The 143,888-nt window shown below is 46.0% G+C and overlaps 6 protein-coding genes and 1 long non-coding RNA gene across 19 annotated transcripts in view; 3 read left to right on the top strand and 4 right to left on the bottom strand.

Moving 5' to 3' along the window:
* si:zfos-588f8.1 overlaps nucleotides 1–39,438 on the bottom strand; it is a 72,934-nt gene extending 33,496 nt beyond the window's left edge. For all 9 annotated transcript variants that reach the window (XM_061240869.1, XM_061240876.1, XM_061240867.1 and 6 more), the window contains exons 1-3: nucleotides 39,081–39,438; nucleotides 19,336–20,241; nucleotides 1,301–1,395 (exon numbers count right to left, since the gene is read on the bottom strand). In XM_061240869.1, the coding sequence (XP_061096853.1) occupies nucleotides 1,301–1,395; nucleotides 19,336–20,181 (941 nt within the window). In that variant the 5' untranslated portion in view covers nucleotides 20,182–20,241; nucleotides 39,081–39,438. The remainder of the gene's footprint in view (nucleotides 1–1,300; nucleotides 1,396–19,335; nucleotides 20,242–39,080) is intronic.
* Nucleotides 39,439–52,291: 12,853 nt separating this feature from the next.
* On the top strand, nucleotides 52,292–56,021 carry s1pr4 (sphingosine-1-phosphate receptor 4). The gene is made up of 2 exons (XM_061237323.1): nucleotides 52,292–52,458; nucleotides 53,894–56,021. The coding sequence occupies exon 2, from the start codon at nucleotides 54,008–54,010 to the stop codon at nucleotides 55,154–55,156; it is 1,149 nt and encodes a 382-aa protein (XP_061093307.1). The 5' UTR covers nucleotides 52,292–52,458; nucleotides 53,894–54,007; the 3' UTR covers nucleotides 55,157–56,021.
* A 3,245-nt stretch (nucleotides 56,022–59,266) lies between these two features.
* LOC133125818 (uncharacterized) lies at nucleotides 59,267–75,059 on the bottom strand. The gene is made up of 2 exons (XR_009708461.1): nucleotides 74,795–75,059; nucleotides 59,267–64,990 (listed from the first exon to the last, which is right to left on the bottom strand). It is a non-coding gene; the product is annotated as an uncharacterized LOC133125818 (long non-coding RNA).
* A 14,352-nt stretch (nucleotides 75,060–89,411) lies between these two features.
* ncln (nicalin) lies at nucleotides 89,412–106,177 on the top strand. 3 transcript variants are annotated; one of them, XM_061237844.1, is made up of 15 exons: nucleotides 89,412–89,744; nucleotides 90,326–90,516; nucleotides 90,827–90,971; nucleotides 91,353–91,447; nucleotides 93,684–93,764; nucleotides 94,207–94,310; nucleotides 94,966–95,054; nucleotides 96,774–96,913; nucleotides 99,454–99,632; nucleotides 100,260–100,347; nucleotides 102,479–102,517; nucleotides 102,655–102,815; nucleotides 103,147–103,200; nucleotides 103,340–103,418; nucleotides 103,692–106,177. In XM_061237844.1, exons 1-15 carry the CDS (start codon nucleotides 89,570–89,572, stop codon nucleotides 103,752–103,754), a joined length of 1,683 nt encoding a protein of 560 aa, XP_061093828.1. In that variant the 5' UTR covers nucleotides 89,412–89,569; the 3' UTR covers nucleotides 103,755–106,177. The 3 variants fall into 3 exon arrangements, with proteins under 3 accessions (XP_061093828.1, XP_061093829.1, XP_061093827.1); XM_061237845.1 differs by having other exon boundaries at nucleotides 89,413–89,744; nucleotides 90,830–90,971; nucleotides 102,652–102,815; XM_061237843.1 differs by having other exon boundaries at nucleotides 89,413–89,744; nucleotides 102,652–102,815.
* Nucleotides 106,178–109,457: 3,280 nt separating this feature from the next.
* On the bottom strand, nucleotides 109,458–122,973 carry cers1 (ceramide synthase 1). 2 transcript variants are annotated; one of them, XM_061237846.1, is made up of 7 exons: nucleotides 121,745–122,973; nucleotides 113,840–113,999; nucleotides 113,074–113,254; nucleotides 112,537–112,698; nucleotides 111,681–111,828; nucleotides 110,515–110,660; nucleotides 109,458–109,626 (listed from the first exon to the last, which is right to left on the bottom strand). In XM_061237846.1, exons 1-7 carry the CDS (start codon nucleotides 122,006–122,008, stop codon nucleotides 109,584–109,586), a joined length of 1,104 nt encoding a protein of 367 aa, XP_061093830.1. In that variant the 5' UTR covers nucleotides 122,009–122,973; the 3' UTR covers nucleotides 109,458–109,583. The 2 variants fall into 2 exon arrangements, with proteins under 2 accessions (XP_061093830.1, XP_061093831.1); XM_061237847.1 differs by lacking the exon at nucleotides 121,745–122,973 and adding an exon at nucleotides 117,922–118,059.
* An 850-nt stretch (nucleotides 122,974–123,823) lies between these two features.
* Nucleotides 123,824–128,053, bottom strand: cope (COPI coat complex subunit epsilon). The gene is made up of 10 exons (XM_061239730.1): nucleotides 127,905–128,053; nucleotides 127,688–127,750; nucleotides 127,320–127,420; nucleotides 126,996–127,148; nucleotides 126,820–126,873; nucleotides 126,524–126,605; nucleotides 126,235–126,390; nucleotides 125,723–125,791; nucleotides 124,635–124,709; nucleotides 123,824–124,283 (listed from the first exon to the last, which is right to left on the bottom strand). The coding sequence occupies exons 1-10, from the start codon at nucleotides 128,004–128,006 to the stop codon at nucleotides 124,236–124,238; spliced, it is 903 nt and encodes a 300-aa protein (XP_061095714.1). The 5' UTR covers nucleotides 128,007–128,053; the 3' UTR covers nucleotides 123,824–124,235.
* A 3,017-nt stretch (nucleotides 128,054–131,070) lies between these two features.
* tnfaip8l1 (tumor necrosis factor, alpha-induced protein 8-like 1) lies at nucleotides 131,071–138,656 on the top strand. Of its 2 annotated transcripts, none has more exons than XM_061239732.1 (2): nucleotides 131,071–131,306; nucleotides 138,006–138,656. In XM_061239732.1, exon 2 carries the CDS (start codon nucleotides 138,008–138,010, stop codon nucleotides 138,566–138,568), a length of 561 nt encoding a protein of 186 aa, XP_061095716.1. In that variant the 5' UTR covers nucleotides 131,071–131,306; nucleotides 138,006–138,007; the 3' UTR covers nucleotides 138,569–138,656. The 2 variants fall into 2 exon arrangements, with proteins under 2 accessions (XP_061095716.1, XP_061095715.1); XM_061239731.1 differs by lacking the exon at nucleotides 131,071–131,306 and adding an exon at nucleotides 134,965–135,162.
* Nucleotides 138,657–143,888: the final 5,232 nt, after the last annotated feature.

The raw sequence follows: 143,888 nt of genomic DNA, 5'->3' as shown, positions 1-143,888 counted from the left end.
TTTCTTTCCCCCCCACCCGTTACATTCCAAACCTACGGATTACGGCATCGGAGCTCAACACAGGTCTTTTCATAAAACTGAGACTGGGGTTTTCGTGTGTTTACTCCAAGATTCACCGCCGTGCAGTCGGAACACAGAGAGCCGCTCACCGAGCTCTCAGGATTCTAAGAAAAGCAACACCAGCACACCGGCAGGTTATTTTTATAGCCGTATGTTTAAAGTGAGGAACAACTGATGCAGAAGTTCAGCCGCTGTGGGTTGCGGAGTCATGCAGGGGCATCTGCAATCTGCCTTTCGCTGAAGTATTTCACAAATGGCACATTCAGAAGTTGCCAACTGAAGATGCTGAGGGGATATGCAGACCACATACAGTCCCCTCCAAAAGCAGGCTGTTCCAATACTTTTGGAGGGGGACGGTACATAAAACGCAATATATAAAGCGACTTTATTGGGTAAAGGACCTTCTTCTGCAAACAGAAAAAAGTCCTGCACCACCCACATTGTTACAATGAGATTTATACAGCTCGTAAAAGCACAAAAGCCACAAAATGACCAACTGCTCACGTCATTTTCAAGTGGTAATAAGTGGTAAGAAGTCCACCGACATCTGCCATTTCATATGTGGCCAAAATATGAAGGCAAGTCATTCGGACAGAGGGGGCTGAGTTCATGTGTACGTGCAAAACCGCACTTAATGGCGTTTTACTGGAAAACACGTCTTTTTTTGTTCTTTTTTAAAAAAAAGGCCATGTCTGTGGCAAATCCACAGCGTCAGCTGTAATCAATGCTGAGTGAGAGACACTTAACCCTGCCAGTCAGGAAAGGGACTGAAGACTAAACGTCTTCAGTTCCTCTTTGTTTTCGCCTTTCCAATTATATTATTCTTTTATAGCCTCCTCTTGCACAGACGGTGCCTTTTGGACACAATAATAGAAACTCCGGAAGTGAAGAAGAGATGATCTCAAGGCCCGGTGACCTCCTGCACAGCCGACCCAGCCGACCCACCTCCACCCCTGCAGCCCCCACTTCCTGTGCCAGAGGAGGAAGTGACACGTTCTGACTCAGGCCGTAACCACGGTGACGGCAGCAAAATGACGAAGCACAGAGGACAGGTCGCTACGCGACCAGCGACTGCATGAGAGCTTCCTGGTGCGTGCTGCAGGCTGCTTCCTGTGCAGCAGAAACCACGACCGCTTTCGCAAGCTCTTGCCAGGTCGTGAAATGTAAATGGATCCCTGGAAAGGTGAAAGTTTGGGAAAACTGTCGAGTGCAGCGAGTTCTCGGGGCTAAAATGACTCACCCTCGGACAGCACCGCCCTCCAGATAATTGACTTGGATGAACTTCCCAAATCGGCTGGAGTTGTTGTTGTGGGCGGTCTTCGCATTGCCAAACGCCTGTTATGGAAAAGAAAACACGTTTTAGTAAGGGAAACGGGTCTAAAACATATTTTGTATTTTGTACCACAATTCCACCGACATTGCCGTTATCACAAAAAGCAATGACTAATTACTCGTAGAACGCAGATCATACACTGAAAATGAATCCCAGAGTGCTCCACAGGGGAAAAAAACAGGCCCATTGTGCGGGAAGTCCAGCTGAAGCTCAAAGTGCGAAAGCATCTCTCCATTAACTCAAACAGAGACGGGCAACAACAGAGCGGCCATTATCCCGCCCATGAAAGACAGCCCCCCCCCCCCCGCCCCCCAGCAACAAAAGGACAAGGGGAGAGATTACAGGCAATCAAACATCAAAAGGCCACTGAACACCCGACAATAAAAGCGCATTCATGGGTTATTTAAAGTTGACGTGAACACTGCCCCGTCTTTGTGAAGTCCGCGGAGCCACGCGAACACAGCGCCGGCTGAACGGACGGGAGACTGGACCGGCTCGTGGGGAGATCAGGAGCCTCGGCTTCTCAAAGCTCTCCTCAATCAATGGCGAACGTTGCGCCAACTAGCGCTGACGAACATGATCGGGCAGTCCCAACTGGGGAAAAGCCTTAAAAAAATGAATAACTGTGAAAATATGTAAATAAAATAGAGTAACGTTGAAAATAGCTATGTGTAAATATATATGAATTTCTCAAGAACACAAATACTTATAATCATAGCAAAAACGGTCAGGAACATTTCACGGCCAAGTGCCGGTTGGTATGAAGGTCACGTTGTTCTGTTACGCTCATAACATGACAGACATGATCTGAGAGTGGAGAGTTGAGTGTGTGTGTTTGGGTTTGTGTGTGGAGAGTGTGTGTGGAGAGAGAGAGAGCGTGTGTGTGTGTGTGTGTGTGAGAGTGTGTGTGTGTGTGTGTGTGTGTGTGTGTGTGGAAAGTGTGCGTGTGTGTGTATGTGTATGAAGAGGGTGTGAGTGGGGAGTGTGTGTGTGTGTGTGTGTGTGTATGTGCGTGGAGTGTGTGTGCATGCGTGTGTGTATGTGTGTGTGTATGTGTATGTGCGTGTGGAGAGTGTGTGTGTATGTGCGTGAAGAGTTTGTGTGTATGCGTGTGTGTATGCGTGTGTGTATGCGTGTGTGTATGCGTGTGTGTATGCGTATGCATGTGTTTGTATGTGTGTGACACAGGAGGAAGGGTCAGAGCTGAAGACACAGAGCTGGGCTTGTGGGAGCCGTGGGCGATGCAGGGGAAACACCGGGTGTCTCAGACCAATGAGAGCACTCCCCCCAGGCCAATGCCACCCTCGGCTGGGGGCACAGGGGCTGCCGGGGGTCTGAATGGGGACCAGTGTTCCCCGCAAACAGGGGCTCAACAACCCCCTTCCGGAGGGGGGAGTCTGTCCGGAGAATCACAAACAGGGCTGGTGCTGTGGTGGGGGTGTGTGAGGGGGACGGAGATTTCGCAAGGAGAAGAGGGTAAGAGGCTCTCCACAGGGAAGTGGAGACTGCCTAATTTAGACCCCTCTCCGTGACCCCATGACCCGTTTCAGTGTTTTAAGTGCTTTGAGCCGCCTGCCGTTTCGGTCATTTCTGCGCAGCAGGAGTAAGAGCAGTTGGAGGAACAGCCCTCCTATCCCCACTGAGGAACAGCCCTCCTATCCCCACTGAGGAACAGCCCTCCTATCCCCACTGAGGAACAGCCCTCCTATCCCCACTGAGGAACAGCCCTCCTATCCCCACTGAGGAACAGCCCTCCTATCCCCACTGAGGAACAGCCCTCCTATCCCCACGTCACCTTTAGTGCTGTGGATTGAATCAGATTTTAATCAGAGCGCACGCAAAAACAACTACAGGTGTCCTAAATGAACTCTGAGTGCTCAGGGGAACAGGTACATGTGCGCTTGCAACCCTAGATACCTCCCAACACACAGACACACACACACACACAGACACACACAAAGTGAGTTAAGGAGCGCCTGCTTTGCATTTCCTTCCCTTGGGGATCAGCTGCCCTAAACAGAGCGATCGCTGTGAGAGGCCCAGCATTGGTCGAGAACCCGGTCAAACCGCACCGCTCTCCTGTTGGCAGCGACTCACAGCGGAGACCCCCAGCCGGTGCCAAGCCCCCTTCGCCCCCCCACCCCCGCCCCCCCTTCGCCCGCCTCCGGAGGTGCCCGCACCCTGGGAACGTTGCGCTCCGGGGCGGCGTACCCGTGCAGTGAATCCCGAACGTGTTCCTGCACCGCTCGCAGCCAGACAAGCCCGGAGCTGTTCCAGCGCCGATCCGGCCCGACCCAGGTATGAGGAAGCAGCTCCTCCAACGCACACACAGCCCGACCCGGCCCAGCCCGGCGTAGCCATGGGAACGGGTCCGGGTTTACTGTCCACGTTGTTACGGACGACAACATCTGCGCGCGTGTGTGTTTATGTGTGTGAAAGAGAGAGACAGAGACCAAACAAAAGAGGGGGGGGGAGAAAAGTGTGTGTGTGTGTGTGTGTGGGCGAGAAAGGGAGAGAAAGGGAGCGAGAGAGGGGAGGATGAGGGTGGAGGAGTTGAAGCCGGCGCGCGGAGTGCCTGTCCCGACGTGTTCTCGCTTATCCACTATCTCAGGTGTCCTCAGCGAGAGGCTCCCGGTGCCTGCGTTTCCATGGCAGCGCCGCAAAGGCCCCCTGAGCCTCTGCGCTCAGCCAAACGCACGCCGTCCCTCACCGGCTCTGCCCCGAGATGTCACCGCTCAGGAAAGCACAGCCATGACGGGTTTCTGAGGGCCTCCTCCTCTCAAATAAAAACGAAGATATATCATTTATCAAAGTCATTCATTTAAAACCTGACTGAATTCAAACGTTTGAAAGAAATCCGAATTACACTGCTGCTTATTACAAACACATGTGCAGTGAGTGAACCACTGGCCATTCCAGACAGCCTCACTCTGCCCAAGTACAACATTAGCCCTGGAAATTTATGATGGCTTTTTTTCCCCCCGACATCACTTCCCCCGGCGCGGGTACAAACAGCCACGTATGTGTGTGGCAGTCCAACTGCCCATGATGCAATGGGAAAGGCTCCTACAAAAACAGAGGAGAAGCAACGGAGCAGGACTCAAACCGGGCTGTGTTTTACATCACGACAAAAGTGATTTAGGTCCAACAAAACCGCCATTATCACCGGCCAAGACTGCACTGTGGGAATACCTTCACCACTGCTGCTTCCACCATGCAGGACAAAAAAAGGGTTCTGAAAGGGTTCTTTGGCTTGATTCCATAGGGGAAAACTTTTTTATTTCTTTACAGAACCCCCTCTTCTCATAGGTGTAAAAGAGTGAAAACTCACAGACAAAGAAACATTTTGCTCCAACAAAGAACCTTTTAACTAGACTTCTTCTATGGAAACACAGGGTTGCTACTGGCACCATTTTTTAGAGTGTACTGTTCAGAGGGCTTCTAGAAAGTGACTGGATCGAGACACAACACCTACAGCTGATCCACGAACAGGAAGTGCGGGGTGGGTTGGTGACGTCCGGTTCCGCAGAGAGCGAACATCACAAATCCGCCCAAAACCCCACGGTCGCCCAGAGGAACAACACCCCTCACCACCGCTTGTGGACCGCCTAGAAGGGTCCACCTGAGCAGAACCGTCTCTGCGAAGAACAAGGCCCTTGTGAGTAAAGTCTGTGGAACTCGCAGAAGTGCCGTTTGTCTACGCTGGGAGGGAGAGCGGCTGCAACTAGGCCAGGCCCAACCACGAAGCCGCCCAGAAAGGCAGCTATATTTAACCAATCATGTGAGCGCGCCACATCACTGAGGCAGCGTGCGCTCCTCAAACACGCTCTCCTGAAGGGCTTCTTCTGCTCAGAAGTCGCCCGCAACATGTGCACGCTGGCTTTTTATTCCACTTCAATCGGTGAACAAAATAAGGCTGTTTTCCATGATGCAAGATGTCCGCTTCCAACCTGCAAATGAACGCGAATGCTAGCCGAAAGCTGACCCGTCTTTGGTTTGTGTTTACAACGTAAAGCCTACTTTCACATCAACAAGTGTTCCATCGGCCTAAAAACAGAAGTGACTGCAATGAAAAAAAAAAAAAAGGAAATCTTTCACAAACATTGCAGCTCCAAAAAAAGGCTCAAGTTCTTTTAAAAATGGCCTTTTATGTCCTGAATACAGAAGGACAGTACAGAGAAGTGTCAGCAAAATACTCCGACAACTATGTTTAAATAACCACATTGAGACAGTGCCAAGCTGGGAACACAGAAATTCAGATGGAAATGAAAGATAAGAGAGCATCTGCTTCAAAACAGCAGAACCGGCAGGTCAGACAATCCCAATTCAATCAATGTTTCAGTTTATTTAATAACAAATGAAGGTTTTGAAGCAGCACAGTCGATGTAAAATGCCTCAGCTTCACTTCTGAAAGGTATCTATGGTTCAATCTTATCTTCACTTTCATTTTTTGCGTGAAATATTTCCCAAACGAGCAGAGTGATTTACGTTCCCATCAGAGCTAGGGTTATGAATTCTTGTGATTTACCGGGGAATGGAATGAATCTGCGAGGTTTCTGCTTTCAAAAGTCTTCAACATTTCTGCGCCTGCATAACATGTCATTGAAACGTATTCAAGTGTGCGGATGATTGTTTTTCCACTACTTCATAATCTACACCGGTAAACCCAATTCCGCTAGCTGTAAATATTATTTTTCTTTTTCTGGGTTATCCAGTGCTCTACAGCTTGACAGACAGAGCGAAGAGTTTGAGTCTTCTGATGCCAGTCAGACTCAAGACCATACAGCAAGCGACACGGACGAGTGGTTGCTAGATAATGGGCTTTGCAGAAAGACCCTGGATATTATTTTCCTCAAACGATTTTTTGTCGACCTTGGGTTTAGCAGGAAGTCTAGCAAATAGCTATACAAGATGTAATCTTGCATGAGAATATATGACCAGCTATGCTAATGCTAAGAGCCTCATCTCTGTCTCTAGTTGATTATAAAAAATGCATTTCATTTAGCACCACAGACTTCTTGTAAAATTTGAACTTGTTTGTACTTGCCCTGGGACAGAATAATCTGTTCAACTATGAACAGGGAAGTTTAAATAAGACAAATTTCCATGTTGAGTTTCCATCCAAATGTTTGGCAAACGTTAAGTGAATTTCCCAAAAGTCGACAAAAGGAAAATGCAAATCAGTGCTCGTATTCAACAACTACTGTTATGTGAATGTTCTAAAAAAAAAAAAGGGCGCAAACAAGCTTACGTAATCAAATGTGCCAGTAACCATTTTCAGGGCTTTTTGCAGCAGATGCATGTGACTTAGTTCCTCGTCCCATCTTCATTTATTCAAAAACTGTGTCTCCATCAGCCTTTATTTGCATTAATGTTCCACCTCGACCAAGCATAAAAACCTTTCTCCGGGAGCCGCGTTGGCGCAACAGGCTAAGATGCAGCGGATTTGCGGTTGCAGTTCTCTGCGGTTGCACACCGAGGACCGGGGGTTCGATTCCCGGTCCCGCCAAAAGACAAGTATGGCCAGCTCCCAGGGCAGTGCTCGATCGACACAGGGGAGACTCCAAAGAGCCGACTGAAGACGTTCTGCGGAAACATTCCAACTTTCGACGATCGCGTCAACGAACCTCCCCCCTCCCGTCTCGAGCCGAACGACGTCCGTTACTTACGACCAAATAAAACCGGAATGCAGCAGCCAGCAGCCAGCATCCCTCGAGACAAACTCGAGTTCATCGGAACGGCTCAAAGCTTCGGGGAAACCTTGGCTTGAGATAATTCACAAGCACGTTAGCGAAGAGAAATTCTACTTCGGTTTAAAAAAATTTTTTTTTTTTTTAATTAAAAAAATAAAAAGTGCTAGAGATGAGAACGCCTTTAATTTTGGATTTAAAAGAGTTTGCTCTAAAACAACCCATAAACAACACATTACTACGCCTACAATCACCGAAACCAAAGCCTCTGCTCTTTCCAGCGTTACCAGTTTGAGGCAGTTCTGGAAGGCACCAACCACTACAGAGCATGAACCCAAAATAACAGTGTCGCAGTCAGCAGACACAGCAGACGTCGGGGGCATGTAATGATGCTCTGGGCAGTATGAGCTCAACTTCTATTCTGTCATTTTCAGTCGCCTGATCTTATCAGGCGCTCTGAACTGTAAATGTTGTGTGGTGCAGTGAGCACTTCGGTGCCCCGGCGCCCCGCGTCTTCGTGCAGCGTCTACGTAACCCGTTTCCAGACCGTTTTATCACGCCTTTTTTTTAAAGATATTTTTTAGGCCTTTTTCAGCTTTATTGGACAGTATATAGTATAGAGAGACAGGAAGAATGGGAGCGAGAGAGAGGGGAAGACATGCAACAAATGTCAGACGGTCGGATTCGAACCGTCGACGTCGCGGCTCGCAATGAGCATGCGGTCAGTGCTCTACAGGCTGCGCCACCGAGACACCCATCACGACTTTTTCAAATGTCCGGGCTCTAGAACCTCATCGCTTTCCCATTACCAGCAGCCGTAAAGTCGTTACATCAGCGGTCGAATGTTCGGTCAAAAACCGTCCAATCACTGATTTGCGATCTCACATCTTAATGGGTAACAAGTGGACAGATCCAAGCCTTGTTGGGCGTGTTTCTACGCTCCCGATCTGACAATGGGGGGGGTTTAAACAGCTGCATCAGGAAGAGGGGACGTGAAAAAAAAAAAAAACCCCTAAAGACGTCAGCCAATTGCCTCGAGTGTTAATATGGTCACTTCCGACTGCAGTCTCACCAAATATAGTCACAGCCCCCGCGAGAGGGGAAGGGGAGTCCCGGTCCAAACAATGGCTGCCAAAAAAATACCCACGATTCCACTGGACTTCCTGCCGAACAATGCGGCGGTTGTCAGCACCCTGCAAGGAGACGGGCCGGTGGCGAAGGAAGTTCATGCAGAAAGGACTTCCTGCTGCCGAAAAATGAACCTTCTGGACGGATGATATCAGAGCGATAGGAAGTTCCTGTCTGTGAGACACACCGCTACACGCCACTTTACGGCCTTTACACCCAGGGACCACGTTATCACGCGTGAAGTGTTTTCGACTTATTGTTCTGCTGCTGTTGCCCATATACTTTACCATCTAGTTTAAGGTTCGACGTGTTGTGCGTTCAGGGATGCTCTTCTGCATACTATTGTTGTAATTTGAATTACTGTAGGGCTGCCTGTAGCATAGTGGTTAAGGTAAATGACTGGGACAGGCAAGGTTGGGGGTTCGAATCCCAGTGTAGCCACAATAAGATCCGCACAGCCGCTGGGCCCTTAACCCTGCATTGCGCCAGGGGAGGATTGTCTCCTGCTTAGTCTAATCAACTGTCGGTCACTCTGGATAAGAGCGTCTGCCAAATGCCAGTAATAAAATGTAATGTACCTTAACCACTACGCTACTGGCAGCCCTACAGTAATTCAAATAACCTCAGATACAACAATAGTATGCAGAAGAGCATTCCCTGAACGCACAACACGTCGAACCTTAAACTAGATGGGCAACAGCAGCAGAACAATAAGTCGAAAAAATAAATGTGTGCCTCTGCGTTGGGACAGATATTTTAGGGCCGTGTATTTCACTTCACGGTCACAAGTGTTAGGTAACAACAGGGGGGGGCTGCGCATCCTGCAAAACTACTCAAAGTGGTTTAGCAGGTTCTGCATAAACCTGCCACTGATTTCAGTACGAACAGAAGACCACAGGAAGTGGATTCACACTAATAGCAGACCCTGCCTAGCCTATCTTTAGTGCTCTTTTACTTCGAGGCTAAGCCAGCTAATAAGAGGTGTCTCTGGTGTAAATCTAACAGATTTACACCACAGCTTCATTCAACAGTAGTTGTCAGCCGCCAGATCAACGTGAAAGATGACAGGGTCAGCAAGGGTTTCCATAATTCCAGATGTCTGCAAAATGGCCAACGACACACCTCTGTTTGACCGGCAACTTTTAGACATATTTATGGTGAGGTAAAAAAAAAAAAAATGTAAGCAAAGATTATATCAACAAAACTATTTTTCTCCCCACTGCCAACATCCCTAGCAGGCTAGTTTCCTCACCTGGCTGGCTCAAAGATTTGGGGAACCCCCTGGGTCAACTGCCGAGCAAATTCCCCCAGGAGACCCAAACCGACAGGCTGGGGGGGTACGACTACGACAAACCACCCCCGACAATAAAAACACTTCCATTTGTCTGCGCGCCTCCGCACCACGTCTCCTCCCTCCATCTGATACCCCGTCAAAGGGAAGGAGGGAGGGCGGGGCAGAGAGGGAGGGAGGGAGAGGAGAGAGAGAGAGAGAGAGAGAGAGAGAGAGAGAGCGAGAGAGACTCCTCCAACAGCTCAGGTTACTCCACAACCACACCGAAACGGCTCAAAACCAAGCGGCCAAAAAAAGTGCTTCATTTTTGATGCTCCCTTCCTGGTCTTGCTGAGAGATGTTAACTCACTAGTGCCAGTGAGGTTGGCTCCAGCCAGCGCGTCAACGTAAAGTCAACGGTACTGTAACAAAAACGCCTGTCCGTGGAAAGCAAATGGCTGACGTCACAGACACTTGGTCCATGTGTTTTTCTACAGTCTCTGCTCTAAACGAGTGCTCACCAACCCGGTTCCTTTCCGTTCCTAATCCTACTAATTAACAGCTCAACAGGGTCTCAACCATTGAATGAGGTGTGCTTTGTTAGGGTTGGAGTGAAAACCGACAGGAGGGTCGATCTCCAGGAACAGGGTTAGGCCGGCCTGCTCTAGCTATTGAATGAGGTGTGCTTTGTTTGGGTGGGAGTGGGAACAAACAGGAGGGTACATCTCCAGAAACAGGGTCAGGCCGGCCTGCTCTAACTGCTGAGTGATGTGCGCTTTGTTTGGGTGGGAGTGGGAACCTACAGGAGAGTAGGAACAGCCTAACTCCAGGAACAGGGTCGGTTACCACTGTTCTAAACGCTAAACAAGACAATGAGCCACACGATGGAGTGGCCCTGCTGGCTGTTTCCTTCCATAAGGGCAGAATGGCCGCGAGTATGATTTGGCCAATCACTGCTCTCCGTTCCCTGTAACGGACGAGGTCACGGCGCGTCCGTATCCATATCGACACGTTGCAATTCAGGCCAGGCTCGACGCGGTGAAAACGGAGGGGCGCAAACCAATCGATCGTGCCTCTGACCTACGTGCCGCGCTCGAGCGTGTGTGAAAATTGATACGGCGCTTTAAGGGTAATTAGCGGGGGATTCTGGGGAATGCGGAATGTGTGTGGAGCGAATGAAGTCGTGGAAAAAGAGAAAGGGGAGGAAAAAAAAAAAAAAAACGTGGCAGTCGGAGAGCGGCCCAGCGATTGAGATTGAGGGGCTGCTGAGCTGGTAGGGGGGCCCGAGTTCAGGGTGCGTTCAGAGGCCTGGCCATCACTCTGTGCCCCTCTCTCCCCGGGGTCTCCAGCGTGCATCCATCCATCACGGCCCCTTCTTCACCAACAAACATTCTTTCATGAAAGGTTACCCCCCTCCTCCGTTCCCCCCCGCCCCCCCTCCTCCTCACAGAACCCTCCAACAAAAACAGAGCCTGGTCCAGCTGAACGAGAGCCCGCCTGGCATGCAGGGTGAAACCTGACCGTCCACTCTGTGTGCATCAGCCTGTCACTCAAGGGGGAGAGGGAGGAGTCACCAGCCACCCTCTGCATACATCAGCCTGTCACTCAAGGGGGAGGGGGAGGAGCCACCAGCCACTCTGTATACATCAGCCTGTCACTCAAGGGGGAGAGGGAGGAGTCACCAGCCACCCTCTGTATACATCAGCCTGTCACTCAAGGGGGAGGGGGAGGAGCCACCAGTCACTCTGTATACATCAGCCTGTCACTCAAGGGGGAGGGGGAGGAGCCACAAGCCACTCTCTGTATACATCAGCCTGTCAATCAAGGGGGAGGGGGAGGAGCCACCAGCCACACTTTGTGTACATCAACCTGTCACTCAAAGGCGAGGGGGAGGAGCCGAACCAGAAGGAGCCTCCGCCCACTCTGTATAAATCAGCCTGTCACTCAATGGAGAAGGGGAGGAGTGACCAGTCACACTCTGCATACAGCAGCCTGTCACTCAAGGGGAGGGGGTTGGAGTCAAAGCAGAATCCCTCTCAGCACTGCAGGGGGTAAGAGAGGGAAACCTGTATAAACCTGCACAACTTGTTCTTCAGAAAGACAGGGCCACAGGCATTCTAAAACTAGTGAACCCAGATTCTCAAATTGTAGGCTACAGCTTAGCACAGCCCATAAGCGCAGATGCTTCAACATGGATGCAGTTAACCGCACCTTGTTACATGTCCATGTTCAGGAACTCCAAAACCCTGGAGCAATCAGTGACGACATGGATAAAAGCATCACATGGTTCATTCACTGACCCAGAAAAAAGAGCCAGATACAGTTCTATAAATTCCTAATTCTCCAAAAAAAAAAAAAAAAAAAGCAACACCTAGACATACTCATTTCACACGCAACAGTCACTTATGTAACTGTGCCCTGAGAATAACTTGCGGAATCATATTTGTCTGCATGGTTCCATGTACATTTGCTGCTTACTCATATTTGACGCTCCTATAGTGTAAGGTTGGGTTTTGCAGTAGTCAAATACCAAATGCAACATCATTGCAAGTGTAGCACACGCTAGAGAAAAAACAGAAAGCAAGTTCACATATGACACGGGCTTCTAGCCTTCCTCAAGAGTGCAACCACAAACCAAAATATCAAACCAAAGAATGAAACGGACCTTCAAACAGGTTAAACTTCATTTCAGAACATAGCACTGGTTTTCATTGGTGCAGCTGTGCCGACTTCATGCAACGATTATAATTATAATGGATCCGCGCAACACAAAGGGTCAAAGTGTCATGTGTGCAATTCAATGTACCGACGAAGGCTTCAAAAAAATCCCCCATCCTGAACATGAGTTTCATTGTCACCCACTAAATGCAACTTCTCTTTGGTTCTAAGACGGAAGTGAAAGAAAAAACTACTTCAAAAGCTTGAAGTACTTGAAAAGGAAGAACTTCAAACCAATTTTAGACTGCACTGGATCACAGTTTGACCTTATTTGGGAAGAGCCTTATCTAAGTTTGCACTTTCTGGTGTTATTGATGATGCTCTGTGCTTGGCGGTGTCTCTGGTAACACAGAACGCTGCAGAGAGAATGCACTGATAAAGCCACAAAGCTATTTCCAAACAGCCGTCTCAAAGGCCCCAGTCTGTAATCCAACTGACGTCTGCGGCCTCGGAAAAGGGGGAAATCCAGTGAAGCTCACCGAGATGTAGCCCCATTTCGGAAAGACATCGTTCAGTCTTCTACCTGGCTGTCTCACCTACGGGGGGACTGAGCTTTGAACTACTGCCAGACAGAAGCGGGTCCCCCTCTGATGTCTGGGGTTCGTTTTGACGGACGTTCCCTCAATATCACGTTCATCATGGTCTCTTCTCCCTCCCCGCAATATCAATATCCCTGAGTGACAGACAAAGCAGTCTTCACCCTACCTCTCTCCCTCTCTCTCTCTCTCTCCATCTGTCTTTCTCTTTGTCAGCCCTCCATATCTACATCCGTTTCTCCGAGCCTCTTTTTCTCTTCACCCCGATCCCCCCTTTCTCCCGAGGTCTGCACACTCCGTCGTTTCAGTAGGAGAGGGACGAGGGGGGTGAGGATGGAGGCCAGACAGAGACGCGAGGCTGAGGGAGATGGCGTGGGGGTGTGGGGGTCTAACTGCACTTAAAAACCTTCTCCGCACCCGACAGGACACATGACAGGCTGGAGCTGCCCTGACCCCAAAGAGACGCTTCACCCCTACCACCCCCGCTACATAGAGCCCCCTTGCACACACACAGGCAGACACACACACTCGCACAGGCAGACACTCGCACACAGACTCTCACACACTCTCACACTCTCACACTCTCACACTCTCACACTCTCACACTCTCACACTCTCACACTCTCACACTCTCACACTCTCACACACTCACACACTCGGCCAGGCTCACACGCCCACATACAGATCCCCCCTCCCGATCCCCCCCACGCTGCACGCACACAGGCCTGACCCCGTAACCACACGGACGGCGACCCAGAGCCCCTGTAACGCAGGCCTGCAGAGGCCAGCAGCACAGCACACAGCAGTACAAACACATCCGGAACTTTCCACAGCGAAGACACAACTCCCGTTTCACGTATTCCACATTATCACCCATTATACGGCAAATAGCTGGAATGGCTTTCTTGTATGAAAGCTTTCTGTAATGCAGGGCGTCGGAGGGGATGATCTGCCGCTAGCCTTGTTTTCCGTTGCGGTTCGGAAATCGATTGTTGCAGATTTTCTCCTGTGTGTGTGTGTGTGTGTGTGTGTGTGTGTGTGTGTGAATATTCGAGCTGCAAATTTAACGGACTGCCGTGGCTTAGTTCTGCTGCCGGTCCGCGGCTTGCGCTTTCAGAGTAAAAGGAGGTTAAAATACAGCCGTTCAATCACGAGACTGTTAGCCTTTATTTTTAGCCTCTGATTGAAAAAAAAAAAAAAAAGCAGCAAGTATTTCAGAGAAGGCTGCTGCCAAGCAAGCTTTTAAGATTAAAGCTGGGCCGGATTAAGTCATGAGCCAACCGTTAAAGAAACACACTCCTGCTGGCCTGGGAAAATGTGCAGTCAATCAGGGGCAAGGTGAGAGGAAGCAGGACGGGGGCGGGGGGGAGATTTTGGGGGATATCGGATGACAGGGATCACAAATGGGAAGGAAATCCTCGGGTTCAACGTGTCCAGGAGCTCCAGGGAAACACCGAGTGCCGTCATTCCGAATCTCTGAATGAGCAGTGATTGGCCGGTCAGAAGCCGTTTAACACCGATTGGCCAGACAGGGGTTGTTTAACACCGATTGGCCAGACAGGAGTTGTTGAACACCGATTGGCCAGACAGGAGTTGTTTAACACCGATTGGCCAGACAGGAGTTGTTTAACACCGATTGGCCAGACAGGAGTTGTTTAACACCGATTGGCCAGACAGGAGTTGTTTAACACCGATTGGCCGGTTAGAAGCCGTTTAACAACGATTGACCAGACAGGAGTTGTTTAACACCGATTGGCCAGACAGGAGTTGTTTAACACCGATTGGCCAGACAGGAGTTGTTTAACACCGATTGGCCAGACAGGAGTTGTTTAACACCAATTGGCCAGACAGGAGTTGTTTAACACCGATTGGCCAGACAGGAGTTGTTTAACACCGATTGGCCAGACAGGAGTTGTTTAGCACCGATTGGCCAGTTAGGAGTCTGTAAAGAATGATTGGCCAGTTAGAGCTATTTAGCGCTGTTGCTGGAGAGCTCTGATAGAATAGACACCCCACAGTGTCCGTCCCTCTGCCCTTTAGTAGACACGCTACTGCATGTGTGGCCCCACCCGGAGAGAGCGTGGGGACGGGACCCAGAGCTAAGGGACGCGTCCGAGCGCACGCAGGCTCGTGTCTGCGCTCCGCTGAGGCAGGGTGGTCCGGGACCCAGGAGGGGGGATTCTGGGATGTGCACTCCCGAGCTCTGCTGCCCGCAGACCGCCGGGTCGCCGGGCAGACCGCATCTCCGACAGGAAGCCGTTTGTTACTGTGACAGGAAGGGCCTGACGCTGCCCCCAGGGGCCCCCAGGAGGCCACAGCGAGGGCTCCAGGATGTCCCCGATGCCAAGAGGAGAGCCACGGCTTCCACACCACAAACTAAACACCGGTGTGAACGGCCGGAGCCTGGCTAACGGCGAGAGGCTCGCTCCGAACCTCCAGCTATAACTTCTATAACTCCAGCTCCGAACCGTTCACCGAACACCTCCAAAACATTCACTCTCTGCTCACACGGGCTGGACAAAAACCCCGCCGCCCCCGACCGTCGAAAAAGGCCGATGCAAAAGAAAAAAGAAGAAGGAGAAAGAAGAAATAAAAAAGCAGCAGCAGCAGATGGGAGCCGTGGTAACAGAGTGGATCTCCAGATGTGAGCTGCACTCACTTCACCCTCTGCTAAGCGAGACAGCGGGGGTGGGGGGGGGGGGTAGCAGCACAGAGACGGTGTTAGAGGAGCCCCTGTGTGAGGTTTGGGACGTGCGCTAGTCGCACTAGCGTTAGGAAGCGGACGCGGCGGCGCCCTGCAGAAGTCGCTGTGCTTGCAAAGCGCCGCGGTGTTGCACAACCTCGCTGCTGCAGTCAGAGGGAGCTTCCGCATCCCCCGCGGTCAGGCAGCATGTCCGCTCAGAGAGGGGGGGGGGGGGGGAGAGAGGGACAGAGACAGAGAGAGAGAGAGGGAGGGAGAGAGGGGTGGGGGAAGAGAGTGAAAGAGAGACAGTAAGAGAGAGGGGGGATGGGGAAGAGAGAGAGAGACAGAGAGAGAGAGAGAGGGACTGAGAGAGAGAGAGAGAGAGAGAGAGGGACTGAGAGAGAGACAGAGAGAGAGAGAGGGGTGGGGGAAGAGAGAGAGAGACAGACAGAGAGAGAGAGAGAGGGAGAGAGAGAGAGAGGGGGGGGTGGGGGAAGAGAGCGAAAAAGAGACAGTAAGAGAGAGAGGGGGATGGGGAAGAGAGAGAGAGGGACTGAGAGAGAGAGAGAGAGAGAGAGGGAGAGGGACTGAGAGAGAGAGACAGAGAGAGAGGGCGGATGGGGAGGAGAGAGAGAAAGAGACAGTAACAGAGGGAGAGAGGGGGAGACAGAGTCAGAGAGAAAGAGCGAGTCGGAGAGAGAGGGACTGAGAGAGAGAAAGAGACAGAGAGGGGGAGACAGAGACAGAGAGAAAGAGAGAGAGGGAGAGAGGGGGAGACAGAGAGAAAGAAAGAGACAGAGAGAGAGGGAGAGAGGGGGAGAGAGGGGGAGAGAGGGGGGGGGCGCAACTCCATCACCTGACCGAGTAACACTCCGAGTGGTGCCAGTCAAAGCAGGCCCTTGTTCCTGCCACTGAGGCCATGGCTTGAGCAATCTGATAAGGCCCCAGCACACAGCCCTGTCTATTAGATTTGGGCCACTTAAGAGACTGGTGGGGGGGGGGGGAGCTGGAACTTTCCGTAGGCGGGTACAACAAATAAGCGTTTCAAAAACAGTTATTTGTCGTGTTGACCGTCAAAACGCCTGCCTGTGGCGGCAGATTTCAGTTGCACACCTGCTCCGTTCCACCTTAAAACGTCTGAGCCTCACTCAGCGGACAAAGCGATTACAGCTCTGCTCTACACTGATACGTTACAGATGCCATGTCAAAATGGGAGTGAGTCTTTGAGAACATCGCGATGGGAGGAGCTGCAGCTTCCTGTCAATCACAGCCTGGCTTGAGCCAACTGTACGGGCCTGCATTCCACGCACACACACACAAAAAAACAAAAACCCGCTACGGCTGTTTTAAATCACTGATAACACGACAGCTCTACCTACTCCAGGGTTTAGTTTATAAGACCTTGCTCTTCCATCCCAAGAAAGGGGCAGAGACACAGGCGGACGCACATACATATACTCTAGACAATAAGTAAAATACATGAAAAGTTAGACCCCTTCCTATGCATCTTTTGAAAATGAAATTAACACTGCACTGAGAGTTCAGAGACTCAATTCTCTCTCGGACTGAGACAGGCCTTTGAAACACGTCAGCACCACTAGTGAGCATAATTAACTTCCAGGGTCACGTAAGCTATACTCGATCATCAACATCTGAGCTTAATTTAGCTGTTCATTTTCCTCCAAATTTATAGAAGTCAGGGAACGACGGACTCGTATAAAAGTGAAGCCACGCTCACAGACGAACGGTAGTCCTGAGCAGGTGGATAAACATCTGCAATATTCGTTTTCAACGATCACTGCCACCATGTGCTGCGCAGAGATGCTACGTGCACATTAGCCTCTCTCCCCCCCCCCCATATACAGACCCAGAGCAGCTCACTGAGAACAAGGCTATCTAGCGTGCCAGGCCGTTCCAAGGCAGGGTTAGCAAAACCGCCACACGGCCAGTCTCTCCCTCTCAGCAACATGCTCCCATACTTGAAGGAAAACAAAGGGAATTCTTTCACGAACGACAGCCGAACGTGGGCCAAGTGAATGGGTTATACTTAGCCAGTTCTGAGGATGGGTGGGGGGGGGGGGGGACAACTTTGCACAATGGACCCAATTCATCCTGCGGCATTGTATCGCTGAAAGAAGAAAACCCTCAAACTCCAAAATAAATAGCTTCTTGACATTAGCTACCCTCAAATGTGAGTCCTGGGGATATATTTTGACATTTCAACAGGGGTTCTTTATTTTTAGATATTGGGGGAAAATGTTCTTCGGTCGGATGAAGTTAATGATTTGTGACGCCGCCGGTTTCACATTAAAGATCAGTTTCGGTTATAAACAAAAAAAATTGAGAAGTAATCTGCAGATTACAGCATCGACAGGACAAAGCCATTATTCGTTCGGTTTCTTTTTAAAATGAAGGAAACTGTTGATAATTTGCCAAATGAATGGTCAAAAGCAGACACACACTCTCTCACACACACACACACACACACACACACACACACACACACACACACACACACACACACACACACACACACACACACACTCCCTGTGAAACACGCATTCTCCATTTCATTTTCTGTTTACGTTTAGGGGGCTGCGGCCATCACGGTAATGAGTGTCAGCTGCACGCGCGCGGTGTGCAAAGGGTTAACCGTGGCAATGGAGCCTCACTTCCCATCTTTCTTTTCATTTCTTCTTTCTGTAAAAAAAAAGTCCTTTACGTCATCGCAGGAACACCCACCTCAGTCAACTGCCCTTTTTCACCCACCCCCTGCCGCGCAGCACAACAAAAAGGTACGCTCTCCAATTTCCAGAGTTTGGGCCGGGGAGGTGAACCAAAACAAACCCCCTCCAAAAAAAAAAACAATCCAAAAAAAAAAAAAAAGCTATTGAGAGCTCTGCTGGACTTTGGGCTTTACTCGTTTCGGGTCATCGGGGGGTGAAAGCACATATCATGTTTTCAGGATCTCACTGCCTCTACTGGGAGGAAGTGTAACTATCTAGTTCTAGTGATCAGCAGGGGGGACCCACTGCAAATTCAACCTTTTACACATCACGTGACAGGCAAAAGCAGATTACTTTTAAACGCGAAATAAATGGAAACTGCAGCTGCAGACCAGGAACCTAGCATTAGACTAGATGTATTCATGAACAATACATGAAACTGTGTTGACTAAGAATGAAGCCTTAGGCTAGATGCAACCGTGTTACGCAAGAAATAAGCTTTAGATGCAACTGCGCCGACAAAGTAAGAACCAAGCCCTTAAATGTAACAGCGATGACAAAGAACCAAGCCTTAGATGTGTGTTGACTAAAAACCAAGCATAAGACTTTGGGGTGTTCATGCAGAACTGAGTCTTAGATGTAACTGCTGACTGGGAACCGAACCTTAGACACCACCACGTTGACTAAGTAAGAACCAAGCCCTTAGATGTAACTGTGGTGACTAAAAACAAAGCCTCAAGATGTAAGTGTGTTGACTAAGAACCAAGTATAAGACTTTGGCGTGATCATGAAGAACCAAGTCTTAGATGCAACTTTGATGACTAAAATCCAAGCCTTAGATGTGGTTTGTCTGAAAAACAAGCGTAAGACTTTACAGCGTTCATGAAGGGCCAGGCCTTGGATGAAACATTGTTGACAAAGAACCAAGCCTGTGTGCTATAAGAGCCCACCCTTATACTTGCGCAGGGCGACTCAACTCCAGGAATTTGGTCTAACCATGCACTACACCACCTGATTTCACCGATTATTTTGACCTGCTTTGTTCAAAAAAGTACGGTCAGCGGCGAAATCAGGTGGGGTACCGCGTGGTTGGAGCCAACACCAGCGGACACCGCGGCCCCCCCCCCAGGACCAGGAGCCGGAGTAGCCCGGCGTTTCGCGCGCACCACAGCGGAGGAGAACGGGCCCTACCTCCAGCACCGGCCCGGCCCCCAGGATGGTCCTCTCGACCCCACTGGCGAAGCCCTTCTGGCTGAGCGCCGTCAGGCAGTGGATGAGGAAGTTGGTGCTCTGGGTCTTGCCCGAGCCGCTCTCCCCGGAGATGACGATGCACTGGTTGACGCGCTCGCGCAGCATGGCGTAGTACGCCACGTCGGCGATGGCGAAGATGTGCGGCTCCAGCTTGCCCAGCTGGTGGTTCTCGTACATCTTCACGTACTTGGGGTTGTAGATGGGCAGGAACTTGAAGGGGTTGATGGCGATGAGGATGCTCCCGGCGTAGGTGTAGATCTTCTGCTTCTGGAAGCGCGAGCGCAGGTTGGCCAGGATGCCGTCCACGGTCAGCGCCGGCAGGTTGCACAGGTCGTCGTAGTCCTCCTGGCGCGTGGGCAGGAAGCCGCGCGCCTGCAGCCGGCGGTGCTCCCTCTCCCGCCGCAGGGCGGGCATGTGGCCGTAGTGGATGGAGCCGTCGTGGTTGCGCTCCTGGAGCAGGAAGTAGAAGCCCTCGCCCTGCGGGTGGCTATCCTGGGCGCGGCGGGGCCAGAGGAGGACCCGCTGAACCGGGAGGTCGCCGGCCTCCAGCACCCACTCCTCGCCGCCGCACTCCTTCACCTCGGCCAGCGCGTAGCGCCGCGAGCCGTCCAGCCCCAGGGAGCCCGTGGCGTCCGCGATGACCGTCGCCGCCGTGGCGTCCTTGGCGACGCGGAGGGTGCAGCATGACGCCGTCTCCGGGCAGAGCCGCGAGTCCGGGTAGATCTGGAGAACGTAGGTCCTCGCGTCCTGGCTACCTGCCGTCCCCTCGCCATCCGTGACACTCATTCTGGCACCGGGAGGCACGCTTCAGCATACCGCACTGCCTCCGCACTCACCATCGACGACCTGCGGGGGGCGGCAGAGAGCACACATTATGAAATAAAATTAAAAAAACAGACAAAATGGCCGAGATAGCTAACGAGCTGAAATACGTCAGGCGTTTTTTTTTTTTTTTTTTTTACAATAAAGATGCAAAGAAATAAAGGTCTGAGAACTGATTCTGGAGAGTGATGCCTTTTCCCCCACTTTCTTTACTTGGCAAGAGACGGAGAAATTCTTGATTGTGCAAACACAAACACATTGGACGCAGCGCATAGGAAAACATGCAGGCGAGGCACGGCGAAGACATTACATCGCACTCATTTCGCAGATGCTCCTTTCCAGAGCGACTTGAAAAAATGAAAGGGAAAACAAGCAGACCTGGCTAAGAACACTCCCAGACCAGAGAGAGAGAGAGAGAGCATACGTGCTACATCGCTAAAGCCCTAATTTAGCTTAAATAGCTCAACTTTAAACCATCGCTCAACGAAAATATCCAGAGTAGCCTGCACAATCAGCGCGTGCAATGCATCATCACTGCATTCCACACTCAGGTTACATAAATGTTAAACTTCGGCTGATTGCGCCCAGATTTCGGTGTAGGTTATTTCCACCCGCCAGTCTACTGGTGGGGGGTGGGGGGGGGGGGGGGGACAGGCACAGACATATTCCCTCAGGGAGACGGCCTGACGTGTTTATTTATACGGCTCCTCCGTCTGCGTCAGAGAAACAGAGCGGGAGTTTACTTTGAGAGCCGTTTTGGGAGGACTCCCATTTGGACCCGGGAATCGGTCGCAGAACTCAAGAAGTGCACATCTAAATGTAGAGCAAGGATCGTCAAATCTGGCCCTCGAATCCAAATCCAGTCAGTGCTACCAATTGGCCAGACTGTCTTTACACCTGATTCCCAGGTGAAGGGAGGGTGGAAAGCCAGCTGTGATTTCAGGAACAGGGGTGAAGAGGTTTATGGGTTTATCCAACCCAGCCACCACCCCCTCCCCCCCTCTGCCCCAGTTCTCGAAATTCCAGTTTTTTCACATTGTCTGTTAATGGGATCCAGACCCCTGTTTGTTTTGGATCCAAACACAGCTCAGAAAGTGACTGACATCACCGAGTCTACGCTGGAATGAGGCTGTGCCTGCCTGCCTGCCTGCCTGCCTGCCGCACTCTTTAGATCTGGAATCGCCTGAATCAAGAGCAGCACCCCTCTAACTCAAACAAGCCAATCTGTGCAAATGTTGCCCTTGGCAGCAATATTCCCATTGTTTGCCCTTCACGTTTTTCGTAGGCCTTTCCCCTTAGCCAGATTTGTGAGGCCGTTTTACATTCTGCCCAAAATATCACAAACGGCTTCAACTGCCGTAATAATCCCTACTTCGCCACCTCAGCGAACACGTGGTGAGTGTTTTGACACAAAATGGCCGCCTGTTGCACTAACAAGGGTGCAGCACCTTGGTAATGGTTGAATTTGGGGTCTTCAGCATCACTGAGCTTTGCAATTCTAAACGTGGAAAGAAAAGTGAAATCGAATTTCAGCCCGTTATATTTATTCATATAGAGCAGAGGGCTTCCTGTCTCTCAGAGGTTAAGGAGGCCACAGACTGGTGGGAAACTTCCTTCTAACTCATTGCGCTCTGTTTTTTTTCTTTCTTCTTTTTCTGCAGACGCATCAAGGTGAAACACTGCACCTTGCACAAGGCATCTTGTGCACGCCGAGAGAAAAGAGATCTCAGTGGATTTGAGCTCCACGGCTCTCTCCAATTCTGGGCAGCCCAACCTTCACTACCCCAAGAACGTACGAGGGGGGACAGGGCGGAAGAGAACCAGACACATCCCAGCCCCGCATGTCAACAGACACGTTAAACCCTCCTCCGGTCCAGTTTCGTAACTCCTCTTCGCCCCCCGGCCCCATCGCTCCCAGCGGCCTACAGACTGACCTTTCCGTTAACCCCGCCCCCCCCCCAGGCGAAGGTGAGGCCGGCGCAGGTGGCCGTGGTAACGGAGCGCTACAGAGCGGTGGTGGGAGAGACACGTACGCCGTCTCTTCTTCACACCCGCTGGAGCCACCGCGTTTGTTGCTGTAATTAGCCAGACGCCGCGAGCGTGTCATCGCGGCGTACTGTAGCGTGTGTGTTCACCGCATCCTGACACCACCGCGGAATGTGTGTGTGTGTGTGTGTGTGTGTGTGTGTGTGTGTGTGTGTGTGTGTGTGTGGTACACAACGTCACCTATGGGCCTCAGTCATTCGCTCTGGGGGCCCCATGTGAGAGAGCCAGGGCCCAGGCTAAGCCCTCGGCGTGTCTGGCCTAGGCCCATGCTGACAACAGCCGCAGGCCCTGGATAAATGCACAGGAGGGCAAGGAGACCCGGAGCTGTGTGTGTGTGTGTGTGTGTGTGTGTCATCACGACTTCCGTACAGACACAGGATGCGTACACAGCGCTTGTTGCGGAGGTGGGCACTGTGGGCACTGTGATTGGGTTCAGCACGGGAGAGCCACCTCTCTCAGACAAACACAAACACAGACTGTGGCCCTGTCACTATGGCAACGGGAGACCGAAAAAACTGCAGCCTGGGACAGCGCACAGTCACATAAAAGGTGGGCCAGAGTGATGCCTTACATCACGAAGAAGAGCAGGTGTGCCAGCTACAACTAACTGGGAACTGGACTATTCCGTATGATTGGAATTATATGTATATGCAAGTTTCTACTTCATTTGCCTGTAATAAAAAAAATAACTAATTATATTATAAATTAAATTCATTAAGAAAAATGTAAAGAGTATATATTAAACAACAGGTGCTTATGAAACAATATATAGTAAACACCAAGTTTCTCTGATGTTGAGGACAGGATAGCATCCTGCACAAATGATGAATCATAACTTTCAATAGACATTTTCATGTGCTCCAAAGCCAAACGTGAAGGTTAAAATACTTAACCTCAATGTTGTGAGTCACTGCTATAACAACATCACACAAAACTGTCCAACTAACTAGCATCTCAATGCTTAAAGCACCACTGACTCATTACACAGTTACAGTTTTACAGCCCCTATTCCAGCTTAATGGCGCCATTTCTTTTGCCCCTAAAAAGTGCGATAAGATCCAAATTAGTTAAGCAGTTTCATTATTACAGTGCAGGAGGGACCACTGCAGAAATGTTTGCACCACCAGTACACATACATACTCTGATCAACTATACAGGATCTAGCTTTCCTACACAGTATTGCTGGGATCCAGGCCACAGACTGTCACAACGAGGGAGAGCGAGTACAAGCACGCCTTTGAAAGCCGTTTCCATTCAAACGCGCCTCTCCCACAATCGCGCGCGGAACGTGACCGGGATGCAGCACCAGGCCCGACTGCAGGAACCGGGGGCTTAGGTCCGAGTTTTCCTTAGCACCGGACGTGTTGTCGTTAAGATTTCCCACTGTTTTCAATTCAAACAGCCCCGTGATTAAGAGCAGGTTTCAAGTCCGGCTCCAGTGCAGCTGTGCTGCGTGTGAGGACGGAGATGACGGGAAGGTGAGATTAGCGCGCGAGCGACGCGCTAACGGCAGCCCTTCCTGTGCTTAACGTGCTAACGGCGCGCTAACGGCAGAAGATTAACGTATGAATGACATGCTAATGGCAGCCCTTCCTGTGTTTAATGTGGTAACGGCGCACTAATGGCATTCTAACGGCCCGCTAACGGCAGAAAATGAACGTTAATGGGAGCCATTCCTGTGTTTAACACGCTAACGGCAGCCCTTCCCGAGATAAACATGCTAACGACACGCTAACGGCAGTCCTGTCTGAGAAATACCGCGCTAACGACACGCTAATGGCCGCCCTGCCGGATAATAACGTGCTAACGACATGCTAACCGCAGCCCTTCCTGAGATTAACTTTTAACATTTACAGTAATGTGCAAAAGTCGTAGGCACCCTACAGTTCTGTCTTTATGTTTGTCTTCATTTTCTGCAGTATGACTTTTCCACAGTACTGTATGCCTTACAAAGTTTACTTAACCCTAGACATGCCTTACATTTATGTTTACCTTACCATAGGTACGGTATGTCTCACAACCATGTTTACCTTGTCCTGGGGAGGCCTTTGGCTTAACAGTTAATGTAAAGATAGAGGTCATCGGATCAGAAGTCTGAAGATGTCATGCTCCCTGTTGTTTAGTATTGGGAGAAGTTTGGCGGAGCACAGTACACAAACTGGCTTGGAATGCCCATGTCTATGCACGCTAGCGTGTGAAAAGAAATGGGTCGGCTCAAATAAACCAAATAAAACTTATCCTCCTGAATTCCCCAGTTTCTTTTTTTGACAGCGACTCTGAAGTTCAGATCAGGTGAGTGTTCTTTAGCTCCACTGGGATTTTGGAGTCAGGTGCAGGTGGGGTGCCACTTTGCGTACCAAATGTTTAAACTGCTCCGTTTTCTCTTACAGATTTCCCTCCTTATGGAAAAGAAACTGGGCTATATTAATCAGAAAAGTCTGAGAGCAAAGGCGAGCTCTGAGAATCGCTCAAGGCAACAGAGCAGCATCCTAATAATAATAATGAATGTTGTTTAGTTGACGCTTTAATCCAAAGTGACTGACAGTTGATTCGACTAAGCAGGGGAGCAATCTGAGGTAAGGGCCTTGCTCAAGGGCGCAGCAGCTGTGCAGATATTAATGTGGCTACACCGGGGCTTGAACCACCAACCTTCTGGGTCCCAGTCATGTACCTTAGCCACTAGGCTACAGGTTGCCCCCTGATATTTATTATTCTCAGCCAGAGCAGTCACATGACATACTCTTAAAATCACTCAGCTGCTGAAAGCTTCCCATCTGGCCTGGACTATGAAACACGGCCACCTGCGCCGTCCGGTTACCAGGTAATCTGACGTCGTAGTGCAGTCGTCCTCGTCGGTTGCTTAACAAACCTGAAAAGTAATTGCCCTGCGAAAGACCTTATTTGACAGGGTCAATAGTCCCTCGCCCAAACAGTGCACCCTTGTCGTCTTATTTACGGATTATTAGATTTCCAAACAGACAAAATGCCAAGGTTACGGTTAAAGGGCGAGCAACGACCAATTAGGAGAAACAAGAGGCACGGTTGTTCTTCGGATATTAGTAAATAAACGAGTAGCTTCCTGGCAGAAGTGAAATTTGATGCGTCAAACACTGACAGGCAGCCCTTTAGCTGTGGACGGCAGCAGGGAAAGTCCACGTTTGTGATTCACACGGTTTCAGTGGAAACGCCCCGGCCCACGGAAAACAACGCGCAAAACAGGCCTGAGGCATGCAGGGTTTTTTTTGCGTAGGACCCGGAGTCGTCCTTCTGGCGGCTACAGACAGGCACCACTGAGTACAGGGCCTGCTGATAACATCACATTACATTATTGGCATTTTGGCAGACGCTCTTATCCAGAGCGACGTACAGTTGATTAGACTAAGCAGGAGACAGTCCTCCCCCTGGAGCAATGCAGGGTTAAGGGGCCTTGCTCAAGGGCCCCAACGGCTGGGCGGATCTTATTGTGGCTACACCGGGATTAGAACCACCGACCTTGCGTGTCCCAGTCCTTTACCTTAACCGCTACGCTACGCTACAGGCCGCACCACGAGCCTGATAACAGGAGGCTCGTGAGCCGCACGCAGCTGACAACCGCCGACAGCGCCTCGTCTTATCGGAGCGGCGCAGCCGAGAGGCTGCCGGTGTCAAACAGCAGTTACCGCGCCGCTGAAACCACCCTCCCCCCCCTGCTCTGGGGGTTTCTGCGCCGGACGAAACGGAGACACTCGTTCGTTACGTCTCCGCGCTCGTACTTTCTGCGGGCAGCCTCCCAAAAACACGCCGGAGAGCGTTCCGAACCAAAACAAAACAAAATCGCTCGCAAACTGCAGTGCCTGACCTTTTCGTGTGTTCCGAGGTCTTCCGAGTTTGCTTTACACTCAGGACCGCAGAACAATGTTTCGCTGTGCCTTTTTGCCTAGAAGAGAAATTATTGAAGGACACTTACTTAGTCGATGAAAATTTTGTAATTTGATAATCTGTGGTTTTGTTTTCGTTTAGATTCAGGCCCGTGCACAGACTTTGGGAGGGTCATATAAATATATTTCTAAATGCCATATAAAAGTGGCATTTAGAAATAAAAGAAAAAAGAAAAACCATCTCAGGGCATATGCTTCCGCATGTCTGGGCATGCACATGCCAGTTGAAGATATTTTTCTTAAAAAAACTCAAATATGGGATATTCTTTCAATATGTTAGTGAGAACGCACAATGTTTAAAGAGCAGATGACCAGATCCCGTCAAATTCTGGTCATCGGAATGACAGTTGCTGAAGGGCGAATTACTGTTCTGCACTTCAACTATATGGGCCAAATCTGGAATAACTAGGCTTACATTTTAAAAAGGGGACAGGGTTTAAAACAGTTCTCATATAACAGAGCTGCTGACCAAAACCACAGGATCCATAAAATGGCAACGCATGCAAAAAAAAAAACAAAAAAAAAACCCCAAACCACACAAAACAGCATAATCATTATCCTCAATCATGAGCTGTTCTGGTTTAAATCTCTGGGTTTAACTCTTTCTACGGACGTTTCCTCTGCAACTTCAAAGCCATCCCAAAAGCAACACACAGACACACACAGACACACACAGACACACACAGACACACACAGACACAGACACAGACACAGACACAGACACAGACACAGACACAGACACAGACACAGACACAGACAGACACACACAGACAGACAGACACAGACACACACACAGACAGACACACACAGACACACACAGACACACACAGACACACACAGACACACACAGACACACACAGACACACACAGACACACACACGAGAGGCAATGAAAATAGAAACAGGGGATGTTTAGGCCAGTCGCTGACAATCCCCTTGTAAGCTCAGGGGACCCGTGGAACATTCCAGAGATAAGGATAATGGCGCTGAGGACGGTCCGTTTGGCCGGTGCTAAAGCCTCATCTGGTCTCCGCTGCATACTGCAGGCAGATGAGGTGCTAAAGCAAACAAGCTCCATAAAATAACTAGCCGGTGATGGGGGGGGGTGGGCGGGACCCCCAGCGGTGACAGAAACAAAGAAGCCTGGAGTCGCTGGACCAAATTAATCCTCAGGCTCATTTCACAATCCCCTTTTCCAAAGAATGAGAAGTAGTGTCTGTAGTGCAGTGTTTCCCAACTCCAGTCCTCGGGACCCACATGCCAGAAGGTTTTTGTTGTAACCAGTAACTCACACAGCTGATTTAATGACTGAACCGATCAAACCACAAAAATGCCCTTGATTCGTTCAATCAGCTGTGTGAGCTACTGGTTACAACAAAAACCTTCTGGCAAGTGGGTCCCGAGGACTGGAGTTGGGAAACACTGCTGTAGTGTCTGTACCTCGACTTACCTCACGCTCACTGAGACTGTTGCCCAGATAATTAGCCTACCCCCCTCCCCCCCTTCGACACTCAGCCAAAACGCCATTAACACCCACCACCAGCTCCCCCACTGCAGTAGAAAATGAGAAATATCCAGGAAGCGGGGCTTCAGGTTTTGCCCTCACCTGGAGAGCGGGCGAAGCCTGCAGAGCTGGATTAGTGAATCTTTTCTGCAGCAGAAACATGAGCAAGAGCCCGCAGGGTAGGCGATGGGTAACCATCCGGTATATCCGCCAATAAATCCACCGCTAAAATAAAAAGCAACAGCTAGTTCCACATTCTTCAGTAATTTGCCCCAAAGTAGATTCATCATTGTTTGCAAAAAGACAGAAAACGGAACTGAACGGAACGGCCAAAATAACGTGCCGTTTTAAAGAACCCAGAGGTCGTGCCCACACATTTGGGACTGGCCGATGACACTTGGCCTATAAGGTGGCCTCGTAGCCTCCCACTTGTCAAGTAACATGGAGCAAAACACAAAGTGCGATTTCAGATGAGCAATTTTATTTTTTTAGGTTTGTGAAAACAAACAGCAGCACGCTCATCTGTGAACATTTCTTGTCTCAGGATTTATGAATATTGCTGCGTTTCGGACTGCTGGACACTTAACCATGTAACTGGAGCAGTCAACAGATAGCCGAAGAAAGTTGATTCAAGAAAACCAAAACAGGTTTCCCGCAGATAGTTTCACATGAAAAAAACAAAAAACGTGGGCTTAAAAAACCCTGCAGGCCAGTAAAAATTGGCACAAGCAGCAAGTGTGAAAAGGCTCCAAGAGCATGAACGACAGAACGAGCGGGAAAAACGTGGCACACAAACGGACACGTATTCACCCTTCCGTCATCACGGAACGTTCCAGTCTCCAGGTGACAAGCGAGGGTTCCAGGGAAGCCTGGTGATGTAAGCGATTTTACCTGGCAGGGTGAGTGAGGAATGAGCTCTGGCTGCCGAACACATCGGATCTGTGCAGTACTCACACACACTCTCACTCTCTCACTCTCTCACTCTCTCACTCTCTCACTCTCTCTCACACACATTACATTTCATTATTGGCATTTGGCAGACGCTCTTATCCAGAGCGACGAACAGTTGATTAGACTAAGCAGGAGACAATCCTCCCCTGGAGCAATGCAGGGTTAAGGGCCTTGCTCAAGGGCCCAGGGGCTGTGCGGATCTTATTGTGGCTACACTGGGATTAGAACCCCCAACCTTGCGTGTCCCAGTCCTTTACCTTAACCACTACGCTACAGGCCGCCCCTATTACACACACTCACACTCACACTCACACTCACACTCACATTCACACTCACACTCACACTCACACTCACACTCACACTCACACTCACGTTCCGTTTCAGGGAGCACCGGCTCATCGCTAAGGGCAACGACCGACTCGTCGTCACTCCGGGGTCTGAAATCACGGCCTGGAACTCAACCTGACTAACACAGGAAGTGATGCGTGGGATGACTGGCAGGAAGCGAGTGAGCCAGAGTCAGAAGATCACAGAAATGCAAAGCACATCACCATCATCATCATCATCATCATCCACGGACACAAAGCACAGCCGCGCACTCGAGGTCAGCGGTCAGGCCAGGGGAAGTGCCCAAGCCCCCATCCGTGAATGTGTCAGAAAGAATGAGCCAATCGGTGAGTCAGAACATTCAGACCCAAGTGTTACCCTGCTGCCCTTTTGGAGTGGTCCTCACTCCAGGCACTGGAGAGCCACAGGATGTGCAGGATTAGTTTTCGCCTAAATATCAGCAACCAATACAGACCCCAGAAACCAGACGGGGTGAGCGAACTGCATCATTAACTGCTTTCGCGGATGAATTAAGTGCTGAGTAACAACAAAAGCCAGCACACCCTGTGGCTCTCCAGGACCAGGAGTGAGGACCTCCTGCCCTATTGCCAATACAGAGGAACGCCTCATCAGAACGCAAACCTCCTCCCACAGCCACAAAGAGGAGAGAGACCGGGCTGAACGGCCCCGTCTGCCCCACTCTGTACGAGAGGAGATCTGGAGCAGCTCCCAGCACATTGTCCCACGGGCACAAAGACGGCAGCCAGCTGTAAATTACCTCCCGGCCCCGAAGCACAGGGGCCAGGCCGGCCGGGGGCCTGAATGGAAAGGGCCCGTCCCAGCGGAGTCTGCGGTAGAAACAGAAACGCTGCCTTTGTTCGAGGAATACCTCCATTTAGGGCCGCGTCTAAGTCCTTCGGCAGATGGCGGGGACGGCAAACACAAAAAGAGAGGAAAGAAAGAAAAGTAAAGAAAGAGAAAGAAAGAAAGAAAGAAAGAAAGAAAGAAAATCACCAGGCCGGTCGATATTAAGGCAAATCTGCCGCGCTTGTCGAGCCCCGCTCGCCCAGCAACGGACACAATGAGGCGATAAGCGAGGCGCTCCTCTCTTCCAACACAAGAACAAAAAACAGGGAGAAGGGAACTGAATGGGCTGCCACTTTACTCCCGTCCGCCACCTTCCACAAGATGGCCGCCGCGACGACCAGCGCAGGTGCACGCAATTACAGCGGCGATGAACCGAAAAGGCGGGGAGGGGCGAAGATTTTGAAAAGGAAGGAGGCGTAAACTGACGCCTCTCATGAAAATACACGTACGTACACGCACACAGGAACACACACACACACACACACACACACACACACACACACACACACACACACACACACACACAGGTCCTACTCCATGTGTTACTAAGGATTTTAGCATGGGACAGTGCACACCGCAGGGGTGTCAGGTTCAACCCGGACGACGTGCGAATCGCACCGCTAAACCATCTGGCTCCAGTGAGAACGTAGCTTCAGTTTGAGAGTCCCCCCTCACCGCATCTTAGTTCCGTAGCAGGGGGCGGGAGGGGGGGTAACCCAGTAGGACCCCCCCCTGCTGTCGCACATGTGGCACGGCTCCTTAATTCCGTCCAGATGGTTTCCACGGTTTCCCCCTGGAGACGGCCACATCTGACGGGACGCGCGAGGCGAGCGGTGTGGCCAGTCCTGCCCAACCGGGCGACGGCATCGCGCTGTTGCCGTTCCAAACCAGCCAATGGGACAGAGTACGCCTTGGGTGGTGGAGGGTGGAGGGAGAAGTTTGTGCCGTTTTTTTATTTAACCAAACCACTGTCCGCGCATCGACGGAAAGGGCTAACAGGCCCTCCCGTCTTACAGCAGAGATAAAAGCCAAAAAGCACAAATCGACATGAGACGGTGCCTCACATGCCTAGCGTAATGGAACCCAGAACTCCTCTCTCTCAGGGGCCTACTGCTGGCCATGCAGTTACAGACCTGAGCAAACGCTAACGCTGCACGAGGGCGTGAGACGGTAGCCCACACAGCTCTGACTGCTGGGCTTCTGCGGTCTCTGCAAATGAGAACCGCTGAGGTAGGGATTAGAGACAGCAGAGAGAGAGAGAGAGAGAGAGGGAGAGAGAGGGAGAGGGAGGGAGAGAGAGAGAGAGAGAGAGAGAGAGAGAGGGAGGGAGAGAGAGAGGGGGGAGGGAGAGAGAGAGAGGAGGAAAGGGGGAGAGAGGGAGAGAGAGGGAGAGGGAGAGGAAGGGAGAGAGAGAGGGGGAAAGGGGGAGAGAGGGAGAGAGAGGGAGAGGGAGGGAGAGAGAGAGGGGGGAGAGGGAGAAGGGGGAGAGGGGGAGAGAGAGGGGGGGGCTGGGAGGGAGGGAGGGAGGAAGGAAGAGATACAGAGATAGAGGGAGAGAGGGAGAAGGAATGAGGGAGGGAAGGAGAGGAGGTAGAGAAAGAAGGAGAAAGACAGATGGGGGAGCGAGAGTGGGAGAAAGAAAGATAGAGAGAAGGAAGGAGGGAGGGAAGGAGAGAAGGAGGTAGAGAGAAAAGGAGAAAGAGATAGCGGGGAGAGAGAGAGAGAGGCAGCTGGGTGACGTGTGGCTCAGACTCAGCAGAGGGAAAGGGGAAGCTGAGGTGGAGGCTCACAGAGGGGACATTGTGCTAATGCGCTCATGTGGGTCGCCCTGGAGAGCACGCCCCCGACACATGACCCCACGGCCGCTCCAAAACACAGAACCCCCCGCCAACACACTCACACACACTCACACACACTCACACACACACACTCTCTCACACACTCTCTCACACACTCTCTCACACACTCTCTCACACACTCTCTCACACACTCTCTCACACACTCTCTCACACACACACACACACACACACACACCTGCACTCTTCCACCACAAACACTACAGCCTAACATCAGGTACTAAAACCTCAAGCTACCCCTCCAGAGGGCAGTCAGCGAATATGAGGTACTTGTCTGATTTTGGGAGGGACACGGGGGTATAAGTCTCATCCCAGCTCACTCCATAAACCTCCTCCCTGAGGCTGTCTGCTGGGATTCAAGTCACAAGTGTCGTAATGTACAGATTTGGTCAATGTGACGTCAATTTTGTCAATGTGAGGCCCACAGAACCAGGACATGTGACAGTGCGCTTCCAGATGGTCGTGATAAAAAAAGACAGTTTTCTGTGAACCGGCTGCTCACACAGAGACAGTAAAACTGGCCTTCCCTCCGCTCCCCCAGAACAGGCCACCCTCACCCCCACGGAGAGACAGAGAAATCGGGCGCAAACACAGAGAGAGAGAGACACTCTGGCCCTTCCTCTGTCTGCGCCCGTACCAAACACACAGACCGCAGTCTAAAACCAGCACAATGAGGTCGAAAAGCAAGAGGAGTCAAGGGTCTGAGGCACAAGGCTTTGCCCTTTAAGGCTTCCAGAAGTCCAGCGCCCTCGCATTCCTCCCGTATTAGCGCACGGCGTTAGCGTCCATCGCTAATAAACAGAAGAGCAATAGAATAAAACCAAAAGTGATGACTGGGACAGATGGCAGATGTGCTAGCGCTGGGTAGAGGTGAGTCTCTCCCTTGCCCTCTTGCCCTCTTGCCCTCTTTCTCTCTCCCTCTCCCTCTCCCTCTCCCTCTCCCTCTCTCTCTCTCTCTCCCCCCCCTCTCTCTACCTCCCCCCTCTCTCTCCCCCTCTCCCCCTCTCTCTCCCCCTCTCCCCCTCTCTCTCCCCCTCTCCCCCTCTCTCCCTCCCCTCTCTCTCTCCCTCCCTCCCTCTCCCTCTCCCTCTCCCTCTCCCTCTGCCTCTGCCCCCCTCCACCCGTCACTCTGGTCTCTGCCCACAGCTGGCTCTCTTGCTGGGAGCACTTAGTCACCCTGCTGCCACCGCCGCCCTGTGCTCCTGTGCTCCTGCTCCAGCTTTTAGCTGTGCTCCTCAGGGGCCAGAGGGGTGGAGGGCCCATTGCGGTGCTCCTGGGGCCCGTTTACAGCGCAGTGCCGAGCCCACTGGGAGCCACGGCATTCCCTCATACACAGAGACTCTCTCTCTCACTCTCACACACACACACACACACACACACACACACACACTTTCTCTCTGTGTCACAGACACGCTCTCAGTCTCACTCAATCCCACACACTCTCCCTGTCTCACTGTCTGTCTGTCTGTCACACACACACTCCCTCTGTCTCGCACTCTCTCCCACACACACACACACACACCCCGTAGAGTCGTCAGAAACAAGGGGCTGGCTGTGTGACTCCTCTTCCTGGGCTCCTGAGCGATGATGGGGCTGAGAGGAATCCTCCACTTCATCACGGGCATAAATAACTCCCAATCCCGGGCCCGTCGCCAACTGACCTCATTTACGCAAACACGGCTTTCCGGCCCCTGGGAAACTCACTTTCCTACCTCCCAATCGGAGACGCCGGCGGGTGACGAAGCGTCGCGGCGGCCCGGCTAGCGGGGCTACCCCCGCTGTCCGTCCATCAGAGGTGTGACCGGTAGCCACGGAAACGGCGGCACCAAGGACACGTCCCGCGCTCACCGCGGCGATGACGTGTACACTCGAACCGAGCCCCCGAGAGGGCCAGGCAGACGGACCGCTTCCTGTGTGAGGTCAGGGTCTGGGCCGTCGGCGGGGGGGGGGGCGGGAGCAGGCAGGCCCCCCACAGTTTGCCATGTGTGTGGAAGAGACACACACACAGCCAGCTAGCACAGCTACAGCAACCCAGACTACAAATGAAAGGCAGTATTCATCCAGAACCGAGGAGAACAAAGATTAGATGTATACCCACAGACCAGCAACCAATATCCTTAGGGTTACATTCCTCCAAGCCATAACAATCAAATATAGTTTGTAAATTGTACACATATAATTGGTAAGGGGTGCAAAGTAGTCGTTTTGCTATTATAGACACTTCAAATGTGAATGGCGTTCGCAATCCAAAGAATACTAATTCAAGACTTTTATTTTGTAAGTTGCTATGATACAGTGCTTCCTTCTTAACAGAACTTTCCGGAAATGGCATTCTGCTACTTGTAGCCTATATGTGGTTGCCTAAACTACCCAAAAGCAAAGCAAGTAAACTGAAGTGAAAAGACCGTTCAAAATAAACTGTGTACACCTCATTTGATTTCCCACATTTGAATAAGGTTAACCAACACACGTCATCCCAGCTCTTTATCTGATTGTTTGCTTCTTCACGCTTGGTGATTCTGACCACCTGAAGAGGCGTTGTCGGTCAGCTCGTATTACTCTGCCGAAGTGCAGGGGAACGAGAACTCTCCAAAACTCTTAAAAGTCGCTGAAAAACAAATGATCCGATCTGCAGCGCTGTGCAGAAAACTATTTCTGCTTTTTCGTACTGGCCTCGCATGCAGCCGATACAGTACATTCCCAACGACATGAGACGCGAAGGCAGAAGCATTCTTCGCTTTGAGTCGTGGCTGCGTTTTAAGAGCTGCTATAACGAATGCCAATTAACTGTGAGGAACGAGACTATTTCTGCACATTCTGCCCCAGCTTTTCAAAACGACGGTAATTTCCTTTTCCTCCCAGTGGACAACTCCCTCTGGCAATGACAGGTCACAGGACGTCTGTGATTAGGCAGCTAGTCTGCACTTTTTGCGATTAAAATAAGTCCGTAAAGTAAAGCATTGTTATGGGCGAAGCCAAAACAAAAACGCCAACAGGAAAACAAATATAGGCCATCTGCAAACTGAAAGTCCGGCTCTGGCATTTAGACTGTAATTACAGTCATTTTTAAAACTTGCATTACAACATAGGCTGTTCTGGAAGAACAATGCGGCCAGCAAGATTGCACACTCCGCTCAAAGTCCTCTCCGTTTGGTAAAATAACTCAAGTTATAACCATTTCCATACGTTTTTACCAACCCGGCGTCACAGAAAATCCACACCGCATAGCTCCGTTGGTTACTAGCTGCAACATTCAAAGAGATATTCTTTCCCGTGCCCACAAAGCGACACACCCATGTACATTCCTGTCAAACTACTGCAGCGCTCCACAAGATTACAGGCCTCGCTTCGCCATAAAGCAGAGGAATAAAACGCAGAGACGTATAAGAAATTTGGTTGACATCCTCCAACAAACGCCACCCCTAATGCTCCAAGTATGCTTTGACGAGTATGACGATATGAATAATAATAACAACTTTATTCGAACAGCACATCTTCATACAATGATCGCAACTCAAAGTGCCTCACAGGAAGAACATACAACTATCATAAAAAAGAAATAAACAGTGGCTAATCGTTTCAGCTGCTTTATTGCAATAGTCTCGCGCACACGGTCAACATTTTATTATTACGTGGTACTCGGTACAATTTAGCTGTTAAGGTGTAAGTGCCGCTATGCTAAAATGTGGACTACAGATTTTCAAAAGATCCATGGTGTCATGTTGCCACAACAACCACTGAACAACCCGTGTGTCATCTCTGCCATTGTGAGTACTTGCAATGCTTTTGTTTTGCTGCTGGGGATGAGAGCGAGAGAGAGGCATTGAGTAACTCGATCGGGAAGGAAAAACTGGTAACTACCTGCACACAAACAGAATGAGACCTCTCGCCCTGCCCTGCCCACAGCTCCCACGATACAGAGAGCTGTGCAGGTAACAAAGGGCCACCGAAAAGCAAATATCCCACTGACAGGCCTCTCACAATGCCAGGAAAACACCCTAGACCTTCAGCCAGCTTCACTCACAAGGGCTTCCTGCCCAGCTCACCCTCTGAGTATTATCATTTGAGCACAGCCATTGGTGTCATTAGCCACCGAGCCCCTGCACGGAGGCAAAGGAAAGCCTGTGCTTTGTTTTTGACAGGTAGAGCTGGGCCCAGGAGGACTGAAAGACCAATTGGGCTTTTACTCTGCTCGGCTCAGAGACAGTACTGAGGCTACTGTCTGCTAGAATGAAGACGAAAGCAGTACAACTGTGCCTGACTGCATCTCATGTGAAAGTGGGAGACTGCTTAAGGTTTTTGTTTTTTTTTTTTTTTTTTTAAAGCAGGATATTGCGAATTAGGCCTACATCTAAGTTACAGCGGCTTTCAATGATCATTTTATTCTTTCTACGTTTTGACCTAATTTCAAAAAGGGGCCAGTTAGAGGTTTGAGATCCAAGTACCGCAGCTATTGTGCAAATGTAGCCAACTTCCAAAAGTGACTTTTTTTCTTTTTTCTTTTTTCTTTTTTTTCCCAATTCGAATGCAGAGACATCCTGGAACAACTGTAACACCAACAAGCTCCCAAAGATAAGATAACCAGACCCGACTTCAGACTGCAGTGGAGGAAAATAGTATGTGCAAATACTGGCCTGGAAGACAGAATTGATTTTCAGGCCGACTCTGCGTGGCTTCGTGTAAAGACTCCTCTTAAGAGACGGGTGACAGAGGTTTCCTCTTTTATCAAAATGACCATTTCCAAAAGAAACATGTGATCATAATGATTACAGAGAGAGAAGAAACAACACACACACGCGCACGCAGTCGCACACACACACACACACACGCGCGCGCACTGGGATGCACCCTGGAAACAAAGGCTTGGGCAGAGACTGAGGTCACTCTGTATTTTATTTTTACTTTATATTCGACTCCTGTCTCCCAGATCTATAGCACCAGGCCCATCTCTTCTTCAGGGTATTTGATCCATAATATGGAGTGACTTACATAGCCTATTCTAACAAAAACGAGTTTGAAACTGTTTTGTTATTTTCTCACGCAGTTATTTGGTGAAGGTAAGTGGAAACAGAGCCCGCTGATCGCTCAGAAGGCCGTTTCCTGTTAATGATTGACCTGAATTACCTGTAAACCATATAAATATATAAATGCGAGGCTGCAGAGAAGCAGCGCAGGTCTGGCCAGTGCAACTAGATGAGAAAACCTACAGCCTCCTGTGCGTCATCATCTTAAGGACACACAACTCACTGTCTAATAACCCACACAGAAAAGGGGAAGAACAGGAGTTCCTGCTTAACTTGCAGGGGCTTTTATTTTGGTACGGTTGGAGTCGGAAGTCAGATAAAACAGAAAACAAGAATTCCTGAGCTTTGTTTGGCTAAATCACCATTGTGTAAACACCTTTTTTTCTTTCTTTTTTTAAAGAGGGAATTAAAACCTTATATTATAAGGTTCAAACCGACATTTCTGACAAAAGTACGGTAGTGTCATAAATATGTTGTTTATTTGGCAATTTGGAAGGATTTTGATATTGTACATTCAGAGTACCTTTAGGGTGTCTGTCATTTTGATCTAAGCAGAACTAGCCCTCCGTTTCAGTCTTGCGGTGTTAGGATGGGAAAGCTTTGAAGCTCAATATCTAAAAACTACTAAGAATGCAGATATAACCTTCTAGCCCTTAGTTCTGAGGTCAGGAGAACAGTAATGATTATCATTATAACATTCAGTTATGCTAAATGGCTATTCCTAGGACGTTTGGGTAATATACCATGTCTAACTCCTGAGGAAGGAACTCCCCCCGAACTGCTCTCCAACCACGTCTTCAACTACAGAGCAACAGGAGAACTATAGGCCATATGGCTCCTTTCTTTTCGACTGAAAAGAAAAGGAGCCATCATTGTCTTTCACCGTGACTTTCATGATGCTTTATAGAAGCACACGGGAAACGAAGCTGAACTGACAAGTGTTTGTTTTATATCAATCGCAAGTGATTCGCACATAAACACTGAATGAGGGGGTCGTTTCTATTAAGCGAAGAGGCTGAGCCTGTGCTGTTGGGATAGCCGTGTTATTATCCTGTTCTCCGAGGAGGTTATGACACAGTTATCACCGCATCCGACTGCAGGAAAACTTCATCTGCCATGTACTACTATGCCCCACGGCACAATAACCAAAATCTCAGTTGAGACGATGTGTACTCAAACTATACGATTGTTTAAAATCAAACAGAGGCAAGCAATCACTACCCAGAAGCATGGTAATACATTCGCTCCTAATCACACACGCCCAACATTGCATTACCATCCCGTCCGTGATTAAGTTTTTCCAAAATTATACGGCTCAGACATGACTCATGTTCCACCTAAGTTACTGTAGATTTAGCCTATACATTTTCGTCAAATCTCTGACTGTTTAAACTGCGAACAGGAACAAACGCTGGGGGTAAAACAGTACAGCAAGTTATGAAGATAAGTCCCTACCATATGACTGACTGGCATTTCGATGCTGTATCACCATGCCATACACACAGAAGGATGCGTCCTATTTGCCTAGTAGAATCCATGCTGCTTAGGCAATCATTACGAAAAGCATCGACAACTCTGATAACCACGATACATCGTTACACATACACTACTCATAACCCGTCTGGGAGTCTGTCTCTCAGTCACGCATCACGACTTTCTCATCATTTCGCAAATGTGCGCCGCAGACCAAATATGGCCCTGTTCAAACTGCCACAATTAATAACGCGATTAAAATCAACCAAGAACATTGTCTCCACCAAAAGAAGTCGATTTATAGCTGGCTATAGATGATAACAAAATGACCGGAGTGAAACATTGGAACGTTTGAAACGTGTACTCGGATGTAGCCGGCTGGCATTAGCTACTTAACTCATTTGTATAACTCGGCTAGCTAACGTTAGCTACTCTGTGAATGTAATAAACCCACAGCTGGATGAGAATTGAGAACACAACCACAGCTAGACTATAGCTACTCTTATTGCTTTTGATGTCGTATCCGACTACTCCGACTCGTGTCATATGCCATGCCTTAAACTAGGTAACGTAAGCTAGCGATAGATGAAGCTACAGATAATTATTGACTACTTACTTACACTATGTGATACGCCAACTTAGAAGCAAACGCTCGTTGACTTACCATTACATTCCCATAAGACATTCTGTCTTAAACAATGTGTTACCTACCTGAAATAATTTTATCCACTGAAAAATGATCATGCACAATTTCAATAGAAGTAATTTAGCTAGCTAGTTAGCAGCGAGTTTGCATTCAGCCCTATGAAAACTTTTGTTCCGAGGACTTGGAACAGTCCAGGAACAAAAACCTGAGCCAACCAACTTGATCGCCAAAACTGTTGCAATAACCAACTTACCTGGTTTTGGTGTTTTTTTAACCGAATAATGTAATCCCATTCGTAGCAAAGTCGTAAACTTGGAAAGAGAAATATCAAAGTTCCCTTTCTCTCAAAACACAAATCGAGGCGGCTAGTTAGCTAGCCAATGACGCTACCGCAAAAGGGAGCAACAAAGTTTTCCAAACAAAGTCCTTGTCTGAAATCATATTAATCGTATAATTGAATACCAGAAGTGGTGTGTCTATTGCGGATTATATACGTTAAACCGATCAAGAAATTAAAAAGCACATCCCATTTAAAACTTTACGGTTCCGCCGACAGACACTGCTAGTAATGTACTTTGCCACTTCCTTTCTCTGTATGAATCGAGCATTCACGTTACATCGCCCAACTGAGAGCGTTAAAAAAAAAAGTTAAGAAAAAGCCGCAAGCTGGTTGCACACAATACAAGTATTTTGAGAACACAAATTTCCATTCTTCAGCGTCCCCTATGGCGTGGAGGAGAATATTTCTTTGTGGTGTTTCGAATTGGCAGCATCAGTGCATAGCCTACATTCAACGTCGAACTTTATTTGTTAAATAAATTAACACAAAAATGTAATTAAGCGACACAATTAAGATGGCATCCGTTATCAGCACCCATAGATACTGCTTTCTATACCCTGATAACACTGAGTAAAAATCCATCCCTAAATAATCGCACTGAAATAATCAGTCAATATAAAAATAAAATTAAAAAAATTAAAAATAAAAATTATATATATATATATATATATATATATATATATATATATATATATATATATATATATTCTGGTGGGAAATAATCCTGTAACATCTATCTGGGTGTGTAATCTTAAAAAAAAAAAAGCATGTGAAAACATGAACAAATGAATTCAACTGTTAAAAAATAAACCATAAAATACTACCACACCATAGCCTCTCAGTATCCTTCACATATCTCCGTAACATAATATTATCATAAAGAGAAACTCTGGAACTAATAGAAGGAATATAAAATTGGGCCTGTTAGATTGACTACTGTGAAACCTTTCAATTGCTATCTGCACAAACCCACCATGACACCTCCCTTCTCAGTGAATCCAACACATCCTACTGTATTCCCTTTGATAGTAGGCAATCTCTGCCTGAAAGGTCCCCATCCAACAAAACCAAATGTTTAAACTTTAAATAGTACTTAATATAATATCTTTTACAATAATATCCATCCATCATTTTCATCAGCTGTACTCTGTAATAACTCATTGAAATAAAATTTTAAACACATAATGCTCATTCGCTTTCATTACATCGCTTATAGGCATTTGGTGGACGCTCATATCCAGAGCAATGTACAACAAAGTGCATACCAATAACCATGGACAAGTGTGCTGAAAGACCCTAGAGGGAAGTACAGTTTCAAGAATACAACAAAGATAAGGACTTGGACCTTGTAGATTAATCTGACAATGGGTTATATCCATAAAACCGTTTATATACAACACAACACAAAAGAATGATACACTTTAAACACTGAAATCAGACTCAAGGCCAAATAATTGTTTTCACTCTATCGATCTCTGTTTGAGAGATCTGTGGTAATTACTAAGCTATTGCCTTTTCTATAAAACTTGTTTCAAGACTTTACTAGTTATCGTCATTGCTTCTCCTTAGTTTGTCCTCATTGTAACACATTTTTATTTTTCAACCCAGTCTGTGAGTGACAATAAACACCAGGATACCAAAGTGAAGTGATCATATTTCAGCGTTTAGGTGTGAATTTAGCAGTACTCCGAAAAATACACTTTGCATGTTTAAATTCAGACGTTTACTTGTAAGTAATGTTTTCACATGCAGTAGTGTTGGGTTGGGCGCACTTCTATTCTGGGCTTTGTTCATTAATGAAATACAATGCAATCAATTAATCTATCTATCTACAATAAATATAACAACATGTGCAAAGTCAGGATCAAAATTAATTATTTGGAAAAAAGTGTCAATATCCTGCCAAACGATTTACATTTTCATAATTTAAAAAGGGCTAGTTTATTTTTATTTCTCAGACAGCCCTTGTGCTCTTGTGAATGATTTAAGTGGAACTATTGATGTATCAGTTCCTGAAAATCCACTTAATTACAGCCAAATAGTAAGGTGTCTGAAGATATTGCAGACATGGAAGAAATCAAGAAATGTACTTAGATCCTACATCCTATCCTACCACTGCTACGCGGACGATACCCAACTCTTCGTCTCGTTCCCGCCGTCTGATACGCAGGTTTCAGCCCGTATCTCTGCTTGCCTGAGGGACATCCAGAGCTGGATGGACAACCACCATCTAAAGCTCAACCCAGGTAAAACTGAAATTATATTCATCCCTGCTAATACCTCTCCCCATCTGGATCTCTCCATTTCCCTCGGGGATACCACACTCACGCCGTCACCCAGTGCAAGGAACCTCGGCGTGGTGATGGACAGCAGACTGTCCCTTTCCGAGAACATTGCGGAGGTGACCCGGTCTTGCAGGTTCTTCCTATACAACATATGGAGAATCCGCCCCTTTCTCACCCCCTACTCGACCCAGCTCCTGGTCCAAGCGATGGTTCTGTCCCGCCTGGACTACTGCAATTCCCTCTTGGCTGGCCTCCCAGCATCCGCCATCAGACCCCTCCAACTCATCCAGAATGCAGCAGCTCGTCTGGTCTTCAACCTTCCCAAATACTCACACGTCACCCCCCTGCTTACTTCCCTCCACTGGCTGCCTGTCATGGCTCGCATCAAATTCAAAACATTGGTGCTAGCCTTCCAAGCAGTTAAAGGGTCTTCCCCAGCTTATCTGCAAAAAAATCATCAGACCCTACACCCCTGCCAGACCGCTTCGTTCAGCCTCCACAGGCCGCTTGGCACCTCCCCCTCTCAGAACCTCCACCTCACGCTCACGACTACTGTCTGTTCTGGCTCCACGGTGGTGGAACAAACTCCCCGTTGAGGTCAGAACTATAGAATCTCTCCCCACCTTCAAGCGCAAGCTGAAGACACACCTCTTCAAGCAGCACCTCTCCCCATCCCTCCCTACCTCCCTGTGAACCTTAATTGTTGTCTCTGTGACTTGCTTTGTGTATCGGTATTTTTAGTTGGCTAGGTAAGCAGTGTTTGGATAGTTAACTTTGGTCACTTTTGCTCTTTGTTTGTTTGTTTGTTCAAAAAAAAAAAAAAAAAAAATGGCCCTTGTCCTTATCTTTGTTGTACAGGTAGCAGTTGAAATTGTACTTCCCTCTAGGGTCTTTCAGCGAACTTATCCCTGGTTATGGGTATGCACTTTGTTGTACGTCGCTCTGGATAAGAGCGTCTGCCAAATGCCAATAATGTAATGTAATGTAATGTAATGTAATGTAGATCCGCTGAAGTACAAGCTTTCGTTGATGCAATTCCAGTCAGAATGGACACACAGGGCACCAGGAAAGTTCATGCACATCTTTGCCTTTGTCCGAAAAATAAGCCTGAATGTGGCGTAATTTATCTTAGAGCGACACCTGGTGTTGAATAACTACTAGTACAGCCAACAGCATTAAATTGTTAGGGTGTAATTACACAAAATGACCACGAGGTGCTGATGAGAGCCCACCAGTGGAGTGCGTTCGCTGCGTTTCGACAATATATAATTTGCTATTCTGCTGTAAACAAATTATACATATATATTTAATGAATTAAATTCAGTTTTACCTTAGACAAGTGCCTAGGTTCTTTCAGCTCATTGAGCAAAAAAGTATTTTTGTTGCTTTGCAAAGCAACATTAAATCTATATGGCTGCCAGGGGGGAGATAATTGAGTCAAAAATATTTTGTATAAGAAAAACGAAAAAAAAAAACGAAATCTAAAGAAAATACAGAAAAAAATTCCTTCTCTGGGGAACTGCAGTGCACTGCATTGCTGAAGCCAGACTAATGAGTAGACATAAACACACACTCATGTTGATGGGAAAGCAGAAAGTTTAATTCCTAAAGGTATGTGGTGCAATTCAACACAACATCAAACCGTTTAACAGAGTTGCCACAGGTTTCTACAAAATTATATGAATTTAACAGGTTTACGGCAGGTTGCCTCCAATATTTGGTAGCTAACTGTTACATTAATTTAAGACAGCATTTTTGGTAGCTAATGGTTACATTAAGCTAGCATATTTGGTAGCTAACTGTTATATTAAGCTAGTATATTGGGTAGCTAACTGTTATATTAAGCTAGTATATTGGGTAGCTAACTGTTATTTTAAGTTTGCACCTACAGACTGTCCTGGCCAGACAGAGGAGGGACTATGGAATCGACGAGGAGGCCTTTGAAATGGGCTTACCCCGTGAGCGATCAGGCGAGTAACATCGATGGAACCCCCGTGCACGACATTGGCATGGAAACACAATGTGACAACGTGGACTACAGACTGAGAACGCTTGGCACGCTGAATGCAGTCAGCAGGTTCCGTCATCTTGCAGAAGAGCCCGGAGCTGAGCTCTGGACAGCCTCCCTCCTTCAGGGGCCTTCACGGCAGCAGCCCGAGCTAAAAGGGAGGTCGAACTCAAACGGAGTCAACATGCGAAGGGGAAGTTTGAGAATGGGGCAGAACAGAAACTCAGAGAAAGGAAAGGAAATTAAAAGACTGGACATGCTGGACACGCTGAAATCTAGTGGCGGCCCCTTCACAGACAGTCGAGAAGTGTCTGAAATTGTGCAATTGAAATTGTACTTCCCTCTAGGGTCTTTCAGCGCACTTAGCCCTGGTTATGGGTATGCACTTCGTTGTACGTTGCTCTGGATAAGAGCGTCTGCCAAATGCCAATAATGTAATGTAATGTAATGTAATGAGAAGTAGAGGAGTTCCTCGTAGATAAAACTCCTGGACGACAGCGGAGGATGAAGGCGGAGGTCCAGTTCGCCAGAGGGAGCGCCATGCTTCCGCCTAGAGTTGACCCCATCTTCCGAATCCAGGTGACACTGCCCGATGGGAAGAGGAGGATGAAAACTGCACAGGATTGGGATATACCCTCATTGCCTACCTGGGCAGGATGAGTGACAGATCACCACTCTAGAATATGAGAAATTCCAGCAAAATCTTGAGAGGCTGGCACCTTCCTAAGTCGTTTCCATGCCACTGTGACTCAATAATAATGAAAAATGAATGTTTTCAAATTGTTATTCTCTCCCCCCCCCCCCCCAACCACAACATAAAAGTGCAGTGAGTACTTCACGGCTGATAGCAGACTTCGTCATCATGTGCAACCACAGATAAACAGGAAGATGTAGTGCCACACGTGAAACTGTCCCTTTAAATGAAACCCTGAAAAAACAAAAAAGGGGAAACAAATTTATGTTGTAACTGATATTCATGTTAAAAACAACACACCGTCCGAAAGAGCTGAATACACAACAATCAAGATAGCAGTATTTTTAACTTTGTCTGCTTTGAAAGAATATTCTACGAAGAAATGCAGAATTATTCCATTATATCATGATATGTATTTCAAGCTATATACTGTATCATAAAATGGCAAGAATATAAACTTGTTATATATACAGTCAGGTCCAGAATTATTGGCACCCTTGATGAAAATGAGCAAAAAAGGCTGTGTAACACAGATAATGAGCTATATTTTATGTCCAAACATACGGAAAAACTTTTTTTTCCTCATATTTTTGAATTTTCTCTTGCACAACTGCTATTGTATACCCCCCTTAATCACACAACGGGGACAGCTGAAATGCTGATTCTGCAACTTCTTGTTTCTCAGTAAGTCAGTGACTATTTTAAACACCTCAACCCGCAAGGAGTAGCCTACAGAACAACGGACCCAAGGGAGGGGCCTCCCCAACTGTCTGGCTAGTAAACAGGCTGGGACTTACACACAGGTTGCCCAGATTCTTACTGACTAATGGTTAAGAGAGGAAAAGCAGCAACAAGCTACTTCAAACCGCAACACTGTTTATTGCTTCCCTGTAAATGCCCTGACGTTGAAACGCCATTGGCTGTGGCAATTAGAACCCCTTTTCAACCAATGAGTGTCGGGCTGTCAACTGCATGTATTTAAATGGTTAAATGGTTGGCATTTATCAAATGTACAATTGATGCGCTGTACAATTGATGCTTCTCATTCACCCATTCATACATACACTCACACACCAACAGCGATTGGCTGCCATGCAAGGCACCAACCAGCTCGTCAGGAGCATGTACAGTGAGGTCCAGAATTATTGGCACCCTTGATGAGCAAAATTTAGCAAAAAAGATTAGAAAACAAATAATACCATCCATCCATCCATTATCTTAACCCACTTATCCTGAACAGGGTCACTGGAGCCTATCCCAGCATACATTGGGCGAAAGGCAGGAATACACCCTGGACAGGTCGCCAGTCCATCACAGGGCACACACACCATTCACTCACACACTCATACACTCATACCTATGGGCTATTTAGACTCTCCAATCAGCCTAACCTGCATGTCTTTGGACTGTGGGAGGAAATTGGAGTACCCGGAGGAAACCCACGCAGATACGGGGAGAACATGCAAACTCTGCACAGAGAGGCCCCGGCTGATGGGGATTCGAACCCACGACCTCCTTGCTGTGAGGTGGCAGTGCTACCACAAATAATGCCATTACTCAGATATATTGTAATTTTGTAATATATTGTCATGTGGAAAATATTTTATTTTAATAATGATTCAATGGAATCAACCAAAATGACACATTTTACACAATTTCTTTCAAAAGAAAAAAGGTTAATTACCGGCACCCCTGTTTTTAGTACTGGTCCAGACCTCCCCTGGCAATGATAACGGCACTGAGCCTATTTCTATAATGTTTAATAAGGTTGCAGAACCCATTTGGAGGGATCTCGGACCATTCCTCCATGCAGAACCTTTCATGATCCTTCATATCCTTAGGTTTGCGCTTATGGACTGCCCTCTTCAATTCTGGAGACTGAGATGGCCATTGCAAAACATTGATTTTGTTTTCACAGAACCATTTCTGTCTTGATTGTGAAGTATGTTTGGGGTCATTGTCTTGTTGGAAGGTCCAACTACGGCCAAGTCTCAGCTTCCTGGCAGAGGCAACCAGGTTTTTGGCTAAAATGTCCTGGTACTTGGTGGAATTCAATATGCCATTGATCTTAACAAGAGCCCCCTGACCACTGGCAGCAAAACAGCCCCAAAGCATCAATGATCCACCACCATATTTGACAGTATACAAGGCCAAAAAGAGTCAATTTTTATCTCATCTGACCACTGCACCCTGTTCCAGTCATAGTTCCAATGACGTTTCGCAAACTCCAGACACTTCAATCTGTTGGTTGCTCTCAGTAAGGGCTTTCTTCGTGCAATCCTTCCAAAGAGCCTGTTAGTATGGCGGTGGTGTCTTATGGTTGTTTTTGAGACTTTGTGACCCCAAGACGCAACTAAAATCTGCAGTTCTTGAACTGTGGTCCTTGGGTTCTTCTTTGCCTCCCTCACCATGTTCCTCACTGTGTCTGGGGGCAACATGCACTTGAGTCCCCTTCCTGGCAAGTCTGCAACTGTTCCAGATGTTTGAAACTTTTTGATCATTGCCCTCACAGTGGTTAGTGGTATGTTTAACCGTATTTCTTTGGACCCATTACCTGAAGGTCAACAACCATCTGTCTCTTTTGATTTGACTTTCCCCATGGCGATGGATGACAAAGGGATTTTACATGTGTTATCTCATTTTTATACCCTAGGGAAACAGGAAGTGATGGAAGGCCACAATACAGTTCCTTAAGACTGAGATTAACTTAAATAAGTAGAATTTTACTGCAGATTTAACTTTGTTTGGTTTTATTTTAAGTAATCTTTAAGAGTGCCAATAGTTTTGACACCTACACTTCTCATAAAAAATAATTCATTTTTAGCCACATTCTGTGATATAAACTGCAGTTGATAAATCTTTTTGTCTTGTAGCAGTTAATAGTGGCCTAATTTACGAGTGAATTGGTCATGATGCATATGGCTAATTAGCTGGTTGAGCCAGGGTAACTGGTGGCAGTAAAGTCCTGCATATGCACCGGCCCTCCAGGACTGGAGTCACCCCCCCCCCCCCCCCCCCCCCCCAACCCCCGCACTCAAGGAAAGTAGCCCTTTTCTTGTGTAAGCTGTTGTCTTGTTCATTTGCTTGCATATTCATGCGTGTGCAAGTTGCTTTATTGGATATTGCAAGTACATCACATTGGTTTTAAAGGATTTCTCTTCAGTTGTTTGCAGATTATTATGTTTTATTTTCTTACAGCAAAGTAAATAACTGCGTACGTCCAGGTTTCTGTTTGTGGTTTGCCTGTTGACAGTGATGTTATTTCTCTGAATTGGGCGTTTTCAACAGTTTAGGTAGTGCTGGCGACGCCCCAGGATGTGGTTGCTTTATCCTTTCTTTCTGATGTGTTGTTTTCGTCTCTTTCGGCAGTTGGCAGCACAATTGGTATCAGAGGGGCAGTTTTAAGTGGCAGATTTAAGCAGTCAAAAATAAAGGTGAAAAATAGAGGTGAAATATATTTTCAGATCAACATTTCTCCCAACTCAGCTGGTTTTAGCACAAAAAGGAGAAGTGGTAGCAGGGAGAGAATGTGAAGAGAAGTTGTGGTTGGTGCTGATGGATTTGGGGTAGGCCCTTGGTCGATCTGCTTCATCACCCGTGAAATGTAGGTCACAAAGGACCTGAGTGACCTACAATTTACAATTGAGTGTGTGTGTGTGTGTGTGCGTGTGCGTCCCTGTGCATGTGTGTGCGTGTGTGTTTGTGTATGTGCATGTGTATATGTGTGTGTGTGCGTGCGTCCGTGTGTGTGTGTGTGTGTGTGTGTGTGCATATGTATGTGTGTGTGGGTGTGTCCGTGTATGTGTGTGTGCATGTGTATATGTGTGTGCGTGCGTGCGTCCGTGCGTCCGTGTGTGTGTGTGTCCGTGCATATGTATGTGTCCGTGCATGTGTATGTGTATGTGTGTGTGCATGTGTCCGTGCATGTGTATATGTGTGTGTGCATGCGTGCGTCCGTGTGTGTGTGTGTCCGTGCATATGTATGTGTGTGTGGGTGTGTCCGTGTGTATGTGTGTGTGCATGTGTCCGTGCATGTGTATGTGTGTGTGCATGTCTCCGTGCATGTGTATATGTGTGTGTGCATGCATGCGTCCATGTGTGTGTGTGTGTGTGCATGTGTCCGTGCATGTGTATGTGTGTGTGTGTGTGTGTGTGTGTGCATGTGTCCGTGCATGTGTATGTGTGTGTGTGTGTGCATGTGAGAGAGTGGCAGAGAGGGGGAGAGAGGGGGGGAGGGTAGTTTACAAAGGGATCACATACCAATAGGTGAACCAGGAGAAGTTATGCGCTTATGAGCTTTAGGGCCAAGCATTTGCACATGGGCCAGTTTGATACCAAGGTGCAAATGTAGTAAAAAGGGAAAAACCTGCAGGCTTGTGGTGCCTAAAAGCAATAGTTTGGCAAAGCTTAATTTCTCTCCTACGGTGTCAAAGAGGCCTTTTCTTCTGCAAGCTGCTTCTAAACTCTTATTTTAGGCATTCTGTCAAGCAGGTGTGCTTCACTGCACACAAGGTAAAGGCAGTTTGCCTTGTTGCTGTCAGCCCAAAAACAGATGGCTCTGCATCACTGCTGATAGCATTCATTTACAGAGATGCAACTGTTCTCAATTACTGCTTTGCCACATACTTCAGTACGCCAATTTACATAGAAATGGCTAAAAATCTTTATTTGTTTTTGCATGCAGACAGTCTATTTGAAGATAAAATCTTTAACTTTTCAGACTGCAAGAGACTTTGGGCTGGACCTGCACTGGTTCTGGGCTGAAGTTGGCCGGAGTCCCTTACTATCTGGGTTGCCTGGTTAAAAAGACCCATCTGTTCTATCTAAACTAGAGCTGAAATGCAATTAAATAATACATCGAAGAATGTTCAGGGTTACAGGTTGTGTCACACATAAAAACAAATTGCTTCCCAAAATAAGCAACTGCTTCCGTGTGACTGTAATCCCCTCAGCTCTCACTGCCTGGGCCAACTAAATGGCTGCAGGTAATGCAGAACGCAGGCACACAACAGCTTTCCCAGTCATGTTTAATCACATCGCTCCTCATTACATTTCACTGGCTACCCGTTTAGCTTTCATCATGTTTAAAACTGTATCTGCAGGGCAGCGGATGGAACAGCGCCACGACAACCTCTCCAGTCGATCTTCAAACCATACGCACCAGCCAGATATCCATATCCATTCAGAAGCCTTGCATTGGCTATGACCTCCTAAGATGGCTGCCTGCCACCGTCCCAATGCCGGCCCATCTGTTACGGGCCCCCAGTGGTGAAATGAACTTCCCACGGAGGTGAGGACAGCTGAGTCAGTGACCACGTTCTCACACAGACGACTGAAGACCCACCTCTTCAGATTGCATGTTGGAGTCCCCACATGTTCCCAAAATGTTTTGCAGTTCCTTCTTTCATTAACAATGCATTAACTGAAAGCATTTATAATTATGCACGGAGTAAGGAACAATGTCTGGTACACTCAGCAATCCACATTACACATCCAAGACACTGAATTTCTCGCAAAGAATGACAAGATTACACATACAGTACATAACAGATCATAAAGTGTCCATTCCATTATTTTCATGTTTTCCTGAGTGACCCCTTTCTCCTGCCTAACATTTGTATTTACAGGTCATTTCTAAGATCACACAGCTCCGGAAATGTAACCATAAGAGCCCATATCTTTTAAACCACCCTGAGCTTATCCATAGCAATGTACAAGATTAAGTAAAACAAAACGAGATTATACTTGTTTTCCCATGATAAAGCAAGTGGCAAGGTGTTAAAACTGCTCTTAATATCCAGTGATATCGAATGAAGGGTTGGATGTCCGCCTTCAGGCAGGCCGTGGACCTCCCCTCCAGCGAGGTACCCTCTTGAGAGGTTAAACGGAGGTCACTCTGGTCATCACACACTTCGCAAAGGGGGTTCCCTGGTGCCCTGGCTAATTTCCCCATCTGGCTCTTTCAACCTGCCACCTGATCATCCCCTGATTTAATGGGCAAAAAAAATGTTATTCTCCCTCTCTACCTTAGCTGATGTATGGTGATTATTCAGGTGCAAAATGGCTGCCAATGCATCAGCCAGGTGGGTTGGGGTGGTGATGGTGGTTGTGGTGCTTTCAGTGTGCTATATGCATATCCTCCAGGCCTCAAAGCTGTTTGAAAATACCACCAAGTAATGATATTTGTCATCTTCAGTAGTGTTGTTGAGTCAGATAATACCTTTGTGACAATTCTACAAACCGTCTACCAAAGCATCACTCATCTATTCTTATTTACTTTGGTAATTGGTTTTATATGGAGGTTGGCTGCATGAATCCATGGTTTGTATTATAGTTCTGGGTTGAGAAAAGTCTCACTCGATGGCCCAGGAATTGTTAACAGGTCTAACGTGCACTCATATATCTCAGGTAGATGCCCGTATTGTTCTCATATTTAGTTAGAGAAGAGCATCTGGTAAATGTACAGTGTGGGATGGGATTAGGTTGCAGAATCGTCTGGACCATTCTTGGTTGACCATCATTACATTACATTAATGGCATTTGGCAGACGCTCTTATCCAGAGCGACGTACAGTTGATTAGACTAAGCAGGAGACAATCCTCCCCTGGAGCAATGCAGGGTTAAGGGCCCAACGGCTGTGCGGATCTTATTGTAGCTAGACCGGGATTAGAACCACTGACCTTGCGTGTCCCAGTCATTTACCTTAACCACTATGCTACAGGCCACCCCATCACCATTGGGTAGAGGACTTGAAAGCCAACCTTACGGAGCACTGAGGAATATTTTGAACATGGATGATCTCTGATTATTCTCAATAGTAGGTCACTCAAAATAAATACCTGAACCCACTGAAACCTCATTGATCATCGGTGGTCTCAGTGGCTTTCAGTTCAGATGGGGTGGAGCGCTTACCTCGGCTAAAAGCGTTGAAACCTGACCAATGAAAAACCGTTAAGGATCTGCGAACCGTTAAAGATGAGCTTCTGTGTTAATAGTGATGGTACAACGGTAAAAGAGGTCTTGATGGCATTCTCCGCATCACGTCTAAACCACATCAGGGAAAAGTCAGAGTTATTTGAGTGTGATGGAGATGCAAAGATCCCAAAAATAACGGGACTGCGGTCCAGTTACAGGAGGTGCGTGTATGAGAACGAGAGCTCACTGGTAGGTCATGGTTTATCAACATGCACCTGGGTGTAATGAGGTGAGAAACCGCACACTCTCAGAGACGAAGGGTGGGGTACTTTTCACAGCAGTAGTTCCTGTTTTCTTTTGCCTTAATCCCTTCTGAGTAATACTGAGCAAATCTTGCAATGATCAAGTTAAGAAAGCGATGTGACGCCATTCCTATTAGCCAAAGTCCCTTGCAAGATTACTTAAGACTGAAGACATGGCTTTTTCTTTTTTGGTTAAAAATGTTGTTTCAAAAGTCTCTGTTTCATTTACAATAGCAAAAAAGTGATATGGCTCTCTAACTGAATTTGGAATAATAAAATGTCAAATTTCAATATGATCAATGATTACTATAGTTACAATTGTATAATCATTAGTATAATGACACAATTTGTTCATGGCCATTAACCTGGTGCCAAATAAATGTTGTGTAGAATTTAAAATATGTGTAAGGTTTAGATAACTTAAAAAAAATACTATCATCGAGGATGAAAGGGAACAATGACATATAATTGTGAATTATTGCATTATTAACTGCACCCATATGAAAGTGCTTCAGATTCACTCATATGTATGTATTCAGTGATTGATGGTTCAGATCAGGGATACTCAAATCTAGTCCCCATGGCCAGTACACTGCTGGTTTTCTTTTCTGCATTACAGTTAATTTCGATTTTGCACTTTCTTCTTTGTACTTGTGCACTGCTGCGCGTCTTTGTAAAAGTTGTCTGTATACAGTTTTGTTAATTGTTGATTGTGGTTGTGGTTGCTTGGAATTCACAGTGTTTGGATATACATATTTCCACAATCAGTGTCGTTCCACTTGGGGGAAATTGGCCACTAATTGACGGGAAATAACAAAAACCAACTGGCTGGCGGACTGTAGACCTCCAAGACTGGAGTTTGAGACCTCGGCCCCAAATATATGTTTTAAGATGAGCACATAGACGAGATGTCACACCGCTGTGAAACATCAGAGAGTCTTCTGACCCGCAATGGGTGTGGCAACCCGCAGAGATGCTGAGGAGCTTCCTTCCCTGTTCAATGTAGATGTGAAAGCATCAGTAGTTTCTCGCAGTGAGATGAGCAACCCGCAGTGACTGTAGGAGGGAGCTGTGCTGGGAGCCACAGGTGAGTCAATAACTCTATGTTTACTCACCTTTACTGACAGGTTTCGTTGGAAAATGAGCAAATTATTGATATTTCAGAATTTATTCTTCAAACTTTCAAGTAAGAAAGTTTTTTTCTGTTGCCATGACTACTATGACAACTACTAATTATAATACTAATTAAAATACAATCATTACTGTCAGTGCATTTTCATGAGAAACTATAGTTTATAGTACAAACAGGGAGATGACTCCATCAGACAGTTATAATTCTAAACTTATACAATTTGCAAGATTTTACCGTCATACAGTAAGGTCATATAATTAGCATTTTTTTACATTTATCTGAACCCTTTTCTTTACCTGTCACTTTCAGGTATATTTTCAGGCTCTAGAGTGGGAATGTTTTTATTTCAATAATTGCAATTTAATGTACGATCCGTGGTGTATATTCAAATCTCTTTTCAGGGACTGTAGATAAAGCAAGCTTTTGCATGGGCGTTTGCCACTTACACCACTAGTCCCTCAGAACTAGCGAACTCCCTAAGGAGTCTATTAGTAGATTTATGCTAATTATACCACTGCATTGTGGTTAAAATGATTAAAGGAGCACACAAGCAAACAACATGACACATTTGCCTCGTATATTGGGCATTTTGCGGGCTAAAAATATAAAAACCCTACTGTATATAAAAAGCCATCTCCATTGCACTGAGAAGCCAGTATTAATAAATTGCATTGAGTGCAAATCTGATGAAGTAAGGGAAGCTCATTTTTATTGGATTAGCCTTATTGCACATACAGTTCAGCACTATAATTAACAGGAGAGTGTGCAAATAAATATGCATGAACAACCTGAGGGAATTTAACAAAGGAGACGGCAATTTCAGTGAAGATCGCTGTGCTTTTTTTTATTTTTATTTTTTAATACTGTTAGATGTAGGGTTAACTTTCATACAGCACCAGGGATTGTAGGATTACTGATTTCATTACTTCAAGAAGCAGATGTACTGGAATATGCCCCTTATATACAAGCATACTGTAACACATTTTCAAAAGCTCCCGGGAACGGTGTCCGTCTAAAGCACACGTACAAAAGCAAATGTGTAAGATGAGATCTTATCAGCGGTAGCAATATTTAAACTAATGTATCTTAATTATCCACCAATGTGCACATGCATTCATGGTAATTCGTGTTCTTAGAAAATGTAAAAATTTGTGTTCTCCGGAAATTATAGTGTTAATGTTCTTGGAGATTTATTATTTTTTTCTCACGTTTACTTTGCTGGTCAGATGAGTCAGATGAGTTCAGCTATGAGTCGAACTATATGAGAGCATGACGTCAAAGCTGATTGCTTGGGTGCAGCATTTTTGTGATAACCTTGAGGCCAGGAACAGAGTGATGAATGGGCAGACATGCAGATCTTCATCTACCCCTCTGTCTCCGTCCTCCGCAGGAGAGTGCGTGCCCACAGGGAGACCCTCAGCTCAGCCCGGGAACAGAGTGATAGCCTGAGTCCAAAGACTCGCCCGCCCGCCCAGGAGTTTCACTTTCTCCCACCGTCGTCTCCATGGAGGTCCTCCAGTCCCTGAGCTCCCCCGGCTCCTGCCCCCACCTGTACGGCTCGGGCAACGTCAGCGTGGTCAAGGAGCACTACAACCGCACGGGCCGCCTGGTGAACCGGCCGGCCAAGAGCGAGGGCCTGGGGGTGGCCGAGGCCTGCTGGCTGCTCATCAGCGTCTCCATCATGGCGGAGAACCTGGTGGTGCTGCTGGCGGTGCTCCTGCGCCTCCGCCTGCGGCACCGCTGGGTCTACGTCTGCATCGCCAACATCACGGTCAGCGACCTGCTGACGGGCGCCGCCTACGTCATCAACATCCTCATGTCCGGCGGCCGCACCTTCCGCCTGAGCCCCGCGCTCTGGATGCTGCGGGAGGGCGTGCTCTTCGTGGCGCTGACCGCCTCCATCTTCAGCCTGCTCCTCATCGCCGTGGAGAGGTACACCACCATGATGCGGCCGCTGCACCAGAAGTCGGCCCGGAAGACGTGCCGCGTCTACGGAATGGTGGCGCTCAGCTGGCTGCTGGCCTTCGCCATCGGCTTCCTCCCGCTGCTGGGCTGGAACTGCGTCTGCCAGCTGGAGCGCTGCTCCACCCTGCTGCCGCTGTACTCCAAGAGCTACGTCCTCTTCACCCTGGTCATCTTCTTCCTCATCCTGATGGCCATCAGCGTGCTCTACGGCGCCATCTACTGGCACCTGCGGGGCAGCGCGGAGGTGGGCTCCACCCGCACTCGGCTGCGCTCCATGCGGCTGCTGAAGACGGTGGTCGTCATCGTGGTGGCCTTCATGTTGTGCTGGGGGCCCCTCTTCACCCTGCTGCTGGTGGACTTCTTCTGCCAGTCGCGCGCCTGCAAGCCCCTGAACAGCTCGGGCTGGGTGCTGGCGGTGGCGGTGCTGAACTCGGCGCTGAACCCGGCCATCTACGCGCTGGGCAGCGCCGAGCTCCGGCAGGCCATCGCCGACCTGCTGCGCTGCCTGACGTGCAGCGCCGGCACCAAGGAGACCAGCAGCACGTCCGGGGGCTCGCAGAGACACAGCAGCCTGCGCAACAGCTTCAACCACGTGCGCAGCCTGAGCACCAGCCCCCCACCCGTCCGCAAGGCCAAGAAGCCCCGCCTCAGCTCCACCACGTCCTGCCTGTCCGTGTCCACCGACTAGACCACGGAAACCTGGGCGTGTCTCCTCCGGCTAACCGCTCCCCTGCACCTCTGCACCTCGGGCCCCCCGCCCTCCCCCAAGAGGCCCCCCGTTTCCTTCCTCTGCGCGGCGGCCCCCTCCACTCGCGATTTGGTCCTTTTGTTTTTTGTTTTTTGGTTGAGTGAATCCACAAGACTAACGGAGTCTCTGTGTCACAAGCCCAGGCGCGCGTGTGTGCACACACACACGCACACATACACGCACACACACACACAGACACACACCCGCACTCACACACACTCGCACACACAGCCTGAGAGACAGTGGAAGGAAAAATATAAATTTTATGGCATCAGGTAAACAATACTGTTATATCTGAGGGTTCAGTATTCATGTTTGAGGCAGCTGAATGTGCAATAAATTAATGTGAATTAAAATAAATATATATGGACAAGATTCTCTGTTTAAATAGTTGACAAATTTATAGTTGTGCTGAAAATGTGAAAAATATGGAAATGATTTGGAAAAAACTGAATTGATTTATATATTGAGTGACAGAGTGAATATATTGTAAAATATTACTTCTCTATACTCATATTCAATAAAGGTTCTTTGTACTTTTTTTCTACTGTAATTTTGTTTTACAAACCTTTGCTGTTCGAAATAATCAATATAGTTTCAAATGAGCTTCTGTTCTTTTGTTCAATTGCTGCAGAATGTACAATGTTCTTGTTGATGCCTATTGTAGATGACAATATAGCAAAATCTTGAAAACTGAATTATAGATATTATATTTTGTAAAATGTTGCCTTACTATCATAATTGTTCTTATATTTTGGTCACTGTCAACATGTTCACATTGTTTGAATAAATCATATTTCCTCAACTCATAGTTTCAAATGAACTTTTTTTCCAGCACACATTAATACAATGCAAAATAGCATACAAATTCCACCTGATTCTGCTTTGGACTGAAAATAAAATGCTTCTGCAAGACCGTCTGGCCGTCAGTTTCCTATAAGACCATCCACAAGATGGAGCATTTCTGTGTTCAGGATGTGTAAGACAGGTGGCTGTGTGTGATCTTTAAAACACACTCCTGCTACCGCCTGCAATCAGTTCGGGACAAGCTCAGAGGGGCACGTGCGCTTTCCTCTGAAAGCATCGCTTATTATCACCACCGGGCTTCATGGTTCACAGGTATGGCAGTTCACAAGTCAGGCTTGCACAGACGTGAGTCGTATGAAGACACTTCCTGTGCGATTTAAGCACACGTGCGGGCGCCTGATCGAATCAGAGGGGGTTGCTGGTGTGTGTTGCAATGCTGCCAACTGTCTGCAACCATCCCAAGCAGGGCAATGCTAGAGCAAATTGTTTTTCACCCTGTGGACCCTGGTGCAAAATCCCAGCTGTGACCCGCTTGAATTACCAGCTATCAGCTGTTTCAAATCAAAGCTTGAGCTGGTCAAACCATGTTGAATGTGGAGCTGGTCTGAGCTGGTCAACCAGCTACCAGCCACTAGCTTAAGCGGTTATTTTCAGCTGAGGGGATTTTGGCCACAGTCAACAGCAACACAGCCTGGATTTTGGATAGATACCAGACGGACGGTGAGGCCCATTCATGCACTAGCACAGCGCCTTTGACAGATGAGCCACCCAGCAACCCCAAGAGCAGAATTATGAAGAAATAAGTATCTCCAATGACAGCATACTCTCCCAGATGCATGCAAAGCTATTTACCTCTCCCTGACAGCCCAGAGGATAATGACTCAAAGAAGAGTATTATATATGAAAGCAACCCGAGGTAACTCTAGTGCCTTTAAGATTGCACTTGACGCGTTCTTCTTTTTCAATGCAATATCAACTCCGTCTTTTTGCCTGTTCTAGTTCACAGTAATCTTAGACCTTATATTGTTGCTTTAAAGGGAGATCACATTTGTGTGTTTACGCCGCGCACCAGAAACCCGAGACTGGGCCTCTCCACAGGGCACACAGTAGGTATGTGATGAATTCCATCATTAGAAGTTGTCTGGCTGAAACGATATACCTGCAGACTGAAAGGAGGAGAGGAAGGGCTGAGGGAGGGGGCGGTGGAGGTTTTTTTGAGGGGGGTGGGGTGGGGGTTCCCCTTCAGCGGGCCGAGTCCTCTCTAAGCTGACGTAGCCGCTTTTGATCCTGTCGTCCGGTGGGAACAAAGGCAGCTTTGTGAGGTGTTCTCCGAGCCTATCTCTCCCCTCTCTCTCTCTCTCCGCCTCTCGCCACCCCTCTCCTCAAGTGATCCTTCCTGTCTGAGGTAATACCCACATCCATTACATCAGTCTCCCACAATGCACCCTGTCTACTCTGGGTCACTCTCTGTTGCACCAGCTCCTCACCTTGTTGGTATAAGTCAACATTGTATTCTATGTGTCAGATGCTTAGAGGAGTATATAAGAAAGGGACCATGCTGAAAAAATCCAGGCAGATCAGCTACCAACAGTTTCAAAATATAGCTTGAGCTGGTCAGTATTGAGCTGGTCTGAACTGGTCAACCCTGGTTTCAACACCTAGCTAGAGTTGTTTGTTTCAGCATGGGAGAGTGGAGGTGTCACGTGTTAAAGTCAAGTGCATCACAAAACATAGGCCGCACGACCTTGGTTTCTCGTCGGTTCCCATGGATTCCTCACTGGCCAGTGTCAGTGAACCGTTGCCCTGCGCCGAAAATGGGAAAACGATCACATGATCAGGGCTGACATGGCGTGCCAATTTCCAGCGGTAATGAGCTGCAGAGACACCGTGGTGGCCGGCTCTGGGAAGCAAATGAGGCGTACGGTGACAGAAGAAGTGTTTTTCCCCCGTCCCTGCGGTTGATTGATAACTCCGGGCTGATGGGGGGAGAAGACGGATGGCCTCTGTATAATGTGTTCGCTCTGACGGACTTAGTGAGGTACCGGCGTATGGCAGACTCGAGCCGGAGAGTCTCTGCCGCAGGATTTTCAAAAGAGAGACTACAAGTTAATGAGACATCCTTCAAAGGACAACGTATCGATCAATTTGTTTTTCCTCCAACGGGCCAAGGTCACGCCGGTAAGCAGAGAGATTACACGGCTAATCCCAGCGGCTCGTTAAAATGAATGCCTTGTCTGAGACGCAGCCAGGATGGCCAGACAAAAATTCACCCGCCGCCGTTTCTTTGAACCGAGATCCTCCTTCGCGTCTCCGTATAACCACTCGTATTTGCGGCAAAACGAGTGGTTTGTGAGTGAGCCTCGTTTGCCTGGAACTTTTTTTCTCTACGGTTTTTTCTTTTCTTTTTCTTTTTACCGTGAGAGAGGGATAAGCCTCTCAAACTCCTGGCTATGTTCCAGACCCGGTACGTGATGAAAAAGCAAGGACAAATTCCAGGGTTTATTAGCTGACAGCTGAGCTATTTGTCCTCCCGTTTCTGACATCCTAGGGGCTGATCCGCACAAGGCACGTCTCTCCGACAACGAGCCTGCTTTCTCCGCTCTAATTGAAGTGCAGTGGGTTAATAGCCGTTGCGTGCAGACGAGGCTGTGCCCTCTCTAATTACTCTTCGTCACCCTCAGGTGTTCAAACAGACAGCTAATGATGTACCGTATGACGCCGGGGCCCCGGCTGAACGAAGGGACCAACCCACCTGGCTCCCTGCGCATTAACCTCCACATTACTTACCGAGAGCGCGCGGTTGTGTAACGTTAACAAGTAACAGACACGTTTAAAGGCGAGTGAGAATCGTATCTCTGTGCACACGCGAAGGACAGGAAAGGTTGTAGGCTATTTCACCTGAAAAAATAAAAATGTATTGAAAATAAGGAGATTGTCGGCTACAGGGGGAAGTACAGGGGGAAGTCATTTCCAGCTAGCTTAATCGTGGTCTTGTGAATTATAGACTCCAACTACCAGTCATCCCAGTCAGTGTTGTTCAGGAGATTCGTGAGGGATTACGACTTACAAAGAATTTTCACTTCATTTCTGTTCTAAAACCTTGAATTTGCCCCCCCTCTCGCCCACTCTGTTTAAAAATGACCGAAGAAGAAAATTCTCATCAATCACTCGGTCCACTGGATGGGAGGAAAAAGAATCTCTTTCAAACAGACACAGAATGACACACGCATTCCAGCTGACACATAACAAGAAGCAAACTTTATTTGCATTCAACACTCGTTTTTTTTCTTCCAGGCATTTAGTAGTTGCACCTGGGTGAAGGAGTGCAAAACTTGGAGGCTGGGACAGAAGTTAAATCTGTGCTAGATCTGGCTCCTTTTCAGGACGATTTGTACCAGGGGGTTTGCATGCAAACAGATACTGATCTCCAGCTCAGAGCTGGGCCCAGGACACAGTGTGTTACTGCTGACCTATGGCTATGGAGAAATGGCCCTGAAGCTGGCTGTCATCACCAGTAACCTAGCAACAGCAGCCATGAATCCTACACGGGGACATCAAGGGGTGCCAACATGTAGCTGCTATAGGATATTAATGACATAATTTGAATGACACACTCTTTAATAATTAAATACAGGTGAACTGCATGCATGTACATTCTATCATTTATACCCATCCTTATATTTGAAAGTAAAAGGAGCCATATGTTTATTTAATGATTGACATCATTTTTTTTAGAAAACATGTATTGACGCTATAACAATTACAACAAAGTAAGTTATTTAATGTAAAAATCAGAAAGGAAATATGGAGGATCTGGTAAAAGCATTGAATACACATTTTATTATCATAGAAGAACCATTTTTCTATAACAATACATTTGTTGTGGTTCTGATTAATTAGACCAGGGGTCCTCAATCTTATTCAGAAAGGGGCGCTGTGTGGGTGCAGGCTTTTGTTCCAACCAAGCAGTTCCACACCTGATTCCACTAATCAACCAGTACCGACTTTGCTAAGGACCTTGATTAGTAGAATCAGGCGTGTGACTGCTTGCTTAGATCAAAAGCCAGTACCCACACTGGCACTTTCAGGGAAAGACTGAGGACCCCTGAATCAGACTAACGATTTAGCCAGTAAGGCGTGATTTTGCGCAGGCGTTTCGCGCCGGGCGACCTGGAAGGACCCCGAGGAGCCACCGGTCGCCAGAAGCCAGATCCGCCACGCTGCTCAGCTGGTGTGTCTCAGCTTAAATCAATTATAGAACCCGCACATGGCCAGGGCCCGGGGGCCGAGAGGACGCTGATTCGATATAAGCCACTGGCAGCGAACGAGACCCAAGCGAAACGAGGCAGCCGAAACATGTCAGCCCTGCGATACGTCAGGAGGATCCTGACATCACTATGGAAACCGTGAGAGGGCTAGGTGAAGGTCCGGCACAAACATATTTCTCGATCTGCTTACTGTGAACCTCATAAGGTACATATAATCTTGAATTATGGGCCTAATACATATTGGGGCTGTTGGGGGGGGGGGGGGAGATCAGTTGAAATCAGACCCCCCACCCCATATATTCAGAGGTCTGTTGGTTCCACTGGCTCAATTTGAGGAACCGCCCTGCAGTAAAATCCAGCTCTGCCTGCTCGACCAGCTTGGAGATGTAGGTCATAAGCTGGTCTAGCTGGGTATGAGCTGGTCAACCAGCATGGCCAAACTGGTCATAAAACTGGTCTAGCTGGGTATGGGCTGGTCAACCAGCATGACCAAGCTGGTCATAAAGCTGGTCTAGCTGGGTATGGGCTGGTCAACCAGCATGACCAAGCTGGTCATAAAGCTGGTCTAGCTGGGTATGGGCTGGTCAACCAGCATGACCAAGCTGGTCATAAAGCTGGTCTAGCTGGGTATGGGCTGGTCAACCAGCATGACCAAGCTGGTCATAAAGCTGGTCTAGCTGGGTATGGGCTGGTCAACCAGCTGGTGGTGGTAGCTTGTCTGAGCTGGAAGCAGGTCAACCAGCTACCAGCTGATTCAAAACCTAGCTGTTTTTCAGCAGGGCAGTCGTTTATTTTCAGAAGTAGCCCAAGTGCTCGTATCATCGAGCTTCAGAACAACACAAATGTTCAGCACACAGCAATTTCCAAACCACTTCGGCTGCTCTTCTTATGGAAAATAGGAAAAAAAAGGAGTCAATTCAAAAATCAATTGTTTGCATTTCACCGAGAGAAGTGCCCTAGAGACAGGCTTCCCGTTTGTAATGGATTTTTGAGTCTGCTGAACATTAAAATACGTACTAAGTATTACACTAATCTCTTCAAGGTTGAACATAATTGCCCAGAAAAAGTTATATGGTTGAAACAAAGGCCTTCACCGATCAATAATCTGTCAGATGGACAGAAATCACTGGCAATTGTAATGAAGTGTACCTTCCCTCTGCATAAATAAGCCAGGTAACATGTTATGTCTGAAACAAGGCAATAATATCTATTTGAATGTTGAGGAATTTGTGCTTTGCATATTTATGGCTATCTTGTGTCATGCTTTGCACAGTGCTTTTGCATTCTGCATGCTTTGGTGGGGTAAACAGATGGGCTGAATTAAATCACACCGACAAGCTAATCATACAGACAATTTGCACTCAAGCACAAGCTAAATAGTATTCTCAAACTCAGCAGTTTTATAAAAAGCAAAAACATTAAATATTTCCACGGTAATAATTCACTCCCCATTACATTATCTCATTGGAAAGAGCATTTGAAATATTCATATCTTCGGTGATATCAATGGGCAGACAGTTCATGCATTTCACATACAGTATGCGGTTTCATTTTTAGACTGCAATGGCAGGTTTGTGAATGTTTATGTCCTTGGTACAGCTTCTGAGAACAGACGCTGTACAGTGGCAGTAGTACAAGATGAGATACATTGGTCACACTTTACAATAAGGTCCATGAATGGGCCTTAACTAATGTAGTTGTGAACATTAATTAATGATAGGCAAATACATGAATTAAGCATGAATTTAACTTGTGATTAGTTCATGCATTTGTTAACAACTAACTAACATATTTGTTGCATGATATTTATGCATTAGCAAACCATGGGATTAGTTAACAAATATATAAATTGACCTTTTCATTCCAATGTGAATTTGTAATAACTAATATAGTTGTTAACAAAAATTAATGATGTACAAATACATTAACAGAGCTGTACAGATTAACTTCTCAGCAGTAGTTAGTTAAGCTAGTTAATAACTGTTAGTTCATGCCAGTTCATGGAACCTTATATTAAATTGTGACCATGATGGAATACACTTGAGGTGTGAATCAGAATACAGCACATTGAATGTACAAAAATAAGCGAATGAAGTGAATATACAACCAGAAACCATCAAATGCTGACCTCCTATATCTGATAATTCACTCACGTACATAGTTTTTCACATCATCCCAGAGCTTTTGATTTGTGCTTCTATACTGATCCAAATAAAACAATTGTGATTTTGGTAGAACTATGCACATTTTTGGGTCTAACTGATATTATCCCGTGCTGTTTGAAAAAAAATTTTCCACGTGACATGACGTACATACAGTATGTGTTTGCATAGTTATCGGATGACATTGCTTAGTGTTATCACAGAGAGCAGACCACAGGAAGTGGAGGGGGAATTGAGCTCTGGGGGCAGGGTTAGAGACTTTTCAAAAAACCTTTGTCAGTGCTCTTAGCAAAACGTTTTGTGGGCGTTTAGCTACTAAAACCAGGAAGAGAATTTAAACATCGAAATGTATATGATTTTCCACACCTGAATCGAGTACGACTAGGAAACCAGGGGGTGGGATTAAGAAAATGACATCATAGGCTGCGCGCTGATTGGATGGTGATGATGCAATGACTGGCACCGATTGGGCTCCACTCCTGTTCCTGCTGAACTGAGCCAGCATTCTGTAGACACACTGATACCAGTTCAGTAGGCACGGGAGGTCACAACCCTGACCTGTCCCACAATGCACTGCGCCGAGCCAGGGGCCTGGCGGAGCTGAGGACACAAGCATCTCCCTCGCTGGAATCTGTCCCCGAGACTAATTTTCCATCATGGCTTCCATCATGCAGTAATTACAGAGAGCAGATGAATCCAACGACTGGAGGGACGGGTACTGTTGGATCAGGAGCGGGCTGATGTGTCAATTCAGCGGACGGCTAGCATAAAGAGCGTCTGGTACAGTACGAGATGAAAAATAGATGTGCCTTAGCGCCTCATCTGTCTGCCTGACAAGCTTCATATGTCTCACTCATGGATATTGACTCGCGGTCAGTACCTTTAACTCATGTTAACTCTCTCTCTCTTTCTCTATCTCTCTCTCTCCCTTTCTCGATATCTTTCTTTCTCTATATTTCTTTCTCTCTCTACCTTCGTCTATAGATCTCTCTCTCTTTCTGTCCATATCTCTCTCGTGCTCACTCTCTCTCTCTATCTCTCTCTCTTTCTGGATGAGACAAATACACACATACACAAAAAGAACAACAACAACAACATAAAAACAGACCCTGCTGTTGAACCGTTCGGGGAAAGCCCGGCCATCACCCCACCTCCCCACCCCCGCTTTGAGAGTGTGGAAAGCCCTGCCTTTGGCACGTAAATCAGTATCTCTGCTCACTGTCAAAGCTACGCACTCAACCAGGTGAACGAGAACTCTGCGTGCCTCCACTGGCCTGACATTTAGGGAACATTCCTGAGCTTTTTTTTTTTCCTTCTTCAGTTGCTTTATGGGTAACCTGCTACTCTGCACACTGCTGGCTCCGTACCCACGGCGGAATAATGAGGTCTTCATGCCCACTCTGTCCATTTCTTTTCCCGTCACCTTCCAACGAAGAAGGGCGGGGGGGCGGTCTGCGTTCCCAAACACGCTCTTTACATCCTATTAACTGTTTCACCTCAGGCACTGAACTTAGCCACTGTGAACAGTATATTAAAGCGATCAATGCTCGACAATTAGCTAAGCTCTGTGCCTTTTGAAAGCGACTGGGCTATAGGATGCACTTGCGCATGGCGTGGCGGACAGTCTCTCTTGGGGAAACGGCGGACACGACAGCTCTTGACATGCGTGTTGTCCGGTGGATCGCGGTACTGTATGTCCCGGTCGAGCACACATGAAATTAGGCACGGTCAGTAAATTTCCTCTCCTCCTCCACCCCCTCAATGCTGAATCCCAGAGAACTGTGTATTCAATACTGCTCCCACACTCTGAAATTTTAACCATCTCCATTCCTTCCGTTAAGCTGAAACCCCCCCCAACAAATGCATGGTTAAGTTTTGGCCCGCTGATCAGTTTCAGATGGTGCGTTCCAGTCAAATATTCCCGCAGGTCATTCAGCATTCCTCTAGATGATAAACGATAGTTCCCGAAAACATGATACGGTGTGTAAGCTTCGAGAGTCTTCAACGCTTGGAATTTTCACCCTAGGAAGCAACCAGCGGACTCAAGAAGATTAGAATTAAAAGGACTCTTTCAGCAGTGCAGGTACGAGCCTGGTTTGAGATTTTGCAATATACTTTTGTTCACGAAAACCATAAAGGTAACTTTTCTTATCTCTGCGTGACTATGAATACGTGATGTAGCTGGGCCCTCAGACAATCCCACTTACACACAGAACAGAAATGTAGTAACGCTGTTGTGTAGGAGCGTTTTCTCCGGTCCCGAGTGAACTCCCAGGGCGAGGACACTGAGCCATTAGGGACGGTTGGGGAACCCTGACGGGGGCCGTTGCGGACTCTGCTGGGAAGAAGGCGCACATGTGGGCGGTCATAAAGCTGTGACAGAGTGGAAATCCCTGGCAATGTGATTTTCGTTTCTGTTTTTGCACCAAATCACGGTGCCAGGAACCCTCCCGGCCGCAGCCAGACTGGTAGCTCACCCCCCGGTCTGCAGATGTTCCCCAGCTGCCGTCCAGCTGTGCCCCTGGCCTGCCCCCTCCCTGTTTGGAGAGAAAGAGAGAGCCTCAGAGCCAACACTTCCAGGGAGATAGACCCAAACTCACATGAACAAAAATCTTTTTACATTTTTAACCTTTATTTAACCAGGATAGGCTTGTTGAGATTCAGAGATCTCCTTGGCCGGGCCAGGACTGGCAGCAGCAGGCCAAATACACAAAGTTACACACAGAATCACACAACAAATTACAATACAATAGTTAAAATCATATCATAAGTATAGTATAGCATCCTATGTCTCATAAAACCATAGACATGCCAATAAGAATGCCTCTAGCTCCTTTCATATCTATGGTATATTCTTGCAAACATTAAAAAAAGATCACAACGTTTCTCAGTTCCAGTTCTCTGTCCTCAAGCTGTCTGTCTCTAAAATAAATTCACAGGTGTTGCAGAAGCAGGTATCTGTATTACAAAAAAACAGCAGATGTTTTTAGCTAGGAAATACAAATGCATTGTTAGGAGAAATAGTCAGTGCAATGTGATGGCCTCAGCAACAGTGTTGGCAGGTTGGGCTTGTTGTGGGGATCCCTGTCGAAACACGGAGTACTGCCATGTGCTCTGGGGCGAATCCATTCTCTCAATCCAGTTTAAGGACTAACATTTTGGACGGCTTCCTGACAAAATATTTGATAATGAGCAATGGATTATGTCTCCTAAAGAAAAGATGACTTGTGCATTTCTCCAGCAATCCATTCACCGGTTGGTTCTAAGATCTACATTAAGACTCATACCATTTATATTCTGTTTTGAAATACTTTTATCGAAGAAAGCCAAATAATTATTTTAAAGCCAGAATGTAACATAAGAAGCCTTTCACTAATTTCATTTTACAACAATTCTGAATCCACAATCGATGGCTAAAATCGCAGAAGTAAAGCATTTTGGTGGATTTTGGTATTCTTGAACAAAACCTGCAGCAAGCAGGAAATAATTGCTAAGCTTCACATTACCACAATTGTGTATAATACATATTTCTGATAGTTTAGTTGTAGTAGCAGTACTAGTTCAGTAGTAGCAGTAGTACAAGCAGTAGTAGTAGTAGTTGCAGTAGTAGTACTAGTAGCAGCAGGAGTAGGCTAGTATTAGTACTCGTTGCAGTAGTAGTAGGCCTAGTTGTTGTTGTTGTTGCTGCTGCTCTTGTTTACACTTCCCGAAAGGTAATTTCTTGGGTCGCCCACATAGTGGCTCCAGAATGACGTAATTGTTTACGTTTGAGTGGGCTCTGGTTTGAAAAGCGGATGAGCGGAAGAGAGGAAGATACAATTACGAGCGAACTTTAAAAGCACACTCGTCCCAACAGTGCAATTCGAAATCAGTAAATACTGTAATAAAAGGATAGTGCTTGCTATCAACTAAAATAAGAGGGTTTATAATCTGGTTTCAGAATCATGGACACGGAAAATGTACAACTGTGATTGTTTCAGGGTTGTGATATTCCGGACACTGAACCCAACATATTATTTCATAACTGTAACATATTGCACTTTCATCTTTCCTCTGCTTATGTTGATGTGCCAGAGTTTTGTGCTGTGTGCAACCAGCATCCAGCAAGTCTTTGTGTAAGAAGTGGGCTACATACAATAAAGATCTCCATTAAAGCTGCACCCTTTGTCCTGGAGCTGGGATAATGTGCCCACTGTCTCCCCCTTTCTCGGTTATGTGAATTTTTCTCCCTCAAAAGACCCACAGCCCAAGTCTTTGTGTGCTTCTATTGCTCTGGATGTCAGGAGAGGACACAATCCAAGGCATTTCACATCAAATCATAGGTATTAGCACATACTTGTCTGTATTAGCCTATTATTATGCATATTAACAGTTGTTATCCGAATTTGTAACTGCTATTTTCTCCATTAACATCGTTATTATTTGCAGCTATTGCAGACATAATTAGCATTCGACTCTTATAACAGCTCAAATATCTTTGTTTTGAAAACATGGATTCGGTTTCATAATGCAATGACGCATCACTTTAAATCTCTGGTGCAATGTCTGGTCTAGTCAGACAATTTGCATCCATACATTTTCATCGCCTGTCAAGAGACAGAATGTCCTTGTATCGTTTCCGCAGGAAATCACTCAAATCCTTTAGGATATGTTAATAGCATTCAGTTAACAGGACCCTGCAGTGTACACTTTTTCCAGTAAGGGAAAATATTAATGTCTACCTCTATTTAACATGCGTATTAATCCAACACCCCTTCCCAGCTAAAGAGTAAATAAACATGCACGGTATACTTTCAATTCAGGAGGGAGCTGTGGCAGAACTTTGTGGGGGCCAGGAAGACAGGCGAAAGAGGGAGAAGGGGTGCCAGATCCGAGAGAGAGAGCGAGAAGGAGAGAGAGAGAAGGAGAGAGGGGGAGAGAGATAGAGAGAGAGAGAGAAAGAGAGAAGGAGAGAGAGAGGAGAGAGGGAGAGGAGAGAGGGAGAGAGAGAAGGAGAGAGGGAGAGATAGAGAATGAGAGAGGGAGAGAGAAGGAGAGAGGGAGAAAAGGAGAGGGAGAGCGAGAAGGAGAGAGGGAGAGAGAGAAGGAGAGAGGGAGAGATAGAGAATGAGAGAGGGAGAGAGAAGGAGAGAAGGAGAGGGGGAGCGAGGAGGAGAGGGAGAGAGAGAAGGAGAGAGGGAGAGCAGGAGAGCCCTTCGAATGGAAAACTACCTCCCCCTCTTTATGACTTTGAGCGTTTATCTGTCAGGTGTGCAGCAGAAAATGTTTCTCTGTTGATGTAATTTTCCACATACAGTATTTACTGGGGCGGGGCACATTTTGCCACAGTTTCCAAGACAACAACACGGGAGGGTGGGGCACAGAACTCATCCAACGTGTCACAGGAAGTGATGGCGTTGTTCTCCGAATGAATCATTCTCATATCCTCTGGAAAAATATTAGCATCGATCCAGAACCGGAAAATACTGCATTAATTCCAGCAAACATAATTCTGTAATTGCCTTTTATGAGAAACAAATTAATACCTTGAAATTAGTTCAGAAAGAATCAGAGATTACATAAAGAGTTAAGATTTGGCTCCAAACTGACGTATTTAATAAATTAAGTGAAAATATGCTCCTGGCTCAAAGTGTGATTTAAGTGTGCTTTTGTTCCTTGTGGTTATATTATCTAGTTTAGGAAAAATGCATTTAAAAACATCTCTCCGTGATAGCTATCATTGGAAATGAAGTTAATTTTATTAATGACAATGATCTTTTATAAAATAAAACTGAACTTGACTTATCTTGCCTTGGAACATGTTCCATCTGATTTGTCTACTTTATCTTGGCATGAATTATGTTATCCTTACTGTTTATATGTTTTCAATATGTCCATCTCATTAAAACAAATAAAAAAAGAAAATGTTGCCAACTGAAACATCTGACTTATCTGACTTTAGCAATGAATTCAAAAGTAATATATCACCTGTGAGGATGCCTGGGGGTTGAAATGTTGTCAGTCTTTTTCTGTGTCATGTGCACTTATGAAACTTTTTTTCTTTTTGGGATCATTAAGCAGTGGCGGACATTTTGTGTTCAAGCGATTCATCCTCAATCCAGCACCTGCAGCAACTGTTTGGATGAGCGCACCTTCAAAGCCCCTCTAAAGTAATATTCACTCAGTGAGCACTTTATTAGGTAGACCTCTACATCAGCTTGTTGACGCTAATATTTAATTAGCCAATCATTTGGCAGCAACTAAAGGCATAAAAGCATGCAGACATGGTCAAGGGGTTCAGCTGTTTTTCAGACCGAATGTCAGAATGGGGAAGAAATGTGATCTAAGTGACTTTGACCGTGGAATGATTGTTGGTGCCAGACAGGCTGGTTTGAAAGTCTCAGAAACTGCTGATCTCCTGGGATTTATATGCACAACAGTCTGCGGGCAAAAATGCCTTGTTAATAAGAGAGGTCAGAGGAGAAGGGCCAGCCTGGTCAAAGCTGACAGGAAGGTGGCAGTAATGCAAATAACCACACATTACAACAGCGAACACACAACACACAACACATCAAACCTCTTAAGTGGATAGGCTTCAGCAGCAGAAGACCAATGTGTCTAAAAAATAAGTCTAATGAATACCTAATAAAGTGTTCACTGAGTGTACGTCTCACTGACGCTACTAAATGTCACTTTTAAAATGATTAAAATAATTATAATTATACCTATCTACTAGTGTAACTCATATTTTAGCACTAGTGTTGTTCATGCTGCACATCAATTATCAGCATTTTCATTATTATGCCGTGTACAGTTTTTCATCCTTTTATGAATTATTGATCTGTGGTCTGAGGTGAAATGTGTATTTTCACCACAGGAATTTAGATGTTAGCTACAACAGCATTCAAAATTGAAACATATGCCCACATTTTCCCCATAAAATCTGTTTTCATTCTTAATGGAAAGAGTATGGGCCCAGCACTGAGACTGGAAAATCAATATGCTTGGAACAGCACTTGTGTAGAGCAATAATACGAATAGTTTTGCCTGCTTTGAAGGCTCTGAAATTTACCTGTTATGAACAGGTAGTGCTGTTTAATTTAAGAAACAGGGGCCAAGCGCAGAAAGGGAGAACGGGCACTGAAACAGGTTGGCAGGGTCGTGTGGTGGTTAGGTTACTGGCCATCAGCCCAGGTGTGATTCCCAGATGCACTCTCAGAAATACCCTGAAAGTGCAGTAATGTTCTCTTTGGGTGCAAATTAGTATGTTTTCCAAGCAAAAAAGGAAACAAATGAATTGTATATTGCTGGCTACGGGTACAATTCTATGTACCTGTATGGGACCACTCCAGTGACAAGCATTTGTAGCTTTTTAGGCACTTTTTGTACGTTTATTTCTGAGAGTATGGGGCACTGCACTAGCCTGTGTTACTTCAGTAAAAATGAAATATAAACGGATTAAAAGTGAACTGCCTATGGGTGACCCAGGATAAGTAAGGTAAGGTAAACAAAAACAGTCTGAGTATTAATGCAGAGCAGTGGCCCAGTACCTGTGCTCCAGGCTTCGTAGAGAAGCAGAGAAGGAGTACTGACACAGGTTTCAATCAATAAAAACTTCACATGTGGTTTTTCAACACATGTAGTTTTTCAACATGTGGCTTTTTCTTAAGGGGAAACTTTGGGGGGTGCGACAGTCACAATTATGCCCAGACTAAACTTCCTACACGATCGCACAGGTTTTCACTGTTTCCAATACTGGCATTATAAACATTATTGTGACCTTTCTGACAGGCTAATCCGCTCAGAAGCAGAGCTATTCCACTTCCCCCCGCTGAGGAGAGCTTGTCCCCCTGACGGCCACGGGCGAGTGCGGGGAGCAGAGATCGGTTTTCAGGGTAAACTGCGAGGTGGTGGAATTAGACGCACTGACGTCAGCTTCTCCCCTGGGAGACGGCTCTCACACAGCCCCCACTGTTTGGAGCTGCACAAACAAGGGAGGCCGCATTTTAATCAAAGCTAAATATTTCAGAGGAGCGCGATCCAGCCCCTGCGTTAGCACAGAGGGTACCGAACTGGCATGTGGCTGTGGGCTTTGAGGGCAGGTGTCACTTAGCCCAATGCTTGCTACTAAAACATTGGACCACCATCTCATCACTTTTTTTTTAACAGGGTGTAAAATCCAGCTGTAACCAGCTTGAAATTACCAGCTGTTTAAAAACATAGCTTGAGCTGGTCAAACCATGTTGAGCATGGAGCCGGTCTGAACTGGTCAACCAGCTACCGGCTGTTTGAAAACCTAGCTTGAGCTGTTTTTTTCTGCAGGGCACTGCTTTGAGCCCAACAAGGCCCTGCCCTGTTTTTTCCCATATAACGAATGACTACATCTTTATCAACTCTCAGTCTCAGAGTTCTGGAGGTAGAATCACAATTGCAACACTGTAGGTGGGCATTGAGGTTCACTACATACAGTACATGCACAATGTCAACTCTAACGCACGGATCCGAAATATAGCGCTTTTATCCAAAGTACTTTACAATCAATGCCTCTCATTCACCCATTTCCCCCACACACACGCACACGCCAACTTTGAAATGCTGCCATGCAAGGGACCAATCAGCTGGTCGGGAGCGATAGGGGGTCAGGCGTCTTGCTCAGGGTCACTTCGACACACCCAAACCGGTAAGCCTCCGACTGCCAGCCGACCGCTCTTACCTCCGGAGCGAACGTCGCCCCGACGGGACAGGCCCAAAACCATCTGCGGTTCTGAGCCCGTATCGCTAGCTCCTAGCGGGAGAGGAAGTGTGGCTGCTAACCCAGCGGCCGCGGTCCGTCCTGTAGGAGAGCCGCACTGCGGAGAGACGGCTGCCCACAGCTCACGTGTCAGTCCCGGGCCCCAGAGCATGCTGGGATTATGGAGCCGCACAGCATTAAAAAGTAATTAGCGCCGCTCATAATGACCAGGCATTAATTAGCACAGGAAGCCACACTGAGCCCCTTGAACAGAAAACACCTACGTTTCCCCGGTGACTCTCATTTAAAATGGACAGGAGTGTAAAAGAGAGAAAAAACACCTACATCTACATCCCCCAAGTTCATTTAAAATGGACGGGGGTGTAAAAGATCCCTTCCTGAACATTCTTTTCCTCCTTTCGTGCCGCTGTTTTTTTTTTTCAGAACTGTTGACTTGGAATGTAAGTGCCACTTCAACTCTAGAAATCAAAAGGAATGTGTTAACCCTTGTACCTGTACATAAAAAACTTTCAAAAAGTGTTATAAACTATATAAACTGTGCCTCAAACTGCGTCAAGGAGAACAACTTAATTTTCGGTTGACAGAAAACAATTTGTGTTTCCCGGTTAGTTCAGGTCAGTAATTTAAAATTTGACATATTCATGGCTCAGGGAATTAGTAAATATAATGAGGGCCAGGATTGGTGACTCATGATTTGTGACCTGATCCTGACTGGCATTTTTTTCTCTGCTTTTCTCACGGCAAGGAAAGACTGCAGCTGCACTATTTTTTTCATCTGACCACTTAGCTTCACGAGTATGATCCATTACAATAAGAGGGGAACGGCAGCGCAGAGGCTGTCGGGCCTGATCCGATTCCAGACTCCAGTAGCTCGGATAATTGCTGTTGCTTCTGCACTGGCCAAAAGGAGAGAGCGAGAGTAGGAAAGCGAAGCCAGTAATGGAACGAGTACAGACACACGGACACAATGGTGGCCCTCGACCAGTTAAGGAAAACAGACAGACGGTCGCGCAGATCGCCGTGCGAAAAATGGCGGCGGGCGATTAGCTTCCGAGGTTCGTTTCTGACACGGCGTCAGCGAGGGCGCCGTGGCGGGGAAACATCGAGCGGCGGAGGAGACGGAGACGGAGACATCGACCCGCAAACTTCGCGGCCCCTGCGCTTGCGAGGCGACCGCACATTCCCGGCGTTAAATCTTCCGCGCATTTCCACTGTTCTTCCATGACAGATGTCTCCTATTAGGAGCCGCACATCACAGAGGCTTCACAGCCCGATTATTCAGCGATTCGTGAAATTGCGGCGCCGAACGTGTCCCAGATGTAGCAGGAATGCCGGGGCCCGGCGTCGAAAACCGGCACACTGCCCCCGTGGTGTTCGCTTCACAGACTTTCTTTTCCCGGAGCGGTTAAAAGACGTTTGGCGTTAAACCCGGTCGGTCACAAAAGAGCGTGGAGCGTAATCTCGACGTTCCACTCGATGAAGAAGGAGTTAAGATTTCGCAGTGAACATAATTTAATTGTGCAGGATAAACAGAGGTGAGGGGGATGGGATGGGTCGTGTGGAACCTAAGCCAGATTGTGAGTCTGGAGATTATTTTACGGCCTTTCCCCTTTCTCGTGTGTGTGTGCGTTTACATTCAGAGTACAGGACTGACAAACAAAGTCGTTTATCGCAGGGTAAAAGCAAAAGTTCAAGCACAGAGGCATCAAAGGAGCCCCCCCCTTATATGTGCTGTTCACACGTGCTGGGTAATTTCCACTGGTAACACACCCATTCTGCTTCACTGCAGTAAAACCAGTAAAACCATTGATAAAACTCCAGAAGCTGTCCATACTGCGATCCCCCAGCCCACACTGGGTGGAACTGAGGACAAACACACACACATGCAGACATGTACACACACAAACACATGCACACACACATACACACACTCACACACAGACATGCATACACAAGCGTGCGCACACAAACGCACACACACACATACACATACACACACACACAAACACACCCATGCACACACACACACACCCATGCACACACACGCACGCAGACATGCACACACACACACACACACACGCACACAAACACACACACACACAGACATGCACACACAGGCACACACACGCATGCAGACAGGCACACACACACACGCACACGCACACAAACACACACACACACACAGACACACACACAGACACACACACACACACACACACACAGACACACACACACACCATTTCCTCAGCCTCGTACACAGCAAACCCAGGAATGATAAACCGGGGCGGGTGTTTCAGCGGCAACGCCCAACACCTCAACCCAGCGTATCCGCTCATCCAACGGTGATCTCCGACTTCCAACACCACCCTGCCATCGCGACAACCGCCCTTACAGTCTGCAGTATTACAGACAATCCTCAGTTTGGCCCGGACGCTCAAAATCTGCGGGTTACTCACCCTGCCACAGCCCCACCCTGAGCTGAATTCAAACCAACGATTTTAAAGACAGAAGCATGACTGCGAACAGAAGACCATGTACACCTAAGAAACAACTTTTTAGCAATCACGTGTGTGCTTGTGTCTGATTGTTCAGCAGACAGATAAAGTTGTTTTGCCCGGCCGTATGATAAAGATGTTTTGCTTTGTTGATTCAGCAGGAAAAAGAAGAATATGTACATCGCTGGAACAATGTGTCACGTGTATAGTTTGGGCGTGAAAAGGAAGAATACACACTGTATGTCAGTTTTTTTCAGAGAAACGCCGTGCTGATGTATTGTGAATTCTCTCCATGCTGCATGCAATGAAGAGCGCTTTTATCCAAAGTGGTCCTTTTCTTGACAATTTGGATTATATATTCTTCCTCTGTAAATGCCACTTTTACCTGCACTCTCGCAGAAAAACGCAGCCCTCGACAGGGCAGTTCAACCAAGACATTCCAGCGAGAGGAAAGTAAGTTATGTAAATAGCTAGACTTGAAGTTAAGGTCGACATAACACACTTTGTGAAAAAGATCGCGCAGATCGAAGTTCAATCACGCAGTTCAAAGAAAGAACAAGTCAACTGATACACAAGCACCTGCATGGTTTCACACCAGGTGCACCAGCTCTGCTAGCGTCCCCTGCCTCCACGTTTTACACACAATTTAACAGCTTAATGATTTAACCCTTTCAGCAACAGCGCTTTGTTAAAAAAAAACAAAAAAAACAAAAAAAAACCTTACTCTTTTTTCCTTCTACCTCACAGGCAAGACTATACTCAGAAAGCACATAAAAACAACATTTGTGAGGGATGGTGACATTACAAAGCCATTTCACTATTAGCGGCAACTGCGAATGCAGATTTCGTCAAACACATCACACATTCTCTGGGCTTGTTTGCTCCGACGCGCAGCTGTGTTTTGGAAAAAGCTTTCACAAACAGTTAGCAAGAAAAAAAAACAAAAACCCTCATCTGCAACAGCCGCCTAGCACCCACACGTTGCTGAGAACTCCGCTTTGAAGTTCACTGCCTGCGCTCGACGGCGAACGATCAGCTCGAGCGGAGTTACGGAGAGACGGAGGAATACGGTAGAAGTAGAAAAAGCACAGAGAGGAAAAAAGTGCCTGACCTACCTAGGGAGGCTGCCGGAGCGGGACTGAGCCCGGGGCAGTTCAGATGAGGATACCAGGGGGCGAGGCGCAGGGGGTCCACTCCGGGGGCGATCAAAAAGGAGACGCGAGGTGTGTGGCATTTCCCATCCGTCACCACTCCTCTCCTCCTCTCCTCTCCTCTCCTCTCCCCGGCGCTGGGGGCTGGCAGCGGGAGAAGTCAGGTGTTGTAGTGAGCGCCCACCGGGGCGGTTTGCCGGTTCTGCCGGGTTTTCGGCTCTTAACCTGATGAGTCACTCCTCGGCCCCGTCTGCGGTCTGCAGACCGGAGAGAGGAGAGGGAGGCTGGGAAAAAGAGGAGTAACAGGAGAGAAAGAGGGAGGGAAAGAGTAGGGGAGTGGGAGAGAGAGAGAGAGCGAGAGAGTTGGGGAGAGAAAGCGAGTGAGAGTAGGAGAGAGAGCGAGAGAGTGTGTGTGTGTGTGTGTGTGTGTGTATGAGAGAGAGTGTGTGTGTGTGTGTGTGAGTGAGAGAGAGACTTTTAGCCGGTTCTCCTCGGGGAGATAAAGCTTTGGAGTCAGTGTTGTCTTCTCTTTACTTCCCTCTTTCTCTCTTTCCCTCTCTCCCCCTGGGCCCCGTTCAGACTCCTTTATTGTGGCAATTGCATTAGCCTTTAGCCAGAGAGGAATGGTTCTGAGTGTCTAATGCATGCTCAGTCCTCCTCCCTCCACCCCCCCCTCTCTTTCTATCAATCTCATACGCACGCACACACACATATACACACGCACACACACACGCACACACACACATGCACAGACACGTATGCACACACACACACACACACACACACGCACACATACACACACACGCATATACACACACACGCACACACACACATGCATATACACACACACATATACACACACGCACACACACACACACACACACACATATACACACATGCACGCACACACACGCACATACACACAGACACACGCACGCACACACACACGCATATACACACACACACGCACACACACACAGACACATGCATATACACACACCCACATACACACACACACACACACACACACATATACACACACACGCACACACACATGCACGCACACACACATGTGCACACATAAACACAGGCACGCATACACACAAGCACACACGCACACACAGGCACACATGCACACACACACACACATGTACGCAGAAACACACACACACATATGCGCGCACACACACACGCGCACACACACCTTACTCACTCTTTCATTGCCGAGTTATCCCTTAAAGGGGCAATGCCTCTTTTTTGTTCTACTGTACGCCCAAGGTTAAGACATAGCAAACACTACAGATACCATTTTAGGTATGCAGGTTCAGAGCTATACCTCTGTCTGTCTGCATCTCCCCTCTGTTTCTTTGTCTCTCTATGCTCTCACACACAGCTAAGGCAGATTAAGACCTCTGCAGGAGCCTTTTGTAATCTGCATTCATTCAAATTTGCCTAATACCACAACATTCATTTAATCAGACATGGACCCAGGCCAAAGTCTTTTCAAGCTTAAATACGGACACCTTCTAACGCCTCCATATGCCCCCAAGCGGCATCTATGAAGGCTGTTGGAAAAATGTTTAGTGAAGGACAAGATTGAAGGTTTTTAATAAATGCCAATATGTTAGAGCCCAAACAGGGGTTGCCTCAGTCAAGAAGATCAGTAAGGAAGTCAACTTTCAGTTTCAATAGAAGTGCATTTGCAGCTCCTCAGAAAACACTGCCCCAAGCAAGTGTTTCCTTGAACGATAATTGCCAGCATTGTAAAATAAATGGTGCTAAACTGTGATACAGTCACCGGTTTATCCTGTCAGCATCCGTCTATTAACCCTATAAGGTGTGAGGTCATAAACATGTTCTTACCTGAACATTCTACAGCTGATGTAAACACCACTACTGCTCTAGTTCTAGAACACTGACTTAGAATTCAGATTCCAAAAAACCGACAACTCAAAGGGTTAACAAGCTGCCGGTCCTGGAAATGACATGCTGCACCACGTCAGCAGAACCGTGGCTGTGCTCCGTCACCGAGACCAGGCCGACGTTTCCAGCACACGACACACCTACATCGCCTGTACAGTGTGTGCCCCGCATCTTATCACACAGTACATCGCCGTCCTGTCACAGCCCATGAAACCTTAAGGGGTCCCCTGAGCGTCTATTCTGGGAATACGAAAGGCATTAGCGACTCATAACGCGCGTCCAAATAAAACACGGGGGAGTTTTAGCATCTGGAGTCATCCTCACGTCGCTCATAAGCGCACATCTCTTAAAAGCCGTCGGCTCGTAATCGGGAGGTATTGGGAGGATGAGCTGTTTAACGAGGCGGCGTAAAAGTGTCATATGGTTCAAACTTGCGAGCTGCGTTCAAACCCCTTGTGAGCTGTGTTCAAACCCCTCCGTCAGCTCTGACCCCAAGGAACGCAGAAAAACATGTTGCTCTCATTCCATCACCATGGCAGAACAACAACTTTAGCCATTAATAACATATTTGATGAACAATGGAGAGGGAAATTAAAAACTGTCAGGGTAACGTATGTGAACGTCTGCAAATGTTCTTCGTACCAACAGTTTAGAAAATGGATTGACAACAAGCTCTTTTGCAGCACTTCAGAAGAGCTCCCACCAGAACAGTTGATGGAAAAAGAAAGGTATTTGTATAGTTGGATGTGTACAGCGGATCAAAATGTTGTTTAATATAAAGCAGGTTTTTGGGATAGGCCCAAAAATAATATTTCCATTCAAATCTGGATAAATGCATGGGTCATCTTAGTTCACATGGTCAGAGGAACAAGCAGTACGGTATTGAGCTTAAGATGCTACCCATCAGATTGCATCCATACTTGTCTTATTCGGTGGCAGTGGACGCATAGGGACGGGCATGGAAACAGCGCATGCGTAACAACATTGAAATCAAAGCGCGGAGGGTGTCTCGGTGGCGCAGCCTGTAGAGCACTGACCGCATGCTCATTGCGAGCCGCGACGTCGGCAGTTCGAATCCGACCGTCTGACAATTTGTCGCATGTCTTCCCCTCTCTCTCGCCCCCATTCTTCCTGTCTCTCTATACTATATACTGTCCAATAAAGCTGAAAAAGGCCTAAAAAATATCTTTAATAAAAAGGAAATTAAAGCGCGGATGGAAAGAATTAAGGTTAAGAATGTCCGCGGTACACATAAGTAGTATTGTTTTTTTCAAAATCATTTTTTGTTCCCCTTTTCAGCACATAAGACAGCTTTGAGGAAAGAGAGAGAGAGAGAGAGAGAGAGAGAGCGCGCCTGCCCCCGTTAATGAATAGGAGGCACTGGTTTTTTTTTATATTGTTATTCATTTATCCACGGCGGCGGCATTTAGAATTTCCAGCCCTGGGTGCCAGCTTAGCCGAGAGGAGCGCCCGTTCCTTCTCTTTGTGTTCGGGGTGGGCCGTGGGCGCAGCGGAGAGGATGCCATGCGCGTCGCTGCGCCGGGCGGGGATCCCACGCACACGGGCGCCGCACCGCGTCGGCGACGGCCAGTCACGCGGCATGTGGCAGACACCCAGTCCCGCCGCCCACGCCCCGCAAGAATCCCGCTTTTCATAACGGACACGAGGGAGGCCCGTAATCTCCGATAACATCTCAGGATGTCTGTCTTCTGCGTTAACGCACACTTACGCGTGCGCGCGAGTGCGTGCGCGCTTGTGTCACGCGGATTATATAGCGCTGTGTGGCATTGCCAGCTTTGAGAAACATTTTCTGGGAAAAAAAACAATCGGCTCTAAATGGAATTGGTTGTGGAGGTATTCAGGGGAGTGCGCGTTACACAATAACACGAGGATGGCTCCGAGAATGACCCTTGTGATAAATCAACAGATGCCAGATGTTAGATGCCATTATTCACAGGCAAGTACAGAGCTTCGCGAAAACAAAGACAACTTATCCTGCCTGCAGAGGAGACGCGTTGCACGCTTCCGGAATCTGTAAGAATTTAACCTCCAGCCATTACAGCAGAGGAAAACTGGGCGCATGGGGAGTGGGGGAGGCTGCTCCGGTGTACAGCCAAAATAATTATCATTTTCCCTTCATTTGTTCCTGGAGTCTTGTTGTTTTTGTTACAAGGTCGCACACACCCTCGCCACGTAGGAGGATTGGAGAGAGGGACTTTGAAGAAAGCCATATTCATGGCCTGTACGGGGCCTAATCCTGCTAATCACATTTGTGCTGAAGTGTCAGAAGCACTCGATGTAAACAAGGCAGATAGGCCAAGCCTGTAACTACCATGCCATGACAACTAAAACCTGGGGAACTACAGTACCGAAACAAATATAAATTGAATCCTAGATTAAGGTATAAAATACAAGGGGCGATACACTTTTCGCCATTGCCCTGCTGAATACAAATTGGAACAGAGTCGCAGTGTCAAGGAAACGGTTAAAATGAGCAACCAGATCATGCGAAGATAAGAAGAAAGTCATCACGATCGCGCTGCAGTTGCCCCGGGGTTGTATGTAGCTACATAGAGGCCACATATACAGTGCAGTCTGTAAGTATTTTGACAGTGACAGAATTTATCTTGTCTTGGCTCTGCACTCAGGTACAATGGCTTTGAAATGAAATGAGAAATGAATGTGAGGTTAAGGTGTGGACTGTCAGCTTTAATTTGAGGGAAATTAGATCCATATTGGGTGACGCGGGGATGAATTACATCCTTTTATCGTACAGAGGTATACTGTGCATACACACTGTCCATGATATCCTTCATGTTTTTGAGGGAGTGTGTATGTTTATATCGTATTCAGGAGAAAATATTGTACTTGTAACATGTGATGTATTGCTTGCATCATCAGATTCTTATTGGCTCATCATTCACATTTTCAATGATGTAGGCAAAAAAAAGCCATCTGACAAAAGCACAAGGCTATCTTGGAGGCAAACCATTTGTATCCTTCCACATTATAGTGCCAGTGTGTTTTATTTAGTCATTTGAAGGGGTCACAGATCATACCATCATCTGGAGTCTATGTTTTTAATTTTCTAAGTCCCTGACTTTCATTCACATTCGATTATACATTTCTGCATATGAATGACAAACACACAAAAAGGCAAAGGCAGCTGAATATCTACAGACCCTATAGGAGAGTTTCCCTGGTTTGTGCTCTCAACAAACTCATTTATTGTGGTGGTACAAGCTTGCTACATATGCTATCATATTCCACGGTTTGCAGCTTAAGTGTTCTCTCACATATCTGGGGCATGAAACACACGAGAGGAAGCAGTCTGATAGACGCAAATAATTTCAGACATTTAGCAGACACTCCTAACGCTATCCAGAGTGACTTAAAGAGCTCTCGTTTTACCGTGGTATCCATTTACACAGTTGGATATATTCCGAAGCAATAAAAGCTAAGTATCTTGCTCAAGGGTACAACGGCTATGCCCCACCTGAAAAATGAACATTCCCGCTTCAGAGCAGTAAACCCGGTTTCTCAACCACCATGCTCCAGCGCACCGCACAACTTTCCGCAAAAACCCCCTAATGAAATTACACAGCTGGACAGCTCTGGCTATGGGTTAAACAAATGTTTGTGTGCATTGTACTGTAGCAGGTAATATAGCAAACACTCCTGTACATCCCTGGGAATTCTTTAGAGAAACATATTACTAACCACAACTTACTGTACAATCAGATGGTCATGACTATGAGCCAATAAACAATTCAGGTGGTTCTATGAATCTTGTGCTGACAAATCAGCATACTGTATCTGTCTGCTGCATGTTTGCAGACCTGGGTGAAATATGTAACTGTTTTGGATTCAAATACTTTTCTACGCTTTACTGAGCTGGCCTGGTGTATTGGAAGCCCCCCGCATTCTGGTCCTCTTGGTTGGCTCAATTGCGGCAGGCAAGATCAATCAAGCACAGAAAAGTATTTGAATCCAAAACAGTTACATATTTCACCCACGTATTTAATTTATTTAGCCCAGGTATGCATGCTTGGAAACTTTAATTGATCGAGATTAGGTTTCCTGATAGCAATACTGCTAAGAGTGCCAATCTAATAATAAAAGCAATGCATAAACCGGGGTTCTGGCATTTATGCGTGTGACTGCTGGTCTAGATCACACGATAGACCCATCTACAGACTTCGCTCATCCGCTTCAGACAATGGAAAAAAACACGAGGAGTTGCGCTACTGTGTTTGAAGCACAGCTGTAACCCAGCACTAGTGCAGGACATCTGGCCGCCAGTCGACATCAGAGGCCGCGCTGAGACCACGGAGACAGGTGGCCCGGTAATCCGGCCGCTCCACCCGGGCGTGCGCCGATAGGCTCTTGTGCGACGGAACGTGCCTCGCCCCGGAGGGACGCGATGTTCCCATCGCCGTGCGCCAAAATTCCGGCTTCCTCCGCGGCGACAGGGCTGCATTTTAACGCGCACGTCAGAATGGTATTCACCTTTAGGCTGCGTCAGAGACAGAACCTGACACCAGCCACTTCATCATTCCTCCGGCCACATTCATCACGAGCCTGCAAACGCGCTTAAAAAAAGAATTAAAGGAGAAATTCTCTCCGTGCGCTGTAAAGAGCCGCCGAGAAATGAAATTATCATTAATTTAACAAGGCCTTGGTCGGGGAGTCGAAAGACGCCATTGGAAACTGGACTGGTCAGCCGATCACAGGAAACACAGGGATTTGGTCATAATTACATAATAATTAGCGTTCATACTACTATGTCACTTATTTGCCCAATTTAAACATATAGTACAATTATACCACGTCCACATGTCCTGTTCATTGCTGACAATATATTATTTTTCATTTCACAATAGACAGTATTACATTATCTCCAATCACACATCAAAGTGTGGTTGGGAGCACAACCGCCACACCCCTGCAGAACCTTTAATTTGTTAGGCCACGATACTGCTCTCACAAAGAGTTTCGTAATTTTTCCTGTGATTGCCAGATACATTTTTTGGGAATGCCCGTAACCACAAAATGGTGAAACGCGGTTTCTTCATTTCCTGAGCACAGCGTACATACAGCTCATATAACCTTTCACCATGAAAAAGAAAATACAATAAATGTAATAACAATCAACAGCTTTAATTTTATCATCATTAGCAAAATTAGCATGTCAATATATTCTGGTTCTACAGCTGTTTCAATGGAAATATGTTATATATAAAGTACACTACAGTACACCACTACACTATACAGTATATACAAGACAATATTATTACATGAGATAAATGATATATGGTAGGTCACTCTATGTTCAAAATGAGAAAAGCTCTGTGAGCAAGCTTCTTAGCCTGGATATGAATCTCAGCTTGGATATAAATAATGACACTGGAAAATATCCCTTTTTTGGGTTTGATTATTCCTTGGAAGCAAAGTAGAATATTTCGGCTGAGTCACACTGCTGCATCTGGATACAGTGCTCATTCATATCCATAACAGAGCCGTGAATCTCCGCAGCATACGCACGGAAACCCCCGACTCGGGCGACGTGGCCTGAAGCTCCCGGAACACATTCCGGTGTTCCCGTTAAGAACGGGAATGAGCCGCCTGCCACTGCTCACAGCTCAATCTCTCTGCTGGGCGCAGCGGCGCACAAAACGGCTGATTTCGTCCCTGTTACACGCCCATTCCCGAATTCACCTGATCTGCTGTCTATCCGATTATCGGACATGTTCGGATGAACCTCCAACACGTGCTTGATTGATCAGACCAGTCAATAACGTGTTATTGCCTTTCACTCATACTGTACGATCTGTCTGAGGTCTGGATCAATGGGTACCTCACTCCATAAGAGGCCAATGGCTCCCAATAGGCGCATTTCACAGCTACAATGAGGCTAGCCAGGTCGGGACTTACTTCAGCTGGCCCAATGAAGGGATTAGTAGGGTCAAAAGGCGTGGGCCTGAGAAACTGCTATTGCTCAACAGACAGTGTATTGCCACATCTTGGCCATCTTAGCGTAGCTGCAGCTAATCACATGGGGGCAAGACCACTGTGCTGCCAAACACCCTCCTGGTGGTTCATACTGCAATAGGCACACATATTTCTTAGATGATTGAAAGGATTGTTTGTGCTTATTTCGCACTGTGGATATATATATATATATATATATTTTTTTTTAGCTTATTTCAAATGAAATGTTTATGTGTTCCAGGGCTGTTATTTATTGGCCAAGTGCCAAAGAATGAGAAAAAAGGTATGGGGGGAAAAAAGGGAACAGAAGATTACAGCTGTCCAGGATCTTATTGGGAATCCACGAGTCTATATATTACAGGTGAGCAAAGGTGTCGGAAACAGGCGGGGGTCATTCAATGGGCCAATGCCCACCACCACACTTTTGCTTTTAACGTCAGCAAGTCTGTCAATTGTGTGCAATAAATAAAATGTTATGCTTCTGAGCAAATTGCGTTGCTAGGAATGTATGGGCTGATGAAGACTGCAGACTGTAGACCAGAATGATGGTAAGAAGCTATTCTTAAGCTATTATGGCTGACACAGCGATAAATCCAACAGCAGTCATCTGCTATACACTGTATAGTTGAATTTCCCCAAGAGGTAAAATCATATACATACAATAACCTTATTTTTTTTCTATAGGCAAAGCCAACCACGTTGCAATAATACTTTTGTCAGAAAACTGTTAAATGAGGAGGCATGCAAAGCATTTTCTTTCTAGAAGCCTTTCTTCCAGTTGCAGTACTTACAAAATGTCCATTTAAAATAGTACTATAACCTCCCCTTACCCCATTACATTGCTTACCTGTGGGGCAGCTATTAGCAATCAGTAAAGGATGGTGAAATTATCAAGATATACAGATATATAAACCATGGCTAAAAGCTGATCTAATAACTTCCAGGGCTAATTGACGGTTAAGTGCAATCACGCAGACCACACTTCCTACCCCTATTGGCTTCTAAATGGAAGCATTCTTCCTCGCTCGTCTGGAAGAGGGGGGACTGTAGGAGGGTAATTACCTCGTGTTTCCATGGCTGAGTTCATTACGCTAACAGCTCGGCCCACACGCGGCATTCTTCTGACCCGCTGCAATTTGTTTTCGTATTTATTAGCCTGTCAGTGGCCGATCCCGGTTCCAGGAGCCGGTCTGAGCGGAGAAGGTCAACGCAGTCCTTCTGTAGCGGTCCTGTCTCCTGACACAAGCCGCCTTTGTGATACACTAAACTCGCGCGCGAGGACACGACGAGTAGCAAACAGACGCGGAACGGCAGATTTGAATCTTGCACCAGTCACGATCAGACATACAGCACTTGCCGTTTGGATTTCGGGTTCAGGGAAAACCGTAGGGAGATCTGACACATAAAAAGGACTACTTTAGAAGTGGCTGAAAATGTATTTGAAAAAATATCCGAAGACCTTTTATCAGAAGACCTTTCAGCTGTAGCGTGCTTATCCATAATTTGGGCTCAGTTTGACACTCCATCTGATCAAAAACCTTTAACTTCTTTCCTGACAGAAGGGTTGTGCATACGCATGCATACTTCTAGGCAGGCTACACTCAGTTATCTGGCATCAGTGACACAGTCATAAAATACTGTTTAAACTAACAACGGAAAGCTGCTCAAACCACCAGGCGAAGCTGAATGGAAGATTGGCCATGGCATTTTCACAGGAAAAATATGTGAATGTGGGTGGGCAGGCGTCACAGAGAAGAGAACGGGGGAATATGAATTTGATGATTTGAAAAGTGACCAAAATCCTGCCCTGCTTTGAAGCTCAGTAGATTCTTCCACAGTATTTATCACTGAAGTACAACATGGCAGTGACAGCTGGGTCTACGCCCGTCTGTCTGGACGTTTTGCCTGTCTGTCTCTTACCCGCTCCCTTCCTCTCTCTTTCTTTCTTTCTCTTCCTCTCTTTCTGGTGTTTTTCCTGTGTTTCCCCGGTCTTTTGAAATCCGTGTCACGTGCACGTGTAACTTCGTAAACGATTGTAAAGTCGACTTCAAGACGGGCTGCTCTGCGTTACGCGTCTTTGATCGCGCGCATAACGGAGAAGAATGCGTTTGACAAAAATCCCACTTCAGTTCTCGCGCGGGGCTTCAATAAGGTCGTGGCGAAATATGCTCTAAGCTGGCTCTAGTGCTTTCAATTCTGTTTGCAATGGAGCGCGCTGAAACATAAGCCTGCATGAAAGGGCAGAATGCTTTTACCCCAGAATGTCTGTGTCCAGCCAGGCACTTACAAACCCCACAGAAGCACTCTGTGATTATACTTATGAGAAAACCATAGGAAAGATGGTAAACTATTATCAGATCAGATACAAATGGCCTCAATGTTACATTATCTAACAAACAAAAAAAATCTGACCTTTAGAAAACATTTTTTGAAGAGGAAAGGCAAATTTTCAAAGGGTACTTGCAGGTTCAAGCCTCTGCATGCCCGGAACAGAGTTGACTGGAATTTAAAGTAATGTTGCATAAGAATAGGCAATAAAATAAAGTTTTGTGGAGCTCTTATATAGTATGTCAGAATACTATAGACAAGACAAAGTATGCACGCAAATACTGTATGTATCACTGAGTCTACTTTAGTCCTTCAAGGTGTAAAATCACAAATATGTGATTCAATCACTACTGGGAATTGAAAGCAATTGGGTTCTAGAACATTAACTTGGAGAAGAAGAAAAACCCTACCCTAGGGTTAAGAGGACATGCATTCACTAGCAATTAGATAATAAGGGGAAAACCCCTCATGGGTTTTAATAGAAGGTTTTGAAATTACAATTTTACAATAAAAAAAAAATATTTTGTGCAGATACTTTCAGGGCCTTTTCACAAGATGGGGCCATCTGCTGTTCAGGCAGGCCAATGTGACGTAATGCTTCACTGTGACTGACTGAGGCCCAAGGGCTTAACTTCAGTTTGAATACTTGGGGGGGGGGGGTTGAAATGCTTCGACCGGGGATCTGGTGGCATGGCCCCCTTGGGGAAGAGTTTATTTATTTATTTATTTATTTCAAAAGAACAGCTGTGAAATGATGATTTCTGCCAAATCAAATGATGATTTCTAAAGGGATCAGTGATATCCCACTGATCACCACATCCCTATGACATGAAATGCCCATCTTTATTATATGAAATCATTTTTCTCATCATCATGCTATATAATTGGGGTGGAGGGGGGGGGGGTTATTGAGGCTGTTTTGGATTATGGTGGGTGGGGGGGTTGTAATGCTCACATTCCCCTAAAAATGACACCCTTGCTAAGGCGTCACTCCCAAAAAAGGAGACCAAGGCCTTCTCCTGCCTTCTAGCGTGGCCAGTGGAGGGTATCCGAGCATTTCTGCACTGACCATCAGCGTGCGTAAACGGCTTTGAAAGGAGACACGAGTCCACGGCTCTCCTGAATGCATTAACGCGACTTAATGGAATAGACGGCTCCATGAGATCTCCCCATCCATTATCTCCGGCCGGGTATTACAAGCAGAGATGGACTGTCTTATTGCACTGACCTTTCAGAAATCATCTGCTCCATACTGTGCCAGCCCGGACGCCCCGTCGAGTTCCACAGCACATCAATCACGGCCGTTATTCTGCTCCTAGGGCCTGTACTGGCCCTCGACCGCTATCTCCGTTCAGCATCCATGATCTCGTTCTGCGTCTAATAGGGATTACATCCCTAGTTCTTTTGAAATGTAATCAAATTAATCTGTTTTTTAGCAAGCAAAGCTGAAAACATCCAATGTGGATGATCCACACAGTCTCCATAGAGTAGAAGCTAACAATGAAAACATGCTTTCCTTGGCTTGGTTTGGGTTCAGCGGGATGAAGCATCGAACATGTTTTCTCTTTGGTCGGCACTCAGGTGCATCTATAAGGGGGAGGACTCAGAAATTGCAGCCTGCAGAGAAATTGCAACATCAATTTTCCTTCAATATTTTTGGGTGAGGCGGCACGGATGGTGCCTTTCGCCCAGTGTATGCTGGGATAGGTCCCAGCCCCCCTGTGACCCTGTTCACAATAAGCAGGTTAAGATAATGGATGGATGGATGGATGGATGGATGGATGGATTTTTGGGTGATGCTCTATGGTCTCATGTTGATGACGGCCAAACCCACCACAGTGGTGACCGCCTGCACAGCAGCAATATGCCCTGTGAGAAAAAAGGTGAAAAGGGGATTTATGCAGTCAAAACACAGAGAAATAGCCTACTTACTGGTGAAAGGCTAATCGCCCGCTAATCGCTGCCAATTGCTCAAACACTGACTGCACCTTTTGTTTAGCGGCAGAGAAAGTGCTTTTCAGTCTGCATGTCGGAGTGTGAACAGGGCTGAGTCAGGACATTCCCAGTAGAAATGGAGAGTCACAGGAACGCCACACACATACAGACACACTCACATACACATACACATACACAAACACAAACACAAACACAAACACAAACACACACACACCCATGCACACACACACATGAATATATACACATACACACACACACACACACCCATGCACATGCACATACACACACACATGAATATACACACACACACATACACAAACACATACACACACATGCACACCCATGCAGATACACACACACAAATGAATATGCACCCACACACACACACACACACACACACACACACACACACACACAGGTCCCCACATTCACAGGATTGACTGAGTGAGTGAAAAGGCTATGTCTGACCCTCAGTACCCCTGCGTTTGCATAATGAGTATGCATTTAGATAATGGACACCCAATTCAGCAACTACTTGAGAAGTCAAAGAGTTAGCCAGCCCATAGCATGGTTTCCTTTTCTACACATCAGCAAAACCTCTGGCTGGGTAGTGTAGTTCTTTGAAATGACTCATCTAAAAAATATGCTGTAGATGGTCAATGAAGAATTGATTCCTGTCAGGCTAGTTTGATATAGAATGGGCTACCTTAAAAATAGAACACACTGTTTTTCATCCGAGAAACACTTCAGCGTGTAGTCCAACAAATTCACCTACCCGGGTAGGAACATTTATAAAGATGGACTTTCCAATTATAAATTTGTTCGGCAACCTGTCATTAAAACAGCAGCACCCATTTGTCCTGTGCTCTTAATTATTATCGTGACAGGTCTTAATGGATAATTGTTTTGGACAAGCACTATCACAAAAACAAGAGGAACTGATAGTTCTGTACCTAATTGGTTTTCCACTTTGTTTGCTTAGTGTCCTTCCATAGCCCGGGCAAAATTACACACAACGGAAATAATGAACCCTCAGGTCCATTAAGTGAGATTGCGGGGCATCATCTGGCCATTAATCTCCCACTTACAGCTGCAGCTGGCTAGAAAACGGAAGAGAGAGACGACATGACATCATTATTTCTATTTTCCCCGCACTCGTATTGAATCCAAGTTCAAGAGGGCTTTGACACCTCATTGCGATTGCGTGTTAATTATGCTGATTCACACGGTACAGCAACACTACACCTTTGTTTTAGGCATGAATGTTTCATTATATATGCAGGCTTACATATGTAGACTATTGATATCGTATGCATTGTATTGTATATGCACAATGGGATATATGGAATCCAGTGCAAAGAAAACCAGTGGAAAAGTGAACAAATCTTTTTCTCTCCCATTTTCTCTTCTTGTCCTAGTCAATAATTTGAATAATACTGATTCAGTTTGGAATATGATAAATATTTGCCATCGCGATAATTTCCATTCCACAAAGAAAAGTTACTTGCTTATATCCATGCTGTCATGGTGTGTTTTTCACGTGCAGTAAAGCGGTGGTTTTAGTCCTTCTCTCGCTACAAGGTCATGTTTCTCCCCCTGGTGGTTTCTGGGTAATACTACAATCCACATTTAGAGAACCACACAGAGTGCAGTCCAAAAAGGATCAACCTGTAGAAAAATAAGTGGGAAGAAATGTATAATCCGCACTCACACTAGGACTACTTTGCAACAAGCTACCGTGGTAGGGGAAGCACTGTTGATAGCTCTTACTCTGTACAGCTAAATAAAGTATTTTATTTACTGATTCTTTTTTTAAAATCAATTTATTTCACTGATTAAATACTACAAGGGTCAGAACGAAGCTAAAACATCACATTTTCAGGTGGGATATTTAGAATTTGCTGTCTATAATTTGCATAATCGCTTCCACAAGTTCTGCTTCAAATACTACAGTTAGTGTAATGCAAATATAATTAAAATGAAAAACAAACTCGTCTGTGTTTAGTTTGGTCAACAATACAATATTAAAAAGAGTAATGTATTTGTGTGTGAGTGTGAGTGTGTGTGTGTGTGTGTGTGTGTGTGTGTGTGTGTGTGGGGGGGGGGGGGGGGTGTATTTACTTAAATCTATTTATTTTATTTGTGGACCATGTCCATATTCATTGACGAGGTATTTTGTGAGTACATGCTCACCCATTTAACGCATAGCAGTCGAATGCCAGAGAAGGGCAACACGGATAGAAAAAATGTCTGAAGATTGGTTATCATTATTCAAATTCAAAGTACATCAAACGTTTACAGATTAAATAAAAAGGGATAAATAATATAAGATGCACTCCCACATATTTGCGCTCAGGGAGAGCATGCTCATCTCATTAGGTGGCCAACGAGAATGCCAGAAGGTCCTTCGAGTGTGGGTGCGCTGCTTGTGTCCGGGAGGCAGTGTGAGCTGTCATTAGTATTACCCAGAACCCGTGAGGACTGCGTTTCCGTTTAATTTAAAATTATTAAACTTATTTAAGCCATTAAAACAAACTCAAGATGTTCGAAGAAGCCAGCGAGGTGTTTGAGAACATGTTTAAGTCTTCTTTTCCGCTGACGTTCATTGTATTTCTACCAGCGGTGCTCATTCTCGTCTCTCCGCTACCAGCAGAAGCGGCGCACGAATTTACGGTGTACCGCATGCAGCAATATGACCTGCAGGGTCAACCCTATGGTACGTGGATTTGAATAGTGGATTTGAAACGGTTCAGTAAATGTGAACGTATAAAACGAGCACAACTGTGTAATGAAGTGGCAAAGTGTTTAGGTACCTATGGCTAATCCTAGTTAGGATATAGCTTGTTAGCAAGCTAACGTTAGTTAGCATTGCGAAAGTGTTGCGTATCCATTGAATTCCTCACGAAATTGACATGTGAACGCTAACTGAAAATAAATAGCTAGGCCTACATAACTAGTACGGCTCACAGCTTTGCTCCTGGTTAACTGAAATCAACGTGGGGCTATTAAAAGTTGTAGTTATCGTGAGCAATGTATAGCTAACGTTAGCTAGCAGGCAGTGCAGTCCATTCATACTCGGTTCTAGTCACGTTATCGTTCGATCATTCAACTGTAGTATAAGGAAGTTGTAACTGGTGCCCATCTCAGAATTTCTCCTTACGGTGTTTGTAACGAAATTGCATTGGGAAGTGGGATATTGTCTGTGTGCATTGCATAATTATAGCAATATTGATTGATCAAGTTGGTTGATCAAGTTAGCTGTGTACTTTAATACTTCAATACAAATAATCTTTCTAGGTACCCGGAACGCTATATTAAACACGGAGGCACGAACAGTAGAGGCAGAGGTGCTAAGTCGCCGTTGTGTCATTATGCGACTCCTGGATTTCTCGTACGAGAAGTACCAGAAAGCTCTCCGCCAGTCTGCCGGAGCTGTGGTCATTGTCCTCCCGCAGAACATGTCCACCATGCCGCAGGACATTGTGCAGGTAACTGCACACCACTGATGCACGACCTTTTTCTTACTGAGATTTGAATGTGCTTGTATCTGTCGCAACAAAACAGGATATTGCGTTTTCCTTAAACATGAACCCGTGTTTGCAATTTAATGTCCACTTCTCCATCTATGACTGCCCTCATGCGTGACAAGATTTATGTTTATCATTTGTATTGGGAAAACCGTCAAACCAGTCTTTCTTGAAAGTGGAAAGTGAAGATGTTTTTGGCTTTCAACAGGTGCTGGTGATGTTTAAGATCAGTTGGGCACCATTTCCTCTTACTTACATTCTTTCCTTGCAGCAGTTTATGGAGTTGGAACCAGAGCTCCTGGCGACTGAGACAATTGTCCCAGTGTACTTTGCCCTGGAGGATGATGAACTGCTGTCCATATACAAGCAGACCCACACCTCATCGTCCTCTCAGACGTCTGCGTCTGCTGCAGAGGGTAAGAACAGCGAGTGGGACTGGTTCGATGCAAGTTGGTAACAATGCAAACGGTGATTGTTGTATTCTTTCCTGATATACTTCCAAGATCCCTGAAGGAATTGCCAGGAAATAGCCAAAAGTTGTTCACGTTCGCCATTAGTGTTGCTCTGTTGCTTGTTACCAACGTGCCCCACAATTCAGGGAGCTCCTCTCGTGTTTTCATTTTTTCTTCTTCTATGATTCATGTGACATCACGACTAGCATGTTTATATTTCATTATCCCTGTCGGGCATTGGGAAGTCGCCCGTGTGGGATCGTCATGGCTGAGCGAGCTTTCTGAAGGCAGGCCGGTCGGGTCTGTGGTCGGTAAGCCAGTGTCATGTGCTCTCTTCCCCCCCAGTGTTACTGCACACGGCCACTGCCAACGGCTTTCAGATGGTGACGAGTGGCGCACAGAGCAAAGCAGTGAGCGACTGGGCAATCACCAGCATAGAGGTGAGTGTGTGTCACCAGCATAGAGGTGAGTGTGTGTCACCAGCATAGAGGTGAGTGTGTGTGTGTCACCAGCCTAGAGGTGAGTGTGTGTCACCAGCATAGAGGTGAGTGTGTCACCAGCCTAGAGGTGAGTGTGTGTCACCAGCCTAGAGGTGAGTGTGTGTCAGCAGCATAGAGGTGAGTGTGTGTCACCAGCGTAGAGGTGAGTGTGTGTCACCAGCATAGAGGTGAGTGTGTGTGTGTCACCAGCCTAGAGGTGAGTGTGTGTCACCAGCCTAGAGGTGAGTGTGTGTCACCAGCGTAGAGGTGAGTGTGTCACCAGCCTAGAGGTGAGTGTGTCACCAGCATAGAGGTGAGTGTGTCACCAGCATAGAGGTGAGTGTGTGTGTGTCACCAGCCTAGAGGTGAGTGAGTGTGTGTCACCAGCATAGAGGTGAGTGTGTGTCACCAGCATAGAGGTGAGTGAGTGTGTGTCACCAGCATAGAGGTGAGTGTCACCAGCATAGAGGTGAGTGTGTCAGCAGCGTAGAGGTGAGTGTGTGTCACCAGCCTAGAGGTGAGTGTGTGTCACCAGCATAGAGGTGAGTGTGTGTCACCAGCATAGAGGTGAGTGTCACCAGCATAGAGGTGAGTGTGTGTCACCAGCATAGAGGTGAGTGTGTGTCACCAGCCTAGAGGTGAGTGTGTGTCACCAGCATAGAGGTGAGTGTGTCACCAGCCTAGAGGTGAGTGTGTCACCAGCCTAGAGGTGAGTGTGTGTCACCAGCCTAGAGGTGAGTGTGTGTCACCAGCCTAGAGGTGAGTGTGTGTCACCAGCCTAGAGGTGAGTGTGTGTCACCAACCTAGAGGTGAGTGTGTGTCACCAGCCTAGCCTAGAGGTGAGTGTGTGTCACCAGCATAGAGGTGAGTGTGTGTCACCAGCCTAGAGGTGAGTGTGTGTCACCAGCCTAGAGGTGAGTGTGTGTCACCAGCCTAGAGGTGAGTGTGTCACCAGCATAGAGGTGAGTGTGTGTCACCAGCCTAGAGGTGAGTGTGTGTCACCAGCCTAGCCTAGAGGTGAGTGTGTGTCACCAGCGTAGAGGTGAGTGTGTGTCACCAGCGTAGAGGTGAGTGTGTGCCACCAGCATAGAGGTGAGTGTGTGTCACCAGCCTAGAGGTGAGTGTGTCACCAGCATAGAGGTGAGTGTGTGTCACCAGCCTAGAGGTGAGTGTGTGTCACCAGCGTAGAGGTGAGTGTGTGTCACCAGCATAGAGGTGAGTGTGTGTCACCAGCGTAGAGGTGAGTGTGTGTCACCAGCGTAGAGGTGAGTGTGTGTCACCAGCGTAGAGGTGAGTGTGTCACCAGCCTAGAGGTGAGTGCGTGTGTTACCAACAGGGGCCTCTGGATGTCTGCCATTCTGTCTGTCGGTTATGGAGGGCTTGTTTAGTTCAGTGTTCCAGTAGTGGGCCACTACTTCAGTTCATGTTAATAAGTTAACGAGTCATACATTTTTAACTCTTCCCCCTATGTGAACCTGCAGTGTGATTAATACCGTGCAGCAGAGTTTGAGTATAAAGACCAAAGATCATGAATGGTTTAAACCTCGCCTGGAGGCCAGTCCGTAGATGCATATATGTAGCATGGTTCTGGTCTTTGGTGCTTGCGATTTCTAGCTCAGTGTGCAGAATATCTGTTGTTTGCTGGAAGTAGGGTTGTATGCGTCTTCTAAATAAATGTGTTTATAATTGTGGTAAGCATTTAAGGGAAGCTGACTTTTGGCTGCACTACATTTTCCTCCCCATTGTGTGATCTAATTGCAGAATTCTTGTTTTTTTACGCTGTCCATAACTGATGTAAAAAATGTCATAAAGGAATTGTAGAAATTGTCCATTTCAAATGAGAATTTAATTGAACATTTTAACCATTGTGAAACTGAACTTAACAAAATTCTGGATATTCATATCACGGCTTTGGCTGTAAATAATAGCCGAAGCATTAAAGTTGAGGAAGAGCATGAATGTTTAATTCCATCTGCTTCTGGCTGTGGTGGTGCAGATTGCAACCGAATGTTGAAATTATTCCTTGTCTAGAAGCTTAATATGCCGGAGTCGATGCTTCGTAATTTATGCATTCGCTGTAATAAATGGGCGAAGTCGGTTGGGTTTTATTCAGAAGAGCCTGTGTAATTGCTGTAGGTTTGTCATAGTGAAGATGGATGTATTTTGCTCAGGGTGCGATAACCTGCTTCCTACACAGGGAAGACTCGCAGGGGAGGGAGGGGAAGACCTTCCAACCATCGTCCTGGTTGCTCATTACGACTCCTTCGGTGTGGCACCGGTGAGCCCTCCTCCCTCTCCCTCTCTCTCTCTATCTCCCTTGCTTTCTTTCTCTATTCTGTATTCCTCTGTTCAGACTGAAGCTTAAATGGGTAACTGGGAAAATCCATTCTCAACTACTGACTGCAAAAACACAGGTTGCTCTACAGTTTAACTGCTGTAATGCATAAGAAACTCCCTCTAACTGCAATAATACTGAAGTGCTTACTTATAATCATACTCTCTGAATACAAAAACACAAGAAAACCGTGGTGTGGGCATTCATTGATTCTGCACTCATCTAGTTATTGGTTGCGTTCGAAACCACATGCTTACATACTGCTCATACTAAATTTCGTGGTTGACATTCATTGAAGTGCAGTACGAGTAGTATGCGGCTTTGAACACAGCCTTTGTTATTGAACGTTTGGTGAGAGGTGGCTTGTGATTGGCTGTTGTGACAGTGGCTGTCGTACGGGGCGGACTCTAACGGCAGTGGAGTGTCAGTGTTGCTGGAGCTGGCCCGCCTCTTCTCCAGACTCTACAGCTACAAAAGGACGCGAGCGGGGTAGGATTCGCCCCCGTGAACCAGCACAGTCTGGCGGTTTGAGTGACATTACGCTTCTGTTGAGCTTCAAAACGGAGGGCTATGCCTTCCCGCATGTACCCAGCGGGAGCTGTGAGCGGCACTTCAAAATGCTCCTCGCTGGATAGAGATCAATCAGGCACGGCACCGAAGGCTTAGACGCTGAAACTTTAAAGATTTGTTGGTGCTGCAGTCTGTTTTTCCAAAATGTAATGAGTCAGCCCGTGGAAGTGGGTGTGCGTAGTCAGAACTACAGCCAAAGACACTGGCAGACAACGCCAAGGTATAATGAGCAACAAGCCAAAATGCAATCGGGCAAATGGGGATGTTGCACTCATTTTGTAATCAATCAAATACTGCCCCCGTGCCTATTATCCTTTAGTTTCTGAGATGATCGTTTCATTAGTACCATTAGCACCGTTGTATCCAGCCATTAAAGTTAAACTTACCCAAATAATTGCATCATCTCTGTTTGCCATTTTCTTGGATCGACCTGATGTTGGCTAAGTGCGTCATTATCTTCAGAACAAAAAACAAAAAAGCTTTTTTTTCTAACTTGTTTTGTATTCACAGTGAAAGTACGTTCGTATCGTTTCCTGTTTGCGCTAATTGCTGCTTTTTTTCTTTTTTCCCCCAGTTACAACTTGCTGTTCTTTGTCTCTGGGGGTGGAAAGTTCAACTATCAGGGAACCAAGCGATGGCTAGAGGACAATCTGGACCATACAGGTGTGCTTTCACTCGCCCGCTGTTCTGTGTGTCTAAGGCCGCTCTCTCACCTGCCATTTGGTGTGGTTTAATCGAACCCTGGACCGTTTAGTCCTTTAGTTCGGTACATTTTGCCATGTGAGAGTGAGCGCATTCGAAGACTCAGACGACTTGCGAGTGAACTTCCAAATGAACTCTACAAGTGAATACAATCTGACCCAAATCAAGTCCCAGTTGCAGGAAGTGATCCAAACACGCTTATGTGTTTTGGGTGGTCAGCGGGAGGTTTTTTGACGTTACACAAGCTGGCTGGCGGCAGGGTGCAGGATTAGTGGCAGACCCAGTGTGCTGCAGAACCCCGATGTCTTCTGGATATATGGACCGAATACAACCTGAAACACGTGCTTAATAAAGTCCATGAAAATGCTGACATTTTAAAACATTCAGCAATAAACTGGGGGAGAAGAGATTGGTGCGCACAGCACTGTAGAGCACTGCCGTGTAAAAGTAAAAATTTTAAATAAAATCCTTTATGGCGGTGTGGATTCTACGCACGGTTCAGGAAGGGAAAGCTGGTGATTGGGGAACCTGGGGGATTCTGTTTGTGACCGTAGGGAAGAGGCTCTGCTGACTGGGCTCTCTCCCACACTCCAGACTTCCAGTCTGCTCCAGGGACAACGTGGCCTTCGTGCTGTGCCTGTGGTTGGGGAACCTGGGGGATTCTAGCAGGCGGGTGTTTGTGAGCGTAGTGAATGTTCTGCTGACTGTGCTGCCTCTCTCTCCTGCGCCCCAGACTCCAGTCTGGCATGTAAATTTCAGGTCTCGTCATCACTAAGTTGTTTGTTCTGAGCGGTGTCATTTGTTTGGTAGGAACACCAAAGCAGAGTTATCCCCGGGATCAGCACACATACCCGCTACGGCTCCATGCTGGTTTCCATATTCATGATTATCTCTGATTTGTATATGCACCTGCAGGAGGCTTGCGCTCATTTTCCACCTGCAAATTTCTGGCAAATGAGTGAACGCATTTCGAGAGAACGTCTTTTTCTGGTCCGCTTAAGTTTGTGCAGTGTACAAGCGAATCGTATCAAATGGAAAACTAAAGAAAAGTATCACATTCACTCTGATTCCGACAAGGCAAACAAACTGGTAGGTGAGAAATCGACCTTCGAAAACAAAGAAAGGAAATGGTTTATGCTTTAGAACATTACGAGGAACGGTGAGCACATTCATTGGTGAGATTTATTGTAAACTGACACTGGTTGGCCCGCCCCTCAGCTCAAGAGCGTCACGTTTTTGTGGAATTTGTTTTTGGTTCCCCTCACTTCCGTATTTCAGGGATTTTACTGCACGCCTGATATTTCACTGCAGGAAAAATAGGTGAAAAAAAACAAAAAAAAAAACTCAGTGCTGTGTCGCATTCCCTTTAAAACCGGGCTGAGTGAGTGCTCAGGGTGTGGAATTGAAGATGTGTGGATTCCTGCCGGTGTGGATTCTACGCACGGTTCAGGAAGGGAAAGCTGGTGATTGGGGAACCTGGGGGATTCTGTTTGTGAGAGTAGGGAAGAGGCTCTGCTGACTGGGCTCTCTCCCACACTCCAGACTCCAGTCTGCTCCAGGGACAACGTGGCCTTCGTGCTGTGCCTGTGGTTGGGGAACCTGGGGGATTCTAGCAGGCGGGTGTTTGTGAGCGTAGTGAATGTTCTGCTGACTGTGCTGCCTCTCTCTCCCGCGCCCCAGACTCCAGTCTGCTCCAGGACAACGTGGCCTTCGTGCTGTGCCTGGACACCTTGGGCAGCGGGGACAGCCTGCACCTGCACGTGTCCAAACCGCCGAAGGAGGGCAGCCCCCAGCATGCACTGCTCCGGGAGCTGGAGACGGTACCGCGCTCCGTCGCTGCGCCCTCACACACGCGACCGGGACACGTGACGTTACGCGTGTTTACGCTACGCCAGAGCTGCCCAACCCCGCTTCAGGAGGTCTCGCTGTAGCCTGTAGGTCGGGGGTCATCAGATCACGGTCCTCGAGGTTTGAGGACTGCTGGGTTTCCACCCTCCCTTTACCTGGGAGTCAGGTGTGAAGACGGTCTGGCCACTCAATAGAACTACTCGTTCAGCTAATTGCCTGGGAGAAAATAAAACCAGGGCCGGATTCGGATTTGAGGTCCAGATTTGATGGTGGCTGCTGTGGGTTTTCAGTCCAGTCCTAGCAAAGCACACCTCATTCAACAGCTAGAGATCTCATTGAGCTGCTAATTAGTAGAATCAGGTGCATCTAATTAGGGCTGAATTGAAAACCAGGACGTTAGATCTCCAGGGACAGGGTTGGGCAGTCCTGCAATACGCCATCACATACATTGGGATACTCAAACTTTCCCTGAAAGGGCCGGTGTGGGTGCAGGCTTTTGTTCCAACCATGCAGTCACACACCTGCTTCTACTAATCAAGGTCCTTAGCACAGACTCTACTGGTTGATTAGTAGGTAAGTTGAAGTGTGTAACTGCGTGGTTGGAACAAAAGCCTGCACCCAAAGATTGAGAAAATCTGGGTAAGATTGAGTCCCTGCAATATAACACCACGTTATTCATTGTGCTGAATATGTGTTTCTGTGGACCACACATCATTCCCATAGAGGAGGTTCATTCAACACTTTTACTGTTGTGCTCTGCACAAGAGATTTATAGGAAATGGTGAAAATGAAGATCGAAATGCAGAACTGGGAAAGTTCGAGATGTAAAACTTTACTGAAGAGATTTTAGTTTATGGCCGTGTGCGTTTTACGGGCACCTATGTAACCATAAACCCTGTTCTTTCATTATGTCTCTCTTCTCCTGTAAATTGGATAATGTTCAGCCATTCTGTGTGGACAGAAGTTGTGAACTTTGTTTCAGAAATGGCGTGATGAATGTGTCAGTTGCTGGACTGCGAGATTGAATTGATTATTATTTCTGTTCGTTCACAGAATTATTATGTGGTTAATAACTGTAGCCTTGAAATGAAGGACCTTGGTTTTCCTTGTAATTTCACTCATATTCATATATATAGTCATCTGTATTTAGTGCTGTGAATGACTTGCCCTGCAGTACCTGTAAATACAGAGAATAGCGCTTGTGGGGTTTGCGTAATCACCATGTTCCTCAGGCGTAACCACAGCAACCGCACTTATGGGACCAGTCGTGTATATTGCAGTCATAACAACAGTGGACATGGAGTCAATGTCGTGTCATTTTTGGGTAGTCTGTTTTTAAACGTAGTTTATTTTAACAGCTGGTTTATATTTGATGTCCTGCGTGCCCCATTGATGCACATAGAGTTATTCTGAAATGAGGTGTGCGTAGGATGCTGTGTGTCTCTAGTTTTTCCCTTGCACCCAAGGTGAAATGACGGTGAATGCTATATAAAGCGTCTAAAAATACTGAAGGACATGCCTTGCCATTTTAATTTTGTCCCGGCAGAAAATAAACCGAATAAAACTGAAACCTTAAACGGGGACCGAGGACTGAGAACTTATTTAACCTGACTTGAAGAAAGAAAGGGAATGCTTCCATGTAAGATGGGAAATGATGATTTGCCAATGTGCACAGGTTCTTCAAAATGTTTCCACATATAGTTAATCAAGGACTGTAAGACAATTAAGAGCTCTTTAAGAGCAGTGATCAATTTGGAAATCCAGCCTGCGCTGAGCTTGCAAGCTTCCAGCGACAGACCAAATTCTTTGTACATTTTTCATTGAAAATGTTTTGCGTTCGGAGTTTAACCAAGGTTAAGATAACAAATACGGTATGCCATCAGAATGTTCTCTACTGACTGCTCCTGTAACAATCACTACTGGTAGTTAAAAGCAATGGAGTTGTAGAACACTTGTGACAAATAATATTCCAAAAAACCTACTTAAGGGTTATATTGTGCGTTCCCTGAGACAGTTTTACCGCCCTGTAGCTTTAAACAGCTGTATCAGTCTGCGTGAGAATTACGTGTTGGAAGGAGATATAAGAGCGAGTTAATTGTAGAGTCTGAGCTGTACCGAGTACAAAAGATCCTGTCTGGAGTGTTCCCACCACGGCTGTTGGAGCATCTTGTAAGAAAAGTGTGTGAGAAAATACACTGGTTTTGCTCATGTAAAAAAAAAAACTAAACAATACCAACCATGCTTTAGATAATTATTCCACACTACAACTACAAAATACAACTGTCGGAAGAGCTTCGTGTTCCAGTGAGCAGTAGTGTGTTTATTGACTCTGGAAATGTGGATTTGATGTAGACGGCAGGCCTCCGTGCGGGAGGCTGAACTGGAAACTGATTTGATAAAACGTTTGGATTTCGCAGCGCGCCTGATTACGACGGGGGCCGCGCGGCGAGTGAATAATTCAGTGTGGAATAAGAGCCGGCGTTCTGACTCCCGTGTTCGGGTCCTCTGCCAGGTGGTGTCGGGACAGTACCCGGGCGTCAAGTTCTCCATGGTGCACAAGAAGATCAACCTGGCGGACGACACGCTGGCGTGGGAGCACGAGCGCTTCGGCATCCGCAGACTCCCCGCCTTCACCCTGTCGCACCTGGACAGCCACCGCGCCGCGCTGAGGAGCAGCATCATGGACGTGCGGTCAGTGTCGTCCCCGCCCCCTCCAGGGCGGTCAGTGTCCCCCCTCCCCCCCCCAGGGCGTTCAGTCTCTCCCCTCCCCCCTCCCCAGGGCGTTCAGTCTCCCCCCCCCCCCCAGGGCGGTCAGTCCCCCCCCCTGCCCCCCAGGGCGTTCAGTCTCTCCCCCCCCCCAGGGCGGTCAGTGTCCCGCCCCCCCCAGGGCGTTCAGTCTCTCCCCTCCCCCCTCCCCAGGGCAGTCAGTCTCTCCCCTCCCCCCTCCCCAGGGCGTTCAGTCTCTCCCCTCCCCCCTCCCCAGGGCGTTCAGTCTCTCCCCTCCCCCCTCCCCAGGGCGTTCAGTCTCTCCCCTCCCCCCTCCCCAGGGCAGTCAGTCTCTCCCCTCCCCCCTCCCCAGGGCATTCAGTCTCTCCCCTCCCCCCTCCCCAGGGCGGTCAGTGTCCCCCCCTCCCCCCTCCCCCCTCCCCCCCTCTTCAGGACGCACTTGTCCCTGGTTATGGGTATGCACTTTATTGTACATCGCTCTGGATAAGATGCCAAATGCCTGTAATGTAATGTGTGTCCGCTATCGTTGCTGTCACCACTGCTGGACCCTGGTGTTTAAACTCTGCCCCTCCACCCCCGTCCTCTCTCCAGGCCCCACGTGGAGATGAGGAAACTCAGTCGCAACACTAAGATCATCGCAGAGGCACTCGCCAGAGTGGTCTACAACCTCACAGAGAAGGTAACGTACTGTTAACATCTCGCCAACGTGGTGTACAACCTCACAGAGAAGGTATTGTACTGTTCAGATCACACCAGGGTGGTGTACAATCTCACAGAGAAGGTATTGTACTGTCCAGATCATGCCAGTGTGGTGTACAACCTCACAGAGGAGGTAACGTACTGTTCACATCACACCAACGTGGTGTACAACCTCACAGAGAAGGTATTGTACTGTTCACATCACGCCAGGGTGGTGTACAACCTTACAGAGAAGGAAACGTAAACTCACCGTGTTCCGAACGCCAAGTTTGCTCAGCGTGTTCTGAACAATGCAACTTTATAAGCTTAATTCTTTCTGTTTTCGTAAAAACCTGGTACGAGTCCCATACACGATCCATTTCAGCATACAGTGACATGGTAATGGTGATCCACTGTAACATTGTGGTGGGGAAGCTGTTGCTAATGAGAGACTACGAACCGGGAATGCTTATATGGTGTTGGGACCATCGTGAGAAAAAGTACCATTGTATGGACATTAACTTCTGGTGGAAGCGGCTGCTTCCATGTGTTCTGTTCCGAACACGGTGAGTTTACGTTACATCACGCCAGTGTGCCACTGTGGCCAGAGGCAGGGCCGCCATCGGGTACAAGGAGAACCAGATAGAAATACCCAAGTGTAAGAACAGGAGCCAACTTTCATTTGATAATATTAACAATGATGTCAGTGTACTGTAAACACTGCTAAATTCACCCCTCGCACCTCCTTTACAGACTGCTTGCTAATTATAGACAAGATAGCATGTACATAAATAGCTGAACAACACCTTGTGTTCAACAACATGAGCCGGCTTGAATGTAATTTAGAATATAAGCTCTGTAGAATTGGAAGCTAGTTGAGTTAAAACAAGTATGAAGGTGTATTCTGAATGGCAAATTATTTGCTAATGAGAGGTTTTCTTTGGAAGGGGGGGGGGGGTGTTCCAGTCAGCCAGTCTCATGACAAAATCTTGTCCTGTACTGTAAATATTTCACAGCCTACAACAAGTACGTTCTTTTCTATTTATTGTGGTGACACTTTCTATTACTCAAGTGTGGAGAAATCACAGCTGTGCTGCTACTTTCCCGTTGGTATTTCAAAGATGTCCAAAGTGCAACCATCTTCCGTTCCTGCGGTTGAATAATAATGGCGTTTCACACTGGAACATGGCGTTGCGCCAGGCCTGTAGAATACAGCTCAGCGACCCTGACGATGCTCCATCGGAATGTCTTTTTCTAATACCCAGTCGTGTAAACATGTCCATACAATGTAAGCTGTGGCAGGACATCCTAAATAACATCGGGTTCCAACGTAAATAAATAATTATGGTGAAGATGAGGCTGATTTTCCGGCTACAAAGCCATTCTGTAATGCCTGGTAACAGCGTTCCTGTTGACTGTGCTCCGTAAACTAAACCGAATTATGTCACTAGGTACACTGTTCCTCAGAATGATACAGGAATATGATGTATACAGCATCATGCATTTATTTTATTTCTTCATTTTTAGCTATATAAGCTTGCTTGCCTGTTGAGTTGGTGTATAATGTATGGTTTGCCAATATTATACCTCTTGAAAATTATTACCATAATTTATTCAATGCGAGTTGAGTTATACCTTTTAATATTGAACTTTTGCTACCTCGTCGTAACACATTCACAGTCTGTTGTTTTTTTACTTGTGTTTTTGGCACCAGAAAATATGTTTGGATGTTAATGTTTTTCCATCTTTTTTATTTATTTATTTATTTTTAGCTCTGGCTTGCTGTTATAATGTACAGTGAGGATGAATGGGTTATAGTGCATAATGTATCGATTGAATGGGCTATAGTCTATAATGTATGGTGTATATAATATGTGGGTGGATTGAATGGGCTATAGTGTGTAATGTATGGTGTATATAATGTGTGGATGAATGTGCTATTGTGTATAATGTATGGTGTGTATAATGTGTGACTTAATGGGCTATAATGTATAATGTATGGTGTGGATGAATGAGTTATCGTGTATAATGTGTGGATTGAATGGGATATAGTGTATAGTGTATGGTGTGGATGAATTGGCTATAGTGTATAATGTGTGGATGAATGAGGCCTCTCTATCGTGTGTTCTCAGGGTGCCCCCTCAGACCTGCAGATCTTCACCGACCAAATGGTGAGTAGGGCCTCGTGCCAACCTCCCCCCGCTTCGCCTCCCCCCAGCCCGCCGGCTGTGCCCCCTCTCGCGGGGGTGCGTCTGAGGGCCGGGGGCTGAGGGTGTGCCTCTCCTCTCCCCCCCCCCCCCCCCAGCAGGTGCAGGAGGACCAGCTGTCCTCCCTGGTGGACTGGCTCACCGCCCAGCCGCGCGCCGCCCAGCTGGTGGACAAGGACAGCAGCGTGGTCAGCACGCTGGAGTACCACCTGGGCCGTTACCTGAAGGACGTACGGAAGCACTACGTCAAGGCCGACAAGAGGTAACGCCCGCGCGGGTACAGGCCGAGCTGGGCGTGGGCCCACCTGTCCCTGCAGCTGCTCAGCAGCCCTGGAGCGGGGGGAGGTGGTGGATAATGGACCCAGGCCAGAACCGACCGCTTGCATTTTCTGTTACCGTTTGGTAATGATAATGAGTGACTGCTGAAATAGTCTCGTGATGGGTGTGCACTTTACACTTTGTACTTTACACTTTGTACTTTACACTTTGTACTTTACACTTTGTACGTTGCTCTGGATAAGAGTCTCTACCAAATGGCATTAATGTAATGTAATGTAATGTAATGTAATATAATGTTTCCCCCCTCCATTTAGGGACCCAGAATTTGTGTTTTATGATCAGCTCAAACAGACCATGAATGCCTACAGGTGAGTGAACCTTCCCCCTACTCCGTATTATAGCTGACACACAGAGCTGCAGTGTGTTTAAACTTAATATTTCTTTACAAAAATGGGGATGGGTACTGTGATGTGGTATTAATGTTCCAATTGTCCTGAAATCCTGCAGGGTGAAGCCAGCCATCTTTGACCTTCTCCTGGCAGTGTGCATAGCAGCCTACCTGGGGGTGTTGTACCTGGCTGTACAGGTAAAATAAAATCAGTAATATTTTATTTTACAGCCTGTTAATTACCTAGTATTCACTGGATAGATAAACAGCTACTTGTGTAATTGCTAGGTAACTACTTTGATTTCAGCGGTAAGTACTACGAACCAGTCAGTACCACATGCGAGTGCTATGTAAATACGTTTTACTGGTTGTTTTGTAGTACTTACCTCTGAAATCAAAATGGCCGCCTAAAAAAGGACCTGGTACCTACCCGGTAAATGCTCAGACCTCTTCCCCCCCGTCTTCCTGCAGCACTTTGGGATGCTCTATGGCGTCCTGCGCAGAGCGGCCCAGCCCAAATCCAAGCAGCACTGACGGGACCCCCCCCCTTCAGCGCTCCACCTCCTCGCCCCCCCCACGCTTGGCTCCTGTTCTCCTCTCGCGCATCAAACACACATCAGGAACGGACAGACCAAGCAGCCATGTTGTTTTTTGTTTGTTTTCTTTTTTCCATTCGTTTCTTACTTTCACCATTGAAAACTTGTGATGTTTTTTTTTTTTGTTCCTTTGGAAAAGTGGCCCTGTGGTTTGGAGTGCCAAGTTCCCCATCCTTGATTTCTCACTGGCTGTGAGGCTGGCTTCAGGTCACACACACACACACACACACACACACACACACACACACACACACAGCCTTTTAAGTCTTCCTTTATGAATGAGGACAGCCTCTCCCCAGCACCTCACGGTTTACTCACACTTTACACCCACCCCCTTCTCCTAACACTGCTCACACTTTACTCTTGCTACTCTGCTATCCGTGCTCCTAACACTGCCTACTCACACTTTACCCCAACCTCTGCTCCTTACAGCCTACTCACACTTTACACTTACTACTGTGATATCCCTGCTAACATATTCTACTCACTACAGAGCTATCCCTGCCAACATGGTCTACTCACACTTTACTGCTGATCCTATCCCCCCACGCTGCCCTCTGTTTCTCTCTGCTTGTCTTCTCTAATCCCTGCCCGTCAACAGCAGGCTTTTTTGGGCAGCTATGACAAGCCAAGGACAACTACACACAAACAAAATGGTACGGTTTGTCCCGATTGTGCACATTTGTTTCAGGTGAATGTGGGCAGAATGTCAGTTCCTCACAGCTAAACAGATTTACTGATGTGCTTTTTTTTAAATCGTATGCAGACTACATTTTGTGTTGTAGACCTCCACCCCTACCCTCCCCCCCCCCCCCCCCATTTGAAAGTGTTTGCCGATTGGATGATTCACTTCATGTTTCTTCCATGTAGAACAAGCGTGTTCATTTCTGTTATTTTCTGTGATTTTGGTACTTAGCAGGTGAGCTAATTACCCAACCGGCAGACTTGTTCGTGTCAAACTCTGGCCTTTTAATGTGACCCTGTGACCAGTTGTGCAAGTCGTCCAATCAGCAGAAGTGTCAGTCGCTCCTGTGGGAGTGGCCATCTGTTGACAGACACTCAGTCACACCCGTTATTTTCCTCAGTGGGATTTTGAGGTCTTGAAAGCGCTGTGTATGAATTCCGCTAATAACAAATGGCTAGATTAATTGTTGAAAAATCATAGTTAAATGTCACAAATTATTTTTAGACACTTATTAAAAAATCATCTTCTCTTCTGACCTGAAGAATGGCCTTGAGTGAACACATTTATGCCACATTAAAAATACATACGTGCATGAAAAATACATGCATCTAGAATTAAAACCCATACATCAGTCTGGCCCCTTTCTGCTACGGTTCCCATGCTTTAGCACGCTGTGATCCTTCATTTATCACTGTGCTTTGGCCCAGTGCAACGGTTGCCTTCATAATGCCAGAAATGAAAGTTGATTTGTACCCCCCCCCCCCCCCCCAACTCATTTCAATTATTCACCATCCATTTTGGTTTTTTTTTTACCAATGTTTTTGGCACTTCGTAAGAAAAAGAAAATTAAAAAAAAATAATAACTTCATGAATTCATATTTTTGGGGTAAAGAATGTTGAACAATTGGAATCCTGAGGGATAAGTGCTACTAACAGATGTATGGGTATTTCTACAAATGTGTGCTGATTTGAAAGTAGCAATTAAAAGTGAGCAGGAGACAATAATTCGACCCCAGAAAAACTTTGTCATCGTTTACCATCGATATTGGTGAAGTGCGTGCAGTGACCTCATAAACTCTGTCATTCACTTTGTGTTCGTCTCAGCCTGGATTGACTTGGCATGTGATCAAACTGCATGTGAAATCTTGGGAAGTTCTCTCTCCACTTTTGATGAAATATTGAGGTTTTTAACCTGGTGGGAAAAAATACCTTCTGTGGAATATGGCCTGTAGAGGGAGTCTAGAAACGCAGCGGTGTGTGTGTTCTGCTCATTTGTGGCCCACTGCTTTCTCCACCTTCGTGATTTTCACAGCTTACACGGGAGGCAGGGAGAGACGTCGGTCGTTGGTTCGGTTATTCATAGCTTAAGGAGCGATGCTAGGTGCGTGTTCTCTTTAGCCTTTGATGCGTGTCTACTGTGGAGAGACGGGGGGGCAGGGCTTGTGCATCAATGCAAGGGACATCCTGTGAGGTACATATCCTGGAATTTTAATTTATTGAAGCAGAGAATGCTGAACTGTGCACTGAATTAAATCCTTTCCTTGGTTTTTCTTACGTTGATTTGGTGTTCTGTTCAACTTGCGTTCATGTCTGAACTGTTGTACCTGAATCCTGCGACTTAATTCTTGCAACTGAAATAAGACCAAAATAAATACAGTTGTTGATTTGTTGACATACTTCAGTGCAATGCGGCGGTTTTCATTTGACATTTTATTTAAAGGAAAACATTATACAATAATACTGGTCCAGTGGAAATATTAAAATTGTTTCATTACAAAAGAGCAAGTACCTTTCATATCCAAGTGGTAAAACTGCAATATACTATGGAAAAATAGAGGTGGGAGGTCTAACAATGAAATCACGGTCCAACTTAGTGCTTTGTACTGTGGCTTAAAATAAATCTATATTTCATACTTGATTCATACAGGAATTTTATTTTATTTTTAATTCTCAATTCACAACCCCACTTTCCCCATTGGTCCTAATGAGCAATGACAATGATGAAATAAATGACAGTGCAATTTTTTCAAATAACAATGTTATATTGGGTAATTTCCCTTTACATATTCTGGAATGGTGGTCTCTTTAACCCCTAAACCCTAGGTTTACTGGTAATACTGAACTGTGGAAATGGGCGGACTGCTTACAGCATGAAACACTTAACAGAAAAGGAATGCAGCTTCGGGAAAAAGCGTCTCTAAAGGGTCATACCCTTAACGTGGGCGTTTGGACATTCAGCACCGTATAAAAAAAAGTGCTGGCAGCCAACACTAATCAGGCATGATTACTTATTTCAGTGCCTCGGACACATGCATGTTTTTTATTTATTTTTTGAAGTTTCTGGGTTTAAAAAACATCTTTCGCAAAGCTGCTTTCGTTTTCTGTGGCAGTGGGCATTAGGGACAAGTGGAGATGGGGAGAGAACAAGGACAGGAGGACACGCTGTGCCAGACACGAAGGAATAATATCCGCACAGCAGTCAACACTTACACCGGAAACGGGCCTGTGTGAGAGCAAAGCAGACGTAGCACTCTCCGCAGGCCGGGAGATTAACAGTGTTCTCAGAAAGGACAGAATTCCAAATAACATTCATTAATAACGACGAAAGATTAACGTCCCATTGCTAGCAAGGTCTAGAACGGAGACTGGAAGACGCGTCGAATGAAACGGACTCTCCACAAACATCCGTCGCCTGTTCCCGCACCAACTCGCCGTTCAATAACGAACTCTCGAATTTGAATTTGATTGAAATAACAGCGCTGCGACGGTTGGAGCAATATTCCACGAAGGGCTGCATCGGTGGACCTCTTTCACATGCACACGCTAAAAAAGTAGGCTATACTTCAGCACCTGCAAACCCGTGTGGCCGTTGTCATTTTGCACGATGTTCACTTCGAGGTTGAGTTTTTACGTACTGATGATGGTAAGATAACAAGGGGTTTATTTTTCCATTGGTGTTTTTAAGACTACATATCAAGCATATCTGAACCATTTCAATATCATGCAATTCTGAATACTGTATGTGCACTTCAGTCTTCACATTCGTTGAGGCCTTGCAGTTACGCACAGGCCTGTCAATGCGCATTGGGCTATTTGGTTTCTGTCATTATAATGTAAACACTGCTGTGGCAGTAATCAAACATATTTTCAAAACTTCTCCAAGTGTACACTGTTGTAAAACAGACATATTCAAAAAACGTTTTCAATCAGAAGAATAGTCCATTGGTTAAACGGATTCCATTTAACTTTATCATCAGCGATTATCTTCAGTTTCTTTGTTATCATTTCAGTGCCACTGTCAGTGTTACAAAAACAGTGATTTATTTATACGAAAACAAGCTATATTTGCAGCGCTTTATCTTTCTATACGGGCAAAAAAGAAAAATGAATTTTGCCCTGATTAATCACATTCCGACACATCTGCAGGACAGATGTAGCCTACTCTGTGACTACATATGAAACAGGTCAGGCAGGGAAAATGTCTGCTGACTAAATTAACCAATACAATGATATGAAATTCAGTTTTAAAAACCTTTAAAAACAGACTTCAGTTTTACAAGGATCCACTGACATGTCAAAAGGTTGCAAATTCATGAACACTTCCCTTTTTAATGCCTTCACTCCTGATACTATAACAAAGCAACTGCTTTAGAAATCTGAGACCCACATTCATCAATCCTGCATTGAATTCACCAACTGCTAATTATGTTTTCACAGGAAGTGATACCTGTCAACCTTAAAACTGAACATTCCTGTGTGGTAACTTCATAAATCCTACTAGCTTAAAAGCCATACACCTGCATAACTGAGTAGAAATTGGCTAGAAAGATGATATTCACACTCAAAAGATTTGTGAAACTGTCCAGCAGAAAGGTATTTTTCTGAATCTAAGTATCTGTGATCTACAATGATGGGCACGATCTATGATAAAGTAGGGCAAGATTTAACTACTGCTTGACAGATAAAAAACATTTTAATCTAGCCGCTTCAGTGCGTCAGACACTGATTGAACAAGAAATGTTTTTATCAGACGTCAGAAGCCCAGTCCGTCATCGGAGAAGGGAACGGAAAGAACCACTCTGGCAGATGCGATGGCGGTCTCTCTGTGGCATGCATCTCAGAGAGACAGACCTGTTCCTCTCCAGTGCTCAGTATCTTTCACTGTACTTTACTGTATTGTCCCACTATGATTAATAACCTCACGTACATACTTAAAACCTAGTTGTATTCATTGGCATTTTCACAAGTATGCTGTATTTATTTTTTGCTGCAAGTTTCTATGAAGAGTATGAACTTAACAGGATAACACATTTCCTCTCGAGAGACACGACTGAATCACAGATGAAACTGCAGCTTATCAAAGCTCGAGCTGCAGCTTAATTACAGTTCAAAAGGACTGTCAGGATGCCCAGCTGTACATGATACTCTGGCAGTGACTATGAAAAGGAGATTTGGCTTTGTAGCGCCACCATTCTTCCACACCGAAATGATTATAGGCCACATTGTAGGCCTCGTGACCATAACCCTGTACGCTTCTATGCTGGAAACAATACATGAGGGATAGTGTGTAGATGCACTGTTAAGGTGAGGTTTGTTGGGTATGCACGATTGATCAATGGGGCTGCAGGTCTCTCAGGTTAGGTCATAACCTATTCCAGTGTGTAACTGAGGACGTTGTAGTCCTTGAACACTCGCGTCCCATCAGGCCTATCTAGGTTTGGACACAGAAAAAAAAGCTGTCAGCACTATGAGTGTTCTTAGAGTTAGAACTTCTAAATACACCCAGTACACAACAGGATATTCACATAATACAGATGCCTCTTCTTCTTTTTTTTCTTTTTTTTTTACGAGCAAATTTAACGTAAGACCAAGGTAATCTGAAATAACATTCACAGTGCTATACTTAAAATTAAATTAAATTAAATAATTACTAGAAAGTATTAGAGCCTAGCATATTTTCCTTTTTTTTTTTTTTGCAAGACCAGCTAGCAAGTTTTGCCTGGACAACGGTCTGAACTAAAGCGGGTCAGGGTGTTGCTTGCACTTATAGCTAAAGGCCAGAAGGTGGTGCTAGAGAGGTCATTATAGATGCTTTTCCTTGGTAACCCCATTCTGCACGTGCTTCCTGAAAGGAAAAAAAAAAGCTGATTGTCAGCAAGGAGGAAGGCGATAGCAGGATGAACAATGACACCAAAAGGCTATCAGTTCAGTCCAAGGTAACACGATAAGGAGGAGTCTATTTTTTTGAGTAGTCTCTTCACACCATAGAAGCTCCTAGATACGGTTTATCAGAAACAACTTAGAGCACATTTGAATTATATAATTATTAGATTAGATTATTAGGTAGACAAGAGTGGCCACTCAAAGAGTCATATATGATTAGGCAATCGACTGAAAATTGAATCAAAACTTTGCTCGAGTGGCAGCTAATAACGTCAGTCTCGTGACTTGCACATCACGTCTTATAATTTATAAATATATATTTATTCCATCCCCGATTTTTCCCCGAAACGAAACAACCGAGCCAAACTTGTTGGTCTCCCGTTTCAACCCGTCCTCCCTACTCCAGGAGGAGAGGGCGGACACATAACTCATGTGACGCTCGTTCCCGCTTCTTTTTTTTTTGTCACCCTGCAGAGGCGACACCGATGACACACTGCCCACAACGTCGGAGCATAACGAGGTCAGCATATTCTCGGCGTGTGCACCTGCAAGCAGGTGGTCTGACCACACGTGGCCGCTAGAGAGCAATTCAATCAAAACTAACCGGCTTACCCCCCCCCCCCCCCCACCTATCATTCCCCGAGTTGGCGAGGCCCAGCCAATTGTTGCCTCGCCAAACGTTTACCTCCGGCCAATGGCGGCGACCGACACTCGTCACAGGGCTCGCGCGCGGATTACTTCCGGAACGAGCGTCCGTACCGGCGTGAGCCGCCCCGGAGGCCGCCGCGACCCGCGTCTCGAGGAAATACAGACGACCGGTTCTCGTTCGTTCGGCGGGGGGTGCCCTTACCCCTCGTTCACAGAGTTGTGGTGGTCGGCGTCGTCCTCCTGCAGCTTCAGCCGCTCCGCCTTCACCTCGTCGTCGTCGTACTCCCGCACGTCGTTCACCTCGCTCATCTGGCCCGTCAGCACCTTCGCCACGAACAGGATGATGTACTGCGGGGGGGGGGGGGGGTGGGCGAGAGAGACAAGGGACGGGGGCGTGTGAGAGTCCTCTCCGCACTGGAGGAACAAGAACCAGAACTCCTACGGGTGGTAGACCCCCCCCCCCCTTGGTGAACTCCAGCAGAATGTCATTGATGTCATGGAGGAACAAGAACCAGAACTCCTATGTTGTGGTTCCTGGGGGGGGGGGCGGGTCAGAGAGATAGGACCAAAAACCCCGGAGCTGCTGCTCTGAGAGACTCCATATTGGAGGGTTCCAGAAGGTCTGCTGGTCTTTATTTGAATCTATGATAGTCCCCCGCTCAGATCCAATGAACCAGGTCGAGTGAGTTAACAAACAAAGTGACAAAGTGCTTATCTGTTCAATTAACCGATCACTAGAAAACTAATCTGAACACTCTGTTGCTATCTGGGACATTGACCCCTGTTACAATGCAGTACCGACAGTTCATGCAGCCCTATAAACAAAGACCCGCTGAGGACACATTAGCACACGTGCCTCTTGGGGCGCGTGAGAGGGGAAGACGCCACAGCCAATCAAGCAAGAGGAGAGTCATCAAAAACACAAACCGCTGGCTGACTCACTGGCCGCACTGCCAGCCTCTCTGCATGCGCGAGTGGAAGAGGAACGAGTGACCTGGCAGCGAGGGAGACCACAACGCCCAGCTGCGTGAGACGACCAGAGTGGATTCTCCACCCTGCTCCCTGCTCGGGTGGGATTTACTGGGCGTAGTGGTTAAGGTATCTGACTGGGACCCGCAAGGTCGATGGTCCGATCCCCGGTGTAGCCGCAATATGATCTGCACAGCCGTTGGGCCCTTGAGCAAGGCCCTTAACCCTGCATTGCTCCAGGGGAGGATTGTCTCCTGCTTAACTGTACGTCGCTCCGGATAAGAGCGTTTGCCAAAGTGCCATTAATGTAACGTAATGTACTGACCACAGAATCGGGTGGAGTGGAGGGGCTAAAAAGGGTGGAGGTGTGGGGGGTGGGGGGGCAACGGACGCACTCACCAGGAACCAGTAGATGTTCATGAGGAGGAGCGCGAACAGGAGGAAGTTGAAGAAGAAGTAGAAGGGGATGTTGGGCACAGAGTCCAGGCTGGAGACGCAGGAAGCATACAGCACTTTGAGGGGAAACCAGTAGAGCCGGAACCAAAACCTGAAGGGGGAAGAAGCGAGTGGCTCTTGACTCACGTGCCACGCTGTGTCGTAGCAGATCGCACGTATGACCCAGCTGATTCACAAGCTTGTGAGTAACAGTGCAACACTCGCTCATGGGGAAAATCGTATTTACTTCATTATTAAAAATATGATGTTTTGGCCACCATGGCCTAAATCAGACTATATGGGAACAAGAATCCCACACACCTGAGATGTCTCCTGTCAAGACACTTCCTGAATCCCCCTCCTCCACATCTATACCTCATAGCTACACGTCCTGTTTTAGGAAGTCAGGTCAACAAACTCTTAGCCAACACAACTGTAACCTCAGACTCCGAACAAACTATTTTATGAATGTAACAATTGGTAGAAATGGATGTCATGGTTGGGGTTAAAACCATTTCAAGTATTTTTCAAATAATGCGTGAATGAATTCCTGAATTTCCTGAACTGAAATTGACCTCAGTCCTCCCCCTCACTCACAGCAGAGCTAGCAAGATAACATTGTTTATCAAAATAAATAAAGATTGAGTCTGACATTTTCTTTCTTCACTGTTTAGTGATAACGTTAATCATTCCAACACACCACACCAGCTTGGTTCTTGCAGTGTGTTAATAAATACCACAAAGGTCTTTGCACTGTGTCCATCGCTTTTGAGCTTCTGAACGGTTTGGTCATTTGGACGAGTGCACAAGAAAGGCTCACCAGGTGATACTGAAGCTGACAGAGCCCAGGTTCGAGAGGACATCGTTCAGCAGGTGGTAGACCCCTCCCCGAGTCTTGAAGTAGACGTTGAGCTTGGTGAACTCCAGCAGAATGTCATTGATGTCATGGAGGAACAGAACCAGAACTCCTATGTTGTGGTACCTGGGGGGTGGGGTACACACAAAGGGTCAGAGAGATAGGACCAAAAACCCCGGGCTGCTGCTCCAAGAGACTTGGAGGGTTCCAGAAGGTCTGCTGGTCTTTATTTTAACCTATGATAGTCCCCTGTTCAGATCCAATAAACCAGGTCTAGCGAGTTAACAAACAAAGTGACAAAGTGCTTATCTGTTCAATTAAGTGATGACTAGGACAATAATCTGAACACCCTGTTGCTATCCAGGCCCAGCAGTGCAGACAGACCCCTGTTACAATGCAGTACCAACAGTTAATGAAGGCCTATGAACAATTATTTGCTCAGAACATATTAGCCCGCATGTCTCTTATTTAGACGCCCATGGAGGTCCGCACTGCTCTCACCTGAAGGCATAGGAGAAGGTGATCAGTGCCAAGGTGATGATGTGATGCACTATCATGACTGCGGAGTCCTTTCTCCAGGCATCCATGTAGATGGTGGCGTATATGGAGTGGCCGTAGAAGCTTCCCTGGATCAGGTAGGCGATGGCGATGTCAGTGGGCACTGACATCCCACTCTTCCAGTCTGTTGGAGACACGAGAGTGGAGCCTCAGGTCAGGCAATTCTCTTATACAAAAACGTGTATAAAACATGTTTCTAATATACATTGTGAATTCTCATCCAACTCTACGTACTGGGAGTGTTCAAAACCCCACATGACGACACTATAATTCTATGCCAGGGTAGCCTGTAGCCCAGTGGTTTAGGTACATGACTGGGACCCACGAGGTTGGTGATTAAATCCTCGCTGTAGCCACGATAAGATCTGTACAGTTGTTGGGCCCTTTGCTCCAGGAACTGTAAGACGCTTTGGATAAAAGTGTCAGCTAACTAACGTGAAAAAAAAAAAAAAAAATGTTGGTAAATGGAATACAGAACTTTTTTTTGCTCTTTTTGAGAACTCCATTCCTTGCACGTTACTGAAGACATTTATCCTGCCACTTAAACTGGGCTTAACGAATGTGTATAGGGCCACCTCTCAGCATTTGCCCCGGTTATTGATGTAAATTGATGGATTTGGGGTTTTGCCACTTGCCACTTGATCATTGGGGGGTCATGTTTATAGCCGTCATTAAAAAAAGCACCCAGGAGTGATGGGGAAAAGCTTACCGTAAAAGACGGAGGGGGGGTCGTAGAAGAAGGAGTACTGTGTGAAGAAGAGCAGGTAGGTGCTGTAGGACCAGGACATGGTGTAGAAGAGCAGCTTCCACCCGCTCTCGGGCATCTTGGCCGTGTCTTTCGGCCCGAGGTGGTACCACCGTGCCAGCGGCTGCAGGAGAAAACACGCCAGCAGGCGGCTGTAGTTCTGAAGGTGGCCAAACACCTCTTAATCAACCATTACACTGTGTTCTATTTGTGGTGTTAGCAAACCCCCCCCCCCCCCCCCATCTGAACATCAGATAAACCACAGACACACCACCACAGACATTGTGTTACAAACGAGTGACTGAGCCTGGCAAGAACAGCTCGTCTGCCTGCAGCGCACTGAGTCTGTTTATAGACTGCTCGACTCGCAGAAATACAGGAAGTCGAGAGAACGGCTTCCTGTAGACTCGAGGCCTCCGGTACGCCCCCTCCCCCCCCCCCTCAGCAGGAGAAGCCAATCAGTGGCGCACACGCTGACTAACATGGACACAGCCATGCAGCGCCGATAAGAAATCTCCTCGGCGCTGGAGCCTCGGCTGCAGGAGGCCAGGACCAGAACTCTCACACAACACTTTTTATCTGTCGACACGGCGCGACTATCTGCGTGACTTCGCAAACATTAACTGCAGGTCAGGCGCGAAAGGCTTAGAAGCTCGCGGCACGAGGAGATAGAAGTGACCGCCGCGATGGCCGCTTGTCGAGCCACTTCGATTGCCCTTTTTTTTTTTTAATCTTTCTAAAGCGGTGAACTCTTGCCACGCCGTTTCGCCGTGGCCCTGGGAGCAGCCTCCGAGGCCAAGGGTCGTCGCAAAAGCCCCCCCCCCCCCCCAGGACCGAGGCCAAGGGTCCTCGCAGAAGCCCCCCCCCCCCCAGGACCGAGGCCAAGGGTCCTCGCAGAAGGCCCCCTCCCCCCACAGGACGCGCACGGACGGACGATCGGCCGGGAGGACATGTGCGGTCACGCTACGAGCCTGTGGAGCGATCGCGTTACTCAACCCCGCGCCCGCGCGACCGCGTCTCTCCGGCTCCGGCGGGCCCAGGCGGCGCATCACACCGCTCGTACGAAACGTGTCGCCTGCGCTGCACGCAGCGGGGAAACCATCTCCTGCATCAGTCCTCACAGACTCCCTGCCGGACTTATTTATGGAGGCCAGCTGTCGGCAGAGAATCCACCGCCCCCCCATTACTCACAGTCTGTCTCTCTTGGTAGGGGGGCATGTGCACTGCCACACAATCAAGACTTATCGCCGCTGAATCGACGGCGAGAGGTGGGCAGATGGGACACGGTACAAGTAGGCTACGGGCAGAAGCCACCGTTTCCTTTATTTAGTTCCTTGCTTATTAACTTGTGTCTGTTCATTCTGACTCTTATGGAAAGCCTTTGCGTTGGCGTCAGAATGGGAGAAACCAGCCAGACGGTTCCCAGTAGGATTCTGACTGCTACAATAGCTGGACTGAATGGATTTAATCGACAGGGGAAGTTCAAATAGGGGACGGGTCTAATGTTCCCTGCACTTGGGGTCGACGTGTTGCCTGTTCCGTCGACGACTGGACTCGGTCATTCACCCCCGCGTGTCTCTGAAACAGCACCCCATCTGCATTCCGTCTCAATTTGACCAGTGAACCTGGCAGCAGGAAGCTCTCTTTTCTACTCCCATTTGCTCCGTGGAAGGTCCTTCACAAGCAATCACCGGTCTCCCTAGCAACCGGTTGGTGATAATGGCTTCTGTTGCCAGAAAATGACAATGCGGAAGAAACATTCTCCTCACGACAGCCACAGCAATTCCACATCCCCCCTTCGTCGCCCCACATCTCTCTCTCCCACCCCCTCGCCTTTTCTCTATTCTTTCTCTCCGTCTGTTATTAATGGAGAGAAAAGGGGCTTACATAAGAAGGGGCTAAACTGAGGAGTGAGAGAGTACATTCATGTGGAGTCCGAATTTTTTTAAGAAAAGGGGGGAGAAAAATAAAAAAACCCAGTGGTAACAGTGAAAAGACAGCTGTCAGTAGAGGAACAATAGGCCCCTCCCCCAAATTGAGGCAAACAGGGCGAGACAGTTCTTTGTTTGCGGTGTGCCCCCACCCTTAACCTCGACTACCTCCGCCCCCCAAACACAGCCCCCGACTAGCCAATCGCCTCCCTTTCACAGCTCAACCGACAGTAACCTACAAATCACAAGGCCGTATAGATCAATTTTTAAAAAAATGTATAGGCTCGTGTTTACAGCGGCAATTAAGACTGTTGACATTTAGCACATCCGATTAAAGACGACTCTGCACAAAGCATTTGACGAAAGACAATGGGCGGCGCTTTGATTTCTTTGTGCTGCTTATTTTAAACAGACCATGACCGGGGAAGGGTAGCTATGCGGCATGAAATGCCACGCTATGGGATAAAGTTACACTTACAGACGGTGCTCTTACCGCCCTGCAAAACCGAACAGTCAACACACCTGGGGCTGTGACACTGCCATGTTCCCAGGGGAACAATTAGCCACAACATCCTCCCTTAATTAACTTCATTAATTAACATGGTCTATGTAACAGCTCACGCTAGAGAGAGAAAGAGAGAGAAAAAAAAACAACAACTTCCTGCTCTAAAGAAGCACGCTCACGGCAGCCACTCAAGCTGTTCTGTGATCTCGTCATCCTCATCAACATGGCCTCAGATCGCTACTATCGGCATCTCTGTGCTTCCTGTGCCGTTCAACTCAAGAGGTACAGTAATTCTTGGTGACCGTTGAGTGACGGTGGGAAAGTGGCTTCTGCCCTTAGACGGAAGAGACATAAGGGCCCGTCCATTATTCACACCATAATCTGTTGCGTGACTAACCATATGGCTGCATATATAATTCAGCAAGCTTGAGGTCGGTAGCGCTGCAGAGGAGACGCGCTGTACGTCCACATAAAGGAAGGAAGCGGCGTTTAGCGAAGGCCTTCGTGATGCATGCCACCCACTTAATACGAGAACACGAGGCTCCTTCCTCCCGGCCCAGATCTAATCAACTTACAGGGCCACAGTACTAAGAAGACAAAGCTGGCCAACGCCATTAATCTCAGCGGCCCGGCCAAGTGCACAGTGATGCGCCACAGGGGCTAAATCCGTCTTAAGCCAAACCTAGGACAAAATCCCCTGCGTGTTGGTGTGCCCTCTCAAGGTAGAGCTTCCCAATACCTTCACCGAGCTTCATGGAGAATATCACCCAAGTCTCGCATTTGCCGCCAGATGTACTGCCAGATGTGTCTGTTCGTGATACGGAGTCCCTCGTTGGCCAGCTTGGTAGGAGGGAGAGAGAGAAGCGGGGTGACGCTCGGATGGCAATTACAGAAATATTTGCTTCTTTCCTGCCTTTGTAATTCTGTGGGGACGGGCCAGCCCTTTGGACGGCACGGCAAGAGACGGAACTGATTATATACAAAGCGGAAGGAAAAGGGGGGTGATAATTCAGGTCAACAAAATAATACACATTCAAGAGAGCTCTTTGCAGCACTCACTCACTCAGACCAGACCAGAGTTGAGCCGTTTACAGTATCGGGCCTGGAATGCCGCTTCCTCCGGTCCGTTTCAGAGCTACTCTGGTATCGAGAGGCCTCGACTAATTTCGTCAGCCGCGGCGTGTCATTAAACCACAGATGGGATCTCTTCAGTGGAATATTTCCCCACTTCTTGGAAGGCCGGAGAATATTGCCGTTCAGAGACCAGGCCACTTAGTGAATGAAAGTGGTTTTTATGGCACAAGGGCATTAATGGAGGAACTTCCCGGGCCCGGGCAATCGGGAGAACGCATGTGGCTTACGAAAAATGGGGATGCAAATAAGCTGGCCTTGCTGTGCGCGGGCCGCTTTCAGCCTCGCTGTTCTCGCAAGCGCAACCCCCTGGGCAGCCATGCAAAAAAAAAAAAAAAAAAAAAACCCACACATTCACAGAGAAGCAGCATGCCAGCTGCAAAGCAAACTTGCTTTGTGCCGCCCGGAGCGTCTTTCGAGGCGGCGGTGCTGGAATTTACGAGAGGGACGTAAACCGCACTGGAGAGCAATTCACTTACGGAACAAACTGCTTCCTCAGAACGGAGTGGATCTGGAGAGCCAGCGTATCAGAGGAGTATTGACCTCTGAGATGATGGAGGTGGGCTGACTCAGCCGTAATGACCGTGGTTCACACTCAGGAACCGGAGGGGCCCCCAGCCAACCCAATGCTCGAGAGGGAACAGTAAGCTGCACACATTTCACAGAGACACTCACACAGGCACTTAGAGAAACTACGAACGCATTAGCGCTTCAGAATTATCATACTATTTATTGTTGGGAAAATTATGTTCAGGCATGCATTACGGGAACGTCACCAACGTATAATGGCGTGCATGCAGTGATGTTTAAGGGCACGTTCGGCCTAAAGTACACACATTTCACCCTTTGAGGAGAAGGCTTTCTGGAATGTTTATTCAAAATTCTAAGTCAGTGTTCTAGAACCCAGCTGCTTTCAGTCACCAGCGGTGATTGTGACATCGGCATTAGAATGAACAATAAGAACATTCTAACCTCACACCTTAAAGCGGGGCTATCAAACTCCACTCCTGGAGGGCCACAGTGTCCGCAGGTGTTTGTGGTTTCCTTTCAATCAGGAGCCAATGAAGGCCTTGAGAACAAGGTGTGTGGACTCTTTAGCCAATGAAAGACTTGTGCTGAAACACACCAAAAGCCAGCAGACACCCCTGCCTAAAAGTGTCGCTACTCAACTTCCACATCCTGTGGGCTGCGGTGTCTGCCGTGCGCTACATCACCTGATTTCACTGTTTATTTTACCTGCTTGGTTCAGATAAAAGGCAATTATTGAAATCAGGTGGTGTAGCACACGGTAGGAGCAAATGCCTGCAGACACTGCGGCCCCGCAGGACGTGGAGTTGAGCGGCGCTGGTTTAAAATGCAAAACAGGGGTCTGTCCCCGGCGGTGTTTGGAGGTCAGCGCTAGTCTGGTCCAGGTGGCACGCTGCATGTTTGCGATGTGCACATAGAGCTCATCCCGGAAACCTGTCACACTTCTGCCTTCCAGGAGCCGAGAGAGAGAGGCGGATCGGCCGATGCAAGCGCCGTCCCGTGGCTGTCCGCGAATACACTTCACCTGTAATGGGAAAGGTCCAGCGTGACCGCACAAGCTGCATGAGCAACACTCGAAAGAGTTTTCTGCCGATGTTACGTCCGGTTTTTAAGCTCCGCGTGCATCGGGCCACGGGCCTGACTCGCGGATCACTGATTTCGCACTACAACCCCCTAGAAGGCAATGTTTCACACCCTTCGACGTACGTGCCGTTTCCACGCCACGTGACCGATTTACAGACGAGAGGCCTGAGAAAAAAATTAAAATGTCAAACCGTTGGAAGGAGGGAAGAGTGCTCAACTTAACCTGAGAGGCCTCTGGGCCCGTGGAGCGCATTAGAATGCAGGAATAATGAGAGCATTATGCACTGCCGCAGTAGCAGTACAGGCACTTAGAGAAGCGCGGGGGATCCCAGTCTGTAATCCTAACCCACTTCTCGCCCGCAGTCTCAAATGCTCCTTAACAAACATACGCAGCAACCCTTACCTATCAACTTGACCCATCAAAGGAGAGCCCTAGTAAAAGATATAATCTGATACGTTGTGTATTATGCATTAGATACTAGCATCTTAGCTTCAGACGCTGCTTCCATGCACAGAAACCTCGAAGAGCTTTCGTGCTTCAGACTACTATAACTTCTACATTCCTCCCTGGCCCTGTCAATTTAACCAATAAATAGGGACTGAAACACTAAGAAGTCACACTGAGGAGAACGTCAAGAGTCAGAGAGTCTTTATTTTAGCCCATTAAATCTCAATATTCTTAACAACAAAGGATCCCACTCATGCCAGAGAATCACTGTAAAGGCAAGGAAATACTTGTTTTTCCTCGGATGTACAGCGCACCATCACAGACTCTGAATGCAACAGGCAACACAACTGACAGCACCTTTGTCTTGTAAAATTTGGGTGGGATCTGGCAGACCTTTTTTTTTTTTTTCATCCTTAAACAAAACTAGCCTCAGCCGCAGGCAGGAGTGCCCGGATAGAAAACATCGTAAAACATTACGAGTGAAAAACACACCAATGAGAGGCATTTCAAACCCAACACCGCTGTGGATTTAGGTATTGGTAAACAGTGATCATGTTTCTATGGCAGCTGTCGCCGTCACTGTTCCCTTCTGCCCCGCACTCGTGCCATGGGAGAAAATGGGAAGTAGTCATAAAAGCGGGCAGTAAAAAAAGGGCCCTAATGGGAGACGTGTCCACGGAGAGAGGTAGTGAATGGCAGGACGGGAGCGCGCGCTTTCCACGGCGCTTTCTCTGCGGTATCGAGTGGCGACTCTCGCTGCAATCCGATCAGCCGGCAGGAGAGGCCCGGGCGCCGTACGTGACAATGTGTGGGCAAACGCTACACGTGAGCGGGAAGTGTATTTCCATGTCGCACTGTGGGTGAAAATAAACTGCTGGACGGTGCTCAGTCCCACCACCACCCCCCCCCCGCCCCACCACCACCACCACCACCGCCAGGGCTCCGCAGATAAAGTTATAGCTTAATTACTGCTTACCACCTGTCCCCGCACACCTCACTCTCAATCACTGACGTTCTGTAATCGATGAATACCGTCTGGGCTGATGTATGGAAGCTGTTACTGACTGTACCGCTTCCTCAACGTTCCGCAACAGCAAGATGTCCAGTGTTAAATGAACTCTTTCAGAGTACATAATGCTCCCTGTTGGACCTATATGTACTCTGTTAAGAGTTTACTAGACAGGGGACATTTTACTGTGCACTGAGCAGAACAACTGACCACATATACTCACTACTCAAACTGCTCACAGCTTTAGCGAAATACATACAGGTTTCATCACCAATGTGAGCCACTGTGAGGACACTACTGCCATTGCTGTAGTTAATAATGAACAACCAATTCTAGCCAGTAACGTAGCGATAAATATGGACTATATTCCGCAACAGGAAGTCTTCCGCTCTTCATCCACATTCCAATCCAAGAGATCGCGCCAAAGTTGCACCACGTGCGTACCCACCTTGACCTGAACAGAACAATTTCGCTGCGACAGCAGTTTGAATCGTGGAAATTTAAAGTGCTGAGATAGTCACCACGCCATTCCATTTACTGCGTCTAGATTGCTCGCCAATTTTTATGGCCTTTCACAAGCGCCGTCCTTCGTGTTTCCCACTTGAAAGCTTGAATTATCTTTGCCCCAAACCTGGTCAATTTCAAGTTAATATTCTATTGAAGGAGTTAGGTGAGGTGAAAGGTCGCAATTCCTGAATCGGTTAACTTCTGGAGTGGACTGCAGCACAGTGCGAAATTAAACAGTGGCGAAAGCAACAGTGCTTAGGCGACAGGCAGCCACAACAACAGCAAAGAGAGGAAGTGTTTCCCTCACACATTATGCAAGAAACTATGCTGTTCTAGACAAAAATATGATTGAGCAAGGCCATGGAAAAGCTCTTTGTTTTGGCAGATACCTTACACTTGAAACAAAATAAAAATAAAAGCATCTTAGACACATAATTCTGCATAAATTGAACACAAGAAAATGTGATTCATTTGAACTGAAATGAGGCATTGGATTTATGTGGCCTTGCAGTAAATCAAATAAGTAGTAATAGAGTCAGATGCAACTAATAACACATCGAAAACAAATAACATACCTGTGGTGTCTGTGCAATAACTAACGGGTGGGTCCATATTTAGCACGTTTATTGGACAAAGTGATAAAAAATAACGTGTAAATATATTCATACGTAATGCGTCGTGAAGGCGGTAACACACAAGGGATGATCACAGCGCGTATCTACTGTACCTTAAATAAGCAGGCTGTCAGTCCCCGTCGCAAGACGGTCCACATCACCGCGCACAGGAAGAACAGGCCAATCTCGATCCATGTTATGGACGCATTGTCCAGAAGAGTGCTTTTGGAGAGCTGGAGACCACAAGCGCCACAGTCTTTCAAGGCACCTACCATGACGGCATAGCCTCTGGTGATGAGTTCAATGTAGCCAGGCATTGGTTCAACCACCCTGGCGTTAAAATTGTGATTTTCATTATGCGCGTCCATTGTGGCCATCGCCGACGAAAGCTAAAAGCGAAAGTCAATTTCGAGAAAGCAATTTCTTGTCGTACTTTCGTTGACAAGATAACTGTCTATGTCACGCCGTCAGCTAACTTGCTAGCCTAAAAAACGTGGAAAAACTTTAAGCCGCTTAGCTTCTCCAGTAGCCTAATTCTCTATTTTCTAAATACAGACATGGACCCATTTTACATTCGGGACAGTCATTTATATCAGTGGTTTTTGCAGCGGTCAAATCGCATCGAAAATAAACATATTCATTTTCATAGGCCTATTCAAAATCACACAAAGGGTTACATTAATCCAATTTGAAATGTGGACTACGCCAATTAAACGAATTAACGTGTTTTGTGCTAATCGTTACCATAGTAAGGTCGGACCATGTGTAAGATAGCTACTGCACTAGATGGCTAATGCGAATTAATCTGTATTTAACACTATTTGTACCGGCTACTTTTACAGTTGGTTGCTAAAAAAATAGCCGCGCCATACAGTCAATGCGTACCACAGGCCAAAAAGAACTCATTACCGTGGTCCCTTTGAAACCAGCACAATCGATGCATCACATGCGTTTTTCTTTAACTAAATTCAAGATCCGTTCTACTCTATTTTCCGCATTACATACCATCTCTATGCGGTGTTAATTATTTAAAATATCATTCCTATTAGAGGACGACTTGCGACATGACAAGTAGCCTAAATGAGGGAACAATAAGGATAAGGCGAGATATCCTCAATGAGCAGCCTGCGATTGCTGGCCAACGTGTCTTCAGTGTAGAGGCGCCTTGACAAGTAATAGAAATTAAACGGTCCTAGAATCAATAGAAATTCGTCTATCTCATTGCTTTGAAAAGAATGAATACACATAATCATATAAAAGTCAGACCCGTTCTTTCCATCCTGACGAGAGTCCAGATTTCCAGTCCAGTCACGTTCTAGTATAGATATGCAGTCGCACTCCACCGTGTAGCAATGCAAAATGAAGAGCGAGCGCACCGAGGTGACGTGACGTAATTATGGCCCGCTATCCTCCTCAACTGGTAGAATAAAAAAAGGAGCTCATTTAAAGCGACAGTGCTACAATGATATTTAACCATCCAGTTTACATTGTTGGTACCGTAGAATAAGACAAACGAATAGATTTTCTGTGAGATGTCTATAATAGGACACGCCCGGATTCCAGTTGGTTTCTCTCGTTTTATTCTAACGTTTAAAGCACCTTTACCGAATCAATGGAAAACCCCATAGACATCTGGAAATCCCCCTAGACTTGAAATGGTATAAAACTATAATGGTCGGTGGAATGAAAGACGTGTATTTCTGTTAAAAAATCGGGATTTCATCACATATTTAGCATACACACGCTGTAATGTTTAATTAATGCAAGCAGGCCATCATGCCAGTAAGACTTGTTTGATTATTATTCCAGCAATTGTGCCGCTGTTGATTCCCAAAAGCCAGTCGCTTAAGGCTATTAAGCCAAGTACTATACAACTTTTCAATTACATTTGGCATTGAGTATGAAGATAACAGCGATTGCCCTAATAGTTTAAGATAAATATTACACCAATCTTGTAGCTACGCTTCACTTCTGACCCAACAGCAAGAATCTCATCCTGGATTGTCTGTTATCTGTGGGGTCTTTGTGGGTCTTTTCAATCAAAGCCAATTTAAGGCTTACCAAATACAGCTGGATGGCACAGATAACATAAGAAAAACAGATGCAAAATGTAGACGGGAGAGAGAGAGCATCTTTAAAACCATAAATTAAACACTTTCATAGAAACACACAAGAAGTTCAACAACAAAGACTTCAGTCACACAAAGTTTATTCTCAATTTCAAGGAATGCTAAGGAAGGACAATACAGGTCATCAGTATGAACTCAGTGAGAATGAAAGTAGGCAACTCTCTCAGCCAGCATGTGTACTTAACAGATGGAGGCAATGGAAAACTAGGCAACTACAGCAGAAAAGGAAACTGTTTTACATGTACTGTAGTTTCAACTGTATAAAAAAGGGCTAGTCTTATTGTTATAGCTTTATTCAGCCTCTTGTGTATTCTCTTTAAGATACAAACAGAAATACAGGCAGGGACCAGTCACTCAGTTTCATCCACAAAGATTAAATATTTGTGTAACTGCCTTATTTTCCATGAACACTTGTTTATTTAGTAAAATGAAGGGATTTACAAAAGTGGGCGTAACCGCAAAGATTTTGCAAATCTTATGCACTGGGAGCATACTGCATGGCCAGTCTGTCAAATTCATTTTCCTGGTAGGGAAAAAAAATAAAAAATTAGACATCAGAAAAAAATGGACAAAATACACAGTTAAGACCTAAGATGAACTTCAGTTTTTTAATTCTCGTACAACCTAGAGTCACCCCCTTGCTTATTGATCCTCCATTCAGACCTGGGAGGTGAAGGCTAAAACTATTTGCACACAAAACAAAGTGTTTTTGAATGTCTGGCAGACATGACCAGGGGAAAATTCGATGCACATTCGATTCTTCACTGGGCACTTAGCTAAATTTATATGCAACAAGAAAAAGGTTACAAAATGCTGCCAACTAACCTGATAAAATAAAAATACAAAACAAGCGAAATACATTGAATCAGCTCACCTTGGCAAAATATTCTTTAAGAAATGGATGCGTTTTGTGCGCGTCTTTCAACTGAGACATATAGCGGTTCGTAACCTGCCAAAAGAGGAAGTAGGTTAATGTGGAGGGAGATAATATAAATTCCTCCTTCCGTTAGCATACTCAAATGCAACTTCATTCTTGTTGTGAGTCAGAGTTGAGGCAAACACAGTGTGAAAGGACACTCTGCATCGGATGGCAGCCTGTCGCACGTGCACACAAACGCACAGAACAACTCGGGGGTTGATAAACCAGGGGTGCACAACTCCGGTCCCTGTTCCAGCCGGTTACCGTAATTTATTTTTGTGACCGCTCTGTAAATGTAGCTGGTGCACATACAAATGTCTGATCAAGACATTATTTAGCTAATTCAATAATTAAGAGCAGAAGTTGGCGCAAAATCCTGAAGTGGACTGGCCCTTGCTGGGCACCCGAGCGAGAAACCACCACCATGTGTTCTGTGACGGAGGAGGGGGTGGTCAAGTGGCAGGGGGAAAACCCAGTACAGACACAAGAACGCTCAGAAACCACACAGGAGACACTGATAAACACCCTGGTACTTGCACCAATCAGAATGATGTAGCATTCACATTTCACAACGGTTTCTGGAAAATGTAAGTATAATATCACACAATTATTTATCCAAAATATAATTCTGGAACACAACAAGTTCAAACAGACTAGTCGTATTTTTAAGCTCTGAAATAATACCTATTTCTTACTTGGGGCGACCCATTCTGTAGAAAATATATTATTGACTGCTTGCAATCTCATCGACTACACATACTATCATGCTACATTGATTATAAAGGCAGTATCTTTTAACCTTTGTATTACCTCAGATTTATAGCTCGATAATTCATGCCTTATGTAAGCATCTCCGATAGTTGAAATGGTTCAGTAAACCACCTTATGAAATACACTGTGTGTGTGTGTGTGTGTGTGTGTGTGTTTGTATATTTCGCACATACACAAGGAGAGACAACAGAAGCATTGTGGCACAACTTTAAAACTGTTAAATGATCCCCCTTATCTCCATAAGCAGAAGCCGACGCGGTGCAAAGTCTCACCTCGGGCGGCTTGCCAAGATGCTGCGTTAGCACAATGAGGTTGATCAGAGTCTCAGGGTGGCCGCTGTCCTGTGAACGGGACAACGCAGAGTTTCAGAAGCCAGCTTTGTGTCTTCCCATCAACCCCACTGTGAGTGCATTAGACATTTCACTGACGTACTGAAATAAATACTAACCCTTTCAGTGCAACTGCACAGTCACTTCCTTATCGTTGGGGTTTGTGAAATAGCCACCAATTAAAGACAGGACTCCCCTCTCTAATGGAACCACTTAACAAATGTTTCTCATTTAATTACTGCTCCACTCTCGAAATTATCATACACAGCCCTACAGCGTTTCACCTTTCAAAAAAACAAAAAAAAACTGGTAGAGGTCTTGAAATACGGTGTTTGGCGCCACCTGGTGGTCAGTTGCTGACGGTGCCGCTTAAATGCGTCCATACTAGTTTCACAGTGGCACAGCTTGGAAGACATATTGACTCTAGCTAATTTATGCAGCACAAGATCTTTCACCTTGTCCAGAGCCTCCTGCAACACTCCTTCTGCCTCCTCCCATTTGTTCTGGGCCATATGGCAGGCAGCCTGACCGTTGAGCAGGAGCAGCGTTGAGGAGTACTTGTCCGACATCTCTTGGAAGATGTAGTACGCATCCTGTAACTTCTCTCCACCCTGTATAGAATCAAAACGCAGAACTATCAATTCCCCTGCCCGCATTTGGCAGGAAATGACAAACAGTGGGTCGGCCACTGAGCGCACACAGAGGCATGCTGGGATTTTTGGAACAGGCTTGTTGTCAACTCACAACTGCCAGGTTGACCCAGGCAGTCGCCAGCTGCGTCAATGTGGCATCTTCATCTTGCTCCTGCATCTTCTTCAGTTCCTTCCTACACAGGTAAATTAAATTATTTATTTATTTTTTAATTTATTTTTTAATAAAATGACATACTGAGCCAGAAAACACCAATTAGTTAATGGTTAAAATCACATTACTACTTCTGTGTAATGATTACACAAAGCATTTCAAGTCCTGCCTACAGATGACAAATCGTTATAATACACACACATCAACAGAATACAATGCTGAAATTTCACACATACCTTGCCAAGTCAACTCTGTCAAGTTTCAGCAGCACTTGTATGGTCATCGCCATGCTGTTGTGAAAAGAGCGGCATTGATTATCAGTGGATGTTAATGACGAAACAAACAAACAAACATATTTGCTAGATACACTAGAAAAGCTGTGAAATACAGCCAGCATCCTGGTAGCTCCTACCACTCCAGACTTTCACCCTGGTGCAGGGTCCGCAAAGCTGCGTCCGTATTCCCGTCATGGAAGTAAATCGAGGCGGCCATGAGAAGGAACGTGGTGTTGGCTACATCAACACTCTTCGACATCTTCTTGTCAAGATCGGCCACTATCGCATCCCTGTTCAGCACACAAGGACGGTGCACTTTCAGAAACAATCCTCAAATTCATCAGAGCCATACTGTAAAAATGTTATGGACAGTTTTTTTTTTTCCCCCCTGTATGTGCGATTTCTGAAGTAAAGTAAACACTGAAAGAACAGAAGGGGTTTAAGAATGGACCAAATCTAACCTTTTGCCTTCGTTGGAGAGGTACTCGGCAAACATTTTGACGGCTTGAAGCTCTGCAGAAGAGCTAGGCTTGATGTCATCCATCACCACACCGTATTTCCTCTGAAATATACCCAGAATAACTCAAAACCAGTCAAGGCAGAAATTAAAAATTATAGGCTTGCACGAACTGATACATGTTTTGGGAAGTATAGCACAATAGCAACGATCTATTCCACGAAAACGTAAACGAAGTGTCAAGTGAACGAAATCTCAAAAGACAATAAACACAAATTTAACAAAGAGGAATAACGTTACACTTTGCTTTCTAGTCAACGTCACTGGTATTGGACAAATCAACGACGACAAGCAAGCTACCTTTCAGCTTACCTGGGCAATGTATGCTCTGTATAGAAACATGTCTCTTTCAGTCGCTTTATCCGGGCTTGATGGCTGGAAAATTAATGTCAGGATTTTATGGAATTCATCAAAACTTTGTTATGTTACTGCATTACGCATCGGTGCTAGGCCAAACATCACATCTCATTAACTTCAATGATAGCATTTCTGAAATATCACAGCTACGCGGCCAATACCACATATTTACCTTTACTTTTTGAGCTTCGTTGATACATTGTTGGTAACTGCCAATATAGTATGCATTTTTTACATCAAATAATTCGTCGATTTCTCCCTGCTGCGACGCCATGTTGATTGAATGAGATTACTTCCTGAACACGTAGCGTTTCTTACGTCATCTCCCTTCCGCTACTGCGCTTCTGCGCAGCTGTGCTGATTTGTACCTAAACAGGATCACCGACAGCCGACAGAACGAGCAATGATAGTTACACCAATGACTATATTTTCTTTTATGCCTTTGGTATAGGCTACTGCCGACGGGACGAAACATCACATTGTTCTGTTTGGTGGGACAGCGTCACATCTGCGCAGATTTTTTAATAATTTAACAGATCCATTCCATATGAACATCAGTCAATCTGCATAGATTAATGTACATCATACCAGAGTAGAGTACTCTCTTACCTCGTATCTTTGTTCATTTATGCCTACTTGGGAAATTGAATCAGAACAGATTCTAGAGACTGGAGAGGCCCCAGGTAGAAACCTCGTTGGGGCCCTTCAGACCAACTTACACTATCATTTTATTACTCAAAACTCCTAAATCTCACCCCTTGGGCCCCCCCAAAGCTTGGCCCCGGACAGTTGCCTGCCCTATCTGCCCATAATATTTTCCTTATCTGTCCATAAGGTTTTAATTTTTTTTAAATTGAATTTAATGTGTTTTATGATGAAGTCTTTCAACTGGTGAGACTTACTAGTTATATAACATTTTAAAAGTTCTGTTGAGACAACATTTGGGACTTTGTCAAGTGTTTAAGAAAAAAAATGCCAATAGCATATTACTGGTATAACCATTACATAGGAACTGTATATGTAGGGTGATTTGTTGTCACTTACAGGAACTGGAAAATTTAGCGAATGAATACATAGCCTGCGGACAAATGAAACTCAAAATCAGTGGAAACTATTTTGCTTCTCCAAATAAAAAAACCCCCAAAAACCTCAAGTAACTGATTACCACTGCACTTTTGAGTTTGCTCGATTTATGTTCTCTGGATTACAAATTCTTGTACTGGTGACAAGGCTTTTATGTTAGTACAGCAACCATAAACAAGTTGCATTAATTCATATTATCGGCTAACAAGACTAATCAGTCCAATAAGATATTTATTGTTTTTTCAGCTACATTTTATTACTCCATTGAAATACAAAACCAAAATTACCAGGTCTGTGTAAGTAAGAATTTCACACTGGGCCAAAATGAAAAATTGTGGGGGAAAAATAAACAAGACATGGATATATTCCATGCAGTTCTTAAGAAGTTCTTAAGAAGCAGAAAATCTTTACAGTGTGAAATTTCAATGAACTTTTAAAGGCTGACTTGTTTGAACCAATCAAAACTACTGTTCGTAAACAATGAAACGCAATCATTGGTTCAAGAATCTTTACTCTGATTAATGGCTGACATAATGTCATTTAATTGTGTTAATTTAATCAATAACCTTCTCCTCTTTGTTATTTTTATTTTTTAAATAATGGCAGAACAAAAGTACTGGCTAAATGTATTGTACTGAATTGTTTTAGATTTTGTTGTTCCGGTAGGTTTTCACAATTTGCCCCCAATTATTTATTTTATTTATTTATTTATTTATTTATTTATTTATTTATTTATTTATTTATTTATTTATTTATTTATTTATTTATTTATCAATAGATTTTACGGCGATAAACAGGTATGGCAACAAATCATGCCATTGTCAATATGATGTTCAGGGAATCAGAAATACATATTGTTAAAATAATCAATGGCCATTACTAATAGAATGGAAACAAAAAAGCCTGTGCCCTGAGATTGCTTATGGTTTTTATGCAATTACTTTTGGAAGAGATTAAAATACTGAATTGTAATTGAATTATTTACTGTATTCTGAAAATGTGGTTTTGAACAAATAGTAGCCAAATGATCTATGAACATTGTACTTCAATGGTTTGATCTGGCAAACCATGAAGTAGTATTTTTCCATAATATAGTTGCCAATGATTTTACTGAACATTATTTCAAAATTTTGAACCCATAATGTTCATCCTCTGGGGTGTGGGGGACTGGGAAAATGGTTGTAGCATCAAAAGGAAACATTACATTACATTACATTACATTAACAGCATTTGGCAAAGTGCATACCCATAACCAGGGATAAGTGCGCTGAAAGACCCTAAAGGGAAGAACAATTTCAACTGCAACTTCAAACATAACATAATCTATCATCCAAAACATGCAGTACATGATCTAAACAAAACAAAAATCAACCATTAATATGGAACTCACTTTGTGTTTTAAACACAGTTATATTCAAATATCTATGAGAGAATATACTGGACTTGATAAGGTACAAAACATCCATGTATAAAACTTTAACTAGGCCTATACACGTTCAGGGTAAGAGCAAGCAGATGATATCTGATATGTGTGTTTATTCCAAATTTGTATTGCCCACGATGAGGAAACGCTTTTATTAAATGCCGGAATTCCTGCAAAGGCAGCCATTCATTCAAAGGAAGTCTGCAACAATGTGTTGTCCTGAAAGCATCCGTCCATGAAACACCTATTAATGAGGTCTCTGGTTATATAATTTGTGAGGGTTGCTGGCAGATTTAAGGTTCCTCGCCCCCATTAACCTTCCACTACAGGGGATACTGAGACACAGTGCATGTAATTTTATGCTATCATTTTATGACCTATGATATGGACACTATAGGTTAATGTGAATTGTAACTAAAGCACTGACCTACATTTGAATTCGTATTGTATATTATCCACATTACGATTCTCTCGTTAAATAACCATGTATTTAGCAACTTTAATTATTATTATTTTTAAAGAGACCTGCTCAGAGTCCCCACTCATTGTTCTCCTAATGCCATTTCCTTTGGGAAATTCTTAGCCTTGGATTTAGGACCAGGCTGAGGATAATTACTGGAAACCGAATGGGGGCAGGCACATGGAACTTATAACGGGTAGATAAGCTTATATGATTGGTTTGTCAATTAAATATTCTGCGCTGCCATTGGTGAAAAATAACATCAATCTACGGACTAACAAGTCACACAAGTTTGAAACTTTGTGAGGCGGAGTCAAGTTACAAACTTCTGTAACCGATCTCAAAGAGAGAAAGAAAAAAAAAATCTTCAATTATTTACCCACCACAGTAGGCTCACCAGCTTGCTACCTGATACAGAGCACTGTCAGGAGTTAGGTGTCTTAAAATCGTTCCGGGGTTTCGCTAAGGAGGCACACTCCGAGAACCAAGACGGGGTTTGGTTGTCATAATGAAGGTTTGGGATTTAGTTCAGATGAAGATTTGAAGAAATTGTACAGACCACACGGTTTTCCCTCGCCCCATATCCGGTTTTTGTTGGACAAGGAAAGGTAAGAGAAAAGATAACGGTAGTAATTTTTTTGTCTATGTTATGGGAATTGCTTATTTGTTAGCTAATAGAGGCTTAACGGATAACTAACCGTAGCGAAATTAACCTCAGATGAAACTCCCTTTGGTAACGTTACTGTGAATTAAATTAATAATTGCAGTATCTTACAGGGAGTGATGTTCAGCGAGCTGGATTCATTCGATAAAATCACACCCCTAAGTTACGTTAAGTTAGTTTCTTTATGTATGCTAGCAGGAGTATACTAGCGTGACTTGTTTCATACTCTCTTGCTGAGTTGATTGCTTGCTAAATTGTTTGTCCCGGAGGTAGCTAGGTGACTAAATACATAATGGATGGCTACCTAGGTTAGCCAGCGAACTCAACCATTTGTTCAGTTGGCAAGATTGATAATGCACTGGTTAGATAATTAGTAGCCTACTAACATTATGTTGTCCATAAACATTGTGGTATCTAACATTAACGTTTACAGGACGTGGTCCAATTGTGCAATTTCCAGACAAATAGGGTTTGAGTGACAGCTGTCATTGCCTGTAGCGTCATTCTTAGTAGTTAACATAACATTCACGAGCTCGGAAATGTCTAATTTCGAGCATGTAATAATACAACTAAACTTTAGTCTAAAGTTAACTAAGTTAATTTGTTTACAGACTAGCCTATTTTCCCCTAACCTTTGGCTAGCGTTGAGATATTCTCGTATTGCAGTATATATTGCACTGGCTTATTTAATTGGCTAGATAATAATAATAAAAATAATAATAAAAAGTATTTGCTTTTGGATTTGTGCCAATTTGTCATAGGTTTAACGTACATTCATATATATTTTGAACAGGCCTGAAGACAAACAGAGTACATTTGTGTTAACACTGTTAATTGGTCATATATTACAAGAACAGACCTTCATTCTCTGAGTTGGAAGTTCTCTGGTTCATGAATAACTTCACTGTGAAGACCTTTCCTGAAACCGAACGTTACTATGTCACACCTGGCTATGGCGTTTTCAGCAATGGCCGTTTGCACGAAACGGGCCCTAAACGACTTTGTATATTAGTTGATATTACTTGGACCTTCCATTGCGTGGGAAGCAATCGAAGCAACGTTTGGCTACACAATTATTGTTTTATAGCATGTTTACAGCTTCCGGCCGTGCTGAACTTTGATGTCAGCGTTAGTTATTACTTTAAGTTCTAAACTGTAAGATTAAACTATGTTGGAAACATGATATACGGTGACACACGGTAACTCATTTACAGAAACAGAGAGGTGTTTGACCTGATTCCGTCTGCAGCAGTAGGCTCTTGACTGCGAAGTTCAGTTAGCCTGGCGGCTTCAACTGTTGCCTGGGTAACACATGCAGCTAATCAGTCTGGATTGCTGTGGGCACTAGAATTATTTATTTATTTGTTTTTAATGTCAAGGTTTTTTATTTATTTATTTATTTATTATTTTCAATAGCTCGTCGTATATGCTTTACCGGTATGTGAAACGTATATTTTCTATCATTTGGTTTAATCACAGAGTAACATTAAATATCCACTGGCCTGCTTAAATGTGTGTGCATATGCTTGGCCCTCCACCACTAAAATAAATATATGCTATCGTTATTTTACCTTATCAACAATCTTTATTAACCAAACAAACGCTTCCTGTGTGCAGTTTCCCTGCGATCCGTAGGGGGGTGCTATTGTTGAGTGCAGTGGCTGTCATCACTACCTTACTCCAAAAACAGTTATTTTGGCTACCCCCAGCCAGGAATACAGAAAGAGATGAATCAGGTTTTAAAATCCCGTCAGTCAGTGGTACATCAGTGTCTGAACTATCCACCTGCTCAAAAGTTATTTTTTTTAACTGTTGTAAAAATGGTGTCAGATTTAAATGGACGGAAGAAAAATCCTATCGGCCTCCCCCTCCACATTTGTTGATTTGAAAGGTCTATTGTGTCTAACTTCATCCTCTTGTACTTATAAATGCATCCTGTTCACGGATATTGTGCACAACACTTGCTCCAGCTGTCGCGGCAGCACGCCACTCATTGTCCCCGAAAAGCATTGTCTCGCAGTTTTGTTATTACACCTGTTGTGTTCCTGCAGACCGTTTCCCACCCCCGGTTCGGTTTTATTTAAATGCGCGTTATGAATTTTTAATCTGTGAACCATTTTGTGCCGGTGTCATTCATCTTTAACGGCACAGCGGGCCGTTGCAGATCTGAGGGGAGTCGCCGTTTTGCGGCGTGCGCGAGGAACGCGTCCCTGCTCAGAATACCGCAGAACCCCTGACAGAGGGAGTGGGTGGAAGACGGAGGCTGAGCGACGGCGTGCTATTCGCATGCCGAGCAGACCGAGCTACCGGTTCCACTTCTCATTTCGGCACTCTTCTCCTTGGGTAACGGTGCAGAAGCAGACAAGCAAACAAAACAAAAGAAAAAAAACCAAACCGAACACAGTAATAACAGACGAAGGGCGTCAGCATTGCACAGTAGGCCCTTGCCGGCCCTGTTCAAGTTTGAAGGACTGGAATTGTTTTGTTTTGCCTCCTGTGGAACAAAAAAAGTGTTTAATTTAACCTCAAATCATAAGTAGTTATTTGCTGAGCCATGACACCTGTTCAGCTGTATTCCCCCATGTTATCTTTCCTGTTAAGGCCACTCCTTAAAAAATGTCTTTTTATACATCCATGTGACATCATGGTATGAACAGTGTAATGTGTACTTTGGGCAAGACCTGCAGTCACCTTTTATTCTGAATGTTCAGTTTCATTAGATGAGACACACATTTTATTTTTGGCAGAATGTGTCATACAGTACTTTAGTTCAAAGTGCAAAATGTCTTGCTATTGTGTTGGTTCTACTGTTACAGCAGCTTCTGTTGCTGTACACTAGAAAATGCATTTGAATTGAGTGTCTGTATTATAACAGTTTGACGTTGGTATGAAAGACACATCATTCTTAAGCATTCTACTGACAGTACAAAGTCATGCAATGTGCAATATATTCACATTATTATTATTATTATTATTATTATTATTTTATTATTATTATTATTTCCCCTGCAATTTAGAACAAACCAGTTTGCAATAAAATTGCTATTTTACCTTCTCTTTATATATGAGCCTCATAGACACACATTATGTTTTTATTATGTTTTTTATGATACATTTAGCAATTAGTAAGATTTGCCTGTACATATCTGCATAATGCATCTAAGTATTATGCGTGTGTGTATCATTTGACTGAATGTTCTCTAAATAGAATACCACACAGTAGTATGGGAATAATTTCCATCCAAGAATATTTATTTGTCCAAAGCGCATATAATGAGATCTGCATGTGCTAAAATAAGTGATTAGCTGTTTACCCGTTTGCTGTTTTTCTGAAGAACTGTAGGAAATTGTATTATTTTGCTCGGCGATAGGACCATTGTTTCCGACTGAGTAGTGTTATCAGGGAAGAAAGGGATGGCACTTGAGAATAATGGGCGATGTGGGAGAGGCTGGCAGTTTGTCATGTTCCCTGAGGACTGAGTGAAGGGGGCAGGAGTTAGCCTCGTTCTCACTCAGGGAAGCTAGGGGGTGGGGGGTGGGGCGTGGGGAAAGGGGGTGGGGGGGTGGGGTTATCCAGGTGAATCCACTCACTGTCACCCTCACCCTCACCTGGAGCAATCAGGGAGAGCAGAGGGGTCGTCCTGCAGAGGAAGCTCACGGTGGTGTTCGATGAGGACTCTGCTTTTTCACTTGAGGAGACCGTCACTCTGAGAGATATATATATATATACACACACGCCTGCACACAGACACACTCTTCTCCCAGCATGGAAAAGGAGACCTCTTCAAACATCCAGGAGGGTGAGTTTTAAGGGCCGAAGCCCTACCAAATCCATGGACGCCGCCAGGTTATTTTATTTGATCTAAGCAAGTCTTGAGTGCTGAACCAACGTTTCTCCACCCATGTCTGCTTCGATGGCCTCTCGGGGGGTTTTGGTTTGTTTGTTTTCGCTGCTGCTCTTACTCCACGTTGTTTTTTAAGCTGAAAACCTCTTTATCGCACACTCTTTCCCCCCGGTCGTTGATAATATGATCCTTTGTTGGCCTGATTTGTGCTACTGAGACAGCACACGCACAGGATATAGAGATGCGCTGCTGTTTTCTTTCTCCTTGGAATTTATGTCAGTCGTGCAGTTTAGTTTTAATTTATTTTTCAAAAAATCTTAAGTTCTCTGCCCTTGGCCAAGCGCTCCCTAGATACATTACTGAGCTCCTATATTTGGCCATGATACAGTGTGTCACGTTGCCAAGTACGAGAGCGGAATCCAAGATGGAAACCTGCGATTCTGTGAGTAGCACCCGAGGGACCAGTCCTCCTCCTCTTGACATTCCTTCTCCCGACTCACTGTAAGACATGGATCAGCATGGGATCCTCTTGATTAGAGTGCCAGGAATTTTGTTTTGTCATAGTATAGCTTTGTGCATGACTACTGACGCTCCTGGGTTTCAATCGGTTCTTAACTAGAAAGTGTTTGGAGTGAAGTCAGGGAAAGCTAAATATAGGCGCTTTTCTTTTTTTGTTCTTTTTTTTTTGTTGAGGTATTAGTCATCAAGTAGCGTTCGGTTCATGGCAGTTTCCCGTGAGAGGAATTTAATGAGCCCCTCCAACCTTTCGAATCTCTGAACAGTTTAGCAATGTGAAGAGCGGCTCTTGCTCCAACCACTCCTTTCCAGGGCGTTTATTTTTATTAATTTCTTTGCAAACCATGTCGTGATCAGAACTTATCGAAATCTTTGCAGCATGTCGCTGAGATCTTGTGGTTCATTGTCGTTACAGACGCAGCCTTTCGCTTCCACAATGAGAGGCAAAGGTCAAAACTTCACTTCTATTCACTTCATTTTACTGGCATAAATTCCTCACATTCCTGTTGGGGGTATTCTGCAGAAAAGAGGGAGACCAAGCTGGCAGTTGTCAAAGGAACACAACTGCTGTCTTGGCAGAAGTGACAGTAATAAAAAAAAAATAAAAAAAGACTACCATTGCTTTTCGCAGTTTGTTACACACATAGCCTAAAATCTACAGTGCAGGATTTCACTGTCTGGTTTATATTCTTCAAGGCCTTCTGCAAGCCTATATCATGGCAATGTGAAGTTTGTAGAGGCTCTTTATATGAGCTTGGCTACATGATATGTTAAAAACCCGTTTACCAGGAATTCAAGTGTTTGTTTTCGGTTGTGTCCGGGAGATAATAATTCACAGTTGCAAAAAAACGGATGGTGCTGCAAGTACTCCTGTCTGGGCTGGTATGTGTGTGTGTGTGTGGGGGGGGGGGGTGTTGGGGCCTGACAGGGGCGTATTGTCCACCGGCAGGCGGAAACGGGCAGATAACATCCAGGCTGTTCCCGTGGTGCCGGCTTTTGTGCTTCAGGCAGAGATAAGGCTGGCCCAGGCGGCTAGCCACGCAGATGCTCGCTTTGCATGACTCCGCCACCTTTTCAAACATTCCCTCCTTACAGCAGCCCTGTGTTTTGGGTGTCCCCTTAACCACAACTCTGCGGTATCACACACAGAGAGGTTGTTTTGAGTTCCTCATGTGGCGTGCCTTTTTTTTTCTTTTTTCTTTTTTTTTTTTTTCTGCGAAGGGCGCAAGGAGCACACACTTCCTGCAGCTTTTATATGTGAAAAAAACAACTAAATGGTAATGAAAAGATGTTAGTAATCTTGCCCATTACAGCTGGTATGCGCAAAAAGGTCCGGTCAGCCAATACGAATCGAAATACCTACAATTACATTAAGGGCCTGATTTACTTAGGCTTTTAGCATAGACAGAAGCTTTTAGCACACGCGAAAACCTATTATATGACTATTTGGTGCTATTTGTTTTGCACCAATCATTCCTTGGTGCCTTCCAAGCAGTTAAGGGGTCAGCTCCAACTTACCTCCAAGAAATCATCAGACCCTACACCCCTGCCAGACCTCTTTATTCGGCCACCACAGGCTCTTCAAGCTGTCCCTGCCTGCCTCCCTGTAAACCTTAATTGTTGTCTTTACCTGTGATATTTACTTATGTATTAGGATGTTTTGTTTGGCAAGGTAAGCATTGTTTGGCTAGGTAAGAGGTTCATACATTGTTCATACATTGTTCATGTGTGTTGTGGTACTACAATTAAAAATTATTTAAATATTTTTTAATCCAATGATCAAATAGGCCCTGGTCCTTATCTTTGTTGTGCAGGTAGCAGTTGAAATTGTACTTCCCTCTAGGGTCTTTCAGTGCACTTATCCCTGGTTATGGGTATGCACTTTGCACTTTGTTGTACATCGCTCTGAATAAGAGCATCTGCCAAATGCCATGTAATGTAATGTAATCTTTGGTTGCGTTGTTGGTTTTGTCTGTGCTAAAATGGCCATTTTTTTGATGGTAGACAATGATGAGATGAGAGGAGTATTTGCGTGTTCCAGAATTTATACCTAAGATGGGTTCCAGTGGGTTATTTCACGAAGCAGGCCTACTCCGTTAGCGGAGCCTGGAAACCCTCCCAAATTTGGAGCATGAGCTGAAGTAACAAGCTGTTTTTACTTGGCACAGTTTTTCAAATTTACTCTGTATTCCTGCTTCGTGAAATACCCCACAGGTGTCAGGCTATACGAATATATGACTTAAGATGGCGGTCTCACTCTCGGTGTCCCCCTCCCTCCACAGACATGGACTCCTTCAGCACCAAGAGCCTGGCGCTGCAGGCCCAGAAGAAGCTGATGAGCAAGATGGCCACCAAGAGCGTGGCCAACATTTTCATCGACGACACCAGCAGCGAGGTGCTGGACGAGCTGTACCGCGTCACCAAAGAGTACACGCGCAACCGCAAGGAGGCCCAGAAGATCATCAAGAACCTCATCAAGATGGTGGTGAAACTGGGCGTGCTGTACAGGCACAACCAGTTCAGCAGCGAGGAGCTGATGGTGGTGGAGAACTTCCGCAAGAAGGTGCACACGCTGGCCATGACGGCGGTCAGCTTCCACCAGATCGAGTTCACCTTCGACCGGCGGGTGATGAGCAACATCCTCAACGAGTGCCGGGAGCTGCTGCACCAGGCCATCAACCGCCACCTCACCGCCAAGTCCCACTCCCGCGTCAACCACGTCTTCAACCACTTCTCCGACTGCGACTTCCTGGCGGCACTCTACGGCCCATCGGACGTCTACCGCCCGCACCTCCAGAAGATCTGTGACGGCCTCAACAAGATGCTGGACGACGGCAACCTTTGACCTTCTTTTGCTAAACCTAATTTTCTTTTCTTTTTTTACATGTTGTTTGTATGATCATATCTTTGCTTTTTGTGTGTGTCCCCCCCCCCCCCCCCCCCCCCAATTTACCGTACACTGAAGGATGCATACAGAAGGGGGGGATAGTCGCCCTCCTGTTTTTATTTCTTCTTCCCAAAGAGGATCTGGACAGTGCTGAACGAATGTACCTGCCACTTCATACAGGCCACACAACTGGAAGAGACCAATGAACTGCTTTACTCCTCCTGCATTGAGTCGTCTTTAAAAGCTCAGTAAAATGCAAAATACCCAAATAAAATGTCAGTGCAGTTACCAGACCATTAGACGGGCTTGAGTGGTTTCAGAGAACTTGGTTAGTGGACCATTTTTTTAAAAGCAGGGTTCCAAGCATTGTGGCAGGGCAGGCTGCCACTCTGTGTAATCCACTATAATTTAGCATTTGCTAGTTGCAACTAGTTCAGCTAGATGGCTTGCTTCTCCAGGTATCATGTAGCAATTACAGTAATCTATTATTATTGAAGGAAGATTTCAGAAGATTTAGACCAGGCATATGGAGTTTGTTGGTGTGATTTTTAGTGTACAGTTATATTCACTTTAAAGGAAATGGGAGTATATATACAGGGAAGTCAACCCAAACCTTTTTGGTGGTCCTAATACCAAGAGGCCAGTTGCGGCCTTTTTGTTGTAACTAGGCTCCATTGCTTTAAAAAAAAAAAAAGAGGAAAGAAACGTTAGTCTGTACTATAATGCAGCTACATTGTTAACACTGTATCAGGCTTGTGACTTGCCCTGTTGCGTAGGATTTCCGTATTGCATCAGAGCGACAGCGTGATTGTGAAAGCGGTGAATGGGGAACTGCAACAGGAGTTTAATTTTGCAGACCATGGGCAAGCTCTTGCCCTATTTATTGCAGTGCAAACATTATTGGTCTAAACATGCAAGTGTGCTAATGTAGGGACAATAGCGATGGGTTATTGCGGTGTGTATTGTTGGATTGCGTTCCCTTTAACCATATAGTGCACTACAGACAGTACCCACTGTCTTTCTCCCCAGACTTCCCTCTCATCACAATGTATACCTGCCCCTGTCCTCAAACAACCACCCCCCCATTTAATGTGACGAGAGTCCTTCGCCATAGGCAAACCCACTGCAGGAAACAAAGTGAAGCCCGATCAATTCATACTGCTGGGCTAAAAGGGACTCCCCGTCTCGTTAATGCGAGTCGTGAAGATTTGTTGCGCGTCGTTTTGCCGACGTGCCCCTTGTGCTTTTTTTTGTGTGCCCTTGTTGGTTTTCGCTAAAGACTTTTACTGTAAGGGAAGCGCACTCCGCTAGCGTTCCCTGAGGAACCCTCCCCGTCTCTCTCCTCAGTCAGTGAAACGCTAAGCATACATAACAGTTTTGCCAAAGATAATTTTTTTCTTTCTTTTTTTTATAAACCGCCGTCAGCCACAGCTCCAATAATTCAGATGCACTTTCTGACTGTGACTCATCAGTATGCAGGCAGACTTCATCACTGGTTTCTTATAGATACTACCATTACTATTACCGTCTTTATCCTCCTTATGAAAACATATCTGCTTCCGCCCTCCCACCTCCCGGATGAATCTGTCCCCTGTTTGGTCGGCTGGTGTAATATTGTGATATCCAGCTCAGTAAGTGATCAACATGCATTCTGGGATACATTTCAGTGACTCACGGTTATAAGCAATACGCTGGTTACAGAGGTGCTGTGTACATACCGTACGCGAAAAGGGCAGATTGTCCATATCAGCTCAAAACGGTGTCTGCGGCTTTTATTTCTGTCATAGGCAGCACGGCCATACAGTCCTAATCCTCCCAACACTTTCTCAGGGTTGTTTTGGATGACTTGGAAATGGTTATCAAAACACAGGTTTTTTTGTTTTTTTAGCAACACAAAGGAATCAGATCTCGAGGTCTATCACTTATAGTTATTACATGCAGCGCTGTGCATGCTAATCGCATGGTTACACTCGACTCATTACGTGTGTGTACAATCTGATCATTATTGTTTGTTTTATTTTAATGTTCAAGAACAAATGTGTCTGTAAATAGTGTATTTTTTGTGCTTTTTGTTTAGTGTGCCTTTTTTTTCTTTTCCAGGAAAATAAATATATATGTACTCTCTTTTTACAGAAAAGGAATAAATTATCTTCTGTGTAGCTGAATGAGTTTCCAACTGAAAGTAACGGTGTAGCTTTGAATTCACCAGGGAGAGCGGGCAGCCGTCTGTGTACGACTGAGCCTATTTGGTCCATATAAATCTTCCGCTGCCTGGGAGAGCCGAATGCTTTAAATCTGCCCTGTGTTGACAAGTAATCTTTTCCTCATGGCTAGGACTTTGTTATGCTTGTGTCATTTTTAGAAAATGCAACTTCCCAAAAGTTTGTTTTCTTGTGCGAAGGTTTTTGTTCTGCCAGTCTAATTTATCCGAGACTACACCCAGTCACAGGTCAGTGCTGCCCACCGGCTCACCGGAGATGAAATCTACCCATTAGACTTTAGTGTGTTGTTTTTTTTTTTTTACCTTTTGAGCAGGATTTATTTCCTGTGGGGCTTAGATGTAATCTTTGTGTGTGTGTGCATGTGCGTGTGTGTGTGTGTGTGTGTGTGTGTGTGTGTTAACTTCGCCTAGAATGTTTTTATCTAATAGTATCAATCGGAAACATTATCAAATTATCTTTGCCAGTCTGACATTTATATAAAGATTTCTCCTGTAAGGAATTAAAGGTTTGAGTGATTTCCCTGAAAAAGAACATTCTAAGTGGCCAATTATGAAGGTTAATTACTCAGCCGTACATTACTGCGCAGTTTAGTGCATTTATCAAAAGTGGTTATGAAACTCGTTTCCATAGAAACACAATTGCGAAAATTGTGTGAAAATGCCAATATTCCTTACATGCTAAACCATGCCATCTGTAAATAACTAGAGGATTTTTGCAATTGTGTTCTGATTGCCCCCCCCCCCCCCCCCCCCCCCCCCCACACACACACACACACACACACTGACACACACTTTAACTTTTTCATTGTATTCTGTGCGAGATACTGTGAACTTTGTCTTGCCTGGATTTCCTGGCCAGCACTCGAGATCCTGAATGAAGAGCAAAGTTCAGTCTAACCTCCCTGTTCCCCTGTGCTTCCACTTATCTGTGATTCTAAAAATGGAAAGTTTCATTATACTAACTGATCTTTTAAGATGTATGGTCCCCTTCCTGGTGTAGTGAAGGTGTGGGCTGGTGACCGGCAAGAATGGCAAAATCATTTTCTGGGTCAAGTACAAAAGTAGAGATTTTATATCACGCAAAAAGCAGCCAGCTGGATGCGATCTGGCAAAATATGCAAATGGCAAAAGAACAAAAATGGAAATGGTGAGTACATACAAACAGGATTTAAGCATTGGCCAGCAAAGCAGTGCAAGAGACAGTGATGCTTATCTACCTGTGTGTAGACGCTGGGTGTGTGTCTGTACACACACACACACACACACACATACGTGTGCACAAACAAACGCCTACATCCATATAGTGTTTATGTACATTATGTTAACTAATATGAAATATGAGGCAATCGTATGATTCTAGGTGCTATTTGTAAGTAAACAAGACCAGCCTTATTCATGAAAAAAAAATGAAGGCAATTAGTGCCAATTTTGAATTCCACAAATCCCTTCGTCATCAATGTAAAATTCAGTGGAGATCACGCTCCTGTTACACAATTAGCATTAGCCTGCTGAACACATTAACTCAAATTAGTTAATGTGCACAGTGTACCATCAGCGTGAATCCAGGCTAAACATTTATAACAAATTACGTATGTGCACCTACTCTATCAAAACAAATCCTCACCAAATTCTTAATATGAATTAAAAGTGGATTTACCGAGCTCTAAGTTCTAAGCATTTCAACTGGTTAAGAATACAATTAATAGAATAAGGCTGTTTCGTTGTCAGTGTCACATTGTATTATTAAATTCTCCTGCAACGAGCCTGCTCTCAGCTTATCTCTTCAGCTTTCCCCGTCATGCTTTCAAGATACTTTCCCCAGTAATTGGTAACATTTTTACCTTTAGGCATTTAGCATAAATATGTCAGTTGCCAGTGATATTGCAAAACCCAGCAGATTTCCTCATAATGACACCACAATGCTGCTCTTCACACTATGCATACAGTTGCTTGTGTATTGGTAATAATCTATTACGGTGTCTTTCTGGAAGACTTAAAATGTTATTGCGGAACCAAGATTTGGTGCAGGAAAGATGGACTACTGTGAAACATCACACTACAGAAAATTCATGGAATAGTTCACTTTCTGGGTTTTTTCTTTTCCATTTTATTTAAATTTTTATCGTTTCTGACAACCTACCTGCTTTATAGTGGTAGTTACAGTAGGTGATAGGGCATTTCACATGGTCTAATGTAAGAAATTACAAAATTAACAGATTCATTTTATGCCATTTATTCACGAGAATAAACATAAATATCAGTTTTTATATCATTCCAGTGATTCTTTCCTTTAACTTAGTGGTCTCAGACTGCATAAATCATAGAAAATAGTTTGAACTGAAAATAATAAAAATGATCTAACTGTGAAAAATAGTCTTCATGGCAAACAAAACTATCTGGGCTAATCACACACTAAAAATGAAATAATATCCAAAACTGAAAGTGAAAAAAAGAAAGTAAACTGTCCCATAGACTATTATGGTGTTTTCAGGTGTTTTAGGCTAATTATGTGGAATCTAGTCTATGCAAAAAAAAAGGCATGAAACATCCCTTTTTGTTGGAAGATTAATTTTTGGAAAAATGAAAAAAGTGTTATTATGTTCAGAGCTCCAAAGTACTGGGGCTTTTGCACAAACCCAGCTGGGTTTGATTAGCAGTGGGTGGGCAGCAGTTACCAGGATGCACAGTCACTGTACTGTACATTTCAAGAGCACAATGGTATTCATTATGCCAATAACAGAATCTATGCTGTTATGAATATCATTAGCACAACACTTTGTACGCTGGAAATGCCACTCACCATCGCTGCCTGTAGAACCTTGTGTAATAGTAAAAACACCCAACACCACAACTTAAAAAAGAACAAATTCGGTATGCGGACACAAGTGAAAATGACTGTCCTTGAAGCGTGAATTTGCATTAGTTCCGACAACTGTCGTGTTTTACATGGAGTGCGAAATGCCAAACTCAGCAGTGCAAATTCAGTATAAATAGATATGCAATGTATAATTCAATGAAACATCATTTTACTGTAAATAGTAAGAGGCAATAAGTTAA

This window comes from Conger conger, chromosome 4 (assembly GCF_963514075.1).
Source record: "Conger conger chromosome 4, fConCon1.1, whole genome shotgun sequence".
NCBI lineage: Eukaryota > Metazoa > Chordata > Actinopteri > Anguilliformes > Congridae > Conger > Conger conger.
The sequence above is the reverse complement of the archived record's forward strand: the minus strand, read 5'-3'. Positions and strand labels throughout refer to the sequence as shown.

Excerpts from the sequence above, each read along its gene's own strand:
- s1pr4 (XM_061237323.1), top strand. The coding sequence starts at position 54,008 with ATGGAGGTCCTCCAGTCCCTGAGCTCCCCCGGCTCCTGCCCCCACCTG.
- ncln (XM_061237843.1), top strand. The coding sequence starts at position 89,570 with ATGTTCGAAGAAGCCAGCGAGGTGTTTGAGAACATGTTTAAGTCTTCT. Across the intron at positions 90,517-90,826 it reads TGCCGCAGGACATTGTGCAG|CAGTTTATGGAGTTGGAACC; the intron begins GTAACTGCACAC and ends CTTTCCTTGCAG. Across the intron at positions 102,518-102,651 it reads AGATCTTCACCGACCAAATG|CAGGTGCAGGAGGACCAGCT; the intron begins GTGAGTAGGGCC and ends CCCCCCCCCCAG.
- cers1 (XM_061237846.1), bottom strand. The coding sequence starts at position 122,008 with ATGGCCACAATGGACGCGCATAATGAAAATCACAATTTTAACGCCAGG. Across the intron at positions 113,255-113,839 it reads CCCCCCCTCCGTCTTTTACG|ACTGGAAGAGTGGGATGTCA; the intron begins GTAAGCTTTTCC and ends TGTCTCCAACAG. Across the intron at positions 111,829-112,536 it reads GTCAGCTTCAGTATCACCTG|GTTTTGGTTCCGGCTCTACT; the intron begins GTGAGCCTTTCT and ends TTCCCCCTTCAG.
- cope (XM_061239730.1), bottom strand. The coding sequence starts at position 128,006 with ATGGCGTCGCAGCAGGGAGAAATCGACGAATTATTTGATGTAAAAAAT. Across the intron at positions 126,606-126,819 it reads GACAGAGTTGACTTGGCAAG|GAAGGAACTGAAGAAGATGC; the intron begins GTATGTGTGAAA and ends TTACCTGTGTAG. Across the intron at positions 124,284-124,634 it reads TTAAAGAATATTTTGCCAAG|GAAAATGAATTTGACAGACT; the intron begins GTGAGCTGATTC and ends TTTCCCTACCAG.
- tnfaip8l1 (XM_061239731.1), top strand. The coding sequence starts at position 135,129 with ATGGAAAAGGAGACCTCTTCAAACATCCAGGAGG. Across the intron at positions 135,163-138,005 it reads CTCTTCAAACATCCAGGAGG|ACATGGACTCCTTCAGCACC; the intron begins GTGAGTTTTAAG and ends CTCCCTCCACAG.